The sequence below is a fragment of the Manis javanica genome, chromosome 6 (genome assembly GCF_040802235.1).
Source record: "Manis javanica isolate MJ-LG chromosome 6, MJ_LKY, whole genome shotgun sequence".
NCBI lineage: Eukaryota > Metazoa > Chordata > Mammalia > Pholidota > Manidae > Manis > Manis javanica.
In genome coordinates, this window is record NC_133161.1 from 143829845 (window position 1) to 143971640 (window position 141796).

The 141796-nt window shown below is 50.9% G+C and overlaps 1 protein-coding gene and 3 long non-coding RNA genes across 12 annotated transcripts; 2 read left to right on the plus strand and 2 right to left on the minus strand.

Annotated features, from left to right (window-relative positions):
* Positions 1-944: 944 nt before the first annotated feature.
* On the minus strand, positions 945-30553 carry LOC108396060 (uncharacterized). 4 transcript variants are annotated; one of them, XR_012132670.1, is made up of 7 exons: positions 30302-30553; positions 29364-29513; positions 18155-18250; positions 15782-15849; positions 3675-3770; positions 3262-3352; positions 945-2620 (listed from the first exon to the last, which is right to left on the minus strand). It is a non-coding gene; the product is annotated as an uncharacterized lncRNA (long non-coding RNA). The 4 variants fall into 4 exon arrangements; XR_012132672.1 differs by lacking the exon at positions 3262-3352; XR_012132671.1 differs by lacking the exons at positions 3262-3352; positions 3675-3770 and adding an exon at positions 9407-9472 and having other exon boundaries at positions 946-2620.
* On the plus strand, positions 30552-54274 carry TRIM29 (tripartite motif containing 29). 6 transcript variants are annotated; one of them, XM_073239606.1, is made up of 10 exons: positions 30552-31504; positions 39659-39754; positions 40514-40747; positions 42063-42261; positions 44768-44890; positions 47163-47255; positions 47434-47529; positions 48814-48915; positions 50341-50417; positions 53137-54274. In XM_073239606.1, the coding sequence occupies exons 1-10, from the start codon at positions 30716-30718 to the stop codon at positions 53197-53199; spliced, it is 1872 nt and encodes a 623-aa protein (XP_073095707.1). In that variant the 5' UTR covers positions 30552-30715; the 3' UTR covers positions 53200-54274. The 6 variants fall into 6 exon arrangements, with proteins under 6 accessions (XP_073095707.1, XP_073095708.1, XP_073095709.1 ...); XM_073239607.1 differs by having other exon boundaries at positions 48817-48915; XM_073239608.1 differs by having other exon boundaries at positions 44768-44869.
* Positions 54275-60359: 6085 nt separating this feature from the next.
* On the minus strand, positions 60360-65143 carry LOC140850240 (uncharacterized). Its single transcript, XR_012132923.1, has 3 exons — positions 64986-65143; positions 64732-64897; positions 60360-60878 (listed from the first exon to the last, which is right to left on the minus strand). It is a non-coding gene; the product is annotated as an uncharacterized lncRNA (long non-coding RNA).
* Positions 65144-73921: 8778 nt separating this feature from the next.
* LOC140850241 (uncharacterized) lies at positions 73922-85618 on the plus strand. Its single transcript, XR_012132924.1, has 3 exons — positions 73922-74387; positions 75565-75742; positions 84623-85618. It is a non-coding gene; the product is annotated as an uncharacterized lncRNA (long non-coding RNA).
* Positions 85619-141796: the final 56178 nt, after the last annotated feature.

Below are 141796 nucleotides of genomic sequence, written 5' to 3' on the forward strand. Positions count from 1 at the left end.
TGGCTGTAGATACTTGGGCTGGAAACAGACACAAGATGTCATCTCGTCCCTGCTCCTGCCTAAGGCAGAACTGACTAACTTTTGATACATGGTTGTCTTACTCTTCCCCTGTATCTCCAGGGAATGTGATACTATGTATCCTTCTACTCATCCATCTATCCATCCACCTACCCAACCACCCACCCACCCATCATTTATTGAAAGATGAGTAAGAACAATCTTTTCCTTTAAGAACTCATGGTATAGTCTTTTCAGGGGCTCCGATGTCTAATCAACAGGGGTAATTTCTAATGTCTAACCTGAATGTCTAATGTCTGATACGTAATCTAATGTCTCCTTGTTGTAAATAAAGATGATGGTAAAACAGGGTCATCCACTCATTCACATATGCATACATGAATGCATATATTCATTCCACAAATATTTTTGAGCTTGTCCCCTGTTCTGGGTGTATTGGCAGACACCGCTGTATTTTGGACATGCTGCCTGCCTTTCAAGCCCAGGAGGTATATTCCAAGGTTGGGAAATGAACCAGCGTTCAAAATGTGGTCAAGTAAGGCTCACTTGTAACTCTATATATTTGGGAAAAATGGAGCTCCCACAATTCCTTCAGTTTACGGATCTCGACATATCTAAGAGTGTGATCATTTCCTAGAGGAGCAATCGTGTGTGGAGGATTTCAGCCCAACTGGCACAGGGCAAGCCCCGGGATCCCTAGTCATCGGCCATGAAACCGTTTCCAGAGGAGCAGGGAAGCAAGGCTGGACTTCCGGCCTCTGTCTGAGCTGCTGCCCAGCCCTTTCCCTGGCTCCCTCTCCCTTCCCTGCGGATCTTCTCACACTTTTTCTAGAAGTGAAGCAGAGAGGAGGTGGGGTGCGGAGGGGACATACCCCTGACCTCTGTGTGTCTCTTGATTCGTCAAAGGGTGGGGGGGCTAGCTACTGCTGGAAGGAGTTGGGGTGGGGACCAGAGGGCCAGCGCTCCTCAGGCTGGGAAATATCCAGAACTCTCATTAACGTCTGACACCTCCAATAAAAGCTGCATATTCCCCAAAAGCGACTTTTTAAAATCTCAGACTCTTTGAAGTCTGGTGTTTAACTGCTCCTTCCATGCATTTAATAGGAAACCAAGTCTCTTGGCTTGCTCACCCAGTCCCTGGGGCAATTTCCCTCCTCCAAGCAATGGAGGTCCTTGTGGGCTTCTTGAAGCTGGGCAAGGAAGGCAGGAATGGAGGGCAGCTGCCCCCCGGGGCTGTGGCTGCCGTGGAATCATACTTCAGAGGCTGGAGTGGATCAGAGCTGGGTGGGGAGGAAGCAGCCGTAAGGTTTTGGAAGTTGGAAAGGGGGTAGGGTGAAAAATGTGGCTGAGGCCAAGCAGTTATTTTTCTAGACTGCCTTTTTTTTTCTTCCTTTAACTGAAAAAGCACATATACAAATGTGAAAGTGGGAATATACTGAAAAATAAGTCCCTCTGTACTGCAGACCAGCCGTCCTCCCAACCTGGAAGCAACCCCTATTAACAGCTTTTTGTGTATCATTCAGAAATTTTCTATGCTTTATATGCACCTTCTTTTTTGCCATAAACAGGACAATATGACTTGTTCTTACAATAGTATCTTAAAAGATCTTCATATAAATGTATTTCAATTATACACACATATATTCACTTATATACACATATATGTCTACTTCATTCTTTGCCTGGTATTATATAGCATGAACGTACCATAACTTAGTTATCCTATGCCCTAATGATAGGCATGTACATTGTTTCTGTCATTAGTTATCACATGCAAAGCTGCAATGGATAACCTTGTACATACACGTCTTTGCAAACATAATTGAGGGGTAAGTTTCCAGAAAAGGTATCGCCCTTGTCAGACATACGCACCTTCAGTGGATAAACCTTCCTCAGGCTGTTTCCTGGCTAGCCAAGATGGTGTACAAGGTGTGGGAGCACTGGGTGTCAGCCCTGCATCCTTCCCCCTCCCGAATCTGGGAGTATGGCCAAGGTGGGAAAAGTCCCCCAAGGAGCGATTGAAAAATGGCTTTGAGATGCAGGAAGAGTTTTCTTTGATTTTTCAGAATGCTCCGTCCCTGCCAGTGACATTTCCATGGGCATCACTGGACACACACACACACACACACACACACACACACACACACACACACACACCCTGCTCCCAAGGGACCACAAGGGCTTCGGGGCCGTGTTCACTGAGCCGCAGCAACGCTGCCCTCTTGCATGGCGGATTTGACGTTTCCAAGCCTTTGCCTCGAACTGCTTTCCATTTCAGCTGTGAGGGAGGTATTGTCAGGTATTGCTGGTTAGGTGAGGAAGCTGGAACCTACAGGGGCTGTGGGATGAAATGTGGCCGTGAAAAGGTCCTGACCTGAGAGCTGGAGGTCTAGGATTCAAGTCCAGTGCCGAATGGTTAGCTGCATGGCCCTGGGCCTCCGTTGAGGTGTCTGGACAGGATGGCCCTCGCCAGCGAGGATGTGGCCTGATGGCTGTCCAAGGTCAGCCTGGGGGAAAGCTGGCTGCTGCTGATTCGCTGGGCCACGTGATTTTCACCCAACACTCAGTGGTTCCAGGCTGATCCCACATCCTGACGTGGCTTCTGTGGAAAGAGCAGAGGGTCTCTCTCTCCTTTGGGGGATGGCACATCCTCCCAGACTTCTCAGGGGTGAGTTCTGTGGGGCTTTTGAAAAGGGGGCTCTGTGCCGTGGGCAGGAAGGCACGGCAGGGGCTGGAGTGATGCAATTGGCCCAGGCTCTAGGCAAGAGGCCCCACCCAGACCCCTTTCACAGCCACTGTGGGGAGAGCCCCTCTGTCCCTTTAAAGCCTCTGTAATTCATGCCATCTGCCCCCCATAAAACCAACCAATCTCCAGAGCCTGGTTCTCCAGATGGCCTTGGGACATAATCAAAGCCAGACCCCCCTCCGGCCTCCTGCCCTCCTACTGGTCTGTCCACAGCCTTCAGCCATCCTGGCTCCAGGCCCCTTAACTCCTTCGTCCCTGGCTGCTTCTCTCCCCAGAATCCCTGTTCCGCCAGCCTTTCAGCCTCCCGGAGGCTGTTCCAGAGCCAGGTGTGGTTCTGTGGTCGAATCCATAGGTTGGGATCAGGAGGCCTGGGGCCACCGCTGACGTTCTGTGTGGCTTTGGGGAATTTAGCTTGCCTGGTAGGGCCCCAGTTTCCCTACCTTTGGCCACCAACCTTGATATTGTAATAAAGAGCTTGCAAAATGTTTTTCACCTACATAGCCTCGTGCAGTCTTCCAAAAGCAGATAATCAGGCCTCTCCTCAGTGCGCTCTCAGGGAGAAGTTCATGAGAACCTGGGTTATGGAGACTGAGAAGCAGTAACCAGGTCACCAGTTACTCTGCCAGACTGGGAGGGGTTCCTGGGGTGGGTGGCCAACCATGGGAAGGTGCGGGGTTTCCTAAAAGCTCCTTGCACGTGACTTTCAAGGGACACGGCCCAGAGGCTGTGGGGGAGAACGTGGAGGCCAGAACCCGCCCAGGGGTCCACAGGGAGTGGGCCCCCATGGAAAGGGACTCCCACTGCTCCATGCCATTGGACCCAGCCCAGCAAGGTGGGGCATGGGGTGGTGACAGGCCTTACCAACAGTGAGGGCATGGCTGCCCTGAAGACAAAACGGGAGGAAACTCACGGAACGGTACTGGCAAGGATTCACGCCAGATCCGTGGAATGGCTGCGTCAAAGAGCCGGGCCCTGGGTGGCTGGTTGTGCAGGGCTGTGGAGACACCTTGTGGTGACAAAGACAAACCTCAGTCTGGCCCCTCTGGAAGGTGATGGGGGCAAAACCAGAGTGAGCCTTGCTGGACTTCACGCCTGTGCTGGGCGGGCACTTCCGTGCGGGAGCTCATTTACTGCTCAGAGCAGCTCTGGGGGGCAGATACTCCCAAGCCTCATTCGGTATGGAATGACGGTACCGTCACCCTCCAACTCTCCCATCTATGAGCTGTGTGACCGTGGCTATTATACAACCCCACGGAACCTCAGCTTTTTCACCTGTGAAATGGGATACTTCACAGGGTGTGACAGAGGTGGGGCAAAGTGCTCATCCCAAGGTCTGGCACGTAGTAAGAGCCGAATGGAGGTTGGCCAGTCATGGAGGGGTTACCTCAGGCCCAATGGCTGCCAGCTAGTAAGGACTGCTTAGCAGGGACTGAATCCAGACTTCTGCCACTGTCCCCCACAAAAGGCAGCGGGGCTGGACTGTTGAGCGTCCCACCCCAAGACCACGTTTATTCCTGAGATGGAGTATCTGGTAACTAGCTCTCACTTGAGGTAGTGCCAGAGAAAGCTGGTGGGCAGCACCGGGCTTTCTGTCACTGCCAGCCCTCTCCTTTCCCTCTCAGCCCCTTCCCCTGATTCCCTCAGGACCCAGCACCTGGAGCAGATGTGGGGTGTTTCCCTGCCATTTTGAGGAGGAGATCATAGGCTCAGCGAATCCAAGGGACCCAGGCAAGACTGAACTGGCAAAGGGCAGAGCTGAGCTGGGCTGTGGGACTCATCTCTCCATCTCTGAGCGCAGCACTGCTCACACCGCCCTGTCTCCAGGCCAGGGCTCGGGTGGGCGATGTGCTCCCCTTCCTCCAGGCCCTCTCGGGTCTGGCCGTCCTCCTGCGGCCTCCCCTCAGGCCCTCCCCCGTCCTGCCGGGACCACTGCAGCAGGCTCCTACTGGCGTTACTTGCTCACCCACTTTTCTGCCCTATTGTTCTAGGTTCTCTAAGGAGGGTCACTAGGGGGTTGTAGGGAGAAGCGGGCGAGCGCAGCATCCAGGAGCCACTCAGGTCCCGAGCTGCCTTCAGAAGAGCTGCTCCTGCCGCTACTCCTTGTTTCTCCCTTTGCTCCTCTGGAGCCAGAATAGGTGGCCAGTGGCCAGGTCCTGCTCTGGGCGTGGGTGTGGCCTGGCTGAGCTGGGATCCTGTCCCTAAGAACCCGGGTGGCGCCTCCCCCTGGAACATGCTACAGCCGGTCCCAGGAGGCCAGGCCCCCAGGCCAATGTCCTAGTGCACAGGCCCCAGGAACTTCCCTGGCTTCCCGCTGCTGGGACCCCTCACATCTGACCCTGGCAGGGCTGGTCGAGTACAGGAGTGTTTATGGGCATCTGTTACAGATAAGGGATCCCAGGACATGGCCACAGTATGCCGGGCTGCTCGCCCTGATGGCTCACACCTGGAGCTGGTCAGGCTGAGCTGCAGGGCGTCATTCTGGGTGCCTGGTCCCCACGCCAGACTCCTGACCCCGGAGGAAGGGCCAGCTGGCCCGTGAGTCCTCTCCTCTTGTGGTCACTTTCATGTCACCAACAGCTCCTCTCTCCTCAGCTTTATAACCATCTTGGAGCCAAGGATGGGGAGAGTAAGGACCCCGTCCTCATCGCCCCCAGGCTGGACCATGACCAGCAAGCTGGGTACACGGAGAGACTCACCAGGTGGAAGATGGTTGCAGGGGACACAGAAATCCCTCTGCTTTGGCCGTGTCCAGTGACAGGAGGTACAGGAAAGGGACAGACTGTTTCCCAGGGTGCTCAGATGATCACCTCAGAGGCAGGCTCCATTGCCAGGGGCCTGCCACTACCATCCTGATGGGCATTACAGACCCAGCAGGCCATGTGGGCATTGCTGAGTCCTTGGCTCTTAAATGTCCAGGCCAAATCCCAGTACCCTTGGAGCCAACCCGGGCAGCCAATGGGCCTCCCCAGGACCTGTCTGCTTTGCCATGTGCCTTACACCATGGGCTTGCTGAGGGCATTGATTTGGGCTGAGAGCTGACTGGAAGGGGTGAGCAGGGTGTCTTCTGTTGGGTGAGGGTGAGGTTGAGGAGCCACGTGGGTTGGTGGGGTAGGTGGGCCTGGATAACAAGAGCCACCATTTGTCCTGCTTTTCCTTGTACCAGCAGGGCCCCTACCATCCCTCACAACAACCCTGTGAGGTACATCCGTCACTTCCTCCATTTTTCAGATGAGAAAACTGAGACACAGATAAATTAAGGAACTGGCCCAAGGTTATGCAGTTGGAAAATTGTGGAGGCAGGATTTGAACACAGGCAATCTGACTCCACAGCCCATACTTGTCACCATCACACCTGCCAAGGGATAGGATGGCTGGGCCAACCAGCAAGCAGGGTTGTGAGGTCAGCAGAAGGAGAGGTAAGCTGGGAAGAGGGCCCCATGTCCTGGTGGGCAGTGGGGCTGAGGGAGAGGGAGACAGGCCGTGAGGAGGGAAAACCACTCAGGGCTCCCTGTGAGGGGCTAAGCAGCCGTGCTCAGAGTGGTAGAGGTGACACAGTCCCGCCTTCCCCAGAGCAGAGTTCCCACCTGTGGGTGTGGCACGCTGGTGTGCCAAGAATGGGTTACAGGCGTGTTATGCTAGAAATCTCTGCATTCAGTCCCCCAGATGGTCCTGGCGGTCCTGGGGCACCTGCTGTTCCCTCCCCCAGCTGTAGCCTGTGATTGAAAACAGCCCTTCACTGTACATCAGTGTGCCATGGCATCGTTTTCTCCTCGGTTGTGCTGTGCAAAGGCCGGGTTATTGTCTCACAGGAGCTCCTACAGCCTCTGAATCCTTCCAGGGGCTCAGAACAGCAGATGCTGCTTCAACAGCTGCCATTACTGCCTCTCCTCCACCAGGCACAGCCAGCTGTTCTGAAAGGGAGTGTTGGGGGCCCTGTGGCGTGGGCCTGTCTGTAAGGGCGGGGTCTCTGCCCTGGAGCCGGCTAATGAGAGCCACAGAGCTCAGGGAATCTCCTGCGAGAAGTGCATTGTACTCACTCAGCTCCCCAGCCGTTGCTCCCCTCTAGCTGCAGGGTCCTGGGCAGGCGACCTCCTGGGGCCCCAGATTCCTCATCAGGAAAGGGAGATTAATACATGCCCACCGCAGAGGGTAGTTGTGGGCATTACATAAGCACATTTGCTTATTCAGTAAGCCTTTGGAATCTGCTCTCTGCCAGGTGGTGGTTGGTGTTAGGGATGGGAAATGAATTAATACAGCACGGTGCTGCCTGCAAAGACAGGAGGGGACCCAGGGGCAGGGAAACAGACCCAGAGACAGAACCTAAAACACTGAATGGGCCTCGGCACAGAACCCGGTACAAATCGTACAACCAGCAAATACTAGCTGGACCTCCTTTTAGAACAAGTGACCTGGCTGGACGGTGGATTTCAGAAATGCTCTCTGCCTCCTTGCTTGGGCTGGTCCTCTCCCCTCCCCCCACCTTCACCCGACGCCAGACAGGACCTCCTGGAGCTCAGGGCCCTGCCACCCCCAGATGCTCAGGAGGCACCAAACTCAGGACCCCCTTTAACCAGCTGCAGGGAGCCCGAGGGCAAACATACAGCCCGTTCCAGGTCTGGGCATGAAACAGGCCTTTGTTGCAGGGCAGGAGCAGCATCAAAGCCCAGCGAGCCCAGGCAGGCCCAGGAACGCCGAGAGCCTGGGCGCTGCTGGCTTCCCACCCCTCCCACCTCCCAGCAGCCTCTGCCGCCGCGCTGGCCCGGCCCCGCCACACGGGGGCGCCTCCTCTCCACGCCCCTCTGCGCGTTCTGCTTTCATCCTTCCCACGTTTCATTCATCGGTGGGGTCGCCCACCGCTTTTGTAGTGTTTTACTGCGTCAGGGAGCCCTCTCACTTGAGCTCCTCCTGGGATCCTGCATCACAAACGGAGGAGGTATTGGGATGGCACTCAGAGCTGGCAGGGGCATTCACGCAGTAAGCACTGGCTGTGTGCTAGGCTTTGAGGAGACAATGGTGGGGCCAGACTGCTCAGGGCTTTGGACAATCTTGGGGACTGGGATGGTTATCCTGAGAGCAATGGGAAGCCACTGAAAGGATTTAGGTTGGGCAAGACTGTGAACGAAGGAGACAATACCAGGATCAAATTTATGTTTCTGAAAGATCCCTTTGGCTGCTGTATGGAAAGTGAATTAGAGGGAGCCAGTCACTGTGGGGAGAGCAGCAGGAGGCTCTTGGGAAGTCCAGGGTGGTGATGGGGAGAGGGTCACACACAGGCAAAGTCCAGTGGGAAATGAGCCATTGGTCCAGCCCCTCCTCACTGCCTGTACACACCTCAAGTCTTCACTTGGTAGCATCCAGACAGACCCCTCCCCTCCTGCAGGCCTGCTCCCCCACCCCAGGGTGTGCATGTCCTGAGGCTGGGTCCAGATTTGCCACATCATTGGTACACTGTGACTCTAACCACCATCACTGTGCCCACAGCCAAGGTAGAGATATCCAGGCAGGTGCCTGGTGGGACCCTGTGTCAGGCCCTCAGAAGGGAGCAGCACCTACTGTGTGTATGTCTACATGTCAGGGGAGGTGGTCTGTGGAATCACTGAAATTTGTAATCTGTTCGCTGCTGGTGGATCCAGCAATGGAATCTCAGCCCCACCAGTTGGAGGTGTCAGGGAGAGCAACCAGAGATTGGTGGGAAGACTGAAAGGGAGGGAACTTCAGAGGGGTGGACCCCAAATTTACATATAAATTCCGCTCAAATCCTTGGCTGATTGCTAAGCTATTAAACTAAGCTATTGAGTATGAAAAAGACCCCAGTCATCCTGGCAACAAGGTGTGGCTAGAAGCTGAAAGAACTGAGCAAAGATTTCAGATATTACTCATCATAGGGGAGAGTTTGGAATTCAGGTCCAGCCAAGTTAGCTGAAAGCTAGAATGAAAATTACCCTCTGAGGAAATATAACATGATCCAGTTCTCCAAGATCATTCATAATGTCCAGCATCTAATCAGCACTCAGCAGACATGCAAACATGACCCACAGTCAATTAAAAAAGCAATCAGTTCACCCAAACCCTGAGAAGATGTAAATGTTGCAATTAGCAGACAATGATTTTAAAGCAGCTATTATAAATACGTTTGAGAACTTAAAGGCAAATACATGGATTATGAATGAGCAGATAGGGAGTCTTAGGAGAAAAATAAATACTATGAAAAAAGAACCAAATGGAATTCAAGAGCTGAAAGTTACAGAAACTGAAATAAAATATTTACTGGATGAGCTTTTAGCAATTGGACGTGGTAGGACACAGAAATAGTGAACTTATCCATAGACTGATAGGAATTATTCTATCTGAAAGACAACGAGAAAAATTTTAAAGAAACATGAAAGGACCTCAGAGGTCTGTGGGACAACATCAAGCAGTCTAACATGAATGGAGAGTGAGAATGGGTCAGAAAAACTTAAAAGAAATAATGACTCAAAACTTTACAAATTTAGTGAAAGGAATCAACTTAGAAATCCAAGAAGCTCATTGAATCTAATTAAGGTAAATATGAAGAAAAGTAGACCTTGGCATATGATGATCAAACTGATGAAACCCAAAGTAAAGAGAGTATACTGAAAACACCCAGAGAGGAACACTTACACAGTGACGGCCGACTCCTCATAAACGATGGGGGCCGGGACTCAGTTGAGCAGTATCTTCAAAATGCTGAAAGAAAACCCCCCAAACCCTGCCCACTCAGAATTCTATTTATGGCGAAATTGTCTTCAATAATGAGACAAAACAAATACTGATGACAAAATAATGAAGATTAAAACGAAGAGAATTCCTTACTATCACATTTACACTATAAGAAATGTTAAAGCAAGTTTGTCAGGCTGAAGGGAAATGGCACCAGATGGTAACTTAGATTTATAGGAAAAAGTAAAGATCCTCAGACATGATAAATATGTGGGTAAAAGTAAAAGACTATATGTATTTTGTCTTTCCTTCTCTTAAATCCTTTAAAAGATGTATGACTGTTTAAAGCAAAAATTATGACACCATATTGAGGGTTTTATTCCATATGTAGATTAATATTCAAGACAAAAGCAGTACAAAGTATGGGGGTAAATGTAAGTGAAAGTATCTTGTGAGAGTCCTATATTTTATGTGAAGCAACTACAATATTAACTCCAAACATATTGTGGTAACTGAAAGGTACATATTACAATAGCTGGAACAACCCCTAAATATGTAAAAATTATAGCCAGAAAGCTAATAGAGGAATCAAAATAAAATATCAAAGATGTTTGATTAATTCCAAAGAAGGAAGAACAAATGATTAAGAAAACAGAAGAAATAAATAGAAAACAAATAGAAAATGGCAGACCAAAACCTCAATTTATCAATTATTACATCCAATGTAGTTTGTAGAATTATTGACAAATTTGATGAATTAAACACATTAATTAAAAGGTGAAGATTGATTGGACAAAGTTGCAGGACCCACTTATGTGCTGATGATAAGAGATGTACTTTAAATACAAAGACACAGACAGTTTGAACGTAAAAGGATGGAGAAAGATACACTGTTGTGATGGTTAGTTTTATGTGTCAATTTGGCTAGGCTATAGTGCCCAGTTAGTCGATTTAAACAGGCATTGCTGTGACAGTATTTTGTAGATGTGGTTAAAATGTACAGTCAGATGACTTTAAGTAAAGCAGGGGAAGAAGAGATTCAGCTTCTATACCTGAGAGTTTCCAGCGTCCCAGCCTGCCCTACTTTACGGATTTCAGACTTGCCAGCCCCTGCACTCACATAAGCCTATTATTTGAAATAAATCTATTAATCTCTCTCTTTATATACATAAATAGATATAGATATTGATGTAGATTTCCAGGAGGTTCTATTTCTGTTAGATTCTCATTGATACACCATTTAAACTCAACTCATAGGAAGCTGAAGTAACTACATTAATGTCAGACAAAATAGCTTCAAGGCAAGGAGTATTGCCAGGAATAAAAGGAATATTTTATAATGATAAAAGGGTAAATGCATTAAGAAAGCACACTAATTACAAATCTGTACTAACATTTAATAAGGATTAAAATAATTATTATAATCTGTACTATAGTAATTGAGCTTTCAAATACATGAAGCAAAATAGAACAAAAGAGGAAATAGACAAATTCACAATGATAGTTGTAGAGTTTATCATCCATTTTTCAGTAATTGATAAAGTAGTTGGACAAGAATTCAGTTGGAATGTAAAAGATCCGAGTGACACTATTGATTCCCTCAGTTGAATTGACATTTATAGCAGACAATGCTGCTATAAATGACAACTGCTGGATACACACTTTTTTCCTCCAAGTGTACATTCACAAAGATAGGTCATATGCTAGACAAAATAACAGCTCAATAAATTTCTGAGGATTGAAATATTATAGAGTATGTTTCTGATCAATACCGTATTTAGAAATTTTCCAAATGTTGGAAATTAAATAATACACCTTTAATCAATTCATGTGTCAAACAAAAAACTAAAAGGGAAATTCAAAAGTATTTTGAACTAAATAATGAAACTACAGTATAACAAAATCTGTGAGATAGTTAATGCAGAAGAAATACTTAGAAGAAACTAGTTTTAAATATTTATGTTGGCTAGGAAGAATGGCTTAAAATCAGTCATCAACATTTTCACCCTCAAAAGCTAGAGAGGAGAAAATTAGGCTGAAAATAAGTAGAATAATGAAGATAATAAAGTAGAGAACAAATGGTAGAGAAAAACACTAAAATCAAAAGTTTTTTTTTCCTGGAAAATACTAGTAAAATTGATAAACCTCTAGTAAGACTGATCAAGAAAAGAGGGAATATTAGTTACCAGTATCTAGAATAATAGAGGAATATCGCCACAGATCCTACAGAACATCAAAAGGATAATAAAGGACTATTATGAATAACTTTATACCAATAAATTTGACAATCTAGAGGAAATGAACAAATTCTTTGAAAAACACAACCTATCAAAACACACATAAAGTGAAATAGAAAATCAAAATAGTCCTATACTTATTCAGTACATTTATTTAATTGATTATATAAAACTTCTCTACAAAGGAATTTCCAGGCTCAGATGATTTCACTAGTGAGTTTATCACACATTTAAGGAAGAAATAATAGCAGTACTATGCAAAATCTTTCAGAAAAGGAAATGAGGAACATCTCTCAAATTTTTTCATAAGTCCAACATAACCCTGAGAACAAAATCTGACAAAGATAAAAAAGGAAAACTATAGGCCAATATATCTCACAAACATACCTTTAACAAAGTATTCACAAATTGAATCGAACAACATGTAAATTACATCTGACTCTATGAAGTTTATCCATTTCATATTTGTAAATCACTTATTTACAATAACCCACCTCATTTATAGAATAAAGGAGAAAATTCATTTGATTATCTCAATAAATGCACAAAAAAGTATTTGACAATATTCTACCCATTCATTATAAAAACTCTCAGAAAACTAGGAAAATGAGAGTTTCTCAGTCTGATAAAGAGCATTATATGAAACTTACAACTAAAATCAGCTTTATTGGCAAAAGACTGACATTTTCTCCATAGGGCCAGGATGTCTACTTTTACTACTTCTATTCAACATTTTACTATAAATGATAATTACTGTGACAGGGCAAGAAAAAGAAATAAAAGACATAAACATTAGAAAGGAAGAAGGAAAAGAGTATATTTTCACAGATGACATGATAGTTCATGTGGATTAAAAACCTAACTAGAACTAATAAATCAGTTTAGCAAGGTTGCAGGATACCAGGTCAAATAAACACATAATTGTATTTCTCCATACTAGCAGCAAACAATTGGAAAATGGAAAATTCCACTGAAAATAGTATAAATAACAAAATTTAGGGAAGTCTTTAACAAAAACATATGAAAGGACTGTGCACTGAAAATTACTAAACTTTGCTGAGTGAAATTAAAGAAGACCTAAACAAATGCAGAGCTATACAATATTTATTAATGGGAAGATTTAACATTGATAAGATGTAATTTTGCCAAACTAATCTGTAGATTTAATGTAAGTCCAATCATAATCATAGAAGGCTTTGCTGGTAATGTTTTATAGATGTATTCAGAAATGTATATGGAAGTTCAAAGTAGCAAAATAATCCTGAAGAAGAAAAGCAAAGCTGAAGAATTTATAGCAGATTACTTTAGGATTTACTATGAAGCTACAACAATCAAGGCGGTGTTGTATAGGTAAAAGGATAGACAATTAGGTCAATAAAACATAATAAAGAGTCTAGAAATAGACTTGCACTCACGCAGTTGATTGATTTAAGATGGAGATGTCAAAGCAATTCTATGGAGAAAAAAAGGCTTTCAGCAAATGGTGTTGAAACAACTGGACATCTTTATCCAGGAAAAAAATGAGTCTTGACTCCTGAACCTATGCCATATATCAAAATATATGCATCATAGACCTAAGTATAGGAGCTAAAACCATAAAGTCTTTTTAAGCAAGCATAAGAGAATATTTTTGAGATCTGTAGGTATGCAAAAAGTCTCAAACAGAACCCAAAAGTCAATAACCATAAAAGAAAAACATGATAAATTAGGCTTCACTAAAAATTTTTTTTAAAACCTTTGCTGAACAAACACTTCTTTCAGCATGACAGGGTGGCAGGGGCCACATCTACTCTGCCACCTCAACTAGAAAATTGGACAAAATATATGCAAGCATGTTTTTCAACTATTAGACAACAGTCAGTACAGGGCTGTGATCCTTGAGAGAAGGGAAACAAATGAAGTGAACCTTACAAGTAGCTCAGTTTATTGCCTGGGGGCGGTTTCCAGGTCCAGAACCAGGGGAGAGAAGCCAAGGAGAGCCTGGTGGTCTCAGTGAGTTGAGAAGAAAGTGGCTGGGGTTCCTGGAAGTCAAGGTGTTGACCTTGCAGGCAGAGTACCAGAAAAGGAGGCAGCTACACAGAAAGAGACAGAGCTCTGCAGGTCTGCAGATGTGTCCAGGGAGTCTTTGAATGGGCAACTGATATACAACGTGTGAGAGGAATTGATGCAGAACTAGGGAAAGGATCACCAGAAAGGAATGGGGAGAACAATTTCTGGAGCCCATACAGAACTTAGACCTTTTGCTCCCTCCAGCCAGAGTGGAGAGGCCTTGTAATGCATGGGTCACTGGGAAGAATGCTCAGAAGGATATTATTGCCTTAGGAGTGATGCTCAAGTAATGCTGGGCTAAGGGCTGCTGCGGACCTTAATGAAACTTAAATACAAGGCTTGAGGCTCCAACTGATCACAAGTCCTTTAACTGTGTGCCAGAATAAAGCTCAACACTACCTAAAGGAATACAACAAAGTCCAGTACTCAACACATAAAATTTACAATGATGGAAACAGGAAAGATGAAAGCAGAAATCAATGAAACAAAAAGAGGGAAAAATCCAGGAAACCCAAAACCTATTCTTTGGAAAGTATTTTTTCATTGAGGTACATACAATAAAATGTATAAATCTTAGAGTGCAGCTCAATGAATTTTGACATGTGTAGACACTCATGTAATCATCATCGAGACCAGGATATCGAACATTCTCACTAATCTTTTTCCCCCTTCAACTATTTCACCCCTTCACCATCCCCCTTCTCTATGGCGATCGTCAGTTCATTCTCTGTGTCTGTGAGTCTATTTCTGTTTTGTTTGTTTAATTCCACATATAAGTGAAATCATATGGTATTTGTCTTTTTCTTTCTGACTTATTTCACTTAGTATAATACCCTCTAGATCCATCCATGTTGTTGCAAATAGCAAGATTTCATTATTTTTTATAGCTGAGTAATATTTCATTGTACATACGTACCACATCTTTATCCATTCACCTATTGATGGACATTAAGTTGCTCCCATATTTTGGCTATTGTAAATAATACTGCAATAAACATAGGGGTGCTTATATATTTAAGAATTAGTGTTTTTGTTTTCTTTGGGTAAATTCCCAGAATTGGAATTGCTAAGTTGTAAGGCATTTTCTAGATTTAGTTTTTTAAAGAACTCTGCAAATTGCCTTAGGGAAATGTTTTGATTGTCTCCTATTCACCCAGCTGGTGAGATAGGGATTCTTGCCCTAGAGTTAGGGGGATGGTGGAACATGCAATACTTCATACCAGAGAGATGTCATTGACCGGAGTTTACTAGTCACATATACTCACAGAAGGGAGAGGAGGACACTGCATGCCACACTGGGCCACACATGGGGGTTACACTTGGGAACAAAGTGAATAACCAGGGAATGTTGGGAGACAGTCTTTGTAGTACCCATAGTTCCTAGGATACCATTGGTATGTTTGAATAATTCCATAGGCTGACCCCTGCTATTCAGGGTTAAGCGAGAACTGCACCTGCTCCTTTTGATAAAGTGGGTTGTTTGGACCTTATGCACAGGAGCAGAGTTGGGAGGGGAACTTGGGGTTAGGCCAGATGAGGCCCTCCCCATCTCACTAGATGTGAAGGCAGCATATAATACTGGACTTTCATTTTAGGCCTTCCACCACAGAAAGATGGATACAATTGACAAAACTATAGCCTGACTGATCAGAAAAAAAGAACACAAGTGACCAATATCAGGAAAGAAAGAGAGGATGTTGCTGCAGGCCTTACAGACATTAAAAGAATTAAAAGTATTAAAAGAAATACCTAAGGGACTATTACAAACAACTGTATACTTATAAATCCAGCAACTTTGAAGCACAAACACAAACTACAAAGGTAACACAATAAGAAATAAATAAAAGTTGAATATCCCTGTATCTATTAGGTAAATTAAATTCATAGTTTTAAAACACCTTCTTTAGAAAACTCCAGGACTAGATGGCTTCAGTAATGAATTCTACCCATTGGTGTGTTGGTAAAATGTTTTACATCTAAGTCTCCAGAGGAAAAAATAAAATCCTTGGTTAGTAGCATTTGCCAATTTCCAAGGTGTAAATATTCTTACCATGGTCAATTTCAGGTTACCAATGGGGTCGCTGATGCTGGAGCTGAGAGGAGGTGTGCAGTAGAACACTGTACAGAGAAAATCACCATGAATATCCTTAAAAGCACTGATATTAATAAAATGTAGCAACAATATATAGGAAGTGATGAATACTCAGTATTTATTGCTTTTATTTTTAATATAATTTATTTATTTACTTTTTAATAATGGCTGTGTTCAACCACTGTTTTACAAAATTCCTGAAAATTTGACAATAGGCTCTCATGGGCCAGTACAAGTTGGTTCTGAGATACCAATGATTGTACTAAACATTTAAGGAAAAAATAACATCAATTTTACAAAAATGGTTGTAGAAAATAGAAGAGGAGGGAACATTTCCAAAGTTAGTTTAGGAAGCCAGCATTACTTGGATTCCAAAACCAAACAAATACATTATAAGGAAAAAAAAAAGCCCAAACTATAAACCACCATCCCTCAAGAACATACAGAAATAATTCACAAAAGTGTAGCAAAGAAAACTCAGCAATATATAAAAAGGATAATAAATCAGGATCAAATGGCCTTTTTCCCAGCAATTCAACGTTGTTTTAATATTCAAAAGTCAATCTATACTTTAGCATACGTGGGAGGCAGAATATCTGTGTCCTAATCACAGAACCTATGAATATGCTGTTTTACATACTAAAAGAGAATTTGCAGATGTGATTAAGTTAAGGAATTTGAAATAGGGCGATTATTCTGAATTCTGTGGCTGGGCCTGATGATGTAATCACAATGTTTCTTACACATGAAAGAGGGAAGCAGGAGAATCAGTGTCAGAGGAAGTGGGATGGTGGAAGCAGAGATCAGAGTGATGAAATTGCTGGCTTTGAAGATGGAGAGGGGCCATGAGCCATGGAATGCGGACAGCCTCCAGAATCTAGAAAGCACAAGGAACTGGATTCTCTTCTAAGGCTTCCAGAAAGCCCTACCAACATCTTGACATTAGCCCAGTGAGACCCATTTCGGTGATAAGATAGTAAATGTGCATTGTTTTAAAGCATTTAGTTTGTTACAGCACCAATAGGAAATGAAGTAGGTAACCAACACATCATTTAAACAGCCTTAAAAGAAAAAACATATGAGCATGTCAATTGATGCAAAGGAAATTTTTGACAAAATTCAACACAGATTCGCAAGAAAATCTCAGCAAACTAGGAATAGAAGAGAACTTAACCTATAATAAACTTACAACTAACATCATGCTTAGTGGTGAAAGACAACGCTTTCCCTCTCGGATCAGGAACAAGGCAGGGAAATATGTTATAATTATTTGCCCCTGGTTTTATTGAGATATAACTGACATATAACATTGGACTAGTTTAAGTTGTACAACATAATGATTTGACAAATGTGCATATTGTGAAATGTTTACCGCAATAAGTTTAGTGAACATTCATCATCTCATAGTTATAATTTTTTTTCTTGTGATGAGAGCTTTTAAGATCTACTCTACTAGCAATTTTCAAATATACAATATGGATTGTTAATTATAGTTACCATGCTGTACATTATATCTCTAGAATCTGTACATTATATCTCTAGAATATATCCGTATTTATTATAACTGCAAATTTGTGCCTTTTGACCACTTTCACCTATTTCCCCTACCCCAACCCCCTGTTAAAACTATTACTATTCAACAGTGTACTGGAGGTCCTGGCCAATGCAATAGTTCAAGAAAAAGAAATATAAGGTATGTTGTTTGAATGGAAGATTCAAAATTGTCTTTATTTATAATCAACATGATTATTTACCTAGAAAATCTTAAGGAATCCATAAAAAAGCTAGGGTACTAGAACTAATCAGTGAATTTAGTGAGGTTTCAGGGTACAAGTTCAATATACAAAAGTTAATTGTATTTCTATGTAATAGAAACTAATCACTGGAACTTATATTAAAAATAACATTTATAATAACACAAAAACATGAAATACTTAGGGATAAATAGCCAAATTTATACAGTATACTGAAAATTACAAAATACTGCTGGGAGAAATTAAAGATGATCTAAATAAATAGAGAGACATGCCATGTTCCTGGGCCAGAAGACTTGATCTTGTTAAGATGTCAATTCACTCCAAAATAGATCTATAGATTTAATGTACTCCCAGACAAAATTCCAGCAGGTTTTTTGAGAAATTGATAAGCTAATATAGAAATGCAAGCGATTACAATAGTTGAAAGAAATTAAGAAAAAAAGGAACAAGGTTGGAGAAATTACTATGATTTCAAAACTTACAATAAAATTACGGTAATTAAGACAGTACACTATGGTAGAGAATAGATATTTAGACTAGTGGAACAGAATAAAGAGTCCAGAAATAGACTTACATTTATATGGTTAATCGATTTTCATAACGGTGCCAAGGTAATTCAATGGGAGAAATGATCATCTTTTCAACAAATGGTGCTGGGACAATTGGATATCTAAAAAGAAAAAAAATATCTTTCTCTTGTACCATAAACAACAATTAACTCGAAGTGGTGGGTCAAAAACCTAAAATCTTTGTGACCTTGGATTAGCCAAGATTTCTTAGATAGGACACAGAAAGCACAATCCCTACAAGAAAAAGAAAAAGCAATACACGGGAGACTTCATCAAAATGAAAACTTTTTGTTTTTTACAAGATAGTTAAAAAAATGAAAAGGCAAGCACAGTGGGGTAGAAAATATTTGCAAAATACAGTCTAATAAAGGACTCGGATCCAGAATATTTTTTAAAAAACAACAAAAACTCTTCCCACTCAATAAGCAGACAAACAACCTGATTAAAAACTGGGCAAAAGGCTTGGAGAGACATTTTACCAACAAACATAAATGGATGGAAAATAAGCACATGAAAGAAGCTCAACATTAGTCACTACAAAAATACAAATTAAAATCACATGGAAAGACAACTATACAGCTAGTTGAATGGCTAAAATTTAACAAGACTGACTGATTGTACATGTTGACAGGATGAGGAGCAACTGGAGGCCCGTGAGATGGTAGGAATGCAAAATGGCCACTTTGGAAAACAGTTTGATTCACCTATGAAGTTAAATGTATTCTTATTATATGACCCAACAAACCCACTCAAAGGCAGTTACCCTGGGGAAATAAAAATAAACGCACACAGACATTTACATAAATATTCATAGCAGCTTTACCTATATTAGCTGCAAATGCAAATACCCAAATATCCATCAAATGGTAAATTGATAAATTGTGGAATATCCATACAATGAGATACTATTCATCAAAAAGAGGAACAGCTTTTACGCAATAACATGGATGAATCTCAAAAACATTATGCTAAGTGGAAGACGCTAGACATAAAAGATTACATACTGCAAGATTCTTAAATGAAATTTTAGAAAAAGCAAAACTACAGTGTCAGTAAGAGGGTCAGTGATTTTCAGGAGCTAGGCATTCACTATAAAAGAGCATAAGGGAACTTTTAGGACTGAAGGAAGTGTTCTATATGATGCTTTTTGTGGTAGTTACAAAACTGTGTACATTTGTCAAAAACTCATTGAATTGTACATTTAAAATTGGTGACTCTTATATACACTATGCTTTAATAAATCTGATAAAAGGACACCATTAAGAAAATTAATAGACCAAAGATTTGGAGAAAATATTCAGAATACATACATCTAACAAAGGACTTTTCACTAGAATATACAAAGAACTTCTATGACTCAATAATAAAAAGACAAGCAACTCCATTACAAATGGGCAAAAGGCTTGAACAGATACTTTGCAAGAGAAGATGTGTGAATACAAATAAGCGCATGGAACACTGTTTGACATCATTAGTTATTGGAGTAAAGCAAATTACCAGCCACTATACACTGACTGGAATGGCTACATTTTAAAAGCCTGACAACAATGAAATGTTAAATGTCGACGAGATTGTAGAGCAACTGGAATGCACAGATAATGCCAGTGGGAATGCAAAACAGTGTAAGGTCTGGGAAAAGGTCTGATGGTTACTTATAAAGTTAAACATACACCTACTCTCTGACTCAGTAATGCCACCCTTGGGGGTTTATCCAAGAGAAATTAAAACATATGCCCACAAAAACAAATGTTCATAGAAGCTTTATCCACAACAGTCACGTATTGGAAATAGTGAGAATCACTAGACGCATTCTGATAGTCATACTCTGGAATATTAGTCAACAATGTAAAAGAATGAATCTCATAGGCAATATGCTGAGAGAATATTCAAAAGTATATACCCTATGATTCCTCTTATTTGATGTTCTAGATTAGGCAATAGTAATCTATAGTTAGAAATAGGATTAGTTTGGGGTGGAGGTGGGTGGTAGGATTGACTGGGAAGGAACAGGAGAGAATTTTCCAGTGAGGTGGTAATATACCATATTATATAGAGATGTGGGCTATTTGGATATAAACATTTATCAACGTTATACAGCTAATGGTTATACATTTTGATGTATGTAAATTTTCCTAAAATATAGTAATGTCAAAAAATAATAAAAATTGAGTGGGTGGAAATATGGTGAAACAAGACTGGCATGCACAGTAATTGCTGAAGTGAGGTGATGGGCACAGAGGGATTTAACTTAGACGATTATGTTTACTTGGTGTATTTTTGAAGTTTTCCATAATAAAAAGTGAAGTAAAATAAAAGGAAAGAACACTATAATTACACCTCATGGAGCTGTCGTGCATTTCTAGGGGACAGTGTTGGGGACAGCATTCTGTAGGCTGGGGAGGATATATATATATATTTTTTGAGAGGGCATCTCTCATATTTATTGATCAAATGGTTGTTTACAACAATAAAATTCAGTATAGGGGGGGGTCAATGCTCAATGTACAATCATTAATCCATCTGAAGTCTAATTCTCGTCAGTCTCCAATCTTCTGAAGCATAACGAACAAGTTCTTACACGGTGAACGAATTCTTACCTAGTGAATAAATTCTTACATGGTGAACAGTACAAGGGCAGTCATCACAGAAACTTTCGGTTTTGATCATGCATTATGAACTATAAACAATCAGGTCAAATATGAATATTCGTTTGATTTTTGTACTTGATTTATATGTGGATCCCACATTTCTCCCTTTATTATTATTATTATTTTTATTTTTAATAAAATGCTGAAGTTGTAGGTAGATGCAAGATAAAGGTAGAAAACATAGTTTAGTGCTGTAAGAGGGCAAATGTAGATGATCAGATGATCAGGTGTGTGCCTATGGACTAAGTATTAATCCAGGCTAGACAAGGGCAGCAAGACATCCACGGATGCAGAAGATTTCTGGGGAGGATATTTTGACATGAGCGCTCTCCCTCATTTCCTCACCGTGCTTCCTGCCCTCTGCTGCTTGTTCTCCAGCACCCTTCCTGCAACCTTTCTCCAGTCCCTTTCCCACCTGCCTGCTACCTTCTCTCCCCTCCCAGTCCCACTGCCCTTTGCCCACCAGTGGCTCAGAGCTGCTGCCAGAGGGCTGTGCTGACAGCAATCTGGGCTGCGGCCTTGTCTTGCAGCTGTGGCCACATAGCAAGGACCCTGTGGGGAAAACTGCTATATTTCCAGAATCTCTCACCTGGCCTTAGTGTATCTCCATATCAATAGGTGTTTCCAAGGGGTGGAGAGAAGTCCATCTCCATATCAATAGAATGATTACAAGTGGTGGTAGGGGGAAGCGAGGGCCTATCTGGACCAGAGAGGTTTGGTGGGGTCCTTTTGCAGCTGGGTCACGAGACACGGGCAAGCAGAAGTAGATGACTGCTTATGAGCAATAAACAGTTTTTTACCACTTTATTTCTCCCTTTGACTAATTTTGGCTTCAAAGGTTATTTGCCCTGGGCTGGGAACATATTCCCCACCCCCCACCCTGGAATTACAGACCCTGCTTTGGGGACAGTATGGAAGCACTGCTGCCTGAAGTTCTCCTTCTCTCCCCCGCACCCCCCACCAGCTCTGCCACCTCCTGTCTGTCTGGGAGCAGGCAGGCTGGTCTTGTGGCTTTGCCGTCTAAGTGCCAGCCCTCCATAACAAGAGGGACTTGCCCTCACTTGTCTCGTCTACCTGGCCTCCCTGAAAACTGTCCGGCTACTTGGATAGTTGAGGGACACTTAAGCCGGGTTCCCGGCCCTGCACCCCGGCCCACCTCCTCTCTGGAGCTGCCCTGCCCTACTCCGTCCCCCAGGGTCACTGCCTCAGAGTCACTGTCAGCACAGCAGCCCCTTGTACTCTGGTTTGTTTTTGCCAAGAACCAGCTGAGCCCAGGAGACCTTGGGCTCTGGGGCAGGACCCATGAGATGCCTCTGGTCTGCTTTTTCTTTTTTGCTCTGTTTTAACCATCCATTAACTCAACACATATTTATTGAGCACCCACTGTGTGAGAGCGCTGTGTTAGACACTAATGGCTGTAGACAGGGCCTTGTGGTGAAAGTGGAGGGACAGATAATTGCAATGCAGTGTGACCAGGACACCCACTGGGGACCTTGGAGGAGCTGGGGGGCACAGGGAGGGGTTGCTCAGCCTGGACTGGGGTTCAAGAAGCAATTCTTGGAGGACATGCCAACTAAGCTAAGACCCAACGTGGGCAGAGAGGCAAGGGAAGAGCCTGTGAAACAGCCCCGGGGGAGCGCTCATTGGCAGGGCCTTGTAGGAACTGCAGAAAGTTCAGGCTTTGCGTGCCAGGGGGGTGGGCCTGGCCGGATGAGGCCTGGAGAGCCCAGCAGCCTCGCTGCCCAAGCTGCCGGCCCTGCCTCCCTGTGAAGCCCTCCCCCAGGGCAGCCCTCAGGCTGGGCAGGGGCTCAGGCTGTGCCCTCTGCCTCTGTGGGGTACAGCAGCCTTCTCTGCCCCCTCTGCCTGCCAGGGAGTGCTCTGACACTGGGTCTGGGTCTGGTTCGTTTCTGGTTCTGAGCTCAACTATGCCCACAGGCGAGGCCACACCCAGGGAGTCAGGCCTTGCCAGAGCCAGGCAAACAGACTCTGACCTCCTCCTGGGCAGGGGCCTCTCCGTCCCCATCCCCAAGCCAGGTGGGGGCAGGGTCAGCCATTGGGGTGGTGAGACAGGCTGTGCATGAACTTCCCAAGAGCAGAGACTGCAAAAACATAGACACGGAAGGAGTTTTTAGAGACATCACAAAGATAGTTGTTAGACTCTAAAATCAGTTCATATGCTTGGCTCGGACAGAAAATATTAACAGTATACTTTAAGGGAATAGAAGGCGAGCTCTGGAGTCAGATTATACGGAGTTCAAAACCCAGTTCTGCTACTAATTAACCTCGTGACCTTGGGCAAGGCACTGAACCTCTGTGCCTCAGTTTCCTCCTCTGTGACACAGGGAGAATGAAAGTACCCACCATATAAGGCTATGGGAGGACTGGGTGAGATCATCGATGTTAAGGGCTTACTTAGCATGGTACGTGCTACATGGTGTTAATAAATAATGATAATAATGCATTTATTGATATTATTCTGTCCAATCCCTCTGATGGACAGGTGGGTGACTCCTGCCTGCCATCCACTGGGAACTTCACAGGGATTTGCTCCCCCTTCCAAAGGAATGAAAGAGCTCTGGACGGGGTGGGTGGCTGGGTAACCTCTATCACCTTCTTCTTTGGGGGGAAATGTTCTGCTTTGGGATATTTGGCTTCATTGATTAACAATTAAGTAACTGAGGGCAAGTTATTTAAGTTCTCAGCCTTAATTTCCCCATCATTCAAATGGTGGAAATGCTAGCTCACCAATTCTTAGTGAAATTCATACGGCATGGATGGATGGCCCAGGGCTGAGTCCAAGCTCTGCTGTGTGACCTTGGGCAAGCTGTTTCACCTCTCTGGGCCTCTGCTTCCCATTTCCTCTTCTGTACCAAGTACCAGGTACCAGGGAGAGTTGTGAATTCACGGATAATCTATATAATGTGCCCAGGAGACAGTATGCCCTCAATAAAGAATAATAGCGAGTATTGTCATACTGATGATTAAGATAGGGAAACGTCTTAGGGGTCTGTGAGGAAACTGGACACATCTGCATATTCCTTGGGAGAGAGAGCTACCTCCCGCAGCCCTAGGGTAAGAAGGGCTGTTTTTCCCAATATCTTCCTGAGATGTTAGCACTGCCTGAACACGGTCAGGTTCAAGTTCAGTCTGTGTGGAAGGGATGGGGAAGGAAGGTGCCTTCTGAGGTCTTAGGAGCCAGCCCAGAGCACAGGCTTCTCTCTGTGATGTCCTCCCTACCCAGCTCCGTGGTGTGAGCGGACTGACCGCTCATAGCCTTGGGGCCTCCGGGAAGACAGTCAGTGCAGCCCAGGGCAGAGTCGTGGGTGCTGCTGGACCAGCCCTACCACACCTGTTCAGTCTGCTCTGTTTTTTTTCCTTTCTTCCTATTTACTCTGAGGAAATTAGTTTCTACAATTCAAAAACAGGATGGAAATCCAGAGGTTACCCAATTCATTTCCTATCACAAGGTCGCTCTGCCAATCCCTCCTAAGGCCTCGAAAGGAGTAGATGCTATTGGACACAAGACAGACACCTGCTGTCTACCTTCAAGCCCTCTAACTGTGCTGTTAGCCTGTTCCCTCTTGTTTGGCCCTCTGGAGGGGCAGAGAGAAGCTGGCCAGCACCTACGTCCAAAGAACCTTCCTCGGCTCAGAAGGGTGTCATTAAGCCACCCCTTCTCCAGGCTAAATAATCCCAGTGCCTTTCACCCTTTCCTCTCGGGTTCTGTTCTCCAAGTCTGTAAGTATTTTCAGTGCCTTCTCGGTATTTTAGGATGCAACCCTATAATTATAGAGTCTCAGAGCTGGAAGGTATCTGGGAGATGGCAGAAGGAGAGCCAGGCACAGACGGGTAGGTCACCTGGCACCCGGAGGGAAGGAAGCCCATCAGAAGCCCTTCCCCAGTCCTCCCCCACTGAGGAAAGCCCTGCTCAGGTCTCCCTAAAGAGCTACATTAAGCAAAAACCTCCCGAGCAGTTCTTGTGAGCTGCGCATTGCCTGGGCATTTTCACATTTCACCTCCTTAATCACTCAACAGTCTTGCCGGGGAACAATGACTGGCCTCATTTTATAGGTAAGGAAACTGGCTCCCAGAGAGAAGTAACTTGCCTCAAATCACACGCCAAGGAAGTCCTAGGGCTCCTTTGCCCAAACTCCCCAACCTGCTACTCTTACCCGACAGGCTGCACCCACAGAGCGATTCCCACAGGCCCTCGCGGCAGGGCCTCTCCCTGAGGAAGGCTGTCGAAGTCCCAGGGAATCCAGACCGGGGCTGTGGCAGGAATCGGTCAGGGTTTCACAGGGAAACAGAAGCAGTAGGATAGACCTTTATGTAAACAGTTTTATTTCAAAGGATTTGCTCATGCAATTGTGCGGGCTGGTAAGTCAAAAATCTGGAGAGCAAGTGGCAAGTTGGAAACCAGGCCAGAGCTGATGGTACTGTGTCCAGGCAGAGTTCTCCAGCAAACCTCAGTTTTTACTCTTAAGGACTTTCAACTGAGTCAACGAGGCCCAACCACATTATAGACGATAATCTTCTCTTCATCAACTGACTGTGGCTATTAAGCATGTCTATAAAATGCCTTCACAGCAACACCTGGATTAGCGTTTGATTAAATAACTGGGTTTTATAGCTTAGCCAGGTTGACACATAAAGGGAACCATCACACCCTCCTTTATGGGTGTTGATGGGAGCCACGGAGAGAAGTCAGCCTGATCCACTGGGCATTCTCCCAGAGTCCTACGCAAATGCTGGGAAGGGGCCAAGCCTGGGGACTTGGGGATGGCAGATTCCCCTGTGGACCCCCCATTATGAAGGCATCCTAGGTCAGGGTTCTCCCACCAGATCCAGACCTGACCACTTTCCCCCAGGGACCCCACCTGGCTTCTGCTTACTTGGGAGCTACAGTTAAGACCCAGTTTCTTTTCAGGGGGCAGAATGCTTGGAAGGAGCAAAGGGCAGTCCTGGGAGTAGGAGTAAGATGACTGTTGCTTGAACCCTGAGGAAGCCTGTGGGCCAAGAGCCCTTGAGGGTAGGGATGGTGTTTTATTTTCTCTGCACCCCAGGCCTGGGACCATGGCCCACTGGAAATGTGCCTTTTCCTTCCATCACCTACCCAGGTAAGTGCCTGAAACATTCTAGGAAGAAATCAGTCTTGTTTTTAAAGTTCTTCCAAGAAGGGAATTTATGATAGCAGGAACAGGGCTTCTCAATCCAGAGAGTTCTTAATGTGTAATATAAATCTCTCCAATTTTAGGATCGTTTCTAGTATTAGGATAGCAGAAATGAGGAAATTAGACTTCAGCAATGTTATTATTGCTATAAAGTTTTGAACCACCACAGCCTTCTCACTGTTGTATAACTAGAGACACGCCTGAAGGACAGAGATGCCAAGAAGTCAAAAGAACCCTGGAAGCACTGCAATGGGACCAGCGCCCTCCCCATGGGATAACACTGCCCCCATTTTGTCCTTTGCAAGGCTAGAGGCCCAGTTCCTCAGCTCCAATTCCATCATTTGTAAAGTATTTCAGTTAGACTCAGAACTTTCTGCAGCAAATAGTCCTAAAGCTTGAAATGGATGGCTGAGGCGGGTTGTGAAATCTCCTTCTGTGCAAGTCTTTTCAAGGGCATTTCTAGATGTAGACTTGCTTAGAAGCACTGGGTGGACATGCTGGCTGCTCCCTCCCAACGCTGAGATTCCGAGGAAGCAGGAGGAGTTTCTTCCTTTTAAGGTATTTCCTCTTCCATCTGAAAGTGATTGGTGATGGACTCAGGTGTCACCAGGCCACAGCAGTGGGTGGTGGAGGCGCTCCACCTGCTGAATCAAGGGAGGAGGCTTCCAGGAGGGGAACCGCTTTGAGGTGCCTCATGAAAGAAGCCTGGAAGGTGGCTTTGGTTGGCTGGTAGGTGGATGTGGGGGGATGGGCTCAGTGGGGACTGGCAGGCTGGGCATGCCTAGTCTGAAGAGAGGCCTTATGCCCCAGCTCCATAAGGATCCTTTTCTGGAAGCCACACCTGCCAGCTATTCTTACCTCCTAAAACTTGCAAGGGATGGGGTAGCAGCTGCAGCTAGTCACTGCCCACCCTCCCCTGTTATAGGGAGAAATGTTGCATCAAGAAGCTGTGAGCTAGACTGGAGATCAGAATAGGATGGGAGATGAGTGACTGAAGGGGTTCATAGCATCCTTTTCTTTAAAGGACTTTTAAAGAGGTTCCTCTGCTTCCAGGTCCCCCCTCGACCACAGTGGTGGATATGATGGCCTTTGGGGGGTCTCTTGTCAGTTTGCATATGACACATAGGCTCTCTGGGGCACCAGGATATGCCCTTTTGTGCAACTGGATCTGGAGTTGGAAGGAGCCACACCCCAGAAGACAGGGGTTGAATAGAGGTAAGCCATTTGATGGACACAAATGGCAGAGCTGCAGTGAGGGGCCTGGGGGGAGCTCTGGCAGCAGTACTTTGCCCATGGATGGTCCTCACTGGCCCACCCCAGACCTCTGTCCTTGAGGGCAGAAGTCCTTGCCTCTTTCGTTCAGCCCAGGGGCTGGTGGGCATGGGGCAGGGGTGTGAGGGCTACAGCTGGCCCTGGAAGGACAATGCTTCCTTTGGATTCTTCCCCTGAGAAGGTCTTTTCAGTCCTTGGATTCTTGGGACCCCCAGAGACTCTACTGTCCAGGCATTTGGAGGGAGCAGCCCCCCAAGGCAGGGAGGGGACTGGGGCCCCTGCTCATGGGGATCAAAAGACCAGTCAAGCAGCACGGACTGAGAATTCAACCAAATAAATATCTTCTGACTCAACTCAATACCTCTGTCTGGGGAGGGTGGTTCTATGCATGGGAAGTAATCTGGGTTCAGCCTGGTTGGAGAGACAGGACTTTCTCAGCGTGTCCTGGTCTCTCCTTCCTCTGGGCAGCCCAGCCCCTCCCACAGATTTCTTTCATTTGCTGTTCATACCAAATTCAAATAATTGACTCACTGGATGTTTTCCATACACCCACCCGCCTGTGGGATCAGCCCCCTGTTTGGAGCTTGGCACATGGTAGGCTGCTTGAGAAATCTGTGGGGACGAGTAAATAGTTGACAATACTGGGTGATCTGAGCTAACGCCTCTGAGTAGGACAGACAGGGATGTCACAGGGGTGCAGAAGAGGGGGCCGTCCCCGCGGGCCTGGGTCAGAGGGAGAGCCTCCTAGAAGAGACAGATTAGCCTTGTGTTCCATTGCCCAGAAGTCGTGGAACCTGTGTCCTCCCTCAGGGCAAAGGAAAGTGACATTCCCCAGCATCCGTCTGTCTAGCGTCCCTCCTGGAATCAGTTCCCCTACCCCAGTCACCTGCAATCGCCTGTGATGTCCGGGAGCCGCTCACACTGGCTTGGAGGGGCCAATTGTGTCTTTTCCCAACACACTTCCTAAGTTGGTAGCTTGAAGGTGGTCAGGGTGGGAGAAATTGGCAAATGCCACAAAGCAGCGCTTCCTCACCCTGGAAGAGCCAGTTGCTAAACTGTATCAGCCACTCACCTTCTCCCAGCCACGTCTTCTTGCCTTTCTCGGCCCTGCTCTTACCTCTCTCTTTGCCACCTATCTTCCTTCCTCCCTTCTTCCCTTCCTTTTTTTTCAATCGTTTTATGCAATCCACCAGCTAGCTACTCATCCACCCACCCATTAATCTACCCATCACCCACACATGCATTAGCCATTCGGTCATCTGTTTCCCCATTTGGATCCATCTAACTTTTATTTCTTCCATACATCCACTCACCCACCCCTTCACCTATTCTCATCCATCTGTCCACCCATTATCCACCCATTTATCCATTTCCCTACTCTGATCTATCTAACGTTTGTTTCTTCCATACATCCACCCGCCTGCCCACCCACTCACAGGTGTCCCGTCTATGTCAGCCTATTCCCAAGGGCCAGACTCTTTCCCCAGACTTCTAGAAGCAAGGTGCCTGAACTCCAAGGACTAGCAGAGGCCTCCCAGCATGCACCCTGCTTGGCCTCTGTAACCAGAACCCTTTGGTTTTCCGTATCTGCTCCTTTTGCCCTCGCTGCTCTTTAGCCTGTTCTCACAGGGGAGGGGGATGCTCCCAGGGGAAGAGGGGGGCACGTCCCCTGCTAACAGACCAGGACCACACTGCTCTTTCTTTACCTGCTCCTCCATGCCTCATGCAAGAGCCCAGTGGAACCGGGCCTGGCTTTTGGAGAAAGGGTTCCCCACCCCAGAAGGCCCCATAAGCTCTCAGCCAAATTACCAATGAGTTCAAACAGGAGGGGGCTCCTGTGGGGCCTGAGAACGGAGACACCGTCAGGTAAGAGGGAATCCGCATCGCCGAGCCAGCACTCTCCACCCGTAATGCCACCCACACCTCCTTTCAAAGCTCTGGCTGCTTTGGGAACCGAGCTTGTCTCTGCTCTTGTTCCCAGGGGCTGTTATTGCAAAGGATGAGCTGTTCAGCCTGCTGAGCCGAAGGGCGGGGCTTCCGGAGCTTGACCTGGATTCAAGGGGAAGGAAGGGAAGCCCACTTACCTACAGGCAGCCCAGAACCTGCCACCCAGCCTCACCTACCTTCTCCTCTGTCCACGTCCAGCCCAGCCTGCAAGAGGCACAGTCCTTAGTAGGATGGAGGTGTTGGCTTCCCAGGACCATGGCTGTGGGTCGCAATCCAGAAGTGACTGAGTGGCATGTCCTGGCAAAGGGTGGGGGTCCCCAGTGTTCCTACAGGTGGTCAGAGAGGGAGCAGCTGGAGTAGTTTCCTCACATTTCTCCCTGAGGTCTGTATGTACATGACAGACATTCAAACAGCTCATTTCTGAGAATATCTGGGCACCACACTTCACCGGCCTCCTTCTGGAGGCTACTGCCTGTGGCCCAGCCCAGAGAGGGCAGGCAGATTTTTTTCTGAGTCCCATAGAAAACCTACTACAGAGACAGATGAGAGTGAAGTGTTTGGGCCCTGAGGACCCAGCCACCTGGCCTGGCACTGTTTGCACTCCTTCAGCACTATTTTTCTGTCCTTTGGATCCAAGCATGTCCTGACCTGCTCTCATAGAAATAATAGACAGGCCGTCTGCATTTGCTAGGGCTGCTGGAACAGCAGTGACTTTCCGAAGCCCTCTTCCCCTGAGATACTTAGGTGGCTCTAGGACACCCTAGCTGAGGAAGGAACTTTAGCCTCTCAAAGGCCTCAGGTTCAAATTGCAGCCCTGCCACCTGACTTAGGCCAACAGGTTGTCCATCATCCTGTCTGCTAAATAGGAATCATTGAACAGATTGTTGTGAGAATTAAACGAGCTCACATGTTTGGCAAGTCAGGAGGTTTCAATAATCAGTAGCCACTTCACTCTAAATCCTAAAATCCAAACCAAACTGAACCTGTCCTTCCCCTTAAGGTGAGGAACAGGTCCACTGGGGGAAGCCCTCCTCCGCAATCCAGGCTCACAGATTAGAAGGCTATCTGGCTTGTGTGGCCCAGTTAAGAGTCCTCTGTCTTGTGGACACCTCACCTTTGACCCCCAGGATCCCCCAGCTCAGCGAAGCCTGCCCACCGGTGGGGAGTGAGGCTCCCCACTTTCTTGATGAGAAGAAAATGCGTCAGAAAGAAGCAGCCCAACTGGTTGTTGAGCTGTGGAAAATAATTAAACTGGGGGAGAAAAAAACAGTTCTTTTAAAAATCAGGTTAGGTATGAATGTGCAGGGCGTGGCCCTCCTGTATAATAGGCGCTCTGCTGGCGCGGGAGGCTTGCTTGTCCCAGGCCCGTTGTGTCAGGCTTGCGCCTGCTGTCTCTCCTCCCCCTGTTCCCTGCAGGTGTGTCTCTGGCTTCTGGCTGCCTGTTCCACTTCAGCCAGGACGCCCGCCTGAGAGGTCGCCCACGGTGCAGCCCCAGCGAGCCCGAAACACACCAGCCGAGTGACCCGCGATGGAAGCCGCAGATGCTTCCAGGAGCCCCGGGGCCAGCCCGGAGTCCAGGGATGGCCGCAGCCCTCCGCGCACCAACGGCAGCCTGGAGAACGGGGTCAAGGCCGAAGGCAAAGAGGCCAAGACCACCAATGGGCACGGCGGGGAGGCAGCCGAGGGCAAGGGCCTGGTCAGCGCCCTGAAGTCCGGCGAGGGAAAGAGCGCCCTGTTCTCGGGGAACGAGTGGCGGCGGCCCATCATCCAGTTTGTGGAGTCCGTGGATGACAAGAGCTCCAGCTACTTCAGCATGGACTCTGGGGACGGCAAGAGGACACCCTACGCTGGGCTGCAGCTGGGCGCTGCCAAGAAGCCGCCCGTCACCTTTGCCGAGAAGGGGGAGCTGCGCAAGTCCATCTTCTCAGAGGCGCGGAGGCCCGAGCCCGGGGAGGCCCGGCGCAACAGCTACCCGCGGGCCGACACCGGCATCCTGTTGCGCTCCAAGTCGGCCTCCGAGGAGGTCCTGTGCGACTCCTGCATCGGCAACAAGCAGAGGGCCGTCAAGTCCTGCCTCGTGTGCCAGGCCTCCTTCTGCGAGCTGCACCTGAAGCCGCACCTGGAGGGCGCCGCCTTCCGCGACCACCAGTTGCTCGAGCCCATCCGGGACTTCGAGGCCCGCAAGTGCCCCCTGCATGGCAAGACCATGGAGCTCTTCTGCCAGTCGGACCAGACCTGCATCTGCTACCTCTGCATGTTCCAGGAGCACAAGAACCACAGCACGGTGACGGTGGAAGAGGCCAAGGCCGAGAAGGAGGTAATTTGCTGGGGCCCCTCCCTGCCACCCCCACCCTGTCTGATCTTCTCCCCTGGGAGATCCTAGGGCTTGGGGCTCATTCTCTGCTCTCCCTGGCTCTTCGGAAAACATGTGCTGCCCCATCCACTCCCCGAGACTGGGGGTCGGAGGCAATTCCCCAATCCTGTCCAGCCTCAGGAGACGGGGCGTTTCTAGATGAGCAAACAGAGGTTCAGAAAAGACTGGGGGCTTGACAAGGTCAGAAGATAAATCCCAGTCAGATCAGGCAATCAGCACTCCATCCTCTGCTGTGCCTGGCGAGGTTGTTTCTTCATTTTATTTAAGGGTGAGAGAATTCTTCCCACCTGGTTAGGACTGGCCCCCTGGGAAATGAATGCGTCATGGGTGGGGAGGAGGGAATTTGGGGGGCCGCTTTAATGTCTGGCTTTGGAGTTTGCATTCACCATCTGGTGGCTTCTTGCTCCTCTGATCCCTCAGCTGGTCTCTTGACGCCCCCAGTGGCTTCCTTTATCCTCCGCTCAGCTATGCTCTGCGTGCTGTGTGTGTGTGTGTTTGCGTGTGGACAAGCCTGTGCCTGTCGGCGGACACTGCTGGTGAGGACTGAAGCTGGTGTGTGGGTGGGGTGTCCATGTATATGTGTGTGCCTTTCATGTGTGTGTGGGTGTTCATGTATGTGGATGTTTGCATATACTTGCATATGTGATGGGTAAGCATGTTTGCATGAGTTTTGTGTATGTGATTGTGCGTGTTCTGTGAGGAGGAGAGGAGGCGTGTGGAGGCTTGCGAAAGTGGTACACCTGGGGAGGTGTTCTGGGCCAAAGGCATGGCTGTGTCTGCTAAGCCTCGCCCCGCAGGTGCTGGGCCCACTCTCCCTACCCAGCTCCCCAGCTCCCTGCCGTGAGTGGCCTCCCACAGGCGTGAACCTCCTGGTGGTCAATGCAGAGGACCTGACTTTCCTCCAAAGCTTCTGTACCCCTCAGACTGGGGCAGCACAGGACCCCCTCCCTATCCAGCCTTCCTGACCAGGAGTTTGTTGATTAGTCTCTCCCTGCACCCTATGAACCACCCCTGGGCAAGAAGGGATGAGTTAGAGATGGGAACAGACTCACAGATCCTTTACAGAAGCCTCATTTGGCCCAGGAAGGTGTTCCCAGGTCCCCCTGCTCCCCGAACCCCAATCTGACTTTGAGCTTCATACTGTGAGAGGGAGGCCCAGCACGTGGGAGCTTACTTGGGAAATCAAAATGGAACAAGGGCCAAAAATCTTCATCCACGGCAACCAAGCAATTGCAGAGCCTCAGTCTGGGTTCTAGGAGACCTGACTGAGTTCCAGTCCTGCTTTCGGTCTCTAATTAGCCATCAGACTATGGACAAGTCCCTTCCACTCTCTCAGTCTTGGCTTCCTGAGAAGCTGAGGGAAAACACAGGGCTGGACTAGACTGATGGTTTTCAAATTGCCCCATGGGGTGCCCGGATACTGGGAGATGTCTTTGAGGCCTCAGAGATGAGGAAGAGGGCAAATTGGTGCCAAGAAGGCAGGGGCTTCGGGTTCCCACCACAGCTATAGGCAGCACACACCCCTGTTTATCTGTCTTCTGTATAGAGTTTGGCCCCACATTTCATCTGGAACTGGGATATCACCACTTAAGAAAAGCCCAGAGCCCCTGGAGGGCAGGAGGGTCTCAGGCAGCCCTCTCTGGAGGCTCCAGGAACTCGGAGTCCACATCCCAGCACAAGGATGCTGTAGGACTCAAAGACACAGACCTTGAGGGCTCAGGATGTAGGTCAGGAGGCGGAGCTCAGACAGCAACAAGCCTGGGAGCATCCGCCCAGTGACACAGAAGCAGCTGTAGGAAAACCCCCAATTGTAGAGGGTGGAAGGCCAGGCTGCGTGGATTAGCGAGTTCATGGCTCTCCTTGTCCACCCTGCAGAGAGGAAGCACACCAGAGAAAGGAAGAGACCTGTCCAAGCCCAAAGAGATAGAGAGAGAGGTCCCTAAGGTCTCTTCCAATGTTTGAGAGCAGCTCAGGGGCAGGGCCCTAAGCGGTTGGGATTGAGATTATGTGCCCTTTACAGGGGATTGTGGGGGAAAATGTTTTTTCTGGGAGCTTTAGACAGTGTGTGTGTGTGCGTGTGTACAAGCAGCATGGGGTGGGCTGAGCAGACAGGAGACGGAGCTGGAGCAGAGCAGTTTGTCTAGGCTTGGCTCTGCTGAAATGTCAGACTTGGGGGACATTGTCCCAGAGCAGGGTTAGTGGGTTGATGGGTTGTAATGAATAAGCACGTCAGTCCTGGCGTCCTTTGGAGGCATCCCCTGCAGACCCGACGCCAGCCCACACACAGCTTTTTGCAAGAAGCCCTGTCCGGAACCTGTTCTACAGGCCAGTTGGTGAAGGCCCAGGTGAGGTCATCTCACACCTGTCTTGGTTGGTTGCATGAGGCTGTAAATGACGTCCGGAGCTGTGGGTGCTCATCTCCTGGGCCTCAACTCTACTTATGTACTCCAAGCAGAGTCAGTGTTAGAGAAAGGCCACACTTGGTGGGGCCACGTGACAGTCAGTCCTCTGGTGGACCTGAAGTCAGAATGTTTCTAATTCTACTCCTGTGTCAGTAGGGGTCCCACAGATGTTGTCCCTCTGTCTGGCCATTTCCCAGGCTGGATTAGGCTGATGAGATTAAAATGAACATACCCATACTTTCCTGTGTCTCGTGACCTTTCCTTCTGTCTATCCTAAGTCTCTTGCTGCATCCGATCAGGATGGAGGACTCCCCCTGGCTGGTGGCAGCCTGCCTGGCCTCTGCACCCACCGGGGCCCTGCCACCATGGGTTCAGGCTCTGGGCTGGCTGCCTGGCGAGGTGCGTGGAGGAGCTCTCAGCCCTAGCTCTGCCCTGCAGGCATGAGCTCCTGGCTGGGTGGCATAGCCTGACCAGGCCTCAGCTAGTATCCTGAGTCCTTCATGCTCTGTTCACCAATCTCACCGTGGCCCATAGCTTTGCTTCTTATATAACTGCCTCCCATGAAGGCTGAGCTGCCCGGGCTGCTGGGCATTGCAGCCACTGGCCCTCATGCTTTTGGAGCTGTGCTGGTGTGGCGTGAACGGCAGAGCCCTTTGGGCAGACAGCTGTGGCTGGGATTCAGGAAGAGGAGCCAGGCTAAAGGTCTGGGGAGGGGCACTGGGGGTACTGGGACTGCCCTTCCCCGAGGTCTTGGGGAAAACTCCTGGTTGGGGACAAGGTGGGTGAGAAAGGACATGGGTGACCTCTATGGGTGCTGAGGGGGGGCCAGCAAAATAAAAGGTTTACAGACAGTAGGCAGGGAACGAAAGCAGCAGGCAGGCAGCCAGAGACACGCCAGTCTTCGCAGAGCACGTCTACATGCCAGGTGTGTACATGGCTGCTCCTGACAACAGTCCCGTGGGTGGGGGTCACTGCACCTAGTTTACAGATGAAGAAACAAGCTCAGGGATGCCAGGAAACTTGCCCGAAGTTACGGTGTGGGGGTGGTAAAGCTGGGATTCAGACTTTCAGCATGGCCACAGCCAGCCTGCTTCTCTTCATCGCTTAAAACTTGGTTTCCATAGGAGTGACAGGTTCTCCTTGGGGTCACTAAGTCCCGTGGCCCCTAACAGCCTCCTTAGGCCGGAATCGCCTGGTAAGTTGTTCAGACACAGATTCCCAGGCCTTACCTATCTGATTCAGGGGGTTGAAGTTTGAGACCTATATTTTTATTTTTAAGGTTCCCTTAGGGATTCTAATGTGTGGCCAGGTTGGGAATTAGAGTCTCGTTCAACATCACCAGGAAGAAACCGAGGTCCAGGGAGGCGGGTGACTTCCTCAAGGGTCACTGCTGGTGCAGAGATGGCCCGGGGATGCCACCCCATTTCGCCCTTTCCCTGTCCTGACACCTGAGGAAGCAGAAAAAGCAGTAAGCCCCCATCAGGCAGGCTAACACAGGGCTGTTGGACAGCTGGGTGAGTGGAGCTATCTAGCCAGCATTTCAGATTCTTATCCACATAATTACCATTTGTCTGAGAGTACAAATTTGGCAATTAACTGGCTCATTAGGAAAATGTCACAGCCAGAGGCCCATGTGGTTAACTCAGGCCGGGGGAAGATGGCAGCCCCATCTCCCTTTCCTGGGGGCCAGTGCGGGTCCCCAGGTCCAGGTGAATGCTCAGGTGTGTCTGCACCCAGCGGCCCCATCCAGGCCCAGGCACCAGCTGCTGTGCCCCCTCTGCTCTCCGGGAACCTCGGCTCCCCCAGGCCGGGAGGATTTCAAGGCTGGGCGGCCTACACGGGGCCTGTCCCAGGTAGCAGAGCAAAAGGCAACCTGGCAAGTGTGGAAGAAGGGAACAAAGGAGGCATTTAGGATCAGGCCTGGGCAGGGTGGAGGGAATGAAACGGGGAGTAGGAGGAAGTGAGGAGGGAGGGGTAGACGGGGTGGAGCTGTGGGGTGCTGAGGCCCCACCAGGCATCAGGGATTTAATCAGATTTCAAAGGAGGAGGGAGAGAGGGAGAGAGAAAGCTGGGGCTCAAGGGCTGAGGACAGGGTGTGGGGAGGAAAAAGCAGGAGGTGGACTCCCCCAGTTGCACCATCTGTGCGGAGGGGAGTTAAGCTGGCAAGCAGGAAGGGGAAGGGCAGCGTCTGAGGACACTCGGGGGACAGCCTAGAGGTTAAGAGACCACATGATAGCATCAGCGTCCTGCTGGCGCTCGGCTTGGCACCCTCCAGCTGTGACAACTCAGGGAAGCTATGTGACCTTTCCAGGCCTTGGCTTCTGTATCTGTAAAATAGGTTAACAGCAAGTACCTGCACAGGGGGCCTTTGCAAGTTACAGAGGGAATGCCTGGCACATAGTAGGCGATCAATAATACAGTTAGGGTCCCTCCTCTTAGTGTTACAAAAGAATCCAGTATATTTGGAGCCTTCCTATGTGAGATTGTCTCCTCTATCCTGCCTTCTCCAGTGGGGGAAAAATTGCCAAGAGCTAAACATGTTGGATGTATCTGCAGAGGTCCCACCTCAAACCCCCCTCATCCCAGGGGTGAGGAAGGACCAGTCTATCAGCAGAGGTCCCGGTCCAACGTCCCTTCCATGCTCTTACTGTGACCCGCAAGTCTGGTCTTGCAAGGCGCGCTGTGGAAGCAGGGCCACCTCTCAGCCGGTGTCTGACTTCCCCAGTGCCCCGAAGAAAGAAGGAACCCCGTCTCTCCTCCGTCCTGACAATTCTCCTGCCCACTGCTGCAGACAGCGCGTCTCCATGTCCCACCCTGCCCTCACAGTTCCCAGCTCAGCTGCCGCTGCCTCCTCCCCTCCCAGGTCACTGGCCGTCACCTCTGTCTGCTGCCCACCTCCACCTGCCCTTGCCCCCTTCCCGCCCGCACACAGGATGGACTCCCAGGGGCTGAATCCCCCGCCCTGGGCCTGGGCTCTTCCCTCCTCCTCTGGACTTGATATCTTCTTCGTGCCTCTTGGCCTGTGAATTCATGCTCCTCTGGGTGAGACCTTTCCTCGCCTGCAGGCCCTGACCCGTCCTCACCCCCTCCAGCCCCCAGCCCACCCCCTGAGCACCTCTGTGTCCCTCTCCCCTGGCCTTCAACTTCTCTGCCAAAACTTCTACTTGCAGGCAGTCAGCCACTTTATCCCCTTTTTCCTGTGTCTACTCTGCTTTCCCCAATATCCTCCAAGCTCAATTAGTCACAATTTAAGCCTCTATTTTGCACCCTCAGTCTAATGTCTTGACCTCCCAGCCTCTCTACGCACACTCTAATCTGTATCCCGACAGTGTACACACTACACCTGGATCCCAACAGGACAGCATGCCCCGCCCTCACTGCTGAGCCCCTCCAAGCCCTCACCTGGTCACACCTGCCCCGCCCCTCACCCACCTGTGCCCTGCTGGCCTAGTTGCCACACTGCACTCATTCTCCCAAGCCTGGTGTAAGTGACAGCAACCAGGATTGCCTCCCAGTCCAGGAGACACCCTGCACACAGTGATGCCGGGACCACCGGTCAGGGCTTCCTCTGTGTCAGGCACTTTCTGAGAGATTTACTGTCCAGATCCCAGTGTGCCCTGAAACCTCCCAGAGAGACGGGCCTCTTACTCTGTCTGTGAAAGATGGAGCGACTAAGGGGCCAAGAAGTTAGGTAACTTGGGAAGGCCACTTGCCTGCAGATGGTGGTGACTGGGCGCACACCTCTGGACCCCTGGTGCTGAGCTCTGGATGGGCCCCCTCCTGGATCCCCCACGCTCACCCGATGGAAGGGCTGTCCTCTCCCGACCCCAGGCCTGCATGCGTTTTTGTTCTCTGCTCTCCTGTCCATCAGACCTGCTTCTGGGAGAGGTGAGATGGAGTGAGAAACCTGAGTGCCAGATCTTGAGCTGGGTTAGGAAGGCCCAGATGCAGTGGGTCAGCTGCCTCCAGGCCAATCTCAGGAGCTCTCCAGGGATGGGAAAATTGCCCCGCATGCACCCACTGCCCAGCCTTTTGGTCTCTTCCTCATGCCTTGGATCTGTTTACCAGGCTCAGACTTCTCAGGGGCCTTCCAGGCCGCCAGAGCGGCCTCCCTCTGTGCTCTGGGCTCTGCATCATCAGAGAGCCTCAGGACCAAGTGTCCGCCGTCCACAATGGGATCTTGCTTCTTTGCTCTCCCCCTTCCCGCCACTGTGTCTACCAGCAGCTGGCTTCTCCCCAACCATTTTCCAGAGACTTCATCTCCACCCTCCTCTCCTTTCATTCCTCTGCCTTTGACAGACAGTGTCCATCACAGGTGATGACATTTTCTACCTTGTGGGGCTTCCAGCCCATTGCCGGTGGGGCTGATGCTTACAGAGGAGAACTTCCGAGTCTCCTGGCCTGGACCTCCCAGCAGTGTGGGCAGAGGGGGTGCGGGTGGGTCAGGAGCCTCCTCCACTGTCTCCACCAGCTCCCTGGCCCTCCCAAGAAAGCCAGGAAGGGTCTCCCCACTATCAGGCCGCTTCCCCAGGGGTCTGCAGCAGGGAGCCCACCGGCACCCGCCCTGGCCTGGAGGAGTGCTCAGGAGGCGTGAGGCATGGTGACGCCTGTGCCCGGCTCGGACTCCTTGCCCACAGAGCTCATATTCCTGGTGGTCTGGGGCCTCTCATCTAATCTTGTGGGCCCCTCAAAGAGACGGTGGGAGAGTGGGGTGGGACTTGGTGTTCAAAACCCAGCATAATGGGGAGAGTCCGAGGACTCTGCCTGTCAGGTGCAGGCCACCGCCAGTCTTCCAGGTCGGAAGGTGCTTTGAGAGCATCAGCAACGAGCCCTAAGGTGCCACTTGGCTTGGCTGAACTGGAGTGAGTTTCATGCCTGTCCTTTTGTCTCTGTTGTAGCTGCTTTTCAGATGAGAGCATTTCCCCAAATCAGAGGAAAATATTATTCATACTTTGTACATCCATCAGAGCTCACATCCTAGCGCGCTCCTGATAGATCCTCCTCCCAGCCACCCCCAGCCCCAGTACCCCAGGGATTGCTGGAGCCTCTGCTCCTCTCTCATCCACCCTTCACCACTTCACTCACTCGCATCTCTCCTCCCCCAAGGTCTCTGAACAGGGTTCCTATCTTGCCCTGACTGCAGACTGCATTCCCTTTCACATAAACAGGTTTATAGCTGTGCCTGCCCAGACGGAGTCCCCGCCAGCGGCAGCCCAGGCTCCTGCTTGCAACACACGCCCCACATCTTGCCACAGAAATGCTGTGCCGTGTTCCTGAGACAGGACACTCCCTGGGCTGGGCTGAGCCGAGCTGGGCTGGGTCCCCTTTACCCCTAAGCTTGAAAGAGGCAGGAGTTTCCTTCCTTCTCCCTCAGGTCCATTGGAAGGAGTGGGAACCCCATAGATGAGCTTCTCTCCTGCCCACACTGGGTGGGGCAGCCTGGCAGAGGTTTGGCCCTTATAAAGACACGCCTGGGATGTCCAGCCCCAAGAGGCCTGAGTTTACAGTGAGATGGGTGTGACTCGTTGCTGGATCCTTGGTGACTGGCGTGGTGCCTAGATTATCTGAGGTCTGATAAGTGTTGGCCGAATGAAGGGATGAGTGGTGAGCCCTGCCCAAGTTTGCTCTCCGATTCTCCGGTTCTCTTCGACCTCCCCCACCTGACTTCTCCTCCAACCTCACTCCCTCCCTGCAGACAGAGCTGTCACTGCAGAAGGAGCAGCTGCAACTCAAGATCATTGAGATTGAGGATGAAGTTGAGAAGTGGCACAAGGAGAAGGACCGCATCAAGGTGAGCGGCGCCCAGCCCTCTGCCTTGCTGAGCTCTCAGGTACAGCCTGGGTGGAGGCAGGTCTCAGCTCCTGGTCAAGGTCTCAGACCCACATTTGCAACCCACACTCATTCTAGGTTCTCCCACCCGCTTTGGCATTCCCACCCATCCCCTTCTAAGGGTGGGCCAGGCACCCAGGTGGGATCTTGCCCATTATCTGATGCTCATTTTACATCGTCCCAGAAAATAAAGACCTTAAATCTGCCTGTCCTCCAATGTGTCTCCCAGTGCCCTTCAATGTCTGCTCTCCCACCAGACATGTCATTTTTCCTTGACTTGTTCCAGCGTGGTGAGAATTATGTCTGCCAGACTTTGAGTAATTGCAAACCACAGTTGAAATCATTGACTCGTGATGCTGGCTCCACAAACAGCTCGTGATTTCACTTTCTGAATGATGTTTGGTTACAGACGAGGTTTCAGTGCTCACACCATGATTCAGGGGGGGGATCTTCTGGGCCCATAGAGTTGCCCAAGGGTGGAATTACGTCTCCAAGGGGAAGGAGCCATAAGGAAGGATGGACTGCAAACAAACCTGGCCAGCTCTATCTGTAGATGGCATCCCTCAAGGACACCTCTGAGTGAGATTCTTGGCCAAACAGGTTTGCTGGGTTAAGGCAGTAGAAATGCCCTGACTCTGTGCTGGGAACCTAAAGATGCAGCCCGCTAGGGAGGTTTTTAGTTGCTGACCCTCCCTCCTCTCTCCCGTCGCTCTGGACCTAGAGCTTCACCACCAATGAGAAGGCTATCCTGGAGCAGAACTTCCGGGACCTGGTGAGGGATCTGGAGAAGCAGAAGGAGGAAGTGAGGGCTGCCCTGGAGCAGCGGGAGCAGGATGCTGTAGACCAGGTGAAAGTGATCGTGGATGCTCTGGACGAGAGGGCCAAGGCGCTGCAGGAGGACAAGCAGACCAGGGAGCAGATGCACAGCATCAGTGACTCAGTGCTGTTTCTGCAGGTAACACGCAGCTCCTCCACCAGGCAGTCCCTCAGTCCTTTCACCCACTTTTCTAGACCCTCATCCAATTCTCATGGTCCATCCATTTGCCTATACGCCATTCATCATCTGTCTGTTCATCCATCCATCCACCCATCCATCCATCCAAGTTCCACTCCATCTGTCTAGTTTTTCCATCCAAACCATTTCCCCACCTTACTCTAAAGATGGCACGCAACTATCACTTATGCCAACTTCAGTTGTACTAACAATGCCTCAGAACACTCATGCTCTCCCCATTCTACTGGGTTTTGAACACCAAGTCCCACCCCTCTCTCCCACCATCTCTTTGAGGGGCCCACAAGATTAGATTTGTACTAACAGTGCTCCAGGCTCAGTAGCAAAGAGTTCTATTCTGTGATTGATTAGCAATGTCTGCTTTGGGTATGGATCAGAGGTATGGAAGTGATGCATATTTGTTATCCTTGATCTTATCTGTCTATCTGTCTGGTCACCCATCCATCTTTCTGTCTGCTAGAGCCTTTGGGCACTACTGCATGATCAGTACTCTACTAGGTGCTGTGGAGAATAGAGAAGCACAAGACATAGTTTTTGCCCCTAAGGAACTACAATCCAGCTGGGAAGATAAGACGTGCACAATTAGAGAACAATATAGAAGAGTGTGTAATTAACCGATAGACCACGTGGTTCAGGAGATAAGTGCCTGTGGAAGCTCTGAGAGGGGCAAGCAGGCCGGAGTGATCCAAGGCAGCCTTGTGGACGAGGTGGAGCTGGAACTGGGCGCTGAAGGCCCCGAGGATCTGAGAAGGAAGAGGGATTCCCAGTGAGGGGGCAGGGAAGGGGAAGTGCCGAAGGGTGGAGGCAGGACCGAGAGTGGCACATAAAGGTGGAGGTACCACCACGACTTACTCCGAGCACTCTAGTGATCCCTTGTGTTTTCTTTAGTGCTTTTGCTCAAGAAGGCATCACAGCTTGGGTCACCCCCATAAACCCCCATGGGGGAGGCAGATTGCATCAGGTTTAGAGGTAGGAACCATGGAGTCACATATCAGACCACTAGTGCCACTGGTGATGTTAGCATCTAGTGGACTTTAGTCAAATCTTTTCATTTTACAGAAAAAGGAGAGACTAGTGTTCAGTGAGAAAAAGTGGGGCTAGTTAATGACCAGGCTGTTTTAAGAACCCAGCTTTCCTGGCTCCTAGCACTGAGTCTTCTAGCTGGACCGTGAGAGGCCCTGCAGAGAAGGGACCACCCCCCTCCCCCCATGGCTCCAAAAGACACAGGCAATTAATGGCTTCTTTCCTTTCTTGGTAGGAATTTGGTGCATTGATGAGCAATTATTCCCTCCCTCCACCTCTGCCCACCTATCATGTTCTGCTGGAGGGGGAGGGCCTAGGGCAGTCGCTCAGCAACTTCAAGGATGATCTCCTCAATGTGTGCATGCGCCACGTCGAGAAGATGTGCAAAGCAGACCTGAGCCGTAACTTCATTGAGAGGAACCATATAGAGAATGGTAGGTCTCCTCTTGTGGGCGGGCCCCTAGGCCAGGGCATTTTTCTCCCAGGTCAGTTCCTGCTGCCTGATGCAGGCTGGTGTCCAGCCAGCTGGTCCCTCATTTCCAGCTACCCAACCTACCTAAGGTGTTGGGACTAGGATTCAGGAATTATAGACCTGCAATGAACTTGTTGCCGAAGTTAGGCCCTCAGGGCAGGGAGCATCTGGGCATGGGCTGCAGAAAGGCATCTTCTTTGTGGTCATCCATCAAGCTCAGGGATTGGCTTCCTTTAGATCAACATCTGATGGTGGGACCAGTCCAGTAGCTGCTGGGTGCTGACGCTTGGCAAGAGGCAGACTCCAAACCGGTGTCTTTGCAGACTCCAGTAGACGTGACCTACAACTGCTCTGTGGTTGGAGAGAGAACTTGCCTGTCGCCGTGGCTGTGCTAGGAGGTGTTGAGCCCAGAGGCTGGACCTGGCCTGGTGGGCTGGGCTGGGGACAGTGACTCACCTATTTCCTTGAAGTCAGCTTGTCTTCTGGGTCACGCCATCCTCTGCAAAGGCCAACTGAGTCATCTCACAGAAAGCCTCTCAATTGGAGCAAACGACCTCATTAAGTCCTTTCTCACTGGTCCCAGCCCAGTCCCTTTAGGGCCTGAAGCGGGGTGCTTTCCCTGAAAGTCCAGCCCTTGCAGATGCAGCCTGAATAATGCCTTCTGGCCCCAAACACCCAAAGGAAGGGATCCCCATCTTTGGTCTCCAGATGGGGAATGTGATTCTTTGGGGTGCAGAGCTGGGCTTTAGGGGGCTGTCTATATATCTTGGTCCTGGTGACATTACACAGTGTCCTGTGAAATGTAGGGGACATTTGAATCACACCCAAGGACCCTTTGCAGCAGGACAATCATTTGGCTTTAAGCAGCGCTCAGATCCTGATGTCCTCTTCCCAGTGATGGTGGTGATGCTGCTCACGGCGATGGCTCACGGGGACTGAGAGCTCCCTGTGTGCCCACTTTGTGAGAGCTCTTCACTCATGACATCTTCTTTCCCCTGTGGGATGTACTGCATTTCACAGATGAGAAGGTGGAGGCTCGGAGAGGTAGCTTTTCAAAGGGCACACAGCCAAGCAGGGGCTGCCACTGGGCTTCACTCTCTGCTGCTCAGCCACCTGTATCTTCTCATTGGGGAGACTGCGGCTGCTGATGGCTGTGCAGAGGGACAGAGAGGGTGACGACCATGGTCCCTGGGGTACCTTCTCCTCCAACGTCTGGCAAGGCCTATGTGGATGACTTGACTGGGCTTGGGGGGGCCTGTGAGCGTCACAGGGCTCCCCACCTACTGCTGCCCACCTATGGTGCCATTTCTAGGTCATGATTTTGTTGGCTGTGGCCTCTGTGCAGGCAAGGCCCTGTGCCTTGTGCCAGGTGAGCAGGGAGGTGGCCTCCAGGAGCCGGGATGGGTGCTGCTGAGGTCAGCAGCCTGCACCTGTGCCGGGCCCCCTGGGCCCCCAACTTGGAGTTTTGTGGCCATTGCATTGTTATTGGGAGTGTGTCCAGCCGTAGGAGGCACAGGGTGGGTGGCTGGGAAGTCAGACCTCAGAGGGACCACCCTCTTCTCCCCGATGCCAGCCTGTCTACCAGAGCAGGGACTCATTCCCACCCTTCTAGGCCTGGGGGCTGAGAGGCACAGACCACCTTCAGCCTGGGCTTGGGGTGTGAGGAAGGGGGCTGGACCAGGTGCCGTGGAGGGCCTACTGGGTGCTGGGCCCCTGCTAGGTAGGTGCAGGTGGTGGGGATGAAGGAGGAGGGTCTGAGCCTCTCATTCACTCTCTCTGCCAGGGGAGAGGGAGAGAGAAGGTGGAGCAGTAGGAGATGGGCAAGTAGCAGTGAAAGGATAGGGCGGAGGGCGGCTGGGGGCCAGTGAGCATGCAGCCACGGATATGTTTGGGTTTGGGGTCAGCTGGTGGGCAGGGGTTGGGGGTGGCAGTCAGTGCCCCTCCTGAGCAGCTTGCTGCCCTCTGCACGCCTCCACCAAGCCAGCTGGATCCCTGGCTATGAAAACCAATGTTTGGGCCACCATCAGTGGAGCCCGGGAGTGGAGACAAGAGACCAAACCCCCAACCCTGCCCTTTATTGGCCATGTGACACTGGGTGAGTGACTTCACTTACCCATGAGCCTCAATTCCTTATCTGTCAGGTGGGGCTCTCCATAGCAGCCCAAGGGGGGATGTTCATATCAAATAAGAAATGGATATTAGTGGAACCTTATAAACAGCAGTGTGCTGAGCACATGGTCTTACCTACAGGGCGGGTCCAAGGGCGGGCGGGTGGGTCACTGCAGACCCTCTCTCACCCCCCAGAAGCTCAGCAGCTAAGGCTGCACTGGACAGGGTGTTACCTTCTCTGGGGTTGCCTCTCCTGGGACAGAGGGCCATGGGCTGACTCAGCCAAGCCCAGGGATGTGCCCAAGAGACCAGCTCCTCCTCCCCACCTGCCATCTTCTGACCCTACCTCTCTTTCCCAGGAGGCGACCATCGCTTCATGAACAACTACACGAACAGCTTTGGGGGCGAGTGGAGCCCGCCAGATCCCATGAAGAGATACTCCATGTACCTGGCGCCCAAGGGTAGGGGAGAGCGCCCTGCTGGTGAGGGCCATGGCCTGTGGGGAGCCTCAGCTAGTTTCCCCAAGGGCAGAGTGACCTTCCGGGATTTGTCTGGGAGGGTCCTGCCAACACCTGCTGTCCTGGTGGAATCGTTAACCAAAGCTGGTCTGAGAAGTGTCCTGGTTTAGCGAAAATCATCTGCAGCATCTGCCCCTCAAGGCTTCCCCCTGCCCACACCCTTTCCTCTCCTCCGAGAGGGTCTCCCGGTGCTTGTTTTATCAGCTCGCATCCAGCAGGCCCAGGCTGTTGGGCTTCTGCTCGGGTTTTCCTAGCTCTGTGGGAGGACCGGCTCCTCCAGAGCCACTCTGCCCCTCGAGGGCAGGAGACTGGCCACTGGGCCCACTGCCATGCTCCGCTGCATGCCGCCTGACCTCAGCCCTCCCTCTCCCAGCCCTGGAGAGCCCAGACTGCGGGCGACAGCCTGCCGGGGTGGGGTACAGACCAGTGCATGCCTGCCCTTGCCCTGGGGTAGCCTGGCACATTCTTTGGTACCAGCAACAAGCCACAGCAAGGCCCGCTACCTAAGGGTGGGTGTGCCAGCATGGAGGGCTGGGCATGCACCTGGGGGCAGGAGAGGGGGAAAGGCACCTGCGAGGGCACAGAGGCTGGAGAGGGGGCTTTGAGGCCCTGATTCACACAGGCAGATGTACGGGCAAGGGGAGGGCCCAGGGGATTTGGAGAGATGAGCTCAGCGCTGAGGAACCTCCGCTGCCCCACCCAGTTTAGAAACAACACCTGGGCTTCTGGTGGGGGCCTGGTGAGGCAGCCGGGCACCTGGGACCCGCTGCTCCACATTCTTGGTGGGGGCCAGTTCTGCCCCCATCCCTTCCCAGGGTGCTGCCTTTGGGCTCAGTTCTGCGTGAGGGTGTGCGCGCTAAGCCTCCATCCCAGCATTCTCGCCCAGCCCAGTCCCTCGAGGAAGAGACCCCGATGTGGCATCGGGCACCCCACTGGTGCCTGCTTGGCTCCCCTGCTCTGCAGAATATCGGGGGAGTGGGGGCTCCACTGCAGGCCGTGAGGAGGGGGCCAGGAGCAATGGAGGGCAGCGCACAGACCCGCCCAGATGGCACCCCAAGGGCCAGGTGGCCTAGGGCTGGCCGCTGCCCCTCAGTAGCCCCGTCGGGGGAAGAGAGGAGCCGGACTCGCACGTGAGGAGAGCCCCCAGCTGTCACTGAGTCAGGCTGGGGCGTTTGCAGGCGGAGGAAACAGGTTCATCCGGTGGCCCTGCGCCTGCGACCCGGGCCAGGCCGAGGAGGAAATCTGACCCCAGGGAGCTCCCAGGATCAGGAGGAGGCAAGGGAGGACTCAGGGGAGTCAGTGGGGAGACGGGAGACCGGCCACCAGACGGCCCTGCCTGTGGCTGGGGGCCCGGGGCTGCCACTCAGGCAGTGGGACTTCCCAGGGAGGTGGGTTTCCCGGCGTCCTGCGAGAGGGGCCGTGTGCCATGGCCGTGCTGGGTGGAGGGCCGTGGGGCCAGGGGAACCCCAGGCACGAAGGTGTAAAGGGAGAACCAGAGGTGCTGGGCCCGGGACCGGACCGGGAAGGCTGCCAGTGAGGTGGGAGGAGGGAGCTGTTGAGGGATCCTGACGCACATGGGGAGGGTGCCCCATCTGCAAAGAGGGTACGTGGCCCCGCTCTGCCGTCCTTGTGACACTGGGGTGCAATCCTGATGGAGGGACGGCAGCAGTGAGCACCCCTGTGGTGTAGGACTCCCCTGGTTGGTGGGCAGCTGGGAGAGGGCCCTGGGCCCCAGGGTAGTGGGCACCTCCAGGTGGCAAACCTGCACTTGGCGAAGGGCAAAAGGGTTCCTCCCACTGCTGGCATGGCCCTCCTTCCTCACAGGCACCTAGGTGCCCAGCCTTTGGGGTCTCAGTCATGCAGGGACTGGCCCAGGAGGGAAGTGTCAGCTTTTCCAGCCCCTAGTGGTCCTCAAAGCCCCCCAAGCAGGGTGACCCTGTGTCTTTGTCTGTTCAGGACCTTCCAGGTTTACACCTGATGCTCTTGGCATTATTATTGATAGCACTCCTTTCCCTCTCAAAAGTGCCAGGATTTGGACAGGAAGTTAAGTGACTGCTTTATCCTAGACCCAAAGGAGCTGCCCTGGGGTAGGTTCTGGGCCTGACAGGCAGTTAGGGACAGGCAGTGTTGGGGGCAAGGAGTCCTGCCTGACAGTCCTCGGTTCAGAGGCCCCGGGCCCCGAGAGCAGCCAGCGACCCCTTCCTGTGGTGATGGCCCCTCCTTGTCTGCTCTGCAGGTGGGGCCAGGACATCGTACCAGCCGGGGTCCCCCGGCCGCCTCTCCAAGGAGACCAACCAGAAGAACTTCAACAATCTCTATGGCACCAAAGGTAGAGGGCGGGCAGGGCCCACGGGGGCCGAGTGGGCAGCAGAGGGGCATGACTGAAGACACAGCGCTATCCTGGCTGGGACGTGGCCGGGCTGGGGAGATTCACGGAAATGGCCTCTTCCTGCCCACTGTCCCTGGCCGGGCTGCAGAGGTCTGACCCCCTTCCTCTGCCCCACCAGGAAACTACACCTCCCGGGTCTGGGAATACTCCTCCACTATTCAGAACTCTGACGAGCTGCCTGCGGTCCAAGGCAGCTCCTCCTTCTCCCTGAAAGGTGAGCCCTGCCCGCCCCTCCCTGCCTGCCCTGTTACCCACAGAGCGCTGGTCTCTGCCCCTCGCTCGCCAGCTCCTCACCTTGCCGGGGACAGAGCCCTGGCCTGAGCCCCGGGGACCTGCTTCCATCCGTGTCTTTGCTGCCACATCAGCATTTCCTGGGGCCGGCCTCCCCACACCTTGGTCCCTAGAGATGAGCTGCAATGACAGTCCTCAGGGTGGGGATATGCCATTCTAGAATGCTGTGTCCTCATAGCACCCCCCAGCACACCCCTCCGCAGCACCCCAGTGTCCCCCAGAGCCAGGGTCTTGCTGAGCCCCTTTGGGACAGGTGGGACAGGATGACTGATGAGGCTCCCAAGTCTGACTCTGCTCCCCAGAACCCTGTCAAGGCTGAGTGGTCAAAACCTCTTGCCCCTGGGGTTGGGGTCATCCTGACGGGTAGGCCTGAGCCAAAACCCAGCTTACAGCGGGGCCAGGGGCCCTCCCATCGCTCCTGAAGGGCCCTGGCACAGCTGCGGCGGGCTGTGCTGGGAGCAGCTCATCTTCCGGCTCCCAGGGCGTCGGGTCTGGAGGAAGGGCTAAGCAGGTTGGGTGGGCCCAGGGAGAGGCGGGCGAGAGGGCTTGGGTAAGGCAGGCAGACTCTCCAAGCAGTGGCCTCAGAAGGTGGCTTTCTTATCCGGATGTCCCTTCCAGGCTGGGGTCCCAGGGGTCTTGGAATGGTCAGCAGGTGAAGAAGGGAAAATGACCAGAGGGGCCCAGTGTGCAGGAGCCCCAGGGATGCACTCTTCCCAGGCCAGGCCGGGGAATCTCTGGGACTGGCCTTGGCCTGCCTGGCTTCCAGCAGGTCCCTCCTGCTCTCTGGTCCAGCCTGGAACAAAGGCCACCGGTCAGGGAAGGTGGCCACCCCCGGGTGTGATTGGGCACTCCCCGGTTTCTCCCATCAGCCTGCAGAGCCTCCCCTGGCGAAGGCCCTGCCCTAGGAAAGCTCCTCAAATATGCTGAGCCCCAGGGAACAGTGAAGGTGAACAGCGTGTCATCCTCACACCGATCGGCTGGCTGGCAGTGGCCTGGGAGTTGGGGCTCTGGCCAGGGGCTGCCCTGTGTGCAAGGAGAAGCCCCCCCTGTGAGGACTGAGGCCCCCGAACCTGCTCCAGCAGCCCCAGACAGAGGCAGAGAGCACGCTCAGGGCTGCCAGGAGTGGGCAGTGCCCTGTGCTGAGGTGTGCCTCCCTCTGCCCCTCCTGGGACCAGCCCTGTGCTGCTAATGCCTCTCTCTCTCCCAGCAGGCATTAGGAAAGTCCCCTATCAGCTCACCACCTTGGGACAGACCACCACAAAGTTTTCCAAACCGCTGGACGGCAGTGGGCTGTTTAAAAATAATCCTGGTACCTGCTCCTTTCCCCTCCCTCCCTTTTTCTGTCTCACAGCAGGGCAGTGGGACATCCAATGGCGTTCTCTGCCACCTTTGGGGTGTGCTGGTCCCTCCTCCCAGAGGTCCTTGGAAGAAGGATGCATGTCCCCGCCACCATCCCTAGCTCCCCCATCCCCTGGACTTCTGCCTGCTGTGCAAGGCTTCTGTCCCCGACTACCTCCCACCCCATCCCGTCCTCACCTCTCTCATGGCTGGCATGGGATTTTCTTTCTGGGAACTGAGAATGGAGACCTGAATTCCCCCTCTCCCAGTCTCACACACAGGACCCCTGGAACCCTCTCTTTCCAAGGCTGCTCCACTGCTGGATGCAGGGAGAGACCCGGGTTCTCTGTTCTGTCTCTGCCCCTCTGCTAGGTGCCAATCGCAGGAAGGGTCAACCTCGTGGAAGCCTGCAGGTGGTTTCTGGGCCTAGCCAGCCCATCCTCCCTAGAGCAGGCCAGGCCAGGCCCCTAGGCTGCCCCAGTCAGGGACAGGTCCTGTTTATGTCTTCAGCTCCTCCATATCCAGGTCACAGCCTGCTCCTTCCCAGGCACCACTGTGTGTCCCTGCAGGCAGGTGGTGACACTGGGAGTACTTTCACAGCTCTGTGGACCAGAGTTCCTTACAGAGCCTGCTGGGCTGAGGGGAGAGGCAGGGGACGTGGGCCCGGGCAGGCCTGCCTTGGACGGGTGCCGTCAGGCCCAGGCCCAGACAGTGCCCGTGTGCGCTGGGTCTCTTGGGCTTGCTGTCTTAACCCTGGACGGCAGCCACACAGAAATTGCTGCCCGTCTGTGGGCCCCAGGAGGCAGCAGAAACTGGGCAAGAGGAACATGACACTGGCTTTTGGCATCCAGCAGGCCTGGGTTCACATCTTGGCTATTGCTTATTCGCTGTGCGGCTTGGAGCAAACTGCTGAGCTCACAGAAAGGGGATGAGGGTTAATGAGAATTCCCGGCACAGTGGTCAGTGAGGGGCACTGTCCAGGCCGCACTGAAATGAACACCTCCGGGTGGAAATCCTGGCCGTTCATGCTTGGGAAGCAGCTTTCCTGGGGTGCAGGAAGGGGAGGGGTCAGTGGGGTGAGCCTTCAGGGTGGATGGGGAACATCCCCCTCAGAGTGGGGTGATCCTGACCTGGATCTGGGGGCAACACTCCCCTGCTGCCTGGCCCGGCCTATTCCCCCTCCTGTCTGCCTTGATGCCCCCCTTTGGCCAGCCTCCCCCGGATTTTCCACTGCAGCCCCCTGGCTGCTGCATGCCTCCTCAGGGGTGGCTGCACTTGCTAGTGGGCCAGATGGAGCTTGGTGGTGTCTCTGGAGATGGCGTCTGAGTGGCTCCAGCCCCCAGGGGCCCTGACCGGCAGCCTGCGCCCCCACTGACCGGAGCCTCTTGCCTCACAGGCTACCCCTCCCTCATGAGGAGCCAGAGCCCCAAGGCCCAGCCCCAGACTTGGAAGTCGGGCAAGCAGACTTTGCTGGTAAGTGGGGGGCACTGAGTGGGGCTCCCAGCGGCAGCGGGTCCTCAGTTGCCTGGGGCCTGTGGGCAGATGGCCGTGGGGTGGAGGCAGCGGCAGTGGCCTGAATTCCTGCAAATGGCCAGGGGTAGAAAGACCCAGAGCTGATAGGCAGGGGCTGAGTAAGCACACACTTTCTAGGTCTCCGTTTTCTAACGTGTAAAGTGGGCAGCTATGGTTTTTTCATAGGCAAATGGTAGTTGGACACGTATATGTGTTGAATGATGGCTTGATCCCCACCAGCTCTGGGGGTATGAAATACCTGGGGGCAGTTCTGCAGCTCTGACAGCATTGGGGTGATAGCATGGTGACGCAGGGGCTGCAAAATTAGGGAAAGATGCATTTAGGGTTCAGTATTTAATGACCCTTAACCGGGGACATGAAGAGTGGCATCAGAGGGAAGCCCGGCCTCGGGGTCCAGTCCCCTGCTGGCTGTCGGGCCCTGGGCTAGTCAGATACCCTTTTTGGGACTGTGTTTCTTCATCTGTGTAGTGCAGAGTTGAGATGAGGCGGTCCCCTCATACTCTAAAGACCTGACGCATGACTCTGGCCCACGACCTCAGCCATCAGCGGCTGCCCTTCACATGCTGTGCCCTGGAGCCAGGCCCTGCTGAAGGAGTCAGCCAACTGCCCTGGGATGTGGGTGGCAACAGGGGCCCTGCTGGGGACAGGGGCTGGAGCCCCGAGCTCCCTGCTGTCCTTGCATTTGGGGGTCAGAGCCTGGGGAGGTGATCTGCGCTGGGCCACAGAGAGTGCTGGGGCTGGCTTAGTGGAGGGAATCTCCAATCTGCTGGTGAAGGGAGCTAAGTGACCATGTATGTAATTTCTAGCTGGGCCCAGGGGCATTGGGACAGCAAGACGGCAAATAATAGCAGATACATGGAGAGAGAGAAGGTCTCTGTTCCTGCACGTGGTCCTTCCCCTCCCCACCACGTACTCTCCCACCTCCCAGAGCCTGGATCCCAGAAGAGAAGGCTCACTGTCCCCTTGAGACACCTGGAAGGGTGGGGTTCTGGTGTCCCCAGGGGGTACCCAGTCCTGGGAGAATGGAGGCAGGGGCCAGTGTGAGCAGAGGGCTGGCCTGAGAGTCAGGATGGCTGGGGTCTGGCCCCAGTCTCTCACCAGCTTGTGTGTGACTGCGTGTGAGTCCCTCCTTCCTGTGCCTCAGGTGTCCCCTCTGTAACATGAGCGGATGGCCTGGCTGATAGCATAGCCCTTCCAACTTTCCTGCGCTGTGACCCCAAACCAAGGAGGGGATAGGAACGGGTGGGGGAAGCAGGGAGAGCACCCTGCCCAGAGGCTGTGGAGCTCTGCTCCTGCCCACTCACCACTCTGGGCTTTTAGCAAGACAGTGCCATTCACAGACCTGTGATCCATTTTATAGACCCAGCCTTCCGGAAAGGGAGGCATCGGCCACTTCTAGGTCTTTTCACTTCACTTGCTGACTCCTTGGGGGTCCAGGTTGGCCCCTGGGGTTCAGGAGACCTGGTCCAGCTCTGCTCTGCCACCGAGTAGCCATGACTTTGGCTATGTCTTCCCCCTCCCTGGGTCTCCATCTCTTCCATTGTTTAATAGTGGTTTAAACTTTAGCTAAGGACTCAGTCCCCGCATCCCACAGGCTCCCCAGTCTCGCTCTGGACCAGGTGTAGGCAAGGAGCGACTATAGTTACAAGTGTGCAGGCAGGTAAGGCCACGGGCAGGGAACATCCTTGGTGTCGCCTGTCCTGGGGTCCATGGGGTGTGAGGTGGGCTCCGACTCTGACTCAGCTCAGGGACAAAGCTACTTCCAGAGACCCTCTGGGGTCTGAGGATGCTTGTGGGCCAAGCAGCAGCTACAGCACTGTGTCAGCCTGGCGGGCTGTTTCTCGGGGCCCTGGTGAGCAGACGGCGGTGCTGATGTCATGAAACTGCTGCGGGATGTGGTACCCAGAGCTGGTGGGAAAGTTGTGGCAGGCTCTGTCCTGACAGACCCTCCCTGAATCCCAGCAAGGGGCTGAGATGAGTGAGGCGAAGGGGCTGCAGCGGGAAGCCTACAGTCTGTGTTGGGCTGGGGCGGTTGTTTGTTATCCCTGCACCCCCTCTGCCAGGAAGAATTATTTAGAGAGCAGAGGCAGACGCTAGAAGCCCTTGAGACTCAAGAAGTGGTATGGAGACTTGGGTGGGGGGTGTGGGTAGTCAGACTGCTGGGGCTCTAATCCCGGCACCTCTACTTACCAGCTGGGTGACCTCGGGCAAATTGCTTAGCCTCTCTGGGCCTTGATTTGCTCATCTATCAAATGGTATGGTAATAGTAACCCATTTGATTGACAGGTTCAAATGCACGAGTCCATCTGCTTAAAGCCCTCATCCCAGGGCTGTGTGTTTCAGCAGAGCTTGAAGCACTGTATGCGTGGGCTGCAAAGCCCTTCCAGGCCCCAGAGGGAAAGTTTGAGGAGGGCCTGAGGTTCAAGCTCACCAACCAGCTGATGGGAATGAACTCTGAGGGGATATGAACCCAGAGACTGTGATCGAGCGGGGGCTGCCCCTGGTCACAGGGTGGGTAGAGCTGGCAGGTTATGCCCCAAGCCCTGGAATTGTTGGGCTCTGATCACTGCTGCCTCTTGGGGGTGGTTAGGCAAGGGTGAGTCTGGCTCGTAGGTGCAGCAGCTGTCTGCCCTCCTAACTAGTCTTGTTTCCTCTGCAGCCTCACTACCGGACATTCTACGTCAACAAAGGCAACGGGGTGGGATCCAACGAGGCCCCCTGAGCGCAGACTGCTGGACCCAGGCAGCACCGCCCCCGCGCTCCCCAGCTGAGCCTGCCTGCTGTTCCCACAGCTCTTCCCACGGGGTGGGCAGAGCCCAGCCCTGTGTCCTGGCCTCCCCTTCCCCTCTTAGCTACACTCAAGCCAGGCCCCTCTCCTCTCTGTGACCTCTAATGGTGCTCTGAGGCTGTGGTGGGGGTGGGAGACGGGTGGGCTCCTCTCCCCTCCCTCCCTCCCTCCCCCTCCTGGGTGGGATGGTTGGGGCTGGTGGTGGGCTCGCACAGTACCAGCCTGCCTCTCTGGACCTCCCCTGCCGTAACAGGCCTGTTGGCCATTTCTCTGTGGGCCTTCCCCCGTGATGAGCCGGCGGGTGCCTGGCGGAGGCAGCTGCCCATCGTGCATCCCCGCAGGCCCTCCTTCTTCCCGGCAGCCTGGCCCTAGCAGGAGGGGACTGGCATTACGTGCTCTGCTCTGGTCCTAGCTATCAGTGCCCAGGCTGGCAGAGCCTGCGGCCCTTGACCGCCTCCAAGGGAAAGCTCTCTGTGTCTCCGCATCATCAGGACCCACCTTGGGTCTCACCACACCTGCTTTGCATCTGAGGTCCCTGGGGACAGTTAGGCTGTTGGATAATCTTAGCCACAAAACTTTTCTTCTAGCTGCTGAGATAAGCGATTCCCTCAACATGTCACATGAAAACGCCACTGGCCCAGCTGCCCTCAGGGACCCTCATTTACCTGTAGAGCCTCATTGGGTCTGTGATCCTGTGTCCTCCTGGCTACGGGACGTGAGCAGGCTGGTGGAAGCATGGCTGGGCTCGTATCTGCTGGGACCACTTCCAAGGGTACCTTACAACGTGCCCAGCCTCATCCGCCACCCCCGTGACACAGGCCTCCTCTCCCCTCTGCCTGCTGTCCATGTGGCATGTTGCCGTGGGGCCCAGACCAAACCAGCAACAGCAAGGTGGGGTCCACCCGCCTCTCACGGCTCTGGGGAGGCAGCCGGCTTGCCGGGGTAGCGGGGGAAGGGAGGGAGACATCCGGCTTTGGCTTTCCTCACCAAATAAAACTTTGGTCACCCACTTATTTTGTACTGAACAAGTGTTTCCCTAAGGGTTACCAGGGGGACCGGCTGCCGTTCTTCTGAACACACTTTTTGTGCCTCTGATGGGTGTGTGCGCATCTTCCCACTTCCCTGCAGGAGACGGGACTCCCTGGGGTCTCCCCACCTGCCCAGCCCTATCTGCAGCCTTGGGGTTCAGTGTGGGGACTGGGCCTTTCTGAAGCAGGCCTTGGCTAACTAAACAGAAAGGAGGCTTGTGGGGAAGGGGAGGGCTGGGGGTGCTTAGACCCCCTGGCCAGCCTACCCATCCCTGGAGGGCAGCAGGATCCAGAAGTGACTCTGCGCGGCTGGAGCAGAGACTGGCTGGAGGCCTCAAACCTGAGAGCTTTTCCAGTACTGGGGTGGGCTTCCTGGGCAGGGGTCCCCACGGCAAAGGCCTGGCAGGAGAGCCAGGCTCCTGAAGGCAGTGCCATCCTGGGCTTGGGCATGGAGGAAGGAGGTGAGGCCTTCCAGTCACTGGGAGCCCAGAGAAGTCTGGAGGGGCATTCAGGGAAGGCCCCCTGGAAGAGGAAAGCAAGACAGGTGGAAACAGGACTTAGTAGAGAAGAAAAGGGGGTGCAAGCAAACCATGCCCTTGCCCCTGCTGTGGCTGGGATCCCCCAGGCCTGTCCAATCTCACCATCCTCCCTTATTCTGACCCCAGGGGAGCAGCCCTCTCCCCTCCCCACCCCCAACTAGTCAAAGTATCGGAATGAGCTTGCTGCGGGTCAACATCGTGGAGGGTCAACACCCTTCCCTCCTCTCTCTCCCCGCCCAGCTGGACCAGTGGCCAGGCTTCCTAGAAGGGGACTCCTTGGAATCAGAACAGGGAGGGGAGAAATACCCCAGAAGAAGACAGAAGGGAAGAGAGGGTCAGAAAGGAAAGACAGGCGTATGGTCCGGTGCTTCCAGGGAGGACCCCCGGGTGCTGCCAGGAAGGAGGGACTGCCGCCAGTGGGGTGGGTGCTCTGCCACCGTGGCTGGGGGCCCCGTGTTCCTGCTGCTCCCCGCAGCCCCCTGACTCAGGTTCCAGGAGCAATGTCCACTGAGGAGTGTCCCACCCTAGCCCACAGGCCCACCCCGGAGGGCACCTGACGCCCCACAGCCTCCCGGACCTTCTTTAGGACCTGCAGTCCCTGTGGCTGTGATGGTGAGGAGAGTCACTCTCCTGGACCCCAGGGATGCCCAGACTCTCTGAGCGAGTCCCTGGCACCCACATCTGGGGCCCCTCCCCAAGCCTGCTAGCTCCACAGGAGGGGGAAAAGACAGGGACCCAGGTCTAGCTGAATTCCCCGGGACAGAGAGCCATAGGGCGGCCAAGCTCTGGCCTGTCCTGGGCTGGGGCCTCGCCAGGAGCTGCCACCTGCTGCGTGGATGCCGACAAGGTGCGCACAGGCCCCGAGTCCTGCTGGGGCCTCCCCTGGGGAACCCCCAAGCATTGTGCTTCCCCTCATCAGTCCCCGCCAGTTCCGTGGCCTCAAGAGCTGTGATTTTAACTCAGTCAGGGGACCCCTTTGTTCCCACTTCTTGAGATGTCTCCCACCTCAGCATGAGCAGAAACATCAGGACCACTGAGGCCCCAGTTTGCTGAGGGGAAGGGAGGCCATCCCCACAACGGGAGACAAAGGAGGGAACAAGACTTTGTTTCCATTCTCACTCCTCTCAAGCCCAGCCAGGCAGTGTCCTCGCCCAGCTCTGAGCTACAGGTGATTCTGGGCATGCTGTGGGCCCGCGGGCAGCCCCGGGGAGGGCCCACTGGGGTCTGGGCAGGAGGAGGAGTAGGGAGGCGGAGCTGGACTCGGCAGGGGCCCTTGTCAGACAGCTGGGGGTTCTCTTCCTGGCCCCAGCACTTTGGGCTGTGCGAGCTGGGCAGGCAGCCTGCCCTCTCTGAGCCTGAGCTTCCAGTCTACAAAACGAGGCGTTTTCTCAGGTTCTTTCCTGAGGCCCTTTCCAAGCTCTTAACAGTCTGTCCAGCCAGAGACTGGGAAATTGATCGGCGCTCAGCTGGGGCTCTGTGATCAGGACTGGGCTGAGGGCAGATGGATTGGATTCTCAAGCCCTCAGGGCTGCCCTTCCCCAGCCCGACTTCCGCTCCTCGCCTTGGGCCCCGATCCAGGGAGAAGTCTCACCCGTTCAGAAGGGGAGGCAGGGGCCTCAGATGTGCCCAGGCTCTGCTCCGGCCTTCGGACCTACTGCAGTACGGGCTCCCTGGTATCAGCGGTCACCGCGTTCCGTTCACCTGGAACAGTGCGGCATGCGGACTGGCCCTGGAGGCCAGGAAGCAGTTACCTGGAGGAAGGAGGGAGGAAGCCGATGGCCAAGGAAACAAAGAGAGGCTGGGAGAACATCAGTGAGGGGGTGTCTGGGACATCTCAGCTTGTGGGGAGCTGAGATGCGGGCTTCTGAGTCTGGGGTACAGCGTTTGGAACCTGACTCCCTGGGTTGGGATCCTGACTGTATCAATCGCCAGCTGCGTGTTCTTGGCAGGCTCCCCAGCTTGTAAGAGGGTGACAGCGTCTTAAGGATTGCTGGAAACAGCAGAAACAATGTGTCCAAAGCCCCTGGCATAGCAAGTGTAATCGAAACATGGTGATATTATTACTGTTGACCTGCAACCAAGCTTGCTTTCTCCAGCCGGGGGTCCTTTTTATCTTGCACAGCTGGGCTGTTTTCCCTCTTGCGCCGCCCCAGAACCTGCCCTGGGCTCCCTGCAGTTCTGAGGCATGGCCAGCAGGTGGGAGCATTTCACCGCAGTTAATGTGCACTTGGGCGCCTCCCCTCGCCCAGCTGTCGGGACTGGGCCCCACACCCCTTCTTCAACCATGGGATCCCCTTTCTCCCCTCCTTCTGCATCAGCTAATAGACCTTGTTGTCCTAGGCTGTGGAATGTGTGATTACATGACAGCGGCCCCCAGCTGAGCAGGAATGAGGGGCTTGCTGCTCACCCCACCCAACCCTGCCCAACCTGGCATGGAGGTTGGGGTGGGACCTGAGTCTGGTCCCCTCCATGTGGGTGCTGCTTCCTTTGGGCTCTCTCTGCCAGCGGGTGGGAGGGTCCGGGTGGGCACATCAGGTTCAGTTCTGCAGCCTCTAAAGGTCAGGGGACTGCAGAGCGCAGACCACGAAGTGAAGAAGCCAGAGCCCTCGAAATCCAAGATGCGGGTCTGCGAACTGCAGAGCCCCTGGACTTGTCATCCTCGGATGTCCAGCCTACGAAGTGGGGGACATGTGTGCCTTCCTCCTGATGGACTATGCAGGGAGATCAGAAGGGTACAAATGTGGGCCCCATCCAAACAGTGGGGGATAATTATCCAGCGAGGGTGGGTGCTTACAGGCAGAGGTGTGGGCCCAGCAACTGCCCAGGCCAATTTTTCCCATTAAACTCAAACCCCCTCCCAGGAGGGACGCTGCCAGTTTTACCTTTCGGAGTGTTGGCTAGTAAGTTGGAAGATGCCCTGTTGTTTAGCCATGTAAACCAGGGAGATAAATGCCAGTGGCTGTGTGGACATGTCAACTCCCGGTTCCTAATTCATCTCCTTGCCAAGGCTGAGGCTAAGAGGCGAAGATAAAGAGGGAGTGGGGGCCAGGACCCACTTGCAAGCAGTTGTGGTGGGGTCCCTCCCCATGGGACAAGAGTGACGCCCCGGTCCCTGGGACCCTCCAGAGTTTGGAAGCCAGCTGAGGGAGGAAGGGAGGGCTTTGGCTAGCTCACAGTTATTAAGAAATTAATCCCAAGTAGACTGATCGCTTGTTTCCCCACTGGCCTCGAAGCTGACCTTGGGGAGCAAAGTACATTTCTCAGAGACTGACTCCATCATCATGATAAGACCCCCGCTGGATGGCAGACGCCATTACGGATTGGCACTTCAGAAGGCAACCTGGCAGTGGAGGGCATAGCCTTTGAGAGCCCATCAGTGAAAAGGACTCATGAGTATTCCTTCAGACCTAAGCTGTGGGTCTTTGATTGCTTAGGTGGGCGCCTGCCAAGAGAGGGAATATGGGTTGGATGACCTGATGCCCGTGTGGGTCCATCATGCAGGCCCAGGCAAGAGAGGTTTGGTGTGCGGGCAGGACTCGAGGGACCTTCTGTGTTCATTTCCAAATACTCGTGGTGCGCCATGGCCCGGGCATGGAGGATACAGAAGGGGCACGTTGCTGCTCTCCATGGAACTTGCAGCTAGCAGGGGAAGCAGAGGATAAAGTCACCAATGACCCCTTGGGCCGAGTTAGATGGTGAAAGAGCCCTGCCCAGCACAGCACACGGTGAAGGGGGTCGGGGCCTGGGGAGGGAGCTCTCCCCTGGGGAGGGCACAGCCATGTTGAGATCTGGGGAGGGAGCCATGCAGAGGGAGCTGCCTTAGAGAGCGGGCGCTGCCTGGGTGAGGAGGGCAGAGCCCGCTGGCTGCAGGGCAGGGAGGAAGGGATGTCTGGTGGCAGTCAGGCAGCAGGGCCTGATCACAGGGTGCTCCTGAGGGGCCAGGGTTTCCTGTGACTGCGGCAGCTGCCTCTGCAGGAGGGTGAGTGAGCAGATGAGTGCCTGCGGCAGAGGGCACAGCAGCGGACTGGGGGGAAGTAGAGCTGAGGTCCCAGTGGGCAGTGACGGTGGCTGGAGATAGGCCAATGGGCCGGCTGTGGCAGGTGGAGCTGCTGGTGGCATCCTAGGTGTAGGAACCACTAAAGACATGGAGACAGGTACAGAACGTGGCCGTTTGGGCCTGTGGGCAGGGGAGGTGACTGGCAGAGCAGGCACCAGCTGCAGGGGGAGGCAGCCTGAGGCTCTGCTGGCCCGGCTGCAGAGAGGGGCTTCTGCTGTGGGCGTGGAAGCCTGGAAAGTTCATTTGGGTGTTGGATCCCTGAGACGGCTCCTTGCTGGGTTGCCCTGGGGGGAGGCAATGTGTTGTCCTGGGCCTGCACCCCAACTCTGAGAGTAAGCAGCTGGGTCCAAAGAACAAGTTTCTTAGCCTTCCTGGTCCTCAATTTTCTCATCTGTGAAGTGGAGCTAATGATAGAGTCCTCTTGGGGTTTTTTATCAGGATCAAATGAAAGGAAGCAAATAAAGGGTCACATAGGGCCTGTGCCTTGTGTCGCCGGGCGAGCAGGAGCTCGGCGAGAGGGGTGGGGGACAGGGCCAAGGACGGGCTTTCCCTCCGTTTGCCTGTTCTCTTTGGCCCCCATTTCTGCTGCTGCGGGTAGCAGGATCCAACCTTGCTGTTCCAGGGGAGGACCTCCCCAGCCCTCAGGACCTCCCGGCTCTTGTTTCTGGGTCCCTCCTTCCCCAAGTGGACATGCAGTCATGGGTTTGCCAAGTTGCAAGAAGCATGGAGGCTAATGTTTCTCCTCCCAGCGTGCAAGGCCGGCTGCTACATGCTTGGGTGGCCGGGGTAATTAATTTACACATTTCATCCTGCTTAAGCTAATAAGCTTCTATATCCTCCTTCTCCACTGAGCCCGAGCCTGCCAGAGACATCATCCCGGCCCCAGGGAAGGCAGTGATGGTCCCTACTGCCATCCTGTAGGCTGTGCCCAAGGTTTGGAGGCCTTGTGTCCATGCTTCCAAGCCTCTTGGCCCAGGTCAGCCACAGCAGATGTCTCAAGCTGCCCAGTCAACCACACACCCATCTGAGGGTAAAGGGGGACCCAGGAGTCCTGGCAGTCCCCCTGCCCCAGGGGGCTCCCTGTCCCAAAGCCACAGGCCTGGCTCCAACATGCCTGGGAACATGACAACATCTTCTGTGCAGTGATAAGAAACAGTCTCCAAGAAAGGTTGTGAAGTGGAGATAGGGAAGGGAGAATAATGTGGAGTGTATTCTGCTGTTGCGTTAAGAAAGGGGGAACCACACACCCATTTGCTTACACAGGAGACTGGCTGCCCAGGGAGGAGCTGGGCCGGCTGCAAGGTGGGGCAGAAGGAGACTTTCACCTGGACCGTTTTCTACCTCTTGAGCCTGGAATCCTGTGAATGCATCTCATATGCAAAATGCATCAGCTGCTCAAAGATCAATACAAATTAAATGTGAAAACCACGCCTGTGCAGCCCACGTTTATTGGGTATCCCTGTGGCCTGAGAGTGAGGGTGCAGGAGACAGGGTCCGGTGACACCTTCGGAGGGTCCGGGAGGAAGGCGGGCAAGGCTTCGGTGAAGACGGGCAGCCGTGAGTGCAGGGCCCCAACCTGGGCCCTCGGGCCCCGGGCAATGCAAGTGGGGAGTCCAGGAGCTTCCTGGGGAGGCGCAGCTGAGCCATTTTGAGGGTAATGTAGGAGCTGACTCAGTGGAGGAGAGAGGCTGGAGCATGACTCCTATTCTGACTTCAAAACCTGGGGTGCATTTGGGCCCTGACCTTCCCGTCTGTACAATGGCAAGAATTTGCTCAGGTTGCCAGTAAGGAAAGCGGTTCCAACTCCTAGAATTTCAGCGATCAGCGACCCCTCTTGCCTTCCTGGAGGGCTTGGCAGGAGCTCTAGGCCCCAGGCCTACGCTGGCTGCTCCTTCACAGAGGCTTCCTGTTAGCTGAGGACAGCGGCCAGCTGCTCCCGGCTGCTTCCCTCTGCTTATGGATTCCACGTGGATGCTCTGATTCCAAATCCTGCAGGATTTAATATCCACTCTGTAATCTTCTGGCACCAATAGGCATTATCTAACGAAACCTTAAATTGAAGATGCTGGGCTTCCATTTTCCCCACGCCGTTGGGAGAAGCTGGGGCTTCCTCTGTCCCATGTCATTTACTCTTGCATGAATTAAAGTGTGTCACGCTGCTGCCCTCGCAGACACGCAGCCTGCTCACCCGCCCCCACATACCGCTCAGGGCAGCCTGGGGTGGACGAGGCCAGTCTAGAGGCTGCACCATCAGACTGTGTCTATCACAAGTGTCTCTTGCTTTCGGCCCATTTTATTTCCTGAGGGGTCAGTAGTTCAGTGGCTGCAATGGCCATTTGTTCAGGCACTCCCTCACTCACTTATTAAGCATCCATGGAAGGCACAGGAAAAAAAGATGCTAAATATACAATCAGGGGCTCTCCTTACCCCCCTTCCTGCCACTTGCTGTGGCAGTTTTATATGATGCCAATTCCCAGGCCACACCAGTTCCTATGGGGATAAAACTTTTTTTTGGAGACAACAGTAGATCCATACGCAGTTGTAAGAAATAATAGAGAGCCTGTGTACCGTCTGTTCTCGCAAGGCCTAGAACAGTGTCACACCTGGATACAGACATTGATGCATTCCCATCCCACAGGGCTCTTTTCCATCCTCACCTCCCCCTTCCCCTCTCTTCCTGGACCCCTGGCAACCACCCATCTCTTCTCCATTTCCATCAGTGTTATTTCAAGAATGTCAAATACATGGAGGCATAGAGTACATAACTTCTGGAACTGGTGTGAATGACTCCTTTAAGCCTCACAACTGGGCAAGGTTAGCACCACTATTCCTATTTTGCAGAAATGCATGCTGAGGCCATGGCAGTGAAATCACTTGCAGAGGCAGGAGTCATGCTCCCATCACCCTGACCCCAGAGCAGGCTCTCCACTGTGATGCTGCCTTGCTGCTATTGGAACTGGTGGTCCAGGAGCTCCCCTGCATCCAGAGCACAACCTGGGGTCCGGCCCTGCACTGTTGGGGGTCTCCATCCCAGAGGCAGGAGGGAGCAGCCCAGCCTGTCCCACCCAGCCTGCGTTCTTGAGGGCCGCAGAATGGGGCACCCGCCTGGGATCCCTGCAGTGGTGAAGGGGACCAGGCAGGGTGCTTCCCAGAGACAGAGAAGGTGCTCCCACCATGTCCTGGAGGGGCAGTGGTGGACTCAGGGCCTTTCTGACTGCGTGACAGGCTAATGGGCTCCTCGGGATGGGGTGGGGGGCAGGCACTGAAGCCCCCCACCCACCTCTGCCAAATCGCAGGTGCAGGCCAGGCCTCACAACCAGAGATTGGGTCTCACGGCCCTCTAGTCAGGGCAGGCTTGGGGCGTCGGGGGTCAGCCCTGAAGCGTTGTCACTAGCAGAGCTAACCAAGCGTGGGATTGCTCGGACTGCTGGAGTGAGCAGCTCCCCGTGTGCACCCCTCCCACCCGGCTCCTGCTCCCGCATAAGCTGGCCTGGCAGCTGACGGGGGTGACAGATCTACTATCCATGATTTCCACAACACTGTTTGCAGGGGCCTCTGCTCCCTGGGGAGCCTCAGCCCCCAACCCCTGGGGGGACTGGAGAGACCAGTGGGGGGCAGCCACTCCCCAGACTCGGCCCTGGAGTCCCGTGGGCAGGGCTGGGACTTGTGCCTGAGTGTGAGCTGGGGAGAGAGGGGACCTCCTGTATACCACGGCTGCAGTTGGCAGCAGTGACCCACGCCCATGGGCGTCAGGAACCTGCTAGCGGGCAGAACCAGGGCCAGCAGGAGGGAGTCACGATGAGGGGCAGGCGGCAAGTTTTGCTTAATAAAAGAAAGAGTTTTGCAGCACCTAGAAGTGTCCAACAGTAGCGGCAGACCGCTTTGGGGGGCAGTAAGGCCCCCATCGGTGAAGGCATTCATTCATTCATTCATTCAACATGCATTGATTGTGTTCGTCTACTTGGCAATACACCGTTGTGGCTGTTAGCTCTAGAGCACCACCCACGTGGGGTCCCTCCCAGCTCTGCCACTTACTAACTGCATCATCTTTAGCAAGTTCTCTGTACCTCAGTCGCCTCCCCTGCAGAACAGATATAATAACAGTTCTTCACCTATGTCAGTGGGAAAGGCTCTCAGCCCCATACCTAGCACCCCTAAATCCGATGAGGGCGCATGTGTTATTCCTCTACTTTATAAATGGCTTCAATAAATTCTCCACTACCTGGTGTCTGCGTGGGGATTTGAACCCAAGTCAGTCCTCCCCCTGGTCCATAATGCAAGGCCCAGTTAGGTGTTCAAATCTGAGACTGCAGAGCTTATATATACAAAGAACAGCTTACAACTCAATAATAAAAAGACAACCCAATTCAAAATTGGGCAAAGTATCTGAATATCTATTTCTCCAGGGGATATACACACATGGCTCCTGAGCAAATGAAAAGATGTTCAACATTATTAGCCGTCAGGGAAATGAAAACCCAAACCACAGCGAGACACTACTTCACGCCCAGTAGGATGGTGATCAAAAGACAGACAATAACAAGTGTCATCGAGGATGTGAAGAAATCAGAGCCCTTCTACGCTGTCGGTGGGGATGCAAAATGGAGCACCCACTTTGGGAAACAGTCGGGCAGTTCTCCAGATGTTTACCCATGGAGTTCCCATATGACCCAGTGATTCTACTCTTAGAAATAGACTCAAGAGAACTGAAAAAGTATGGCCACACAAAAACTTATACAGCAATATTTATAGCAGTTTGCTGTTCACTACAGCCTAAAGGTAAAAACAACTCAACTATTCATTGGCTGATGAATGGATAACCAAAAGGTGGTTACCGGTTTGATCAGATTCAGCTGCAGACAGGAATGAAGTCCTGACCCACACTCCAGCGTGGACGAGCCTCAGGAACATTAGGCTAAGTGAAAGAAGTCAGTTACAATAGTCCATATGTTAAATGCTTCTGTTCCTATGGAAATCCAGAATAAGCAAATCTGCGGAGACTGAAAGGAGCTTAGGGGTCACTTTGGGACTTGCTGGAGCTGGAGGAATAGAGACGGGGTGGCTGGAAGGGAGGAGGCTTCTTGTGAGATGATGGAAATGTTCTGCAATAAATGGTGGTACTTGCACATGTTTGTGAATATACTGAAAACCACTGACTTATACACTCCAAGTGGGTTAATTATATGATATGTGAGTTGTATCTCACTAAAGCTGTTAAAAAAAGAGAAATAAGCCCATAGCAGAAATCTGAGGAGGGTGAGGTATAGGTAGAGATGCAGACAGGGGTGGAGACCAGAAGGGTGGACAGTCCTGCTCAGGGAGAATTTCCTTAGAGGAATAGCTTACAGGGAAAGAGGTACAGCTTGGAGCCCCCTGGGGAGTAGCGAGAGGGGAGGGCTCACCCCCAGCAGGAGACCAGGGTCACTATTGGGATGGGGGCTGTTGGGCCCACCTGCAGCTCAGAGGAGCAGCGGCCCCTACCTGTCTACCTCCAGATGAAGACCATTTCACCACCAGTGTGCTCTTGTGCAGAGGGACATAACTGGGCCCAGTCAGTGCCCCCATGGGTGGAGCACAGATGATAGGGTACACGCTTGGAGTCACTGGACCTCTCTAACTTCAGGCTCCTTATCAATAGCCTGGGGGTGGCAGTTTCTCCCTCGTTGGGTTGCCCAGTATGAAATTAGATGCTGTGGTGAAAGTACCTGGTAAGAGTTTGAAAGACGGGTGAAAGTGGGTCTCAGTACAGCTTCACCTCAACCCTGTGAGTAGATGGGACAGGTTGTACTGCACCCATTTTACAGATGAAGGAACAAAGAGGCCACATGTTTTGGTGACTCACCAGAGGAAGAACTGCTCCCTGCCCGAGATGCCCTCCACACCGCACTCCTGCCTTGCACCTGGCGGCACAGCAGGGCTGACACCTGGCCAAGCGCTGTCAGCGTGCGCTCTCACTTCACCTCCAGGACACGCTTCTGCATAAGTGGGCTGGACGTCACCAGCCTCATCTAACAGGTGAGAAAACTGAGAGTCAGGGAGGGTAAACAGACCTTGTTTAGAGCGCCCCGCCCCCTGCTGGCTTTAACGCAGCCACACCTGTGATCCTTGTAGCCTTCTAGATTCCAGGTGCAGCAGATCAAAGGCCTTGCGGTAAAGTAGGTCCCTGGGTTGGTGCGGAGGACAGAAGAGGCATTGTGGGCTGGTGGTGGCCCTGGGCAAGGCCAGGTGAGGGTGAAGGTGGCTCCAGGGCCCTTTCAGTGGGTCTCTCAGCCTCTGCAGCTCCTGCAGGAGAACGAGAGAGAGGCTTCTCTGCTCAGTGGAGGTGGTTGCACATCAAACGAGAATTGCAGCGCACAGGCCCTCTTGATAAACAGCAGGTAGCCCAGCTCCCGCTAGCTAACAGGATTAATCTAAATGCACACAGACGCAGCTGGGCAAAATCAAAACACAGAACCCAGGCTAAATTACACCACTTAACGGTGGAGACCTCGCAGCCTCAGAATGCGTCACCTGACTAGCTCGCCTGCCACAGGGGTGAGGACGGCAGGAGGAGGAGGCTGCTTGCAGCTCAGGCGAAGGTCAAAGGGACCCTGGAGGAGAGCTGGGGCCCTCGGGCAGTCATCCAGGGAGACTGGGCAGTGTCTGAGGGTCCACTGCGTCGGGTGGGTGGGTACGTCCTGGGGGGTGGAGGCATCTGCCATGCCCTGCAGAAGTGTGAGGGGTCCCCATGCTCCTGTGACCATCACACCCTCCCTGCAGTCCTGAGCAGGAGCCACCCAGGGATCCCAACCCCAGGATGTTCCCAATAGAAGAGAAGCCCGGTTTTTAGGTAGCTCGGCCCATGGTCTGCCATCTGGGCCTTATTTGGCCTCCACAGTGAAGAAAGAGAGGGGAAACTCTTGACCAGATACCCATGTCCAGTTTCCAGTAGGGCTGTTATATGCCCACTTGACAGCTGAGGAAACTGAGGCAGAGTTGGGTTTCAGATCATTTGGGATCCAGACCCCAACTTCAAATCGTGGCTTTGGTGAGAAGCAAGTCTTCCGTCCTGGGCCAGTTGTGGCTCAGGTCAGCTCCTAGCCCAAGGTTACGCAGAAGCCCTTAGCTGGTGACGTCCTCTGACTGCCTGGTGATGCCAGCCATTGGCTTGGGGACTCCAGGGGGAAATGAGATAGGTCATGGACATGACTTCATGGGCCCCTCAAATTGCAGGAGAACCAGGGGTTCACCACATCCAGCTCTTGGTCTCTAGAATGGCAGGCGAACCAGAGGCAAATCCCCCTTTCCTTAAATCTTAGGCACAATAAGTCCAGTTGCTAATGCTAGCTGAGCACCTACTCTGTCTTAGGGGCTTTGCTCAGCCCTCTAAATCTGGTCTCTCTCCTAATGCACCCCAGATACTAGGAGGGGGGCACTGTTTGTATTACCCCCTTCTACCAAGGAAGTAGCTGAGGCCACCGCACTGCTAAGTGGCACATCTGGGAGCTGATCCCAGCCCCCAAAGTCCTTTGATGCCCTGCCTTCCCAGGGTTCATTATTTCCCGGGTCCGGGGATCTTCAGCGTGAGACCTGGAAAGGAGAAGGGGAAAGAAGGGTCTAGAATCACCAGCCTTGGGCTCCAGGTCCTGCTCCCCCACCTGCCTGGTTCCTGCCCCGGGGCAGCCCTTTCCCTCTGTGAACTGGAAATCCCTCATTCGGAAACAAGGGCAAAAGAGCTCTGCTTTACCTGCATGACTGCATTGTTGTGAGAATCAAATGAGAAAAATATATATGATGTGGTTTTCATGCTGTGAGGCACTCTCTAAACATTAGTTATTGTTCCACACCCCAGAGCAGGCGTGTTTCTCAGCTCCATGCAATTTTTTTTTATTACTACTGTTAGGAATGATAATTACGAGTAACGATCCCACTGCTTATCTGTGCCCTCTGTGCGGGGACCTCAGTGGCCCTGGGGCACAGTCTCTGCACAGGGCCTAAGAGGAGCTACTCCCCTTTATGCAGTGGGGTAAACTGAGGCCCCCAGCAAGAGTGAAGTGCTGCCCAACGTCCCCCAGCCAGGGGAATGTCCTGAACTTCAAATCTGGGATTTCTAGTCTTCTCCCTCCAGTTGGGAGGGCTCCCAGGCAGCCCAGGAGAGTGATTTATGGCAGAAATGTGCAGAGCTGGTGCTGCGTCAGCTCTTCCAACCCTGCCGCCTTCCCATGTTGGTCTCCGCCTCCCTTTATCTGCGTTCCTCACCCCTGTTTCTCCCAAGGCTGCCACTCACTTCCCACTGGCTCTCCCCTCCCCAGTTGCCCAAGGCTGAACTGGGCCTAATTTCAGATCCTTTCTGGATGAGAAGGTCATGCTGAGCTGAGCTGTCACTCAGCTGGGAAATTTGAGGGTGGGTGGGAAGGGGGTGGGAGGCCCAGATAGAGGAGCTCCCCCAGTCCTGGGCAGGGGTGCTCTCTTGTCCCAGGCGATCTTCCCTGAGGCCCTTTATGAAAAAGGCAGGAAGGGGACCTGGAGGTAGAAAGGCCAAGTCCCTTGTGTTCAGTCCCACTCAGTGTCAGAACCAGCTCTGAGCCTCAGGCTACAGGACTCCTAGGCCCATGTGCTCCCCCAGCCCCAGGGCTGGTAGTCTGGACACCAGGACAGTGGGCACAGCTGACGCCCTCAGGGCCACACAGACCCCCATGCTTAGGTCCTGGTGCTTTCCCACCAGTTGCAAGGCCTGAGCAGCAGCAACTCAGATTCTAAGTCCTGCTGGGAAGGAAAACTCAGGGGAGCAAGCTTCTGGACTGAGGAGTCGGGGGGCTAGAAGCAGACATTGGCTCTTTGTTCCCAAGCTTTCATCAGGGCTGATGAAGCAGGAGACCAGGGCATCTAGGAAGGCTAACAGGGACCTCAAGTGGGTGCTGCCAGGCAAACAGGCCAATCATTAAATAATTAATAGCAACAAAAACCCAACAGTCAAATGTTAAACTTATGAAAAACCGAAGATTTACTGTATTATTAACTCTTTTTTTAACATGGAGACCTTGGATACTCAGAGAGGTTCTTTAGCTTGCCCAAGGTCACACAGCTAATGGGTTCAGAAAAGACAACTCTGGGTTGGCTGGGCTCTCCCTCCTGCACATAGTAGCGAGGGTGTGGGCCTCTATGTGGCCAGTGCCTGGCTACCCTCTCCCTGCTGCCCTCAGGCAGCACCCAGTCCCTCAGGGGGCCCGCTCTGCTCGCTGCTTCTGAGCTGGGCCAGCTTCAGAGCACCCACACTCTGGGCCACCACTCAGTCTTCCTGGCTGTTGAGGATAACACGTTGCTCCTTCCTCCATGTCCAAAGCTTGGGGGAGCCTGGAGACACTGCCGTAACTCTCATTTCTGGGACCCAGAGGTCAAGCAGGCATTTTGGAGGCCCAGGTAAAAGGAGAAGGAACTTGGGGACCTGAAACAAGACCCTGAGGACTGAAGGGGGCCAGGGGCGGCTGTCCTGGGAGGAGCAGGTGCAGCAGGTGACAGGTTGAGCTGTGGTCTTTGGATTGCCAGCTCCTGCCTCTTGGTGCCTCTCTCGGTCCTTCCCTAAGTTTTGGGACAGTATAATTCTAGTGCCTTGACTCCTGGAGGCCCCGTCCCCACATGCTGACACTGTTATGAGCCCAGCTCAGGAGGCAGGCATGGGTGGATCTTCCATCCTGGGAAAAAACTTGCAGTTTATGTTGACTGGCGCATGATTTGCAGGTAACATTTGAATCCAGCATGGCCTGTGCAACTTGGGTGTGGCTGTCTTTGCGTGGAGAGCCGCTGAGATCCTGTCCTGAGGGGCTGGCCCAGGCAGGGTGGGGGCAGTCTGTGGTGGCGCTGTGGGCTTCGGCTTGAATGTGCCTCCGATGCACAACTTCTATGACCCTCATCCCTTGTAATGAAACCTCCTCTGACTCTCTCAGCTTTCCCACCCTCTCTTACCCCATACCAGACACACTGCCCCGTGTGTGAGGCTACCCTGGGTCGAGGCCCTCAGTTGCCAGGTGCCTGGGGCAATGATCCTTACCCTCTGAGCCACAGTTTTCCCATTTTTTTTTGTGGAGGTAGCTATGGCCAAAATCTCTCAGCTGGAAATAGGGGTGATTTCTGTGAAAACACCGTTACAGGCAGAGAGGTGCTGGAGCCCACCTGTCTTGGCTCATGAGTCGGTCGTTAAACTTCCAGTGATTTTGTGAGCTGGTTGATAAACACTACCACTATTAAAAATTATATAAACCTACAGTTAAAATAAGTTGCATTAAACACAAAGGTAATAAATACTCAAACTCATTACTAAGACGTAATTATTTTTCTCTATTTTACTCTAATCTGTGCTCCCAGAGTTATTTACATTGGCATGTTGGAAATACTGTATAATGGCTCACTGCTAAGCATCTGTTCCCAGATCCGCATTCCGTAATGTTCCCTTGGTAGCTTGAAATCAGCCAGAGTGAGAAAGTGATCACAACGTGGAAACTGACAAATTCCCTAAGTCAGGGCTTCCTTTATTGTTTTGTTATTTGTTTAGACTTAACACAGTGATGGAGGAAATCTTAATAATGCAGATTAAACTGAAAAGTATGTTGTGTGTGTTGCTATTATGTTGTAAATAGCCCAAAAAATTGACAAAATATTCTTCCAGTAATTGAAAACTATTATCTGATGCAGCAAAGAAGTCGCTCACATAATTGACGAACAAAGGAAGTTGCAACAAACATCTTTGTTGTTCACTTTCTCTTTTCCCATTAATGCAAATACAAATATCAACCAACATTCATGTGGAAACTACACTCGTTTGTCAATTGCAACAGGTTAGCTACGGCTACAGTTGTGCGAAAATCAACAGAAGCAGTCTGTGAGAACCAATTGGCTCTTGGGAATTTACACTTAAGGGTATTGTATATTTTACTGTTATTTGTAAAATAGACGCTACACAGCCTTTATATCAGTGGAATTAAACACACACACACACATCTTTTCCTGGAGAGCCAGTTGTTAAGCATTTACCGGCACACTGCTGACTATACTCACAGGAGACAGCGTTCTCCTCTTCCTTTGGACCCCCAACCCCAGTTCTAGGACTTTTCTGATGTCATCGGCCCTTAATGGCTACTCCAGATGTTGGGTAAGGGGATGGAACTTGGTCTTCTCATCCTTCACAGAAAGACTATACCAAGCTGTAGATCCCTGGAGAGCAGGTGTCCTCAGGGCACGGCCCTGGGCAGAGCAGAGGGGCCCAGGACCCTGACACAACGTGTCTGCTCTGCTCTGGGGGGCATCTCCACCCATTGCCTGACTCCATGCAGAAGCTGACCCCTGACACCACTTCGGTCGGGACCATCACCCTCTCTGGCCTGGATTGTGACAAGAGCCTTCTAGCTGGTCTCCCTGCTTCTACTCTTGTCCCGGGATGGTCTGTTCTCTACAGTCAGCCAGAGGGATCCTTTTAAAGCCTAAATCAGATCATGTCCTTCTCTGCCAGAAGCCCCGCCACAGCTCCCCTGCGACGTCCCGGCCCTACGTGGTCCAGCGCCCCGCTGCTTCAGCCCATCTCCTGCCTCCCTGCCTGCCCTTGCTCTCACTGCCAGCTCTCACTGGCCCCTCTGCAGTTCCTGCACTCACCAGGCACCTCTCCTTTTCTGGCCTTTCCCCTGGTTGTTCCCTGTCTGGAATGCTCTTCCTCCAAATAGCTGCTTGGCCGGCTCCCTCACCTCCCTCACACCCCCTCAGATCTCACCTCCCATGTAGGCCTGCCTCAGTTACGTGCCCAGCGCTGCCACTGGCCTCCACCCCGATCCACCTGAGCCCCCTACCCTGATCAGTTTCTAACTTTCTTCATAGTATTTCTCACCTTATAATATACTAATTTCCTTCGCACAACGGCAATGAGAGCTGAGCACCATGAGGGCCAAGATCTTCCTGTTTCATCCACCGATATACCCATTGTCCAAAAAGAGTGCCTGCCACAGGGTGGGTGTCAATAAATATTTTTGAAGATGCCTTACGGGGGAAAACGCAGCTTCTGAGGAGGAGTGTGTGCAAGAGTGCAGAAAATGCTTCCTTTCTTGATTGATGCCAGGGAGGGAGGCCTGCCTGCCGGCCTCCGCTCAGCCGAGCTTTCCAGCTCATCTCCCCAGTCAGAGCCTGTCCAGGGCCCTGTGTGAGTCAGGACTCTCCAGAGAAGCAAGCAATAGATATAGATACAGGTATATATATATAGAAAGTAAACTGTAGTGAGGAACCAGCTCACAGGATTGCTGTCATCGATCTGGAGGGCCGGGCTGCAGTCCCTGTCTGAAAGCCATGGACTCCGGGAGAGCCGTGTGTCGGTCCAAGTCCAAAGCATGAAAGAACCAACGTCCCAGCTCAGCAGGACGTTCTCTAACTCAGCCTTTTTGCCCATTCAGATCTTCAACTGATTGGATGAGGCTCACCTGCATTAGGTTGGGTGGTGGGGGGTGGAATCTGCTTTCCTCAGTTTATGATTCGAATGTCATTCTCATCCAAAACACCCTCCCAGACATACCCAGAATAATGTTCGACCAAATGTCTGGGCACCCCATGGCCCAATCAAACGGACACATCAAATTAACCATCTGTCCCAGCGCTCACAGAGCAGAAAGAGCAGGACACTGCAGCCTGGGCAGTGCTGCTATTGCACGACCTGTTAGCACCATCGTTTCCCTTATCCTGCTCTCCAGGGGCCTAGAACCTGGGTAAGGGTAGAGGGAAGGTGGCTTAGAACAGCCTTCGTGGTCTTGGCCTAGCCTCTGCTTTCTCGCCTGCCACACGGACTTAATACAGTGTTGCTCATCTTGCAGCTCTGAGGCTCAGAAGAGAAGATGCTTTGTCAAATGTGAAGCATGTTGCAAACCCAAGGTATTCATCTTGCAGAGTCAGTCCCTTCTACTCATCTCTGGCAAGTTCCTATCCCTGCCAAGGGAAGGGCTAAGTCCACCGTCTTCGTTACTCAGTTTCTTATACCCTGGAAGGGGAACAGGGACAAAGGAATAAACAGGGCCAGGGTCTCTGAAAACACCAGCATCAGAGAGGTTGGGAATTGGTGCTGACTCCTTCCTGAGCCCTGGAGAGAATCATCAGATTGCTGGATTTCTCCACTTGCTCATTGCCCATCAGGAGGTACCGCAATCCTGAATGTGGCAGATCAGATATGATGTCAGAGGAGCTTCGTGTGTGGGGCCCATGAAATGCAGGTCAGTCCCAGGTGCACTGAAGGCAGGCATGCCTGGGAGCCAGGGAATGAATGGGAGACCTGAGCTCCCCTCTGCCAAAGGATGTATGTTCTTACTGGTGTTTCCCCACCAACACCAGCCCATCCCTCTCCCCTGGCCCCGTATGGCTGGGCCTCAGAGATGAGAAGGCACTTTCCTTTGCCTACATCTCCTTTCCGGCTCCTCCATCCAGTCACCAGCACAGCCAAAGTTCAGGTAGAAACTTGTCCGCCTGGACTGCAAGATTGCCAAGGCTGTCCATGCCTGGCTCCAACAGCTGTTTGGCAAGATGGAGCATGGATGCCTATGCTATGATAATGGGTGCTGAGAGGCACAGGGCGTTCCCCGCACAGGGGCCAATCAGGGAGGCACATGACTGATGGGAAACTTGCTCTGGGGTGGGGTACAGTAAATATCCGGGAGACAGGAAGGCAGGCGGTCTCTGCCCTCCTGTGCCCAGCTGGCAGCAGAGACTGAAGCACACCTCACCCTTGCCCTCTGGGAGTGCCGCGCCCTGATGCCCATCCTTGGCTACATCTGTGCTGGGGCTTCAGGTTGAGGGATGGACATGGAGCTGTTTGCTTCCAAGACACAGATAGGGTGGGGTTGATCATTCATTCAGTCAGTCAGTCACTTACACAATAGATATTTACTGAAAGCCTCTTCTGTGCCTGTATGCTGGCACGGTTTTAGATGTAGGAATCGGGGTCCCATCTGTCATGGAGCTTACAGTCTAACTGGGGAGAAAACTGCATACATTTGAACAGGAATAGAGGAAAGCTGGATAGATCTGGGTCTGGGCCTTGGATATGTCATTTACAAGCTGTGTGATCTTGGACAAGTTACTTAACTGCTCTGAGCCTCAGTTTTTTCATCTTTCAAGTCAGGATGATAATACTGATTTCGTAGTGTTGTGAGAATTACTTGAAAGGAAGTATATGAAATACCCAACAGAGTACTGGCTCAAAGCAGATGCAGGCATTGTTGTTATTGTTATTAATATTACCTAGTCACCAAGAGAAGCAGGAGGGACCTTTCTTTGAGCAAAGTTGCTCTGGAAGAGGTGCTTCCAAAGTTATATCTATACAGCATCATAACCTTCAGTTGATAAAGCATCAATCAACCAGTTCCTTGAGGGTTTGGTCAACAAAGGCTCTAACAACTGATGTTTCTCCCCCCATTGGTGGGATCAGGTGGTTGTTTGAATTGGATGAACCAATTAGTTGTTCTAATTGGATGAATCAATTCATTGTTCTGGCACATGGTGACCCAATCTAAGATTGGTCACGATTTTATCCAAGGCCTTGAGTGGTTTCTTTTTCACAAGAACCTTTTGGCCTGGTTTCATCCTAATTTTATAACCATCAAAAATATGTGATTGAGCATGAGGACACACACATGCAAGCATGTACACACACATGCATGTACACACACACATGCATGTGAGTGTTCACATACAGAAGCCAGGCCAGCTCATGATTATCCATTTCAGCTGAACTGGGACCAAGAGACCCTAAACTTCATATTTGCCAACAGCTTTTACCTCTTGTCAGCCAGCTCTTTTCCACAGCAGAAGCCAAAGAGCCAAATGGCAGAGTCTGAGTTTGGTCACTTTGTTGCCAGCCACTGGGTAGGCCCTGGCGTTGGCACACTGCTCTGCTGCCCACTAAGATAGCCCAGCTCCGCCTGGCCTGGAGAAGGGAGAGCTGGCATTATCCAGCCTGAAGGTGCTTGCGGGAGGAGCCAGAGGGTGCTGGTTACTGGCAGGCAAACCGGTTGCCACCAAAACTTGGCATGTCTGGGTGGCTTTAGCGGCCCAGACAGAGAATTAGCGCAGAGGAAGAGCCCTTGTGGCAATGTCAGTCTGGCTCCTTGGTGTTGCCCATGGAAGGTATCGCTTCTTTGGCAGAGAGCTTGATACATCTTGGAAGCAAATTTCTGTGAAGTGGGTAAAGAAAATGCCAGCATGACTGACCCCATCCCCTGGGGAGATTCTTCATGGCAGTTTCTGCCTGACCTGTGGGGCACCTCCATGGTCCGAGCTTTCCCAGCAGGGGCGATGAATGCTGCCTCTGAGCTCTTGGAAACCTGTGAACTGGTCACACCCTGAGGACTGCTCTGCTGCTCTGGGGGCATCGTCTGCCGTTGTCACGCCAAGCCCTTGCGGAGTCCGTAAGAACTCTGCTTTCCTCGGCCAGGAGACAGACTGTTTAGCCAGGCACCTTTCTGTCCACCTGCCGACAGATGGGAAGCACTGTCCGGAGAGGTAGGAGAACAGAGTTTCAGGGTCAGTTTTACAAGCCACGCAACATGGACAAGTTGCTTAGCTTCCCTGGGCCTCAGTTTCCCCAGCCTGATCTCTCATTGTGAGGATGGAACGCATAAAGCCGACTGTGGGCTGATACACTTCACACACAGACAGGCATTGGATTACGCTCTCCACGAGCCCTTCTGCCCAACTAACTCCCTGTGATCATTTTTCTCATTCCATCTTCCTGGAAAGAGGCTTACTTGGTTAACCACTTAGGAGAAGAAAGACGTCCTTCCAGGGGACCCCCACTCCCTCCTGGCCTGCCTGTCTTAACCCACAGATCGCTCTGCGCACTGCTGTTCCCAGCCCGTTCCAGAGCCGGTCCCCGGGCAGGCACAGACTTGAAGAGCGGAAGGGAGAGCCGAGGGAACAACAGGGAGGAAAGATGAGGAATTCTCTTTTCTATTCCTTCCTTGGTTTCCTGTTCTGAGATGAGCAAAGCAGCCTGATTTATTTTTGACAAACATATCTGCATTATGAATTATATTTGGGATGGAATTGTTACATTAAATCGAAATTAATTTTTGACTTCTGTTCAGAGCGCCATAAATAATCAACTCCAGGGTAAGGTTATGGACTGAAGTCGCCCAAATTATGCTAATGAAGATGATTAAACTTTTGAATTCTAAGTTTCTGTAAGAATAACAATCAGTTAGCATTTCCATTTCTGCCATGCCCTAGGATATGCAGCTTTTTCTGAAGCTGCTATTAAATATAAATAACAATACCATTTTAAAAAGTCCAGCTGGGCTCTTGGGGGGTGTATTCTAGTCTCCTTCCTGGTGTTCAGCTCCTGGGGGTGTGAATGGGGGCTTAGGCTGCCCATCTGAGGCCAGCCAGGGTGGCTGGGAGGGTGGACACAGTGCGCAGAAGGAATGCATTTGCATTTGCCTTGAAACTGCGAAGGGATTTTCAAGTTCTAACAGAGACAATAATTCAGTTTTGCATTGGTCCATCTGGTGAGGAATGCCAGGGGGCCCTGCTGAGCTTTGGAAGTGCTACCTCCAGTGAGTGGTGATTTCTGGGGGACTTGAATTGAGGATGGAGTACCAGCTCTTAGCCTTTCTGCCAGTGCGCTGTGTGTCTTCAAGTCCATTGCGTTAATTTTCTGTGCTTTGTTGCCCCTCCACAGGCTCTGGGGACCTATCATAGGAGGCTACTTGATGCCCTCGTATAGCTCAAGAAGGGACGAAAAAAAACCCAGTTGATTTTCAGCCTTGTGTTTGGCCACCTGTTCAGAAAGCCTGCCCCAGAGATGCTCAGCTCCTGATGTCTGCGCCTGGCCCAAGCGGCTGCAATTGTAATGACAGGTCAGCTCAAAGGTTAGGCTGTTGGCTGAGTGGCTATTGTTTATCTCAGTTTCAATTTCATTGTCATGACAACCCACACAAGTTGTGTCCAAGCCCATGGCTCTGCACAAAGGTGTGTGTGGAACGAAGCTTGTCCTGGCCCGCCCTGCAGAGGGACAAGGACCCGTCTCTGCATTCCTGGAGCCGCTCCTTTCTTTCTTCCACATGTTCAGAGTGATCTTATTTTCTCCACCACTTATCCAGCAATTGTTTTTGAAAAGCGTCTCATTTCAGCTGAATTTGGCCCAGAGCGATTGGGAGCATTGCTCAGCCAGGATTTGTTCTCCCTCGCCAGCTTGCTTGCAGACCTCCTCACTCCTGTGGGCCTGCAGAGCTGCTGTGACCACCGGGGCTCAAGGACACTGGGCGGTGGGTGGGAATCTGCCTGCTTCACGCTCATGGCTTTGGAGGGAAGGCCTCTCGAAAGTTCCGCTTCCACAACTTGATGTGGTGTCTCTCAGATGTGAAACCTGACTTAATGTGTCTTCCCAGCTATGGGGTGCGGCCTCCTTGAAAATCTCAAAAGACAGATGACTGGTGTTTCTGTTTTGCTCTATCGCTCTGAGAAATCCCTGTGTCTGTGTGGGGCTGTTTCGACACAAGCTCTGGATGTTAACACCAGCGAGCCGAGAGAGAATTGTCTTGGCAGACTGGGACATGGGTCTGTTGAATTTCTCTTTTGCGTCTTCGCATACTTAGGATTCTGAAAGCATTCGTTCCTTTGATTTAGGGAGCAAGCTCAAAAAGGGGCTCTTCTTTGTGCTGGCTCGGTGAGGAGTCTGTGGGGAGGAGGTCTTGGCTAGGTTTGCCTGTTACTGAGTCCAAGGCAGCCCCAGTGCTGAGCAGGAACCCTGCCTGCCCTAACAAGCCTTCTGTTGGAGGTGGCTTCCCTTGTGCCTCCACGATCACCTATTTTGTCCAAATCAATGGCTTATTTGCTTGTACATAATAGTCCAGGATATTTTTGGGTGGGGGATAGGGGAGGATTGCTTTGCCTGAAAGAGAGAGGCTATGAGGGACTGGGGCATTAATTAAGAGTCTCCAAATCAAGGAAGGTTGTTATGGAGATGGGAGGACCCACTACTGTAGGAAATGCTAACTTAGGCCACATGTCTTGGCCCTTCAGTCATCATGGGGTTGGGGCAAAGTTGAGGTGGGTGTTGGGAGAGGCAGAAGGCTAGAGGGAAGTCAGAAGCCAGGAGCTGAGCCAAGGAAAGTTGGAGGGATGAGCCCAATGAGAAAGGGGATGGATTTGGGGCCCAGGCAGAGTTGGTCAAGCGGAGAGACAGTAGTATTCACCTTCTTCACCTTCATTCATTCCACAGATTTTTTGCGGGTATTAACTATGTGCCAGGCACTATTGTAGGTGCTCATGCATGAGTGGTAGGGGAAGAGACAAGAATCCCAACTGTAAAGAGCCTCACTTTCCATCTGGGGGAGCCAGATCATAAGCAGTTCATCTGAACTCTTAGTTGTTGGCAATGGTAATAAGATGTACATTAGAGGAGGGGTGTAGAGAATGTGGGGGTGTGCAATTTAAAATAGGGTGATCATGCAGAAAACAAAATTCCTGATTTGAAAAGATATGTGCACTCCTCTGTTTATCACAGCATTATTTACAATAGCCAAGATATGGATGCCACCTAAGTGTCCATCAATACATGAATGGAGAAAGATGTGGTACATATATACACATATGTACGTACATACATACACACAATGTACACAAACAGGTACACACAATGGAATATTACTCAGCCACAAAAAAGAATGTAACCTTGCCATTTGCAACAACATGGATGGACCTAGAGGGTATTATGCTAAGTGAAATAAACCAGACAGAGAAAGGCAAATACCATATGATTTCACTTACATGGGGAATCTAAAAAAAAATACAAACCAACAAACAAACAAAACAGAAATAGACTCATAAACCCAGACTGGTGGTTGCCATAAGGGAGAGTGTGGAAGATGGGTTGAAATAGGTGAAGGGGAAAAATATTAGTGAGAATGTTTGATATCTTGATCTGGGTGACTAGTTACATGAGTGTATACATGTGTCAAAACTCATTGAACTGTGCACTAAGATTTGTACATTTTATGGTATGTACTTTAATATTACTTCCTTTTTAATTAAAAAATTTTAAAAATAAATAAGTAAAATACAGTGGTCAGGGCAGGCCTTTCTGAGTGGGTGATGCTTCAGTGCAACAGTAAAGGAGGTGAGGGCTACAGCCATGCGGAAGGGCAAGCATGAAGTCACAGCCTGGCGAGCTGGAGGAGCCGGCGCGAGGCTGCATGGCTGCAGTGGGGGTGAAGGGCGAGAAGAGCAGAGCCTGGGGTCCAGGCACGAGCAGGGCCCAGATCACCGAGGCTTTGCAGCTACTGCAGGGGTTTGCTAGGTGGACAGGAACCACAGGGAGTCTGGCAAAGGAGGGGCGTCATCCACAGGCTCCTATGGGATTCTGCGGCTACTGTGCTGAGAATACATTGAATTTAAATGCCATGTGCTCAGACCAGGTCCTCACTCTGTCTTCATCACTGACTTGCAGAAAGTCTATGCGACGACCAGATTGTTTGAGCTCTACTAGGCTTGGAACATTTCTAGGGAAACATTGAATTGAACAAATCCCAATTTAGTACTGGTGAGCAAAGTCAGAGAAGCCAATTTGGCCCAGTCTAGGTATGACCCCTTGCCTCATCTACCCACCTTGGCACTGGGGTGCCAACCTCATCCAGCTCTGGTCAAATTCTTCCAAGCGTCTGCAGCTTCTCCCTGTGATCTGGGGCCCACAGCCACCTTTCCCGTTGCTGGCAGTGTGTGTCCACCATGCCACGTGGGGCCTCATTCAGGCCTGCCGCTGGCGACACAGGCCTTGATTATAGCTCTCTCTTCTGAACTGGAGGACCCCAGCCAAACCGCCTGGGTCTAACTCAGCTCTGTTCAAGGTCTGGGGACTCCAGCCCCCTGCCTTAGATGGACTTGGAGTGTCCCAGCCTCAAAGGTTAGAAGCATCTATTAGCTCCCTGGTTTCCCTAGAGATTTAATCCTGGGACCTACCTGTCAACTCTGAGAGCTCTTCATTGCTTTTCCATGATCCAGAAAACCAGGAATGTTGGTGATATGCCCCAGGGTGATGGTCCCTGCCTAGCCTACTGCTAAGAAACAGGACAGGTCAGCCTCAGGAGGTGGCACATTTCCACCTCCATGGATGGTCCCAAAGATTGGCCATGTGGGTCTCAGCGTCTTGAGAGGGGCTGGGCCCCTATGACCCAGGGTCCGCCCCCTCCGACATTTAATGCATCTGCATGATATCACTTGTGTGGTGAACAGGAACTTACTCTCCTGCTTTACAGGGATAGGTCTGGAGATGTATTTAGGACACTCCTAACTGAATTTCTTCCAGACCACTGACAACAAGGCTTTGTGGGTTCCCGACCACGGAGAGATCTGAGCCGGCAGAATCACAGGACGTGGCTTTGGGAAAGGATCCGAAGTGCATTGAGGGATATCCCACTGCTGTTCCAAGCCGTCAGAGACCTCCTTTTGATTGAATAGGCTTGTTATTAAAAATGCATTTAAAAAAATAAAATTGAAAGCAAATCCCTTCAAATAAGATTTCAGCCTGTCTCAAATCCAGGGGTTTATTTGGAAGCTCCATCTTCTCACACTCTGTACAGAGCCGTGCTGGACAGATGGCAGCTCCCAGCCCCCTGAGCATGATGAGTCAGGAAGGTAGATCTCAGTCAGGTCTCCTGAAATGGGGGTGTCATGTCCTTCCCATAGTTATTTTCTGGGCTGCTTCATGGGACAAGTGGTCACCTGAATTGTGTTAAGTGTTGCTGTACCAAAATGCTCATTTCCCTAAGGGCTGAACCTTGAACTGATTGGGAACCTGTGGCTCAGGGGTAGTTTCCCTTTCACCCCCCAAGACTTCTATTCTTCTGTCCACCGCGTGCCCTAAACGTGGGCCATATATTTGCTTCCTATGTGTTGGCCAGATTGCGGCCCTCCCCTCTCGACCATTTTCCATGGGAAGCTCTTTTTAATTGTATCAGGATAAGACCACCACGCTGCTTCCCTATGACTTACCCGCCCCCTGGATCTGCTATCCCTTGGAAGAAATGCAAGGGAACAGAGGAATGGCGGCCAGGACAGTGTTAACTTTAATCCTGCTTAATCCCGACTGGATGATGAAAGGCTCACCCCGAGACTTGACGGAGGTGAGTTCAGGCCAAAGAAGAGGTCTCATTCAGCCCCACAGTCATTTACATTCAGAGCCAGGCTCAGAGCTTGGGGCTGAGGGTCCGGGGAACAGTAGTTGGTCTCTGCCCTTCAGGGAGACAAGCAGAAGCAAATAGGGAATGACAGTGTATTTAATCAGTTCTGAAGTAAATGTATGCAGCAGTGCTGGGAGGGAGGGGAAACAGGGGCAAGGGAATCAGTGGGGAAACTGACTTTCCGGTTGGGTTTCAAATGCTGAGTAATAAACTCATGGAAATAGAAATATTGAACTCGCTACCTCCTAGAGAGATAGACAGCAGGCACTGTAAGTGGATTCTGATAGGACAGGGGAACGTGCATAGTTATTCCAGGAGGAAGCCTAGGTCCGACATCGGGAAGGGTCCAAGCTCTGATGGCCAGGGGGTGGTACTTGACAAGTTACTCAACCTCTCTGTGGCTCATTTTCCTCATCTGTAAAGTGGGAAATACAGTAGCCATGCCTGTCCTTCCTACCTCATGGGGTTGCTGGGAGGGTTAAAGAGCCAGTGCATATGAATGTGCCAGAACATGGCCAGTGCAAGGCAAATAGAAAGGCGTTTTAAAGCCTTTTATTTGAAAATAATTTTAAACTCACAAAAAAATTAGAAAACTAAAGGCCGTGCGACGAGCACCCACATGCACTTTACCCAGATTTACCCATTGTTTATGGTGTACTATCTACCTTATCATTTATTTTCTATGTATGTGAGTGTGTACGTGTACAAACTATCTGTACACAGTTTTACATGTATTTGTTCATACATAACTTTTTTCTGAGCCATCTGTGGTAAGTAGTGCACGGTGTGGCCGTGTACCCCACCAACGCTTCACTGTGTATTTCCCACGAACAGGGATAGCCTCTTACATACCGCAGTATAGTCATCAACTTGATGGGTTTACATTGTCTCATCTATCACCCACATTACAATTTCTTTGTTTGATCTAATAAAAGCATTTCTCCCTCCAGAGTTGGCTCTGTTCTAGGGTCAGGGATTGCATTTGATTCTCCTGTCTCTGTAACCTCCTTTAATCTGAAACATCCCCACAGCCTTTCTTTGTCTTGCACAGTATTGAAATTTTTGCAGAATACAGTGCCCCATGTTTTTAACAGGATATTTCTCATTTTGTGTTTGTGTGACGTTTCTTTCTGATTAGCCTATGGCTGTGCTTTCTTGGTAGCCATACAGTGTAGGTGACGAGTGTCCTCCTTGGTGCGTTACATCTGGAGGCATAGAATGGCCATCTGTCCTTCACAGGTGATCTTGATTTTGTTCGTCCCATCAAGGGGCTACTTGGTTTCTCCACTGTTAATTACCATTCCCCCCTCCCTGAAGCTAGTAAACAGTCTGTGGGAAGACACCTTAAGACCATTTCTTATCAAAGTTTTCTTCTAGATTTCATACATTAACGATTCTTAACTGTCTCCCTCTTTATCATGACAGTTGTAAAATGCTAATTTCTCAACTCCAGGAATTCTCTCTGCCAGCTAGCCCTGAGCATCCTTGTAAGCAAGAGCCCTTCCTTCTCATCTATCTAAATCAGCTCCCTCCCTCCCTACCTACCTACCTATTATCTTAGTATATCTATCTCCTATCTAAATCATCTATTTATCCATCCATCTATCATCTATCTAAATATATGTTATTGATATGATTTATAAATTCATATTTTTTCAGTGATTTATAATTCATTATTCTAGTTCATTATTTTGTTGTTGTTCAAATTGTCCCAGATTGGGTCAGTGGGAGCCCCTTCAAGGTAGCTCCTCTTTTTGGTGACATGCGCCCCCCCCCCCCAACGTTTTATTTTTTTTGAGCAACTTCTCACTTTGGGGCATAATGTTCTAGGCTTGTCTTGTGCCCACTCCAGCTTAGTCCTGGGATCAGCCACTTCTTTGAGGAGTCCTGGCTCCTTCTAGTGGGAAGTGATATTGGAGACCAAGATTCTGGAGCTAGATGTGACCATTGTTACTGGGGAAACTTTGCTTATTGGTCCTTCCAGACGTTGAGCTGGAAATGCATGCATGTATATACAAATACACACACAGTTATGCATATACATATGCACATGCACACACAAAGATCATACATGTCCATGCAGACATCTATATACACACACATATTTGAGAAATCTTATGCTCATACCAATACTACCAATTCAAGTGCTTGTCTTCCCCCTTCCACATCTATACTAAGTATCTATGAGTTCAGAGGATTTTTAAAATTAGATTCCACATGCAAGTGAGATTATATAGCATCTGTCTTTCTCTGTCTGGCTTATTTCACTTAGCATAATGCCCTCAGGTAACATCCATGTTGTTGCAAATGGCAAGACTTGCTTGTTTTATATGGCTGAGTAATATACCATTGTATACACACACACACACACACACACACACACACACATACATATCCTATTTTCTTCATGCAGTCATCTGTTGATGGACACTTAGGTTGTTTCCATGGACATTGTAAATAATGTGATAAATATAGGGTGCAAATGTCTTTTCAAGATACTGATTTTGTTTCCTTTGGATAAATACCCAGAGGTGGAATCGCTGTGTCATCTGGTAGTTCTATTGTTAATTTTTTGAGGGACTTACACAGTTGTCCGTAATAGCTGCACCATCAATGCCATCTTTAGGTCATCTCTCTCTCCTTGCGTTTCACTATAAACAGTCAAGAGGAGCTACGCTGTTCCTTCAACACTCTGTTTAGATATTTCCTCAGCCAAATATCCAGACTAATCACTCACAAGTTCTACTTCCCATAAACACTAGACCACGAACACCATTCAGCCAAATTCTTTGCTACTTTATAATAAGGGTTGCCTTTTCTCCATCGTCAAAGAACATGTCCCCCATTTCCATCTGAGACCACATCAGAATGACCCTTACTGTCCATGTTCCTATCAACATTCTGTTCTGGATGACTGAAGTATTATTCTCTTGAAGCTTACTCTGCAGCTCTCTTTTCTTTCTGAACTATCACCAGAATGGCCTTTGATGGTCCATTCGTGGCAATATGGACTTTTTAGCACACCTCAAAACTCTGCCAGCATCCACCCATTATCCGATTCCAAGGCCAGGTCCGCATGTTACGGTATTTGGTACAGCAGCACCCCCAATTCTTGGCACCAATTTCTGTCTCAGTTTGTTCATGCTGCTATAACAAAATTCCATAAACTGAGTACCTTAAAGACAACAAAACTTCTTTCTCACTGTTCTGAAAGCGGGGAAGTCCAGGATCAAGGCTCCAGCAGATTTTGGTGGCTGCTGAGGGCCTGCTTCCTGGTTCATAGGTTACAGTCTCTTTGCTCTGTGATCCCATTCCTGAGGGCTTACACCTTTGGGAGGTGACTAGGTGAGCTCTTGGGGCCAAGGCCCCAAAGGCCCCGTCTCCTAACAGCGTCCCATGGGGACCGACAAGTATTCTGGGGGGACACCAGGATGCCGTCTACGCCATTCCTCCCCAGCCCTTGTCGATAACTAATTTCATTATTTTCTAGCTTATCCTTCCTGTGTTTCTTTTTGTAATAAGCTGATACACATACATGTGCTTATTTTCCTTTATTTCTTAGACAAAAGATAGCATACCATATATGGTCCTTTGCACTTTGCCTCCTTCATGCAATGACGTGCGGAAACCGCTCCATATCAGTTCATAGTGATTTCGTCTTTTTGTTCTTTCACATCTGCCTGGCACCGTGTGTATGTGCCAACGTATATTCAACCAATTGCCTATAAAGACATGTTATTTTTCAAGAGGATAACACTCACTGTAGAAACCTTCACCTTTGCAAGCTAAATGCACATTGTGTGCAACAGGACATTCTGAGCCTCTTGGCGTAATAAGCTGGATTCGGTCCCACCACCCCTCATGGGGACGGCAGGTGTCTGACAATTGGAACCGTCTGGTAGTACCTGTCCCAACATGGATGCATGGATTTACATGAGAACCCGGGAGCTTCCAGGCATTAATGACAGCCCTTGTCTACTGTGAGGGCATAGACCCGAGCATTATGTATGATAGATGTGGGGCTGGAGAGGGTGCTGGGAAGGAGGAGATCCAAAGGAAAGCAGATAACATATGACAGGAGCACCAAAACAGATTCACATGAGTGAAAAGGTGTCGGGAACAGGAAGCCAGCCCCGGGCATGGGCCCCACCTTTCCCAGGGGAGGGCTGATGCACCACCTCTTCCTGCCCAACCCCTTGGCGGCAGGTGTGTGGTTTAACATGAAGAAGCCATGTGTGTCCAAGAACTGAAATATCTGTACCACGTGACTGCCCAGAAACCCCTTGCTTGTGACACTCCGAAACTGAGCTAGAGGAGATGTTCTCCTTGTTTGCAAAGTCAGGGTTGCCATTGGGGTCAAAGCGGAGGGTGGGCCACCAGAGCAGTGCCTGTCCCGGGCAGTGAAAGCTCTGGCATGGCCCCCAGGGATGGGGTCTGTGGTGGAGGTCTCCCCATAGCCCTTCCGGGCAGTGGAAGAGCTGCCTGGCAACCTGGCTAACATTGTAGGTACCAACTTTTGTTTTACTCTGTGATGTGAGCATTTGCCCTTTCACTTTGCAGGAGTGACAAGTTTCATCTTCTCCAGCGATGGCAAAGTCACGGGCAGCGTCCCCAGGCACTGACTTTCGACTTCACTGCAGTGGGAACGCACTTGGCCAGGGCAAGGTCCTGGCAATGGAACGGGCACTGGAAGTGACATCTCAGGAATGCTGCTGGGCCTGGGGGCGGGGGCAGAGTGGAGGACAAGCCCGGAGTGCCTCTGTGCCCACATGGGACTTCCCTGAAGAGTCTCAGGAATATATGGGATCAGGGACCCCCTGAAAGACTGGGCTTCCCTCCAGAACACAGCCAGGGGCTTGGAACATCGACATGTAGTCCTGAGGGAGGCAGTGGGTCCACCTTTTTGCTCCCCAGCTAGGAAGCCTGTGACCTTCAGGTTGCACTTGTCTGGAGAATCACTGTAGAGAACCCTGATGCTCCCCGGCCCCCATGCAGCCTGCCTGGCAGATGGCCAGTTCCCCTTGGGCTAATTGGCATTTGTCCCTCTGCTCCGTGTGTGCCTCATGCCCTTTCTCGTGTGCTCGCTCCATCCCCCTGAAGGCAGTGGCTGTCTCTTCCTTTCCCTGTCTCCCCATAAGGCACCTCTGAACCCAGAGACAGTCAGGCCCTGGGGTTTCCCGATGTCCCCTTCCGCTCATCACTTCTAGTAATGGGGGCTCAGATCAGGGTCTGCGGTATTGAGCTCCAGGGGGCCTTCCACCCGGAGGGTGGGAGGTGGGAAATGGGAGACTCGGCACCTAAGCCCCCACTTCACAGAGCCTTTTCCCAACCCCCATCTCAAAAGAGCACCTCTGTCATCATCTGCCCTCTTGCCCTGACTTGGTTTCCTCATCGCACTGTTCACGCCCATATTTTTAATTTGTTCATTGTCTCCCTCTCTTCCATTGGAATTGAGCTCTATGAAAGCAGGGATTCCCGTTTTGTTCTCTGCGAATTGTCCCTGTCTACAATGATGCGGGGCACATAGCAGGCCCTTACAGACATTTGTTGAATGAATAAAATGATGCTGCTAATGGTGCCAATGCTGAAAACTTCCTGAATCATTTTATCCAGTTTGCCACAAACAAATTCAGGTATTTGGCCTTCTCGGTCTTCAAAAAAATCAATTAAAATGTGTTCCATGGTTTGAAATTCACCTAGAAGGGGGTCCTTCCTCCTGTCTTTGCCCAGTTCCAACTCACTGGAAGAGGGGCTGCTTCAGAGGCCACATGGTTGTCACACCTGAAACGTGTTCTGAGCTGTTCCAGGGCTCTAACGAGCACCCTGGAGAGGTGGGACCCAGTGTGGCCTTGGATGCTGGCCCTTCACAGTCCCTCTGCCCCCTCTCAGTATTTGGGGAGAGCTCTGCTCCCTTTCTCAGACCAATCCTGGTCCTCAGGGGAGGGAATTAACATCCGTGTCTTGGTGCTTGGGGACACTGCCTCAAGTCATGCTTGTTGGAAGTGAGGTCCTGACTGTGCCCACCAGGCCTGAGAACTGGGCACTTGTAGCCCACAGAGTGAGCCGGTCATGCCTGCCTCACACTCACTCTTTCCATGACCCTGTCCAGGACTCCTCTGAGTCCAGCCCCTGGAGAGCCCCTGAGTCCCAGAGCCCAGGCTGATTACAGGACAGCATTGGAGCCAGTGTGGGGGGCAGTGTGGTGAGCGGCAAAGCCACGGGTTCAAATCCTACCTCCCTAGTTGAGGGAACTCAGACAGATATTAATTAAGTCCCTGAGCTCATCTTGCAGAGTTGTTTGGAGAGATGAAAAGAGAAACATTAAAAACAAGAAGAAGAAGAAAGAAAGTGAAAGCTAACCAGTAGCTCTTATTAATGACTGGCTTCCCTGATGCTGGACTGCTGTCCTGTCCCCTCTTGTCTGCTGGGTTCCATGTTCCAGGACCGCGTTCCCTCCCCCAGCTCCCAGCCCTTCTGTGCCCTCTGACCCCTCTCCTCACACCACTATGGGCTCCTTGGCCAGAGTCAAGACTCTTGCCCTGTGAGGCTCTTTTGGTTTCTAATGAAAACTCACTCAAGCCAGAGACAGAGAGTGTGCCGGCATTCCTAAAGCACGCTGCTGTGCTTGTCTACCTTGGGTGATAAAGAAGGGCAATTAACCATCAGCTCATTCATAAAATGCAAGGAGTACACTGTAAAATGAAATACAAGTAACAAATGTGTTTTGGTTGGCAAGACCTGAAAATTAGAGTGTTGTGGGTCCTCATGTCTTTGTTTTCCTAATGAAGATAAATAACCTGAGCCAAAAATAATTAGGCTTCCACATCTAATGAGGGGACTAAAGGGCAAAGGCTAAGTCACTGTAGAGTGGAACAGTGGTAGTGGTCAGTGCAGATGCAGGCAACAGGGTCTATGCTGTCTGCAGAGAATTTAGAAACATCAACACCAACTTAAAGTCCATTGGCTTTCTATTATCACTATATACTGGAAATGCTAAGTATCAGTGATAAAATATTCCCTGGCAAGTCTTTTGTTGGCCTAAGTTCTAAAAATTGTGACAATTACTACTGAGTGTTAATAGTAAATATGTGTAAGCTTCAGCAGAGCCAAAGCAATCTTGAGAAAGAACAAAAGAGGAGGTATTGCACTACCTGATTTCAAACTATATTACAAAGCTATAGTTATCAAAACAGTATGGTATTGGCAGAACCATAGACACAGATCAATGGAAAAGAATAGAGAGCCCAGAAATGAACCCATGCATGGACAGTTAATGTATTCATAACAAAGGAACCAAGAATACACAATATGAGAAGGATAGTCTCTTCAATAAGTAGTGTTTGGAAAACTGGACAGCCACACACAAAAGAAACTGGACATTATCATACCGGGCACAAAAATCAATGCAAAATGGATTAAAGACTTGAATGTGACACCTGAAGCCATAAAACTGTTAGAAGAGAACATAGCAGATAAGCTTCTTGACATCAATCCTGGCAATGAATTTTTGGGATTTAATACCAAAAGCAAAGGCAGCAAAACCAAAAATAAATAAGTGGGATGATGTCAAACTAAAAAGCTTTGTACAGCAAAGGAAACCATCAAGAAAATGAAAAGGCAACCTGCAGAATGGGAGAAAATATTTGCAAACCATTTATCTTATAAAGGATTAATACACAATATATACAAAAAACTCATACAATTCAATATAAAAAACCCAAATGATGTGATTAAAAAATGGGCAGAGGACCTGAATAGACATTTTTCCAGATAAGACATACAATGGCCAACAGATATGAGAAAAGGTGCTCAATATGCCTAATCATTAGAGAAGGCAAATCAAAACCATAATGAGGTGTTGCCTTACACCTATTAAAATGACTGTTATCAGAAAGACAAGAGACAACAAATGTTGGCGAGGAGGTGGAGTAAAGGGAACTCTTGCACACCATTAATGGGAATGTAAATTGGTGTAGCTATTTGGAAAACAGTATGGAGGTTCCTCAAAAATTTTTAAATAAAATTACTATATGATCCAGTAATTCCATTTCTGGATATTTATCCTAAGGAAATGAAATCTCTGTCTGTATCCCCATGCTCACTGCAGCATTATTTGCAATAGTCAAGCATGGAAACAACCTAAGTGACCACCAATGAATGGATGCATAAAGGACATGTGATTAATACACACAATGGGCATTATTCAGCTGTAAAAAGTAAAGAAGTCCTGCTGTTTGCAACAACATGGATGGCCCTTGAGGGCATTATGCTAAGTGCAATAAGTCAGGTAGAGAAACACAAATTCTATATGATCTTACATACATGTGGAATCTTAAATAAAACAAACAAAAAATGAACTCATAGATACTGAGACAGATTGGTTGTTCCCAGAGGAACAAATTCCTAATTAGAAGATAAATAAGTCTGGGGATGTAATGTACAGCATGGTGACTATAGTTAACACTATGGTATTGTACATTTGAGAGTTGCTAAGATAACAGATCTTAAAAATACTCACCATAAGAAAAAAAGTTGTAACTATGTCATGGGTGTTTACTAGACTTATTGCCGTAATCATTTCACAATATATGAAAACATCAAACCATTATGTTACACACCTAAAACTAATACACTGTTATATGTCAATTATATCTCAAATAAACACGATTTTATTATTTATTCTTTAATAACCATTGCATGCACATGGAAGTTAATTTGGAGAATGTGTAGTTCTTCAATTGCCCCCTGACACACATGGGCTCAGTTTTATGAGTCAGTCCATAATTGTTTGGAATTGAATTTGCTTCAGGTGGAGTGTGTCCCCACCCCCTGGGGTAATACATCGTCTTGCATTTAAACAACAGACTGATTCACTGGTGACAGCTCAGTGATTCTAAAGAAGCAGCAGATCTCAGGTTATCTCATAGGTGAAATATTTTGCTTAATTTAAATAATATCTTTAAAATAAAAATGTATTATTCTTTTAAAAGGACTGCTAATTGCTTTTAAGCTAAAGAATGATTCTGAAAGATAAAATACAATATCATTGGTGTAATTTAGTATTGACAAAAATAAATTGTGCCATTTGCAAATGTTTGTGTTTTATTAAAATTCACTGTATTTCTTTTCTGGCTCTTATATGTTTTATTTCCAGATTATTACTGAAAATAATTTTGCTGAGTATTGGAAAGGATTTTTTAAAAACTCACTCTGAGGGTGGAATATGCTAGGATGCCATTGAATATGCCAATGGGAGGCAGTTCCTGCTTCTGATATCCCATCCCTAGGAAAGGACCTGCTGTGATGGACAGGAGGCATGTGGGAGAACCTTCTAGGGGCTGAGCCTTTCTATAGACTGGGCCATCTGTGGTGAATACACCTCCTGGGTGAAAATTGCACTAAGACCCTGCAGTTAAGATACAGTTTCAGCTGCAGTGATGCTATAACAAAATCTAAAACAATAGAGGCTTACACAAAGTAATTTATTTCTCTCTCATAAGACGGGGCTGGTATGGTAGCCCCATGATATAGGAAACCAGGTTCCTTCTACTATGTTGCTGTGGCATCCCTAGAGTTGCCCTTTGTGATGGCTAATTGTATGTGTCAACTTGATGGGCCATTGGATGCCCAGATATTTGGTCCAATGATATTCTGGGTGTTTCTGTGAGGGTGCTTTTAGTTGATTTTAGCATTTAGATGGACAGATTGAATAAGCAGATTGTCCTCCCTAATGTGGGGGCCTCTTCCAATCAGTAGAAGACTGGACTAGAACAAAACAGGCTGACCCTTCCTGGAATAAGGGATAATTGCTCCTGCCTGTCTGTCTTCAAGCTGGGACATGGGTCTTTTGCTACCTTTAGACTTGCACTGGAACACAGTTCTTCCTAGGCCTCACACTGTGGTCTGGGATCACACCGTGAGCTTGCCTGCTTCCCAGGCCTTCAGACTCAGACTGAAACTATAGCATCAGCCCACCTGGGTCTCCAGTTTGCTGATTGCAGAACTTGGAACTTGTCAACCTTCATGACTGCCTGAGTCAGTTCCTTATAATAAATATCTTTATATATGTGTGTATGTATATAAACATGATAGATACATATATAATATGTATGGGCATATATATGTATATATGTTAATTGTGTGTACATGTATATATGTGTATGTTTATGTATATGTGCATATGTGTATGTGTATACACACACACACACACACACACACACACACACACACACACACACACACCACAACCTACCGGTTCTGTTTCTCTAGAGAACCCTTGTTCACCTGGTTCTAAGATACCTCACCACCACTTCTGCATATCGACCAATGGGAAGGGAAGAAGGGGAGGGCAGGGCACACACCTTTTCCACAAGCCCTGACCCATAGTTGTGTTCATTACTTTTGCTCACTTCCCACTGGCCACAACTAAGTCACATGGCCACAGCTGCAAGAGAGACGGGAAAATGGGTTTATTATCTGGGCTGCTATGTGTCCAGCTAAAAGTTCTATTACCACAGAAGAGGAAAATGAATACTGGAGACAAGCAGGGTTAATGCAAAATCATGACTTTCCTGTTCTACCCCTGAAGATGCTAGCCCAGAGGCAGTTAGTTCACGGTCTTGGAAGAGTCAGGATATCATATCTACCCTGAGGGAAACCACTCCAACTATTAGGATATCTTGCCTCATGGCTGGGGATGAATGGAGGGGATAAGGAATGTGTGAAACTTCCCTTTGGCCTGAGCGTACCCCAAGATGGACATCTTCCCCCTTTTTAGGCAATGTGATGTTTCACATTCAATTCAACTGACTCGCATGGATGAGTGAAGGGGAATGAGAGTACACCGTGGTTCCAAAACTTGCTGTAAGACCGTCTCTGGGTGTTTCTAAAACTTATCCTGATACATCCCAAGGTTTCTGATTCTTAGTATGGGAAGGATCCTAGGAGTCTACAGGGTTAACAACTGCCCATGTGTTGTTTTTTTTTAATTTTAATTTTTTTTGTTAACAGTATTTTTTTGGTATCATTAATCTACAATTACATGAGGAACATTATGTTTACTAGACTTCCCCCATCACCAAGTCCCCACCACATACCCCATTACAGTCACTGTCCATCAGGGTGGTGAGATGCTGTAGAATCACTACTTGTCTTCTCTGTGTTGTACAGCCCTCCCTGTGCCCCCCCTACATTATGTCTGCTAATAGTAATACACCCTTTTTTTCCCCCTTATTCCTCCCTTCCCACCCATCCTCCCCAGTCCCTTTCCCTTTGGTAACTGTTAGTCCATTCTTGGGTTCTGTGATTCTGCTGCTGTTCTGTTCCTTCAGTTTTTTTTCTTTGTTCTTATACTCCACATATGAGTGAAATCATTTGAAACTTGTCTTTCTCCACCTGATTTATTTCACTGAGCATAATACCCTCTAGCTCCATCCATGTTGTTGCAAATGGTAGGATTTGTTTTCTTCTTATGGCTGAATAATATTCCATTGTGTATATGTACCACATCTTCTTTATCCATTCCTCTACTGATGAACACTTAGGTTGCTTCCATTTCTTGGCTATTGTAAATAGTGCTGCCATTAACATAGGGGTGCATCTGTCTTTTTCAAACTGGGCTGCTGCATTCTTAGGGTAAATTCCTAGGAGTGGAATTCCTGGCTCAAATGGTATTTCTATTCTGACTTTTTTGAGGAACCTCCCTCCATACTGCTTTCCACAATGGTTGACCTAATTTACATTCCCACCAGCAGTGTAGGAGGGTTCCCCTTTCTCCAGAACCTCGCCAACATTTGTTGTTGTTTGTCTTTTGGATGGTGACCATCCTGACAGGTGTGAGGTGATATCTCATTTTGGTTTTAATTTGTATTTCTCTGATGACTAGCAATGTGGGGCATCTTTTCATGTGACTGTTGGCCATCTGAATTTCTTCTTGGGAGAAGTGTCTGTTCAGATCCTGTGCCCATTTTTTAATTGGATTATTTGCTTTTTGTTTGTTGAGGTGTGTGAGCTCTTTATATATTTTGGATGTCAACCCCTTATCGGATATGTCATTTATTAATATATTCTCCCATACTGTAGGATGCCTTTTTGTTCTACTGATGGTGTCCTTTGCTGTACAGAAGCTTTTCAGCTTGATATAGTCCCACTTGTTCATTTTTGCCTTTGTTTCCCTTGCCTGGGGAGATATGTTCATAAAGAAGTTGCTCATGTTTATGTCCAAGAGATTTTTGCCTATGTTTTTTTCTAAGAGTTTTATGGTTTCATGACTTACATTCAGGTCTTTGATCCATTTCCAATTTACTTTTGTGTATGGGGTTAGACAATGATCCAGTTTCATTCGCCCATGTGGTTTTTAACTGGATAAATTTATGAAATTCTGCTGTCTCGCCAGCTTTCCAGAGCCTGTCTAGAACAAGGAGATTTATCACAGGGATGTTCATGATAACATCCCAGGACAGGATGTGGTTCTTTGAGTCCCACAGTGGCCTGTGTCTGTGGCTCTTCCCTCCAGACTCTACCAGCAGCCGCGGCTTCATCTGCCTGCTCTGCTGTGCCTTCTGACTCCCCCGGCCCCCTCTGCATCGAGAGAGAGAGAGCCTGACTGGATTAGATGATTGCTTTCTGCACCTGACGCTGTGTCCACCCAGGTCATGTGATTCCAAACAGGTGACGGCCTGGGCACTGCCCCAGCACATTCGGTTCTGTGCTGCAGGGTCCTGCTCTGAGATGGCACCATGACATGTGGCAAGAAGAAATCTCCAACTCAGGACATTGCAAACAAGGTACAGTCATGGCGGAACCGCCCGGGCTATGTTCTGACACTGCTCGGCTTGTGACAGTCAACCTTGCCAAGACGCCTCTCCCGCTGCTTGCTTGGAGCCTCACCATGCAGCCTTCCCTTCCCTGCTAGCGTGTCAGTGAATTACAAGATCCGCACAGCAAAAAAGGGAAGAGTTAACAAAATAAAAGGAATCCTTATCCGCAGGCCCTCTCCTGCATGGAGGACGCTGACATTACTGAGTCTCCCTGGCTGGTGAGGCTCAATGGAGGGGAAGCGAACATGAGGAACTTTCCTTCCAGCTTGTCAGCATCCCAGGGCCCATCAGATGGCCCTGGGGGAGGGGCTGGGGGTGGGAGCTGCTTTCTTCTTCCTGCCATCAGGCAGCAGGGGTGGCAGGTCCCGCACCAGGGCCTGCCTGAATCCTGAGTCCTGCCCTCCCGGCCAAGGTCGGCAACAAGTGGCAGTCCCCTCCGCTCAGCAGGCAAGCGGCGCGATCTGTCCTTCCCAGCCCATTAACACGGCACACGCAGAGCGAGGTTAATGGAACTGAGATGGAGCTGGCAGGAGAGGGAGAGCCCCCGTGGGGACCGAGCAGCCCACCTCCTGTCGCTCAGCCGACTCGCTCCTCTTCCTGGCTCTGGGCATATCCGAGGAATGCATCCATCTGGGCCCTCCGCTTCAGAGACAGAGGGGTGGGCAGGCAGAGGGCCGCAGAGGCGAGGGGTCGTCTTTCTCCAGCACCCACCCACAGGGCCTGAGGGTGGGCAGCCATCAGCTCAGCTAAGGGAGTCATTAGGAGGGAAAATCTGTTTTTATGCTCCCAGACAGGCTGTGTGATTGAACTGCGGGTGCAGAGGCAGGCTGCGAATCCCAGCATGCAGGAGCCTCTGTGTCTGCTAGGTGAGGTCCTGGAAGGGTAGAGGAGGAGTGCCACCCCCGGGGCGAATGCTGCTCCCATCAGCCGGGCTCTGAGCCATCACTTACTCCTCAGTGGGAGGAAATGGCTCCAAGAGACACAGGTGGGGCTGAGGCATGTCAGTGTATCAGATGTAGGTTAAACTGGAGGTGAGAAAGTCCCCCATCTTCAGGGAGGCTATGCGTTCAGTGGGTGAAAGTTTCACAGATGAAAATGGTACATTTCAGAACCCAAGTTCTGGGTATGCTCAGATTATGTTCCTTCTGAACAAGGGGAGAGACCCTTTCGGCAGCCTGACTGCAGCTGTGACGTGTGGGGCGATGGAGGTGCTGTGCTGCCCACAGCTCTGTGTGGTCCAGGTGTCAGAGGAGAGAGCTTGCCAGAATCCTGCCTTCCTCCCTGCCGCTGGCCTCATCCTTGCACAGTGGGACAGGCACACAGGTCCCAAGAACAACTGGGTCACCTCGGTGGCACATGCTCAGGGCCACTTACGAAGTAAAGCATAAGTTGTTTCAGGAAGGGCTCCCCAGAGTTATGAGACCAGGCCAGCTGTTGCTGGAGGAAGTGGCAGGAACACTGCCCTGAAAACATTTGCAAATAGGATGGTTACTGACACTACCCAAGAGAGGAACCCTGCTATCTCACCTTTACATAAGACACGGCAGTTCACAAAGCATCCTTACGTCCATTCTCATTTTTACCTGTAAGGTAATCGATTCATCATGATTGTTGTACAGGCAAGAGATGAGGCTTAGGGGTTAAGTGACTTGACCAAGGTCACTCAGCCAGTAGCTGGGGGAGCTCTCCAGACTCCAATTCTGCTCCATCTACCTCATACTGGGACTGGTGCTGCAGGGCAATGGCTGCCCTAGATGCCCAGCAGGGAGGCTGGGAAACCAGTGACGGGTCTCAGGGCTCCTGCATCTGCTTTGGGTTCTTAGCCCAGGGCTCTCCCACCAAAACCGAAATCGAATCAAGTCTCAAGAGGTGGGCCTGGAGCCACTGCTGTCCTTTTGAAATAGGATGCTGTGCTGCAGGGGCGCCACTTTCTCGAGCAGAAGGGCACTCACTTCTCCAAGTTCTTCCTAGACTCCTTTCTTGAGCCATTTCCCAGCAGATGCTAAATGGAGAAGATCGAAAAGTGTCCCCAAACCCCCTGATTCATAGGAATGTTTCAGTCTTCAGGGCTTGTAGAGGTATAGAATCAAAAACCAGTGTGGTGTATGCGCATGTGCCTGTGTGTGTGTGTGTGTGTGTGTGTGTGTGTGTGTCTGCGTGGTTTGGGAACAGCAACTTCTGTTTCCTAATGAAAAAAAAATAAAAGCTTGAAAGGGATTTGTTAAATCAACTAAAAGGGGCCTCTGGGGTCTCCATTTCTCTCATGCACAAACCCGTTCCCAGAGTGCCAATGAGTCAGGGCCGCATGGATTCCATTTCTCTCAGGCTTATAAAATCCAGAGATGAAACTCACCAAGGGCCAAATTTGTTTTCATCTCTGACCACATGCTCCCAGAAGCTTGCTCTGGCCTCTCCACCCTCAGGGAAGAAGGGGTGCTTGCAAGTTTGGGTGGGAGGATGAGGAACACAATCCCCCATCATGAGTGGGGCAAAGCCAGGCCAGAGGAGCTCCTGGAAAAAACTGGGATTAGGCATTTTATATACCAAAGATTTCACGGGTCCTGCTCCCCAGACACAAAGATTCAGCCTGGAAAATGGAGCGGGACAGATTCTTGGATTCTCAATGCAGGGGCTCAGAGGAGAGGGGATAGTATCTTTGTGCTCCTTTCCAGGTCTTTCTCTTCGGGCCTGAGAGCCAAGGAGAGGGGCACACAGCGGGGCTGGCCTGTCACACAGAGGGAACTAGAGGGAACCGCAGGGCCTGCTGGGTGGCCCACACATGTGCATCAGGAGGGAATCTGTGAGAAACCCAAGCTCAGCCCACACTTAAAACTCCCTCTAACGACTACGGGGTGACACTGCTAGTAGCCTGTGGTATAAAAAAAAAAAAATACAGATCTGGTCTTTGTCCCTGGTTCTTGGCAAACAGATCCTAAAACCCTTGGAATCTCCTGAATGATAAGTGTCTTTCTGCATGCTAATGTGGTGACGCCAGCTGGACTGGAATGTGTGGGGGTCTCCAGGGCTTCAGGATGGGCTGGCTGCCTGAAAGGCAAGTCATGATGAAAGGGTTCCAACTTTCAGTCCAGGGAGTTGGGGAGGGGCTGGAGATTGAGCTAATCACCAATGGCCAATGATTTGATCGGTTTTGCCTATGCAATGACATCTCCAAAAAAATCCCTAACTGACAGGGTTTGGAGAGGTTCTTTCTGGGTTGGTAAACATACAGATGGGCTGGGAAGGTGGTGTGCCCAGAGAGAGCCCGGAAGCTCTGCCATGCCACCCCTTCTCTGACACCCTGCTCTATGCATCGCTTCCATTTGGCCCTTCAAGAGTTGTGTCCTTTCTAAGAAACTGGTAACCATACATGAGGTGTTTTTCTGAGTTCTGTGAGTCATTCTGCTCCTAAGAGGAGATTGTGAGAACCCCTGATTTATAGGCAGTCTGTCAGGAGTGTGTGTGGCCCCTGGGACCCACGACTGGGGTCTGAATGGGGCCATCTTGTGGGACTGAGCCCTTAAACCTGTGGCGTCTGACACTAACTCCAGTGTTAGGTAGAAAGAAAAAAGATAGACATGAGCAGCTAGGGAAGGGGAAGATGAGTTTCAAGGAAGAGGCTGCCCAGACTCTGCCCAGGTTGGGGGGGTCCCACAGGACCACAACAAAGACTTTGCAGGGAGATAACTTCTCGCCTATCGGGACAAGGCCAAACTGGCCCCAACCAAATCCCAAAGCAGGCACAATCAACAAAACTAAGAAGTGCCCAAACCACGTCCCATCCTAATCTCATTCAAATAAAATTGCGGTTTTGCTCCCGGTGGGATTTTCTGTGCGCATTTTGGGAAGAGACATGCGCGCGAGAGGAATGGGCATGTAACTAGAGCTGTCAATCAAATGACCTCACCCTGTCAGTCAAAGAAGTGCCTCCCGCCAGGGTCGTGATAGGCAGGCCCTCCCCTAAAAGTTGGCGGCCTTTGTCTACCTTGAGTGGCCCACTCCTTCCTTGGAGTGGATTCAAATAAAACTTCCCGCCTGCTTTGCGATTGTGTCTCTGCCTTTCAATTCTTTGTTGCTGTGGGGACAAGAATTGAGGAGAACTCAACCCTGGAACAACAGTAGCGTCAGAACAGGATTGAATTACGGGACACCCAGCGGGTTTCAGGGAATTGCAGAGTTGATTGTGGTGTGGAAAAACCACACACGTTTGGTGTCAGAAAGAAGATACTGCCTCAGAGCCTCAGCCTTGCTAGGCCCCATGTGCCCAGAAAAGAGCATGCACCCCGGCTGGCCTTCCGGGTGTCCAGACCTGCCCTGAGCTCCGCTCACGTGCTCTCAGTCTCGCTCTGACTTCGGGAGAGCAGGCTTGGTGATCATCCTCCCTCTGCAGCCTCCATCTCTTGCTTCTCGGGCTCCCAAGTTAAAGCCCAGACAAGTCTCACAGCTTGCTCGAGACCACACAGCACATAGTGACTGTTTCTGGGCACAGACACAAGGTCATGCTTCACCTCCTCTGGGAGGGCAGAGTGTGTCCTGGGACCGCAGCTGTCGCTCCCTTCCCCAGCTGCTTGGGTGCCTGTGTTCTCTGAACTTTGCAAGAACCTCCAGAAGAACCTCCGGAATAATTAATGGGCCCCGGGATGCCAAAAAAACCCTGCAAAATCAAAATTAACAAATGTCTGATTACATGTCTATGAAACATGTCAGCTCGTCAACTGCCACCTAACTCTGAGTTGTAGCTAAATTATAATTAATGTGGAACATGTATGCAGCTTAAGATGACTGATATATTCTGTGGCCTCCAAATATCAGACTGAATAATGTATGGAGGTTGTTAAATGATGCTGCCCCTCCCCACCTCTGCTTCTGAATCAGAAGGCCAGGGAGGAGCAGGTGGCGGGGAGCTCCCAGGGGAGGGGCCCGGCTCTGCTCCTGAGCGGGGACCCCTGGACCAAGGAGGGGAAATCTAGTTCATGGCCCACCCTTCTCTGTCAGACTTTAACTCCCCATTCTCTGTCTTCCAGGACTACAGAGCTAGGCTGATTCAAAACCACAGCCAATGCAAACATCATCTAAGGTTGTCCTTAAGGGAGCAGCACAACAGGACACCCCTAGGTCGGACCCCAACCATCTGGAGCTCAGTCCGTCTGTGAATGACCAGGGGTACCACTGGGGAGTGACCAGTCCACATTTAGTTAGTAAAATCCAAGGGGCCTTGTGCCAGGCATTAGGTTAAATACAGGGGGTGCAAAGAGGAGATCCCTCCCCTCACGGAGGTTAGTGTCTAGTGGGTAACAGTCCCCAGGGTGTCATAACCCTTTCTCATTTGATTTTTAGAAAAACCCTGAGAGCAGTGAGGGCAGGTGTTCATTTGGTTTTATCTCCTTTCTTAGTTAGGAAACACACTCAGAGACGCCATTGGAGGGAAGGAACCCCTGGGTGCCAGCCCCATGCCGTTCTTTCTCTAACCGCCAGGCCTCTCGGTGGTGGCCATGGGGGCTTTCCAGACAGCTGGGGAGCAGCGTCTGGGCTGGCTGCTGCCTGAGCCCACCGGCTTTGGGGCCCCCTTTCGGAGTCCTGCACCCCGGACAGGCTGTCTGTGTCCAGCAGTGGTGGGAGGTGGCTGCCGGCCCACTGAGCTTGCTGATGCTATCTGGAACGAATTAGCTATTTATTTCAGCCAATTCATTATGTTCTCTTTGAACCACGCTTCCTTTTCCTGGAGAAAAGCTGCCCTGGAATGTGTTTGGGTGTTGTGGGCACAATGTGCTCAGGGGGGCTGCATTCCGGAGCCAGCTCTGTGCCCTCAGCCAGGCCTCCTCGGTTCCTGCTCCTTCAGCTGGGGATGCATGGGCTCAGCCCACACTGGCTCATCCTGAAGCTCTGGTCCTGCCTCCCCTGCCTCCCAGGGGCTGAATCACCCCTTGGCCCCCGCCCTGCCCAAGGTGGCCATCTCCAGCATCAAAGCGCCCTGTGCTCCCTCGGAGTCTGGGCTCGGCAGCAAATCCTTTGTCTTCCTCCCCAATCCTTCCCGAGCCACCTTTCAATCACCGCCCCCCCACCCCTGGCTGAGCTCTGCTCCAGCCCGCCTCATGGGCTCTGTCACCCCCATCACTCGGCCCTGGTCCTGTCGTCCACTCCACCAGCCCCCTTCCTCGCTGCAGTCACCCCACGTGAAGATCCCCCTCCTGCCGTCACTCCTGCTGGTCTCTGCCCACCACCCTGTCTCACATCACATTTTGCTCCCCAGTGTGCTTGGCTGGGCCCATCCTTGCCGCTTTCTGACTTTGGGAAAGGAGGGGAGAAGCATCATAGGAAGGTGGGAGGGATAAGGGGGGCTCCTCTCCTTTCAGCCTCCAAACTCTCCTCAGGTGCTGGCCGAGGTGGGGACAATGACTTCCCCAGAGCAAGGTGGGAAAACCCTAGAACTTTGGGCCGCCATGGCCTATTGCTCTTCTCATCCAATCCTTGGCCTCAAATAATTAAAACCCCAGAGGGCCATTTCACTGTAGAACACCCTCTTCTCCTGCTTCAGGAGCCCCAACCTGGGCTGCACCATCTGGCCTTGGAAGAAACAGAGCAATCTTAAGAACACAGGACACCAGCAGCTCCCCAAGATGGCCATGTCCCTGGGAATCCAGTTGCTATGGCAACAGGAAGGCAGCACCCACAGCTGCAGGGGGAAGGGGGCTGGAGAGTGTCCAGGGACATGGAATCTGACCACTGTGGCTCTCAGTGTGTGCCCTCCTTCCTGCATCTCAAGTGGCCATTCTGGAGCCCTGGTGGGCAGGTGTCCTGATGCAGGAAGGAGGCTGAACGATCCTGCTTTTTAGCAGAAATGGCAAGGGCACAGTGGAGATGACACCACTGCAAGTTCAGCCTATCATCCGGGTAGATTTGGGGGACCCATGGGATGGGACGCATAAAATAGAAGAATTATCCTTAAGTCCTTTCAGCCAGGGCTTCCTGCGACAGTATTGCCAAGACCACTTTAAGGAAAAGGTTTTGCCCTAGAAACTGTCAAGCTGTGAGTCAGTGTCGTGCCCCAACACCTGCCACTTCCCTGACAGCCCGTTTAGAGTTGGCGTTCACGAGGGCCCTAAACCCTTTCCTGACCTATTTATATCTTCAGACTGTGACCCCTCTTAGGGAAATGAGCCCCGGGAATCTCTTCCCAGCTGCTCAGAGCTTTCCCCTCTGATCTACCCCATAACCATCTGACAGACGTGTTGAAGGAATCCCCCAGGTTCAGTGTTCTGGGATTTGGTGAACTACTCTTCATCCTACCCTTCCAACCTATTATACACTTTAATTTCAAAAATGAGAATTTCAGAGTACCCACTGTGTTCCAAGTGACTTTAAAATATTCCCTCATTTATTCCTCTTGGCCTTTGAGGTAGCAATTACAATGCTCACTTCAAAATGAGGAAAGCAACTCCAACCCCGGCGGCACCAGGCAGAGGTGGGATTCAAACAGGTCCGACGGTTCAGGCGATGCTTTTCCCATGAGGACCCAGCTACTTTGAGCCTAGGGGTCCTGGAAGGAAACTAAAGTAAGAGACTTAATTCTCGTTGAAAACAAGGGAGGGGACTCTTTTCCTCTCCTTTTTCTTTCAGAATTTCTTTTTGTCCTTCTCAAGTGTATGTAAATCTTTACCACGGCTACATAAGTCTCTTTCCTGTCTCACAACTCAGGCGTTTCCCCAGGAGCCTGAGAGCCATCTTCCAAATGCAAACATCAGGGACACAGGGGCCCCTCTCCCCGTTCCTATGGGAGGACAGGGCCCTACCTTTGGTGGGTTTCTCGCTCCCATTTGCAAAACTACCTCCTAGCATAAGTTATGAGGAGTTTGTTTTTCCTCTGGATTAAGCAATATGCTAACACAGACGTGGCCCCAGTCACCAGGTACGGGCAGGAGAACTGTGTGTGACAAATGGCTCTTACTGGAGGCCTTTCTCTCGTCTATCTTGATGTGTACACATTGGGTATGCTGTAATGGGTTGCAGATGCTTGGCTACTTCAGGGGACCAGAATACGCTACCCCAAACAGGCCCTGTAGCATATGGATTATTTTGAGCTGAAGGTGGTTGTAGAGGAACAGCAGAGGCAGGAAAAGCTCTCAAAGTGGAGCAAAAGTTTCTCTTTGATCAGGAAATTTACATTGATAAAGAAAATTTCTATTTGTAAAAGTGTCTCTCTTTCCAGAAGAGGAAATTCTTCACAGCTTTTAGCAAAGGAGAAGGCACTGACTCCCATCTGCCTAGCAAAGCTCACTCACCCCTCCTTTACCTCTACTGGTCACCTTCCCAGAACTTGGTTCCCCCCAACATCGCTTAGGATGGTCTATAAGCCCGAAAATTCTGGCTGCCTCTTTTAAGCCACGTTTTTGAGTGTGTGAACTCCCTTGTGTGCGTATGTAATTAAAACTCTTTTCTCTTATTTATCTGTCTTTTATGGGTTTGATTCTCAGGCCCCAGCCATTGAAACTAGGAGGTTAGAGGGAAAATAGTTTCTCTTCCCTACACTATATAAGAGGTGACGTTCTGTCTGGCCTTTGCAGTCTCTTAGCGGATCGCATCACATTCTGGTTCAATGCTTATTCACAAAAAAAACTGTTTTCTGTTCCTACTACCTTTTCAGAGAGGTTTTATGGCTTACGAGGTTTTTTACTGGTTGTTTCCCCAATAGTCCCCTTGCCTTGCCTTTCTACCCATAGATGGCTCATGTTTTGAATCTGTTTTTCTCACCCCTGTTTTTCTCACTCCAGACCCCCGCTGACCTCCATGTCCCATTCTCTGGGGATGTGGCCTCTGCTCTAAATTAAGCCTTGCTGGTGTGTTCCTTGACACCAGGCCACAGCAAAGGGTGATCCCTCCCTGCCTTCTCAGGTAACCGCCGTGCCATCTCCTATTTTAAAGGAGGTGTCAGCGACTGTATCTTCAGCCCACAAAACTGCACCCACTGATAGCACCTGTGAGGTCTAGGAGATAAAAGTCACCGGTTAGTCACGTGGGGTCCTACAGGCCAACTCAAGCCCACCTTTCCTGACATACCTTTTGCTGCTCTTCTAGCTATCTCCCTCCTCCCCTGCCTCCCCCAGGTAGCCCACACGGTGATGCATTCATTCAACCTGCCTTAGCTCACCTCATTTCCTCTGGCCTGGAGGGTGTCCCCTGCACCCACCGCCCAGGCAAGTCTACCTGTTCGTCAAGGACTAGCTCGAATGCCCCTCCCCCTGGAGGACTCACCAGCCCCTCCAGGCCACACCAGGCTTTGCCCAGCCCTCATCTCACCGTTTTGCCTGCTCAGCGCTCCCCGACTAGTCCTGTGACATGGCCTCTGCAGTGCACAGCTCTCTGAGGACATGGCCCATCTCCCTTTACGTCTCCCAACTGCACCAAGCGCAGGGCCATACTGGCCGCTGGCGTGAATGTCCAGGTGACAGTGGTGGGTCCTACGGTCTCAGGTCCTGGGCTGCATGGCCGGTGGTTTCCTAAAGGAAAGGAGCCCTGAGGCTGTATGTCGGTCCCTTCTCTGCAGCTTGAGGGTCACACACACTTTCTTAGCTAATCAGTGGGTGGAAATGTCGCTGTCCGGACTAGGCCACCCAGCACAAGGCCTTCCTCCTCCACTGGTCTCTCAAGAGTAATAAACACTCGTTACCAGGAGCCTCTTGCAGCCTCCCATACTGGCAGGTTATTTATATGTAAATTTGCCTGTCCGCGGCTGTGGAGGCTCATAAACATGATAACAGAAGCTTGTGTAAGGGCTGGGATGTGAGGGTGGGGAGGGTCCCTCTAGCTTCTGCAGGGAGAGTTAATATGGGATTAGCCACAACCAATTAGATGGTATCAAACCCAAAGGGATCCAGATGCTTAGCTAAACTGGAGATCTGGCCAGAGGGGGGCTGCAGCTGTCCAGCGGACCTGCAACACTGGCCGAAGCCATCCTGCAGGAAGTTAGGCAGAGTCCCCAGACCCAGGTCACTAAGAAAGGGGCCAGGGGAGAAAGGGCGCCACCCTGACCTTCACACCAGTCCTGCATCCACAGATGCTGGCAGGAAGCGTCCCCACTCAGGAGGAGCAAAGCCATTCTGCCCACTTAGGCGACGGCACAGCCTGCCTTCACCACCAGGTGCCTTCACGGATACTGATGCTTTCTCTGCCTGGTAGGCCAGCTCATCCTCTTGGACTGTCCTGGGATGTCACCTCCCCAGGAAAGTCTTGCTTAGCTTACCCTGTGCTGTGGTCCCGCAGGACTTTGTACCTGCCTCTGCGAGTGGCTCTCATAGGTGTTTTGTTTATGTGTCTGCCTCCTGTCTGCGTTACCTGGGCTTGGAGGCCGCACACTGCTTCACGTGTCTCTCCCTCCCCGGGGCAGATACAGCGTGCAGTACAAAGTAAATGGCCAATAAGCGTTTTCTGAGAGACTGGAAGGGAAACACAAAGAAAGCCAAGGATATTTGATCTTACATCTTGACTCATAATTGAATATCCTCCCCCCACCCTCACCCCTGCCAAAATATACCTCTTTGGCATGTGGATTATTTAGAGCGAAAGGCCTTGAGAACTGGCAGGCACAGGAAAAGCTCTAAAACTAGGAACAAGTTTTCCTTTCGTACAGGGAATTTACATGGATAAAGGAAATTCCCATTTGTAAAGTGTCCCCCTTCTCCTGTTCTGGGAAAAGCAGATTCTCAGCAGCCTATCAATGCACAAGGCACTGACTTGAGTCTTTGTAACAAACCTTGCTAACAACTCGTTTACCACGTGTTCCCTGGTCACCTTCCCATGACTGCTTCTCCTGCCCAGCAGGCCCCTTTCCTGTGTTAAGCCTCAGATGGCATATAAGCCCAAGCCTAACCACCCCTTTGGGTGCACGCATGGGCCAGGGGTGCACCCATGATGCACACATTAATAAATTTGCTTGTTCTCTTGTTAATCTGTCTTGGATCAGTCTAATTACAGGACTGCAAGCTGGAAGGCCTAAGATGCGGAGAGGAAAATATTTTTTCCCCTCCCTGCATACTGCTTTGGCGCTGGGCAAGTTATTTCAGTCTTTACGCCTCAGGTTCCTCATCTGTAAAATGGAGGTAACAATTCCTTATGTGACTGACTGTCCTCTGGGGGGACTGTAAAGCCTGGCCCGTAATGGTTTGCTCATACATTTCTCTTTCCATTAACTGCTTCCCTTCCCATTCCTCCAGGGCATCAGGCCACTGGTCAAACGTTCTCTTTTCTTCAGGGGAGTCCAATCCCCGGGGAAGTCATCAGGAAAGATGAATTCAGCAATCAGGAAAGCAAGACTTGTGGACGATAGAGTGGGAGGGAGAGGAGAATTGGTTGGCGGAAAGGACTGCAAAATGAGCAGGAAGCTCTGAAAGTGCCACGTTATTCAAGCGCAGCCCTGAGAGGCAGCGGGAAACGCTCTGGAAGTCCCGCTATGCCGCTGAAGGGGAAGGGCTGTGTGGGGTCAGGTGGCAACACTGTCTCCTGGCTGGGCCGGTGGGTAAGTGGGATAATGCCCACCGTGCCCCGCCCCCTGCCAGGCAGTGGCCCTACACCCAGCAGGGGACATGAAGGTGAGACAGGGCAGAGAATGGCTGCTGCCCTCAGTGTACTTACAGCCCAGGGGCCCAGGGCCAGGATCCAAGCCCCTTCCTAGGAATCCTCCTCTAACACCCCTACATGGCTGGCACCTGCCACTTCTCCAGGCCGCTCTGTGCACCTGTCACTGGGCTGTGACAATGCATTCTGCTCTGAACGGCACCAGAGTGTGTCTTCACTGCCTCACAGAAGGTGCAGGCCAGAAGGAGCCTTGCAGAACATCAGGTCCAATGGACTTGTTTTACTAACGAGGAAAATGAGGCCTGTAAGTCCACGGGATGGGCTCCATCTCAGAGCACTTGAGGTGGCCAGGCCTCCTGAGTCCCGCTCGGAGCTCGCGCTGGGTATTTCTCACCTGTGCAAAGAGTGGTCCACTCCCTTCCACACGAGCCCGGGGGAGGCTCTGCCCGGCCACTGCCTGGGCAGGAGGGACCAAGAGGGAGCAAAGCATCTGGGTAGCTGGGAGACTTCCTCCCTCCCCAAGGCTCACAGCTGTTCACTGCCCAGATCTGGGGCGACCTGCTCTTCCTAAGAGCTGCATACCCCCTCTCCTCTACTCAGTGACTAGTCCCACCACCCACCTTCCCACCAGCCCTGCTGGAAACCTGGGAGACAATCTTTATTCTGTTCCCTCCCTACCTGCGTAACCAACCAGTCACCAAGGGCTAGGGACCGCGGCCTCTTGAAAGCCCCCGCACAGCCCATAACCTCTGTGTGTCTGTTCTCCTCGCTTGTCAGCACGAACCCGACACTCCCTGGCTGGACCTGGGCCTTCTAAAACAAAGACGCAGGCCGGCCTGGCAACCTTCTCCTTTTTTATTGTCTTACAACCCACAAAAAACATTGTCAGTTCCCCTGTGGGTAAGGAAAGCCCAGGCTTCCAAGATAATGGCTTGGCTCCCCTCCTGGGGTGGGAATCAGGGGGAAGAGGGGTGGAAATACCTTTCATTCTTTACCAAGGAGCCTGCAAGGGTGAAAGCAAGATACAGCTAGTCTCTTGAGAGGCTATTCTGCTGCATTGCATTCTTAACAAACCACCCTGCCACGATTCTAAAACAGATCTGGTCATGTCTTGTCTCTGTTTAAAATCTTTCAGTGGCTCTCCCTTGCCCTCTGGATAAAACTCAGGCTCCGCACCGCGTCAGAACCGCGTCATCTGGGTAGTGCTTACTTACCCTTCCTCCCTCTGCTGTGGTCAGACTGATCCAGAGTTTGACCACGTGTTTAACCAGGCCGGCAGAGGGTGCTTTCTCTCCCTTAGTTCTTTAGACGTGCTATTCCCCCAGCCTGGAACAACTTCTGCCCTTTCCTTGAAATCCCCTTCATCCTTCGAGATTCAGTGGCTAGGCCTGGTTACCGCGGATGCCCACTCAGTGGTAAGTGACTTTTCCACTCAAGAAATCCAGGATCAGCCCCATAAATGTATCCAGGGTAACATGTAGCTTTTTATCCTTGATGCTTTTAGTATTATTTAGCCCGAATATCAGGACTTGTTCAGCTCTTCCTGTGAGAATCACAGTTATCTATTTTATCTTTAAAATGATTTGATGGATCAAGTGTCAATCAGAGGCAGCTGGGTCAGGTGCCTTTGTTCCTAGTGAGGCGGTGGGTGGAGCTCCCCCTGGGTGTCTCTGGTGAGAACCGCCCCCCAAGCCCAGAGCCTCTCTTGACCCCCGAGGGAGACCTCCTTGGCATCTACAGTCACGCTGAAGTCCCTGACCCTGAGAGCATCAGCTCCAGCCCGAGGCACTGCCCAGGAGGGCAGCCAGGAAGGTGCTCCTGCCTCCCGTTGCCCAGGTTCATCCAGGTCCATATGAGCCGTTTCCCAGAACATTTCAGAATGTTCTTGTTCTGCAATCCAACCCCCATGCAAACCATGAGGGGCCCGAGAGAAAAATGGCCATGCGGGAACCCCGGGGGGTAGGGGGGGCTCCGAGGGGCAGTCCTGCTTCCTTGTAGCCAATACGCCAAGTGGAGCAGACTCCTGCAGGGAAGCTCCCGGGGTGGAGCACGGCGGGGGGCTCTTCCTTAGGGACAGACACTGTTGGTGCTGAGAGTGGAGCCCTCCTCCCTCAAGTGCTTACTGATTGACTATGTTCTCTTTCCTTTGACCCATTTCTTGATGATGGGAGGTGGGCAAGAGATGAAGGCCTTGTCTGTAGCTGCAGGCGTGTCTGGCCGGTGCTGGCTTCTGCCCCAAGCCCTACAGCTGCATGTGTGGTTCCCTCAGGAAGGGTGGCATCTAGCCCTTGATAAGCCCTGCTTCAATGCCAGTGGCAGGGCCTTGGCTGCCAGCCACATCACGGAGCCCAGCCCTGCCTGGGAAGGAGCAGCTCCCTCTGCCCTCAGCGACAACCTCCTAAGTCCCCAGACACCACAGTGAATTCAGCTGGGCTGGTCGGAGGGCCTCTAGGATGCCATCTAGTCATGAACGCATCCTTGGTACTGCAGGGAGGGGGGCTGCGGAGCTCTGCACTTGAAGGTTTGTGCTCCTGGGTATGTGGGCGGAGCTGGGAGGAGAGACCAGGCCCTCTGGGATCGGCTTCCTCACAGCACCTTCTCCAGGAAGCATTCCTGACCCACTCCACCACACCCACGCTGGCCCATCACAGCCTCACCAAAAAAGGTCTCCAGGGCACTTCAATTCTCTCAGCTTCCAGGGCCCAAAACACTGGCAGCCAGCTTTCTCTTGCTTCTCCACAAGCTTCCACGTCAGGTTGCTGGCTCGGTCATTGCCATTTCTTCCAGGCAATGTGTCTGTGCCTATTTCTCCTGCGGTCAGCCTGGCCTGGGCTGTCAGCCCAGCAGGCCCACAGACGTCAGGCTCTGGCCCCTTTAACCCACTTTTCATACACATGCCCAGCGAGCCCTCCTTACATTCAGCTCCCATCCCGTGACTCCCCTGCTCCGCAATCTTCCATGGCTCCCTCTTTTCCCACACATAGAAGCCGATGTACTGCCTAATGCTGACTTACCTATTTATCCTCATTTTCTTTTCTTCTCATCCTGGTTACCAATGACCTTTCCATGGGCAAATCAGTGGCCCCTTTTCAGTCCTCGGCGTAGGTGGCTTTTTCTGAAACTGTCTTCTCCCGGGGTTTCCTTAGACTGCTGTCTATGGCGTTTCCCCTCCTGTCTCTGGGTGACTGCTGCTCATTTTCTCAGATCATTCCTGCCTCTTTCTCTCTGCCCATCTCCTACGTGTGGATATTTTCCAGTCTTCCACCCTGGTGCTTTCTTCAGCCTGTGTGTCTGTACTCTCCTTGGGTAATCTTATCCAACGGTAGAACTTCAGCCACTACCTATTTGCTATTGATTTATAAATCTATACCTTTAGTCTAGCCTAGTGGTCTCCAAGGGGGGCTGTGCTAGAGGATGTCTTGAGGTATAAGAAGAAAATATTGCTTTTATTTTTCATCTAAAAAGCAAGAAAGGAAAGAAGCTTTCTGAGTATATACTACACATACTGACATCCTATTAATTATGAACATATGCATATATGTTGGGGATATGTGCCCAAAGAGGTCTTACTGATGGGGTGTATGGCAGAGAGTCCTACCATCCCGGAATATCTGCTCGTTCCTTCTCCCATAGCAATAGAAATAAACTGTGCACACGGCTGCCTGGAATAATAGCGACATTGCTCAGCCTCTCTTCCAGCCTGCTGTGGCCTGTGACCCGTTTCTGGGATATGAGCAGAAGTGATGTGAGCATCTCTCAGGGCTATGGCCCTAAAGGAGAGGGGCTTGCCCTCACCTCAGCCAGTGCCCCCTTTCTGGTGGCTGGAATGCAGAGGGCGGGGGGCATCTGTGCATATGCAGCAAGGCAGCAGGAGTGGAGGGAGCCCCGGCCCTTTGGAGCCCTGCGTCAGCCCTGGACTGCTTATGCTTAGGAGAGAGAACGAAACCACACCTTATTCAAGTCGCTGTCGTTTTGGGTTTTGTAACAGCAACTGAATCTATATCCTACGAGATAGAAGATACGTGGAGTGCCCTGGTCCCCATTTCTCTTCTGAGCTCCAAGTCCATATCCATGCCTGGCATCTGGGGGTCTCCACCCATGGCTCTGAGCCAGAGCCCATCAGATCCCCCTCCGAGCACAGCCCTCCCTCCCTTATCTCATTTGGGGCCATTGCGTAAGCAGAGCCTGGAGCAGGCTGGCTAAGCCTGGTTGAGTTGGAGGGCTGGGGCGCCTCGGGGTGTTGATCTTCGAGCAGTGATAGCCCCAGGCCATTTGTTTTTAGGCTGATAGAGGAGGAAAGAGGTTCTTTTTCTGGTGAGCTTTCAGGGAGACTAGGGGGGACCAGTGGACAGAAGTGTTAGGGCAGTGGGGGAAGGGACAGTGGTAGCAGAAGCTTGGCTAGGGAGCAGATTGAGGCCCAAAGCTGAGGGATTTGTTTCCATGGGCGTATGTGAGACTGTGGATACAAGCTGAGCTGTCTGTGGCCTGGGGTGGCCGTGCAGGACAGAGACGCAGAGCGGGCCCTGCTCCTGGCTTTTGGAAGAAACCGAAATTTGGCATCTTGAAGATGGGTGGTGGGGAGTGTCAGGAAATAGCATCTTTGGTGTGGAAATTGGTGCTCTCATAGATGATTGGTAGGGCCAAGTTGGAAGGGTCCTTATGGCAGAAATGACACTATAAAAGCACCCTAAGGACTACATTTCCCTGCCCCCCCCCCATAGGGGAGGCCACGTTTTCAAGTTACGGCAGGAGAATGTGGACAGAGTGATGCGCTCCGCTGCTAGGCCTTACCTCCTCCTCATTCCACTCAGTTTCCACACTGTCTCTTCCCTCTGCGGACTGGGTATCGCTGGGGTGACCTTGAAGCCACAGGAGGGTGGCAGCATAGGTCCGTAGCACTGCTAAGGAGAGAACCTCCCAGGAGAGCTGCCCAGTCGGGAACATCCCAAATATATGTTGTGAGAGGAAATCAATTTTTATTATGTAAGATACTGAGATTTGGGGGTTGTTTGTTCTAGCAGCCATCATTAATTATTCTAACTAATAGAGTTCTCCAGTGGCTTTGTTAGTGAAGGACAATGACAAAGCGGAAGTGAAGCACGAGAGAGGGAACAGGGACATTAGGTATTGACTGGAAGTGGCTGACAGATACTCAACTATGCGTGCAATGCCCTCTTCAGGGACATCAGGGAGACGAGAGCTTATTAACCCCTCAAACCAGACAATCTTTCCCATAATGGTTTTCTACTTTCTCTCCTTTGGATCCCAAAGGCATTTGAACAAACACTTAAAAGAGCCCATACATAATTATGTGTGTGTGTGTGTGTGTGCGTGGACACACACATATAGTTGTATACATTTTTTAATGTAAACTTACACGTTAAAAAGCCTACTTAATCTTCTGGAATTTGCAACATGAAATTATAAACAGCATGGGATTTTTAAAAAATCAAGCTTTTGAGATCATTGTAGATTCACATGCAGTTGTAAGAAATAATACAGAGCGATCCGAAGTATCCTTGTACCCCTTAACCAGGTTCTCCCAATGGTAACACCTTGCAAGACTACCTTTTAAATTTAAATCTAAATGATGTTTAGATTTTAGCCATCTAACGGGTATGTAGTGATATCTAGTTGTGGTTTTAAGTCACATTTCCCTGATGACTAATGATGTTAAGTATCTTTTCATGTGCTTATTGGCCATTTGTATATCTTCTTTGGAGAACTGTCCATTCAGATCCTTTGCCTATTTTAAAATTGGATTATTTGTCATTTTATTATTGAATTATAATCACTCTTTCTATATCCTAGACACAAGCCCCTTATTAGATATGATTTGCAAATATTTTCTTCTATTCTGTGGGTGTCTTTGTATTTTCTTGAGGTGTCATTATAGCACAAAAGTTTTTAATTTTGATAATGTCCTATTTATCTATTTTTTAATTCTGTTGTTTGTGGTAAGAAACCATTGTCTAATCCAAGGTTATAAAGATTTATGCCTATATAACTCTCTATATAGAGTTTTATAGTTTTAGTTCTTTGAGATCTTTTAACTCATTTAGGTCTGATTCATCTGGAGTTAATTTTTGTATATGACATGAGGTAGTGACCTGACTTTACTTGTTGTGAGTATCTAGCTGTTCCTACACCACTTGTTGAAAAGGCTATTCTCTCTCCATTGAATTGTCTTGGCACCCTTGTTGAAAATCAATTGACTGTAAATGTGAGGGTCTATTTCTGGACTGTCAATTTTATTCCATTGATCTATATATTCCCTATTATAGTTTAAACTCCTTTTTAAAGATGCTTTATTCATCTTCGTATTCCTGGCATACGCTGGAGTCTGGGTACAGGTAGGTAAATCTAAGTAATGTCTGTTGAACTGAATAGAAAGCAGAAGTGCTGGCCTGGCATCCGGTGAAGGAGGAGAGACAGAGCAATGAGGCTGCCACAGCTGAGCATCAGCCGCTGGAAATGCAGCAGCACGAGGCTTGGCAAGAGCGGGGCAGTCTGAGAACTTAGCCTGACGTCCTCAGTCAAGTGAGGGCCTGGCAGGGACACGTGTGTGCTGCTTTCTTCCTGTGTGAGTGGTGGTTGTGAGAGGGAAAAGTCAACGTAAGACAGTTCCCCTCTGAGAGGGTGGAGAGATGTGTGCACGGGTGTGCTGGAACGAGAGTGTGTGCAGGAAATGTTACTGCCTGTCACCAGAGAGAGGCACGGGAGGACTGGGTGGCAACTGTTTTCTCTACAGGGATTTCTGCCTGTCGTTGCTAAATAATTGCTGTGAATGATCATGGGACAGACATGGCCAAGAGCTGCTGAGAGAGAGCACCCCTCAGCCCAGGTGCGGGCCCCTTTGCTGGGCAGCGTTTATAGTGACAGGGATGCCTAAGCATCTCTGGCTGCATTCCTAGGCTTCTCTTAGGTTTTCCACTGTCCCTTCTCTGCTCTACTGCGGGCCCAGGGCAGTGGGGCCTTGGGAAAGTATTTCACTGAGATGTATCTTCATCATTTTTATAACAGAGATGTGAGCTGCAGCCCCCCAACTTTTTAACCCATGGGCTTTTAGAGAACCTTGCGTCCAATCTCCTGGGAGAACAAAAGGGATGGGGAAAGAGGACTGCTAGAGGAGGGCTGAGCTGGAGCAGAAGGAAAAGAATGGGAGCCATCATATGTAAGGAGCCTCTGATGCCTCCCAAACTGGGCCAAGGTTGTGTTATGATTCTCAGTGGAGGCCCGAACAGCATTCTCACAATACTATCAGAAAGCTCAGGAATAGCAATTGTAATGGTTTTCACTGATCAGGCCTTTATACTCGCTCATTGTCTTTTAGGAAGTTCAAGTCAGAGGCGAAAGTAGTTTCAGGCAGAAGGAGAGAGGGCTGGAAAGTGAGCTCAGAAGCAGCTCTGCTGAGCCCATTCCACACGGAGAGTGGTTGCGTGGACATCAAAGCCAGTTTTCCTTCTGCACAACTCAGCTGTATGTTAATTGCATCCCCTCTGGGCTGTAGAGATGGGCTGCAGGCCTGGAGTCCCAGAGTCCCAGAGGCTGGAATGGATCAGAGGAACCTGAGGTTACCATCTCCTGCCTCTTTGGGGAGGGTGGGAGCTTTCTCAGACCACTTTATTCCTCCTTCCCATGCTGCAATGCTGGGGATTTTACAATTTTCTGCCAAGTAAAACCCTCAGCTGTGGGGAAGGCATTGCAAACACCAGGGTCCTTCTTCTCCACCTCCCTGTTCTCCTGTTGGTATGTGGTTCCTGGGGCCCTCCTGACGCCAACTGACAGGTGTACAGGGCTTTCTGCCTCTCATTGCCCCTGCAGGGATCTTGTCCTCCAAGCATGCATGCCAAGACACAGAAAAGGAGGTCACGGTCTTTATGACACACAGCAAATTGTTAAGGCCACTAGGACCAGAACTCAGGAGTCTGGGTGCCCACTTTCTACTTTTTCCAGCGTGCTTCATTCCCTATCCAGAAATCTTGCTCAAGTAGCCCCCGCCTACTCTTCTTTTCCTTCACCTCCTTCCCTCATGCATGACGTCTACCAGGGATTTCTGAGAATGGTGGGTGGACTGCTGGAGAGAACCCCCTTTGCAACCTTTCTTTAGGGACCTGGAATTTAAAGTTGGGCCCCTTGGCTTGGAAGGACTCTCACTGGCAAAATCTGAGACAATCTGAGCATTGAAGAGAATGCTGAATACAACTGATTGTAAAACATTGAACAAATAGATATCCATCCAACCATGGTGATAAGATAGATTAATAAGTAAATAACTGTATGAGTTGAGAGAGAAAAACTCATTTACCACCATTGAAGGTGACTATTGGACCAATTCTTTATTCAGGAAATGAGTAATTAAAAAAAAGGAATTGAAGCATTTATCTTTTTTAGGAGGAACTGCAGTTAATTCCTGTTGATGAGGGTATTTCTTCTTTGTGATGAACATTACCTGATGAATATGGAAAAAGTGTAGCATTTTAAAAAAATCATCACTTGACAATATTCAAAGAAATGATTGACTCAGGTAAAGATCACCAATAAATGTTAAATGTATCTGGAACAGAATAGAGAGCCCAAATATAAACCCAAGCATATACAGTCAATTAATATATGATAAAGGAGCCATGGACATACAATGGGGAAATGACAGCCTCTTCAATAACTGGTGTTGGCAAAACTGGACAGCTCCATGGAAGAGAATGAAACTGGATTATTGTCCAACTCCATACACAAAAGTAAACTTGAAATGGATCAAAGTCATGAATGTAAGTCATGAAACCATAAAATTCTTAAAAGAAAACATAGGCAAAAATCACTTGAATATAAACATAAGCAACTTTTTCCTGAACACATCTCCTCAGGCCAGGGAAACAAAAGCTGAACACAAGCAAAAATGGACACATGGGACTACATCAAGCTAAAAAGCTTCTGTACAGCAAAAGACACCACTAGCAGAAAAAAAGGCATCCTAAAGTATGGGAGAATATATGTGCAAACAACATATCCTACAAGGGGGTAACATCCAAATTATATAAAGAACTCAAATGCCTCAACACCCAAAAAGCAAATAACCCTATTAAAAAATGGGTGGAGGATATGAACAGACACTTTTCCAAAGAAGAAATTCAGATGGCCAACAGGCACGTGAAAAGATGCTCCACATCACTGATCATCAGGGAAATGCAGATTAAAACCACAGTGAGATATCACCTCACACCTGTTAGGATGGCCAGCATCAAAAAGACTAAGAACAACAAATGCTGACGAGGGTGCGGAGAAAGGGGACCCCTCCTACACTGCTGGTGGGAAGGTAAGCTAGTCCAACCACTGTGGAAAGCAGTATGTAGGTTCCTCAAAAACAAAAATAGAAATATCATTTGACCCAGGAATTCTACTCCTAGGAATTTATCCAAAGAAAACAAGTTCTCAGATTCAAAAAAATATATGTAACTCTTTGTTTATCTCAGCACTATTTACAATAGCCAAGATATGGAAGCAACCTAAGTGTCCGTCAGTAGATGAATGGATACAGAAGATGTGGGACATATACACAATGGAATATTATTCAGCCATAAGAAGAAAACAAATCCTACCATTTGCAACAACATGGATGGAGCTGGAGGGTATAATGCCCAGTGAACTAAGTCAGGTGGAGAAAGACAAATACCAAATGATTTCCCTCATTTGTGGAGTAAAACAACAAAGCAAAACTGAAGGAACAAAACAGCAGCAGATCACAGACTCCAAGAAGGGACTAGTGGTTACCAAAGGGGAAGGGTAGGGGAGGGCAGGAGGGAAGGAGGAAGAAGGGGATTGAGGGGTATTATGATTAGCACACATGGTGTGTGTGAGGGTCATGGGGAAGCCAGTGTAGCACAGAGAAGACTAGTAGTGACTCTGTGGAATCTTACTACACTGATGGACAGTGACTTCAATGGGGTATGGGGGGTGGGGACTTGATAATATGGGTGAATGTAGTAACCACAATGTTTTTCATGTGAAACCTCCTAAGAATGTATATCAATGAAAGCTTAATAAAAAATAAATAAATTAATGTTAAATGTGTCAGGATATTTCATAGGGTCAAGAGATTGTCCCACAGATTATTTGCTGATGGTAAAAAGGGAGAAATGAAATGTTTTGATGGCCAGATATGGCAGGGGCCACCTTAACCAACTAATAAACATGAGTGGGGGACAACCTGGCATTATGTGCTTTCTGATGTGATGAAATATGAAGTAGAAAACATCACCTAGAAGTTGTTATTAATTATTGATTGATTGAGGTATTAGCCTGCTTGGTCTGCCATGATGAAATACCGGAGGCTGGGTGACTTACACAACAGAAATGTACTCCTCACAGTCCTGGAGGCTGCAAGTCCCAGATCAAGCCACCAGCTTATTTGGTTTCTGCTAAGAGTGCTCCCCCTGGCTTGGAGAAAGCCACCTTCTTACTGTGTCCTCACACGGTGGGGAAAGGAAAAGGGGATCTTTCTTCTTATGAGACCACAGTCCTATCAGATTAGGGCCCCTCATTTAATCTTAATTCCTTCCTAAAGGTCTTGTCTCCAGATACAGTCACATTAGAGGTTAGGGTTTCAATATATGCAATTGGGGTGGAGGAGGGACACCATTCAGTCCAGCGCAATGTCTAACAAAATACCCCAAAACTTAGTGGCTTGAAACAACACATTTTTATTACCTCATGGTTTCTGTGGGTGGGTCAGGAATCCAGGTGCAGCTCGGCCGGGTGCTGCTGGCTCAAGGTCTCTCCTGAGGCTGTGGCCAGGCTGTTTGCTGGGGCTGAGCTTTCATCTGAAGTCTCAGTCGGGAAGAGAGGGGAGGCCTGCTTCCAAGCCTGCTCATGTGGCTGTTGGCCTGCCTCAGTCCCTTGCCACATGGACCTCTGCACAGGGCTGCTTCATGATATGGCGTCTAGCCTCCCCTGGGATGGGGGAGAGAAAGGGTGAGAGGGAACACCTATCACAAAAGCCACAGTTTTTTTATAACCTAATCTCAACAGTGACATCCCATTACTCTGCCATAGTCTATTCGTTAGAATTGAGTCATCCCCCCATGCTCCAGGAGAGGGAACTACCCCAGGTGTTATCCCCAAGCAGGCAGGATCCCTGGGGGCCGTCTCAGAAGCTGCTACCATGGATGTTTTCTTACCAAAAATCTTTACCTCAAGTCTAATGAAGAAGCTCAAGATCTAACATACAGTGTACAGGAAATATAGGGAATAAACTAACAAGTTAAATAGCGCTGTAAGGAAATAATCAGGTGAGCTCAAAAAGTGGGGCATTTTGTGGGACCACCAGCTCAATCATTCCAAGAAGTCAATGTCATGGCAAAAAATACAGGTGGGGGGACAATTTTTGAAAGTGGACTAAATAGTTGCAATAAGCAAACACTGTATTTGACCTTTGGAGCCTGCAATTAAAATTCAGCTTTGAAAGACACTTCTGGGACAGAAATAGGGAAATCTGAATAGGGACTGGATATTAGATGGTATTAAGAAATTATTAATTTTTTTAGGTGTGATAATGACATTTTGGTTATGTAGAGAATGTCCTTTTCAAGAGATACAGGCTGAAGTATTTAGGAGTGTACTGCGTAGATGTCTGCAGTTTAAACTCAGTCTAGAAAAGCACATAGATAAAGCAGGTTGGACAAAATGTTAATTATAGAAGGTGGATTGTGGGTATATATGGGCTATTACGATATTATTCTTTGAGCTTTCCTTTATGTATGAAATTTTTTCCTTGTAAAATTGTTGACAGGAAAAAAAAAAGCTGATCTTTTGACCAGAATTATTTAACTCACCGAGATGAACCCTAACACATTTCTCAGGCCTCAGGAAAAATGTCTCCGTTTTTCTCAACTAGACACTTAAAGTTTGCTTGGTTTATGCCCCATCTTGTTCAAGAGAAGATTTAGGGAGACTACTCACCCTGCCCTGCTCCTGCGGCTTCAGAGCTCAGAGGAGGAGGCTGAAGGAGCCGGGCCAGCGCTGGCCTGCGCTCGGGTCTCTGGTCACAGGCAGGCAGATGGCAGGGTGGGAACTCAGACACACACAGATTGGATTCCTCCCTCTGCGTTGACCTTGGGAAAGTTTCTTAACTGCTCTGAGCCTCAGGTGTCTGTCCAGGAGGAGAATAACCTGCCTCTGGGCTGTGGGAGGGATCAGAACACATGACGTGGTAGGTAGCTTGGCAGGAGAGGCTGGTTAAGAAGATGGAGACCCAGGAGTGTGAGGTTTCCAAGTTCTGAAATCCTAAATGCTCTTGATGGGGAGTCAGGCAAGGCAGGGAGACTGGGAGGGCCCCCCGAGAAGCAGAGGATGGAGTGGAGCAGAGCGCCTTGCCCAGGGACCCCAAGGGTGTGGGCAACAAGGGGTATTGCCCAAGCAGGTGCCATGGGGGCTCTGGGCCCTCAGCGACCATGCGCAAGGCTGACCATAAGCTCAAGAAACGGTTCTTTTTTCACCCCTCTTTTTCCCAGGTGCCTGTCCTTGGAGCCGCTTGGCATAGTAGGGGTGGCAGTGGACATCCCTCTCCTGTCTGCCTGCTCCCCTCTATCTCACGAATCCAACTCCCGTGGGGAGGTGCAGCGGCCAGGCGACGGAAGATACACAAAGCCTGGGGACACCAGTGTCTGGCCACCCATGGCTCTGGAACACAGCCTCTCTCTTGTCACAGGAAGCTTGATGCCTGTGAGATTATCTGCCGCAGGAAGGAGCCAGACAGTGAGATACACCGATATGCCCATCAGTTCAAAAGGCCCAGAAGTGACGTTCCTTCCCTCCGCCCCAGAAGTCTCCTTGAGACCCCAGCCAGAGGCGGCCACTGGCCTGGCAGAAGCCCAAAGAGGCTGCTGAAAAAGAGTCAGGATCCCTAGCGTTACCTGTGATCTAGAAATCCATACACTGTGGATCACAGAGGAGTGGAGGCCGGGGCTTTGTGTCCAGCTGGCAGGCGGAGGGACAGGGAGCTGGGGGGAGGGGACGTGGCTCCTCAGTCAAGGAGAACCACTTGGGACCACAAGGAGGAAGTGGGAAGGCCTGAGCAGCCCTCAGAGGGGATACAAAGTTCCCAGGGCATATATGACTGGTGTGGTCAAGAGAGGGGGACTGGAAGGAGCCCCTGCTGGGGCACGGGGAGCCTTAACCACTGGTGATAAGCAGAGGGCCAAAATCCCACCATTAATGTTACGCTTTCGGGTTAAGCGTTGCCCTTGAAAACAGCAACTACACCTGCAAGAGTGAGGAATGAAGTCACCGAGCCAGTGCCTCAGATACCTCCTGAGCTCCTCACCCATGACCAGGCCGCCACTGGGCTCTGGGAAGAGAGTCAAGCAGAGCTCCTCTGTCCCAGCGTCTTGCAACCTGTGGTGAGCCCAGCAGGTGCGCCATCACAGGGCGCTGCACAAAGGCTGCTGTGGAAAGGGGAGCCGCATTCTATTCTGCTCTGCAGCAGCCAGGGACTGAGGGCAGGTGGGAGGGGGTGCCCGGTGGGCAGGGGGGAGCAGGCAGGCCACAGGGAACCAGCCGTGTCATTTTCCCTCTGCTCTGATTGCTGATGAGGCACACTGGAGTGAGGACGGAACCTTCACTGAGTTGCCGGGAAGGAGCTAAGGAAGCATGGGGCCAGCAGCCAGCGGACCAGCTCCCAGGCCAGGCTCCTGCACCAGCTGGCCTGGGACGAGTCAGTTCTCTCTGATCCTCGGGTCCTCATCTGTTCAACGGTGGTTTTCTTGGACCTGCCGCAACAGAGGTTCTCAACCTTTGGGAAGGCTGGCCGACCCCAGACTTCCCGGCTCCCATCCACAGGAGCGGCAGGGCCTGCATCTCATTACCCAGCAGTCTCCCAGGTGAGCTGCCTATAGCCAGGGTTGAGGGATGATGAGCAGGACAGCAGCAGGGGGTGGGCAGCATGAAGGGAATGGCAGGGGACACAGTCTCTTTCTTAAAACCTCTGAAATCCTGGCACTCCCTTTACGAAACTGTCCAGAGTTCAAAAGGGTGACCTGAGGGCATTCAGATATCCTACTGATGGGTTAGAGGAGAGGACACTATGGAGCAGGTAATGTGTGTCCTCCCCACTTATTGAACTGAGCCCTGAGGTGAGGGGCTGGGGCAGAAGAGATTGTCTGGAAACTGAGAAGTATGGCAAGACACCGTGAAATGTCTTCCAAGAAGGAAATGGGGGGGAGTGGTGGGAGTATGAGGTCTAGTCTAGGCTTTGTTTCTCTGAGGCCAGTGACAAAATTAATTTGCTTGATCTGGAGTCCAGGATCCTTCGATGGGGTGAGCCCTCTGTGCTTGGCATCAAGGAAGACCTCAGAATGACCCTGGAGGTCTCAGGAGGAGCAGGTGCCACCCAGAAGAGGGCAGGACTTCCAGCTCCCCCAGAACTTGGGAGGACAGGTAGGGAGGTGGCTTCCCAGGGGGGTCCCTTGCAAGAACCAGCCTGGCTAGATAAGGACAGCCAGTCAATCTTGGGCTTCTCTGGAGATTAGAGTCTAGGCTCCCCTGGAAAATCTCCCAGCATTAGTCCTGACATGGGCCGGCCTGATCCCCACTGGGCTTTCAGTATGTCCTACGCAGGGATTAAGCCAGCAGCCTTGGGGAGGATTGGGGCTGGGGCGGCGGGGAGGTGGGGAACCCAGTGGCAGAGGGGGCAGAGGGGTTGGGCAGGTTGGGAATGAGGCTGGGGGACATGCTCTGCTGTCCTCCCTGCACACCCTGGCCCCCTCATCACATCCGGGGTCTCATTGTTCCAGAACCCCTCATCTCTCCTCCTGCCCCACCCCCCATCTCCCTGCCTTTGTTCCCTGTGAATGTCTTTCCCTCCCTGGGGCTACCTACTCGAACCCTTTCCCTCTCAGAGCTCCCCACCTTCACTGGAGCTTTCCCAGATGACGTCAGCTCTGATTCAGTCAGTCACTCATTTTACAAAGGTTTTTTGATCACCAGGGTCCAGAATATAGAGATGAATGAACTGAGATCCTTGCCTTTAAGGCACTGAGCTGGATGGATATGTAAATAAGCAAACAAAATCAAGACAGCATGGCCGGCCGCAAAGGGGCCTGAGGATTGGGTGGCTGTCCAGGGGTCAGGAAAGGCTTCCTTCGGAGCAAAGGGATGCTCAGCTGTCCTGGGAGGGTAGGGACGCTCTGAAGGTGGGCCTGGCAGGTTTGGGGAGCAAACACCTGGCTGGTAACAAGAGCTCATCCATTGAAGGGGTAGATGAAGGGTGGGGAGCAAGCCCCTGCTGTCTCCCAGGACCCTGGACTGGGGGCAGTGTAAGTGGCCGCAGAGGGAGGCGGCTCCCTCCCACTCCCATCAGCGCTGCCCGCAGAGGACAGGAGGGTCTCAGTTTCTGAACGACCTTAGGTTCACCTGTGTGGGATGCTCCGCCCACTGTCTGGATTTCCCTGGGATTCTGGTTTCTTGTTTGTTATTCTTTATGTCTCCTCACATGTACTCCCTCTACCCCAGTAAGCATCCCTGAGCTCAGCCCAGGGGACTCTGTCCCTCACGTACCTGGATGATTGCTTCAGGCTCCATTCAGTTCATCATAAACATGCAATATTTATTTAAAATTTTTTTCTCAAGTCACTGTTGTCAACTGTACTCTGTTGAATCTCCCTTTTCTGTCCCTTAGCACCTTGGGAAGATTCTGCAACTTCTTTTTAGATATTAAATATATCAAGTTTAAGACTGAATCTCACATCTGCTTGAAACTTTCCCCATAGCCTGTGGCCCTGGGGCCTGGAGGGGGCAGGGATGTCTGCCCTTTATTCCTCCTCCCCAGGAGTGAGGGGGGAGACAGCCTCCACGGGACAAGCCTGGTCCTCACACTGACCCGGGGCACCAGGGTCTTCTCTCCACTGTTTCTCTCATTGATGCTAACTCACCACCAAAGTGGGAGGTCTACGCCAGCTCAGCCTTTCCAAACTGCTTAAGCTTCTGGGCCCTCTTATTGGGGCTCCCTTGCCTGGCAGGCTGCTCCTTTGTGGGGGGCTACCAGCAAGGTGGCCTAAGCCATTACTTTCTGCAGTGTCCTTTGACCCATGGAAAATTCATCCACTCTTGCTGTATCCCAAGATGCGTGCATGCCAGTCCCTGCTGTTCCATTCCGGCCCTCCTTCTCCCGTCCCCTTTTCCCAGACCAGCGGTGCAGGGCGGCTCAGCACGTCTGCTGCCTGAACAGAAGATCTCCCGGCAGAGTGAGGTGCCAAGGCCCCTTCCTGCAGGCTCTCCCAGTCTGTGACTCTCCTGGCGCTGCCAGCACTACCCCAAACGTGACAACCAGCCAGGGAAGTGCTGCCCCACCATGCATGCCTTTTCTGACAGGAGAATGATTCACACCCCTGGCTGATGAGAGGAGGAGTCTGCAACTTTGGGGACAGCAGGGTAGGCTCTTAAGGGAGTGGCTTAGGTTCAATTGTTTTAGGATATGAGGTCTTGATGCCTCTTTTTTTTTCAGCTTTGGGTCCCAATTTCCTACTCTGGGGTAGAAGAAAAAGCCCCACTCAGGGTTCTGCACACTTGCAACCCAATATCCAAGGCCACTGTCCCCAGAGGGCGGGATACCCGAGGGCTGGCTGGCTCCTCACAGCACAGGGATGGCCCTGGCTCACCCCTTGTCCAAGCTCACCTCTCCCTGCCTTTACTGAGTGAAAAGGGGCCCTCTGATTCCCACCCTCCTGGGATGAGCAGCAAGGCCTGGGGAGGTCAAGACTTCTGCACCAGATGCTACAGGTGTGGCACCAACTGCCCTGGCCTGGGCTCCTTCTTCCCCTCCCTGCCCCAGTCCCCGGGCTTCTCTTCTAGGTCCTTCTATGCCTTTTCTGCTAGGGCCTCCCTCTGTTCTTGGCCTCCCACCCTTTAACCCACATACCCATTACTTCCCAGCGCCTCCTGCCTCACCCTCCCTGGGCTGCTCTTCCTCCTTCTCCAGCCCTGAGCTCCCCCTCAGGCTGCGCTAGTCCCTCCCCCTGGGGAGCTCAGGCTTGGTGAAGCCATTTCCATTTCAGAGGCTCCAGTCTGAGGGACGAAGAGTTGGGTGGGGAGAGGCTGCTGTGCGCCTGCGGCTCCGCCCCACAGAGCACACACCCAGCCCTGCCAGGGTGGAGGGCCTCATGTCACCTACCAGACTACCAGACGTGCATGCCCAGCCTGGCTGCTGGCTGGCAACAGGTGCCCACTCCCTCTCTCACACATGAACACACACACACACACTCACTCACTCACTCACTCACTCACTCACTCACTCACTCAGAGGAGGCAATACGCTGGGATGTTGTGGGCAGGGGAAAATGATAAGGTTCATTTAGAAAGTAGTAAAGAGAGGATTTCAATTTCCTTTGAAAAATCACAGCACAATTCTTCCACGGTGGCTTCTGCAGGAGCAGTGGGCACCTGGCCCTGGGAGCTGTTGCCAGAGGGTGGTGTGGGGCTTCATGCATTAATGAGGGTGGCTCCACGGGGGGCAGGGGTAGCTGGGGTGAGGGAGGGAAGGCTCTGTGCTGGAGGCAACGGGGGAAGGTGGAGCTGGGGCTGGAGGTCAGATGTCCAAAATCAGTCTCCCTGGGCTCAAGTGTCAACAGGAAAATTCACGTCCAGCTTCCAGAGGGCTGCCTCATTCCCTGGCTCGTGGCTCCTGCCTCCATCCTCAAAGCCAGCAGTGGAACACTTCCCTTCTCTCTCCACCTCCGCTTGCATCTCACCCTCCTCCTTCCCCCTTATGAGACCCTGTGGTTACCCTGAGCCCACCCAAATAATCCAACATAATCTTCCCAGCTCAAGATCCTTAATGTAACCATGTTGGCAAAATCTCTCCTACCATGTAGGGTAACCCCGCACGGGTTCTGAAGACGAGGATATGGACATGTTTAAGGCGGGAGTGTTATTCTGCCTACCACATAATCCTTTCCTCTACAATCCCCAACCCTCCTCTTCTCCTCATTCTTCCCCCACGTGGGCTAAAACAAACATTACCAGTGTATCTGGAAAAGAAAAGGCAGTGGGTTGAACCAACATCTGTCTACTGGTAAATGAAGCTTATAATAAAGGTGGACTCTATGAGAGAGAAAGGAAGTGGTTTAAGTTACAAATAGAGGGAGTTAATTTAGATATCAGAAAGCACGTCTACCAAGGATAATTTAACAGGATTACAGAGAGGGGACTTCAGTCCAAAGGCAGTGGCTATAGCTTGGTGGTTGATGGTACCAACTGTAAAGCTAGAGAGACTTGAGTCTGCAATGCAGTCCCTCTGCTATGTTTTAGCTGTGTGACCTTGGACTGTCTGGGCCTCCTCTAAATATTTTATCTAAATACCAATAGAAATATGAACTGCATGGGGTTTTGTGACGATTATGAGATAATGTTAGGAAGCATGGAGATTCTGATGGTATAAGAAAGTGTGGTCCAGCCCAGAGTTAGGGGTTAGAGGAGATGACCTTGGAGTAACTCGTTGGCTGCCTGAAGATGGGGCCCGGTCGACACATGTGAGGCCCTGAATATCTGTTCGACCCAGTTCTGCCATTGGACGAGCTGGACTGTTCTTCGGCAGGCCCTCCTGTCTCTGGCTCCTGAGGCGCAGCTGAGCAAAGCTGTGGTCTGCGGAAGGGCCCCTGTGTGGATATAGATAAATCGCCATGAACTCTGCCTACCCTGTGGGCCTGAGGAGCAGGGTGGGCTGCTGGCCCTGGGTCCCTGGAGGGGGCGGGACCCCCAGTGCTGAGAACAGAGCAGCAGTACTACCCCTCTCATCACAGGACCCGACCCCCGACCCCAGGGGGATGGGCGCAGGCCGGCTCCTCTCTGTGTCAATGTGCTCGCAGATCTGCGACATCACTGCCAAGAAAGCAAGCCTGCTGTAATCCATCTGTTGAGAGGGAAGCGGGCGCAGAGCAGCTCGTTCAGGGGAAGTCAGGATGCGGTGCCCTGCTCACTGCCGGGCCCTGGGCTCCACGTGGGCGAGGAGGAGCGTGATTTCCAGCAAGCCCCCCCGTCTGCGGCCTGGAGCAGCACACAGAGATGGAACCAAGAAGAGGCTACACAGCAGTAAGGGAGTCAGGTGGGGGAGCTGGAGGGAAGGAGCTCAGAGTTAGGAACCCGGGGCCTGGAAGCCCCCACTGCCTCTGCTCCTGGTCCAGTGGGACTCGGTGAGGGGGTGGGAGGTGGAGGTGAACTCACACATTTCTGTGCTTTTGCACCTATAGTGGACACAGGTGGGGCCTGCCTAGGTCACCTTGTGTTCCTCTTAGGCTTCTGTGCACCCATGTTCCTGTGTGTGTGTGCTTCGCTGCTCACAGCTTGCACAGGCAGCCTTCGGAGGACTACTCTGGGGCCCCTGGACCCCCCTCACAAGGATGTGCCTGGGAGTGGCCACCCCCCTCACCCCCACCCCCACCCACCACTTCTGGTGGCCTTTGCCTCCAAATGGGAAAACTCTGCAATGTCATGTACACTCCAGAGCTGTCCACGGGGCTGGGCTGAGGCTGGGACTTCACTGGAAGTCACACCCTTTCCTGCCTCCCTCTTGTGCTGACTGCTCCACCTGAGTCCTTTCTCCAGGCTGTGCCCCTCTAGTAAATATTTTGCCCATGGTTCCTCGCCTACGGATCTGCTTCTACAGAACCCAGTGTGAGACGGCCCCTAAGCAAACTGGGAAGAGGCTGATAGATAGCTGCGGTTGGTCCATAGTTTATATCAATTCTGTGCAGTGTGATGGCCCTACCGGGACGGCCAGGTCCTGCCAATCCACGCCAGCTGCTGGAGACAGCAAAACAGATAACCCCGAACCACGGACGAGGCAAATTCTCCTGTGTGTGGACGTGTACATCCAAATACTCAGGGCTGGGCCTGGAGGACTTCTGTGATCTCCCACCAGCCCCACTCCCTGCATCCTCCTGCCAAAAGTGGATTTGCTTTCGTATGTCTGCATCGTTTGGACATAAAGTTGACTTACCTGCCCTGAGTACCCACTGTAATGGCTGGAATATGGGTGTCTTAGCCAGCTTGGGCTACTATACCAAAATACTATCAACTGGGAGGTTTAAACAACAGACGTTTATTTCTCACAGTTTTGGAGGCTGGAAGCCCACAATCAAGGTGCCAGCAGGATTCAGTTCCTGGTGAGAGCCTGCTTCCTGGCTTGCAGACCGTCGCCTTACTGCTGTGTGCTCACGTGGCCTTTCCTGGGTGTGTGTACGTGAACAGAGAGGGCCCTGGTCTCTGTTTCTCTTCTTATAAGGACACCAATCCTATCATATTAGGGCCCTACCTTTACGACTTCATTTAACTAATTACTTCCATGAAGGTCCAATCTCTGAATACAGACACACTGGGCACTAGGGCTCCAACATGGGAATATTGGGAGGACACGATTCAGTCTAGAGCAATGGGGCAAGACCTTCCAAGTATTTAGTTTAGCTTGGTGGGTTCTGCTTGGACCCCTGCAGTGCCGGGACTCTGGCCTAGTATAATCCAGAAGGAAGCTGCTGTGTGTAGATAATTGTGAACTCACTGTTAATGTAAACAGGCTCTCAGGACACACTGTGCTTTTTGCGGACACAGACTTCCTTGAGTAAAAACATGGCATTTCTTCCCAGAATACTTCTACACTCTTGTTCAGAGGGCTGGTCCCTCATTCGCTCATTCATAGGATAAATATTTATTGAGCATCAGTTGTGTGGGCCTTGCGGGAGGCAGCCCTACTCCAGGTCCTCTCTAAAGAAATCCCGGTTTCTTTTAGGTAGCATTAACTCCATCCCCACAGGCAGGCATGTGATCAGGCCTAGCCAATCAGAACACCGCATCTCCAGGGCATTGTAATCAGTTTTCGGATGGACACATGGCAATGTGGTCCAATGAAAGGGGTATTGGTTTGACTATTGGAGAAGAGAAGCTCTAACTTTAACCTGCTAGATGTTAATTGGTGGGGATATAGTTCTGGAATTGTGGGCAACCCTGTTGCTAACCACAGGAAACCTGAGACAAAACCTAAGAAACAGAGAGAGAGACCATGTCCTGCCGACATTGCCTGTGGCTCCGAATCCAGTCACACCTGCAGCCAGGCCATGGACTTTCAGATCTATGACCCAACACATTTCTTTACACTCAGAATAATTCTGTGTCTTTTGCTACCTTTAAACGAAACTGATCAGATGTTAGTTCCAGGAGCGGCGAGGGGCAAGGACCGGCCCCACGGAGTGGAGGTAGGGTATAGGGCAGCGGGACTCATGGACGCTGGGGTGGAAGGTTGGAGACCGTGTTACACACAATGGCCTTCAGTAAGACCCTGTTTGAGAGTGACAAGCTTAGAGAGAAACTGGCTTGTGTCAAAGCAGAGGGCCTTTACCTGAGGCTTGACTGTGGCAGCCACTTCCTGCCTATGACCTGAAATCTGAAAAAGCTGAGGATCCAGAAACATGGAGGCCTGTAGGGTTGGAAAGCTCAGTTATCTTTTCCAACGTAAAATCAGTGTCAGTAAAGAAAGGAAAGTGGGAAACAGCAGAAATCCGATTAGGACTGAGATACACTGGTCCCCTAGGCCCTTCTCAGTCACCTCCTGCGAATAGCTCCTCCTCAAACAAAAGGAAGCAGCGGGGGCCAAAGAGCCAATAGTCCCCTCCCACCCCCAGGTCATTGTTCAAATAACCTTAGGGTGGTGGAGTCCAGGATGGAGGCCAGGAAGCTGTCGGCTAGGGCGATGGGCAGGGTACTGGCCAGGACTTACATTCGAGGACTATGCTTCAGTGAGATTTCTGGTTTCAGGTATTGACCCATGGAGCAGACCAGAAGCAACCCCTCACAGCCTGCTAAAGACCCAAGAGAATTATCCTACCATTAAAGAATCTATGTAAGGCGGTCCTCAGGTCGCTGCTACCTCACTAAGCAGAGAGCCACTCTCCAGAAATTGCATCTTCCCCAGTGTCCATTTCAAACATGGCCACAGAAGGAGTGGGCAAGGGAGAGTTCTCAGGAAGCATACGGAGGATGGAGACCCTCATTGTCACCCCAGCAGTGAGACTGGCATGGGCTGTGGGCTGGGACCACCTGTTTGTGTTGTCCCTGTTCTCATGTCTATTGCACTTACTAGGTTCTCCACCATTACATATGTTGATGTTGTAGGGCGCAGGGAGGGGGTGCCCATGGCATCATTTAGACAAAGGTTGCTTGACCCTAAGAGGTCATACCCAGAAGAAACGTGTTGAGAGGCAGAATTACCTAAGGTCCAGTGCTCAAGTTCTGGAGGCGGACCGCTTCCTTCGTCTTCTCCTTCACTCCACAGCTGTGTGATCGGAGCAAGGTACTAACACCTCTGTGTCTGCTTCCTCATCCATATGTGGGGATACTAACGACATGCAGATACACTTTGGGTCATCAGTGTGGCTCCTGTCTTGCTACCATATGGACACTGAGATGGTTCCTGTGCCGAGTAGAGCTGGGAGGTTGAGAGAGGTCAGGCATGGCTGACACTGTATGAACCCCTGATTCAGGCATGTCCGAATCCAGCCATATGCCTTCCTGGTCACTTATACGGAGGGCACATTTCCTTTACACTTAAGCTAATCTGGCGGGGTTTTATCATTTGCAACCAGAAAAGGCTAGCTGATATGTCTACTGTGTGTGCTAATCCCTGGATATACAAACCCCAGCCTACCCTGGACCCCAGGAACTCTCAGCCTAGCAGGCAGATGGAAGGGTAATATAGTATAGAAAGGGCTGGGGTAGGAAAGTCTAGAGGCCTGCAGAAGCATGTATGAGGAGTGTCCAGTCGAGGTATGAGGCATCAGGGAAAGCTTCCTACAGTAGTAACGTGTTGGTTGAGTTCTGAAGGAATGGCTAGTGTCAGCTGAAGGAGCAGAGGGAGGGTGTGCCATCTCATAACAGGAGGGTCAGTCTCTCAGTCACTGGAGATTTTAAGGATAGTCCGCAAAACAGTTTGCTGAATAGAGAATTGATGCCTTGACAGGGAGGTTAAGTCCAATCCTTTCAGTGGGGAATACAGCCCTTGGACCCTGCATGGCAGCTCCTAGAGCAGACTCACCACCTGATGGCTCCTCACTGCTTTGGCCTGAGCATGAGTTTTCTTTGGCCCATGTTTGAAATTTTAAGAATCTGGAGCTAATATTAAAATTGAGACAATTCACATAAAAGGTTGAACTTGGGGATTCTCTTGAAAAGTCAGAAGGCCTGACAACCCTAGTCCTACATTCCCACTGCCAGCAATGGGCTGGCTCTGAAGAATGGTGCTCCGGTCACACTTGGTGCTCCTGGAACCACTGCAGTCCCCACCACTCCCTCTTGTCTCACAGTGGGCCCTCTTCACCCATTTCCCTACCTTACCTGGAAGTCCCTGTGCAGGAATTTGAATTTGTGAACCCTGTTCTAGAGAAAGGATGTACTAACCATGGCCCATTTAACCCAATGGGCCAGTGGGTGATACCCTGGCGGATGAAGTAGACCTGAGGAGGTGAGTGGCCCCTCTGGCTCCTGGGTGCTGGTGGGTGTGGCTTGCATGGGCAGGGCTGATTCACAGGCTGGGTTTGAGCACCGGGAGCAGGAGAAGGAGTGGGGGCTTATTTGGTTTTCTGTCATTCAAGTTCACCTGGCCTAGCAATTGGAACCTCTATCTGTTCCAGCCTAGCTGGTTTGGGTTCTGCAGTGAGGTTTGGAGACAAAGCTACGGCTGATAAAAATTTTCTTTGTCTTGCTTTCCTCCTTTGTATACATTCCATTTCTTTAAAGAGTCTCCTTAGGGGCAGCTCTCAGGTGTCCCTGGGCCCCTAAGACCGAGTCAATCATAATAGCATCTTGGTGTGTGTGTGTGTGTGTTTTCCTTTGAACACTTATTTGACATGTGTTCCTTTTATTCTAAGTTTGGGTTAGATTCAAATGGTATTAACTTAAAGGTGTTATTTAAAATCCAAAATAATGGTTGTTATAATAATCTTATATATATAGCCTTTTCCCAACTTCATGAGGCATACTTATAGACCTGTTGGGAGTGTGTAGAGCTCAGTGGGTTCTGACACACGTTGACCCTCATGTAACCAGCACCACAGTCAGATGGGAGCATTTCCATTCCCCCCAGCACTCCCTGAGCCGATCTCCCTACTCCAGGTCCTTGGCAATCGCTGGTTTGCTTTCCTGTCACCATAGAGTATTTTTCTCTTTTCTAGAATTTCATATAAATGGACTCAGATATTATATATTCTCTTGTCTCTATCTTGTTTCACTTCACCCAGCATAGCTATTTTGAGATTCATCCATTCACCAGTCACAACGAAATTTGCATTTATGGGTAATTTATCCCCTCTCTTTTTCCCAAGTAATATTCCACTGATTGTATAGCTTCACTACAATTTGTTTACCTAGTCACCTATTGTTGTTTCCAATTTTTAGCATAACAAATAAATCTGTTATGCATATACATATGTGAGGCTTTGTGTAGACACATGCTTTCTTTTCTCTTGGATAAACACCTGAAAATGGAATTTGAGGTCTATGGGATGTGTATGTTTAACTTTTCAGGAAGCTGCCTATTTTCTGAAGTGGTGGCAACGCTCCCACCAGAAATGGCTGAAAGTCTGCCTCGTGGGGCCACACGGTGCACGTGAGTGTTCTGAATCCTCCCAGCACTCGGCATTTTGTCCTTTGAGATTTTAGCCACACTAACACGAGTGTAGTAGCATCCTCTGTGGCTTTAATTTGCATTTCCCCAATGACTAATGATGTTGAACATCTTTTCACGCACTTATTCACTGTTCGTATATCTTTTTGTACATAACAGCATCTTAATGCCACCCCTCTCGACCTCTAATAGAAGTAATAGAAGATTATACAGGAAATTAATTCACAGTACAGCAGATCAGTTTTATGAAAAGGACTGATAGAAAGATGGAGGTGTCAGAGGAGGGGACTCACAATCTATCTCAACTGGAACTGGAATGTTGGGATTTTGTCATTTTCCCAGAACTGAGCAGCTGGGGTTAGTGACAGGCATGTGCCTCAGACCTGTTTCTGGGATGGGAATGGTTCAGTGCTTGGCTAGTGGCAGCGTCTGTCGTGGGCGCCCCTGCTGAGTGGCCACCTGTGGGTGGAGGGTCGGTAGAGCAGCGGAACAGATCCGGGGCCTGGCCTCCTTTGGTCGGATTTGCCTCTTTCTGGGCATGAGTTCTGAGGCGGCCTTGACTCTTCAAGTCCACTGAAGCCAGCGTTGCAGTCAGTATGAACAGACCTGTCTCCCATTGTGAGGGGCAGGGCTGGGGTCCCAGCATGCCAGCTTGCCCTGCCGTTCACGGACCCAGCAGCCGAGCAGCACGGACGTGGGTCCGTGCCCACAGGTGGCTGGACTCCGCTCTGTGAGGTTTCTGCTGCGCAGATCTAATCCTGACATCGCTCAAGGCTTTAACTCACACCAGAAGAATTGTGGGACCTGAACTCATCAGGTCATCCACTGATCAGTCTGTGCAGTCTGAAAACTGCTTTGATTGATTTTTTTTTCGAGGCTAGGACTGCTATCTTCGCCAGTCACCACGAAATTTGGCTTCAGGAAGGCTCAGCTTAAGGATAGAATGTCTTGTTCTGTCTGCCGGTCTGGCTTCTGTTCTATTCCAGGACTCATGGATTTGTCATATGCATTGAAGTGCTCAAGTCTTCTGCCACTAATTGGCTGTGTTATCAACAGGACACAGCAGAAAAGTCATTGGTTTTGGAAGGCACTGGAACCGGGGTTCAGTCACGGCTCTGTCACTTGTAAGCAGGATGACCTTGGGCATGTCTTTCTTAAGATCCTGGTTCCCTCTGTAATTTGGGGATAGTAACACTTACCTGGCAGTATTAGTTTGATAATTACACTTGACAATGGGCAGGATGTTGAGGTATTCTTGCAATTTTTATTAGCTCTGGGCTTCAAGTTTCTGCCTCTGAAAAATGAGTGGGCTGGACCCGGTGGCCCCCCCACCCCCCTACCCAGGGGCCATCCTGCACTGACGCCTCATTCTGAGAACAGAGCAAGGCTCTGGTCCAAATCATGAACTAACTTCTCTTCACAGCATGTTAATAGGTCTCAAGAGGGGAGGACACGGTCTGACATATAACCAAAACATTCAGATTGCTGTAAACAGGAGGCACTTTCACCTAAAGGACAGCCAATTTAAGACCTATAAAGCACTACCCCTGGGCTACACTACTTTCCCCTTTGTCACCTGGCCAGGCAGCAAGTCCATGCTTTGGGGTAAATAATCTGCCAAGACAAAACCGAGGCTGAGACTCACCAGCCACCTCCCTCACAGACGTGGATGATGTACCCTGCAGTGCCTCGGTTTCCCTCTATCCCAGAAGTTCGACAGGCCTTGCCCATTTCCCTCCTGGGTGTTAAGGCCGTGAGTTATCCTCTCAGATGCCCTCAGAGGTCCTCCCGTAGGAGGTGGCGGGATGAATAGCAAGAACTATTATTAATCAGTGAAAATATGTATAATCACATCATGGGAGTGTATAATTGATGCTTCGCTGCCACGGGCTGAGATGAAGGGATGCTTAGATGAAAGCCAGGGAGAAGGAGGCTGCCATGGGTCCCAACTTCTAGAAAGGATGGGACGCGGGGAGGGGTTAGCACTCCTGGTAGCCTGCAGACCATGGATTGAGCAAAGGTGATGGGTGCGGGAGGCAAGCAACTCAAAGAGGAAGCGGACCGACGGGCCCTTAGTATTAGCAGTTAGCATAAATAGAGCTCCTTTCCCCAAGAGATCATTTTCTACCCACATTTCAAGCCTGCTCGTGTCTGTGTGTTTTTTTTACTGCAGCATCAGATTTCTGACAGAAGAGCGCGGCCAGCATCTGCAGGAGCCAAAGAAGCCTCTCGCTGGTCCCCGGCTTCCCAGGCTGGCCCCTTGGAGTCTTGTATTTCTGAGTCCTTGCTGTTGTGTCAACACCCAAGCAGAGCTTCCACCCCCTCTACGATCCCAGAGGCCCAGGTTATTATAAATGAGACGTGACGTCTGGGATTTATGTGTTCCAGGGCTCGTGTGTTGGAAAAGGAGGAGTAAGACAACACCTGAAGAGTCTCTTCTCGGTATATTGCACTCAGGGTTTCCTCTGCCCAATTGGGATGTGGAGGGAGGGGTGTGGGGAGCCCAGGAGGATTGGCCAGGGAGCTGGGGCAGGATGGGACAGGAAGTGGGAAAAATAATAATAGTAACAGCAGGCACTGTGCGCTGAGTGCTTCTGGTGTGTCAGGCTCTGAGCTGCACGTGTGCCGTCTGCATTAGTTCGTGTCATCGTCACGCACCTCTGTGACATCCGTGCTGAAATTATCCCCAGTCACTGGAAAGGAAACCAGCCAAGGGGAGGGAAGTCACGAGCCCAGGGCCACACAGCTGGTCAGTAATGGAGCCAGGACTCCAGTCCAGGTCCTGCTCCACAGCCCACATTCTGCACTCACCTGCTCTGCTCCTCCTGACGCACAGTCGTACCAGGTCTGCTGCTGTCGATGTGCCACCTCCACCTGAGTCTCTACCCCTGGGTGAGTCCCTGCCCACCACCTAGGCTTGGTGTCAGGGTCAAATGAGCCCATACTTGGTAAGTACTTAGAACAACAGTGGGTCCCTTGTGAGCATGCACTCAATACTAGTTATTATTATTATTTTTCTAATATGCGGTGTTCCTTTCTCTGTGCCAGGCTTTCTGTTGGGTTCTGCAGGGCTCCAGAGGTAAGACAGACACATTTCCTGCCCTCTGGGGATCCTACATTATAGTTGGGACATAGACACACAAAGATAATAAAAGCCAATGTCTGACACATGCCAAATGCATGGCTCACAGAGAAAAGGCCACAGGAATCCTGAATGAGGAGTGAGGGTGCTGGAGATGAGGAGGGAGGGCTTCATGGAGGCGGTGAGATAGGATCTGTGCCTTAACAAAGGGCTGAGATTTTCAAGTTTAAGGTGGAGTGGGTGAGGCCAAAGCTTTCAGGTGGAAATAATAACTCCAGAATGCCAGGGTCTCTCCCAAGAATAAGGGCAGAGATTTTTATCTGTTTTGCAAGCTGCTATATCCCCAGTGCCTATGACAGTGCGTGGCACAGAGGAGATTCTCAAAAGATGTAGGTTGGAAGACTGGATGAGAAAAAGGAACATTCATGGGAAATTGCAAGGTGTGGTTGGGTAGGCCTGGCAGCCTGATTTGGTGGGAGAAGAGAGTGGGTGGTGGAGCTTAAAAGGGAGAGGCTGGAGACAGCATTTATATGGGTCTTAAAGAATAAGTCTGCATTTTGTTGATGAAGAGGCCTGGTCTGGCTTCAGAGAGATGCCCAAGAGAAAGCAAAAAAGCTCACCATGTACAAACCTGGGGACTTTGCCCCCACTCTTGGCACCTGTAACAGAGGAAGTAAAATCAGGAGAAGGGCACCTGCCTCAGAGCAGAACCTGGGCCCTGGGCCGGTCTGGAGTACGGGAATAGCAAACGCAGCACGCGGAGCCCTGCTTCCGCTACCCCGCGTCCCATCAGCATGCCTGTTCCCACCGGTTTGCAGTCCACAGTGTTCGTCTGCTTTGGTTTCTGGCAGCATGCTCACTGTGCCAAAGGCTGGTCTCGGCTGACTTTTTAAACTGACTGCTTGGCATCCTTAGTCTAAGCAACTGCTCCATGGACTCGGTGTTCCTACTTTCCAACAGCCTGCTTAAGGGTGGTACAAGAATGCTCTGTGCATTTCCAAGTAAGTGTTGGAACTCATCCCATGTACATCCAGCTCCCATGTTAGACCTTTGGTTCTTAGAGGAGGAGGATATGTTTTCTACTTTCTCTGCTCCCAGGTGCCTACAGAAGGCCTGAAATTAATGATATCAAGAAAATAATTGAACGTTAAAAGAAAAAAATCCTGTGGTCACAGTGGTCCCAAGCTAATGCTTTCAAATTGTGTATAGTTAACTTGAAGAGTGTGGGGTTAGACTTAGAGCAGAGCAATCTGTTAGTTGATCCCAGCGACACAAATGGAGGATTAAATGTTGGGGTATTCTCCATTATCTCCAGGTGAGACTCTGTCTTAGGAGGTTGTATAAGAGTAGTCAAAAGAAAATTCTTTCAAGTTGACAGATCTGAGTTTAGTCACTGTTACTTAGGAGTTGAGGGATCTCTGGAAAATCCCCAGAACCCATTTGTTTTTAACCTGGGGTGATTTTTGTCCTCAGAGGACATTTGGGAATGTTTGGTGATGGTTTTGGTTGTCACCGTTGGGAGGGTGGCTTTGCCTTGGCGTCAAGTGGGTAGAGGCCAGGGATGTCACTAAACACCCTACAGAGCACCGGACAGCCCCCCTACCAACAAAGAATTACCTGGCCCAGATGTTCAAAGTGCCTAGATCGGGAAACTCTGTCAACCGAACTGAGCCCCTTTCCTCCTCTGTAAAATGGACTGAAGGGCAGCTAGCTACCTCCTTGGTCACTAGGAAGAACAGATGGAGTCTGTGTGGAAGGGGGTAGTCCCTGGTATATATTAGGCCCTCAGTTGGTTCCTTCTAGTCCCCTCTCAAGCACCTTCCTAGTTCTGGGTGTGGAGAAGTTGGGGAGAATTCAGAATCATTGCCAAGCTAATTGCAGGGTGAGGAGTAATACTCTGAAGGAACGTGAAAAGCCCGAAAGAAGGAAGGTGGCTCAAAGGTGATTTAATATAATCTTAAAGCTTAAGAAAGGCTATTATTTAGGAGAAGGTAATCCACTGCTTCCCGTGTCCACTGAGGATGAAGGTGAACCATGGGCGGGTGGAGCTGGGCTGGACGTAAGGCGGAACTTCCTGCCGGGAAGGTCAGCCGAGGAAGGAGCCTTCCGCAGCACCATAAACCCAGGGGTTCTCCAGCCTGAATTCATCCACCTCAGGTTTACTAACAGCTGCCTGTGTGTTGGAGTCGCTGTGGGAAGGGCAGGGGTCAGAAGGGGGCACACGACAGGAGCTTACAGGTCAGTCCTGGGGGTGCGGGGAGGGATGCAAACGCCACGGGCAAGCCTCAGACAAAGGGGCGCAGGGGGTCAGGATGTTCAGAGGGGAGAAGAGGGGAAGAGGGGGTAGCGTTGGAAGTGGTTCTTCAAGATAAGTCCGATGCTGGCTGATGAAGAACAGAACCAAGCGGAGGTGGGTGCAGGAGGCTGGGGAGGGCAGAGAAGGTGGGCGGGAGGCGGGAAGGGTAGGGTGTGTTGGGGGAGCAGCAGAGAATCTTCCAGGAGGTCTGGGAACAAGAAGGCTGGCCAACCCATGGACCCCGGGCCTGCATCGAGGGCCTTGTCCTTAACGCGGCGGGCACAGGGTATGGGCAGGGGAGCTGCTAGCTCAGCTCGGCCTGGGAAGGTGACTACGCAAAGCCCTGTTGTTTGGGCTGGGGGCAGCCTGGGGGGCAAGGCAATCAGTTGAGGGCTGACACCTGAGGACTTGGGCCAGGTGCGAGGTACTGAAGTGGTGGTAGCCGCGAGGGCCAGGAAATCCTCTCCGTAGCCCTAATTCCTGGGTGTGCCTCTGGTCTGTCCATCAAGGCAGACAGTTTTGCTCCAAGTTGGGTCCCCCACTGATCTCACCGCCCTGGAACCCATCCCTATGCTGGATCCTTGCTTCTCAGCTCTGGAAACCTAGAACGTGGCTGGGCACGCTGACAGCCACAGGCTCTGCCCCTCCCTGCTTGTGGGGGAGCACGAGGCCCACTCCGGCTGGCCGGGACACCTGCTCCCCCTCTGTGGCTTCCTCCGTGCACCCTATTATTCCCTGCTTGGTCTCACTTCTCCATGGCAATGCCCAGTGGAAAGGGAGCCGGAGGGGTGGGGCAGGGGATGCAGAACCATCCAGGCCTAGGAGGGCTGCTGACAGAGAACCCCATCCTCCCTGCTGCTCAGCTGTCCCTGGGTGTGTACGGAGTCCTCGTAGAGCCAGGCCCCCCCCCCAGAGCACCCCCTGCAGCCTGTGGCTACAGGCAAAACAGCCTGCTGCCCCTGGGGTCCCACCTGAGCAGCCCAACTTGGCAGCCTGTGCAGCCCTTGGCACAGCATCTAGAGAGGGTCCCCACTGAGGTGTGTGTGTGTGTGTGTGTATGGGGGGTAGGGGGTTGCATTTCAAGGCCTGTGGGTTAGGGCAGACCCAGAGGAGGACTTCCTGATCCCAAGCAGTGAGGTGTCACAAGGTTCCGTGCAGGGAGTTCCATGAAGTGCAGTGGGCCTCATTCCCAGGTGGAATCTCCTGCAAAGTTTGGTAAACACAGAGATCCCCAGGCCCCAGCCAGGCCTACTGAGCCAGGGTTTGGGGGCACTAGCCAGAGCAACACCTGCCCTCTCATGTCCAGAGTGTTGAGGCCTCTGCCCCTCAGTATTAACATGGATGTCTAAAGCCCCAGAGGGTCCCATTCAGAGCTACTGTCACCTGACCTGAGACAGTAGCCATGCAGGATTGTGGGAGGCAGTGGGGTGGAGTGCAAAAAGCAAGCAAGGCCTTCAGCATTTGGAAGGCGTGAGGTTTGAGTTCTGGGACCATCAGCAAGGCACGAATCTCTACAAAGCCTCAATTTCTTCATGTTTGGTACAAAGAGGCCAGCCCCTATTTTATAGGGTTGCTTTGTGGAGTAAATGTAGAAACGTACTGCCTCTAGGGCTGGCTCTCAACAATTCATATTCTTTCCTTTTCTAGGCCCCAGGGCCAGGAGCCCCCATCCAGAAGTTAAAGGTGGCTGGGAAGTTGTTCATTCTTAGGTGCCTGTCCCAGCTCATGGCAGCCCAGAGCGGGCACCTCACTTGCTCACCCCAGTCCCAGCCCTGCCCTGCTTGTGAACAGTTTGAAACCTCAGGTGCAGACCCATGGGTTTAACAAATCCTGGAGAGGACCCTCAAGGATCTCAGCACATCTCAGATGAGGCAGAAAAGAGAACAGACAGACTGCCCTCTGATGATTGGAGATGGAGATGAGATCAGGAGGCAGAGGACCCAGGGGAGGCACCTAACGCAGGCTGGCAGAGAAGGGCCAAGCAGGTGCCAGCAGAATAGTCGGAAGGACTAACCTGTACTGGCATCCCAGCCCACTCAACCTTGTTGTGTCATCAGGAGGACAGTGTGGCCTGTGCCCACAGGACACCAACCACCTGTGCGGCCCAGCAGGTGCTTCCAAAGCTCAGCACATTGGCATCACAGGATGCTGGCCCACTCGGCCAGCATAAGGCAGCGGCCTGGAGAGCTCTGGGAGGACCCTCACTGAGAGGCCGAGCTCACCAGCCACTCAGGGAGCAGAGGCACTACGATCCTGAGTCATGCCACTCCCCAGTTATTTTGAAAGGAAGCTTCCGAAAGGAAGGAGGAGAATTACACAGAGCAGGGCCAGTGTTGGGGAAACATGCCCGACTTCATCGGCAGCCGTCACTTCCCACTTACCTCCTTTCTCTTTGCTCAAGATGCGTATGACAGGAGCTTCCAAACAGCTTAAGTGCAGGAAACACTATGAGTGTGTCTGTCTCTGAGCAACGTTTATCCCTCCATAGGTTCAGTCTGTCTGCAAACCCCTCCCTTGTCAGCAGCTGGCGAGGCAGCTCAGCAATGGAAGGACTGGTTTCCCTGCCTGCAGCTGAGCAGAGCTCCCCTGGTCTCCCTGCCTCCAGCATGGAGGGTGTCTCTGCAGGGCCATCACCCACAGGGGATGGTGGGACCTCAGCAAGGCTTTCCCTGCTGGGGGCCCAGTCCAGTGAGCTCCTGTCCTCTCCACCTGTCGCCACAGAGCCCTCTGCTGCCTCCGGCTGCAGCCCTGCAGAAATTCCAGCTGGCTCCCGTGGAAATTCCTGTATTGCTGATAAACTCACTGCTGGACAGGAGCACCTAGGGTCAGGAGGCTTGTGGAGAATGACCTCTGGGATGCGCACCAGACCTCATGATGCCATGATTAGGATGATTGCTCTTGGCGGCCTTTGAAGGCCCTTGCTGTTTGAAGCCACTGTCCTTCTATAGTAGCGATCAGATCCCCCAGGACTGGAAAGACTTTAAGAGGCATCTGGCCCCTTTCCCCCTCTTCCTCCCCTCCACTGCCTCCCTCACCCCCATCCCATGCTTACACCTCCTCTAAGGGTGGCCATCACTGCTTCTACCCTCCCAGCAACAGGGAGCTCACTGTGTCTTAAAGCTCAGGGCCCCCTGATGGTTCTTTGGCTTTTCCTCCCCTGAGCTGAGGTCTGTCCACACTGAGCTGATGCCCACCGGCTCTCCTTCTACCCCACGGAACACAGAGACGGGGTCTAATCCCTCTGCCCCACGACGGCCTGTCTCGTGCTGGAAGGCGTCCCCCCGGGTAAACCTGAGGCTTCTCTCCTCCACAGGAGCAGCCCTGCTTCTTTAAACTGCTCCTCTCATACACAGGTTTAAGTCCCTTTGATTGGAAATTAACATTTGAAATTTATCTCGATTCAGATTCCTTCCTTCCCAGGGAAATTAGTAAGTGACACGAATGGCTCTGAGCCCAGTATGTTGGTTTATAAAAGTGACATCAGAACTGCTGTCCTGGAAGTAATTTAGCCTTGTAACCTTGTCTGGTTGGTGATGATTTTTCAGACCCTGGGGAGCCAGTCAGTGGGCTGGTGGGGGGGGATGCCCACTCTGCCCAGAAGTCTGGGCTTGGAGAGGGGTTCAGAGGAGGGAAGAGACTAGAGCCGGCTCTGTGGGCTCTCAGGTTAAGGCAGGAGAAAGGGGCTTAATGACACTCCCAAAGGAGCCCAGAGGGTGCAGTGGAGAAAGGGCGAGTGGCGGAGGCAATGCCCAGGTGAGCTTTGCCAAGGCTTTCGGAGGAAGCAGGGTCCATGCGCAGAAGGAAGCCAAGAGGTGGAGGGAGAAGGCGCCCCCTAACGGTGAGCGGCGGGAGCCGGCGAGTCAGTCACATCACAGCCCTGGACGCGAAAGGGGGCTGGCTGCAGGGCCGGGCCGGCGGCTGGCCGGCGGTCAGAGGGCTGAGTGGGAGACAGAGAATTACAGTGACTCCAGGAACCTGCAAGGACGGCTGTCTGAGAGGAGCCCTGTGCTTTTCTCTTTCAAACTGCAGCAGCCCTAGGGCACTTTCAAAGGACAGGGGACCATGTGGATGTGCAACTTAGAGGAGCCCACTTCTGCATCCTGGCTTCTTTGTGCAAGTGCACAGATGTGTCTGGCCACCAGCACTTCCCTGAAGTCAGGATAAGGAGTGTTCTCAAGGGTACCCGGAAGTCCCTTCCCCTCTCCGGGAAATCCCTGTTTACAAGTGAGTCAACCAGTCTTTTGAGGGAAGGAGTCTGGTCAGTTGACTTCACACAGAACAGGAAGAAGTCCAGGCCAGGAGATGCCTCCGCTTGGGCCACCCCTGCCCGGGGCTCCTCTTGACTCCAAGCAAATGTGTTTCAGACCTGCTGGATCTAGGGTCCTCTCTGTAAAGACCAGCCCTTTGGGGAGCTGTCTCCCCGCTTGAGAGCATTCCAATTCCTTCCCTCCACCTCTGTGCCTGATTTCCAATTTGTTGGTGTTTTCCATTTCATTTCCCTCTGGCTCACCTTTCCTCCCTGCGGGATCACTGGGGCTTTGATTTCCTTTTGATGGAATGAGCATTTCCCTCGTATCCCACCATCCCTCCCCACTCTTACCCCCATGACGCTGTCTTGATTCAGCTGCTTTCTGCACCTGGCTTTGCCTCGCACCAACCGCGAGGGAAGGGAAGACGGAAGCCTGCAGCCCCGCTTTCCCCCTTCCACCTGCCTCTCTGGTTACACTCGCTTCTCCCGATGTCAGGAAGGAGTGAACTTTACTGACACTGCTGTGCCTGGAGTGGGGGCTTGCAGAAGCCTCCAAACCAGCCCTGGTGGTCTGCCTGGCAGCCTGGCAACAGAACAGCGCTCGAGTCCCATAACCCTCTGGCTGATGGAGACCCTAGTCTCTCTCCTCTTGTCCCCAGGCACTTTACTGGGTTGAGGAGGGGTGGTGGTGAGGGAGAAGTAGGAGCCTCTTTTAAGAACTGCAGAGAAGGGCATTGCGTTATCTGCCCCCCACGCTCCCTTACCTCTGGCGTCTTCCTGTGGGAATGGATCACTCTAACCACCCACTGTGGTTTTAGATGAGTTTGCCTTTAGAAGGGACCAGTCTGGCTGTGCTCTGATCTCCAGGGTTGGTCTGGCAGGTTAGATGGTGGGAGCAGGGTGTTCCCATCTCCTTTGGGGCGTTATCCATCTTATCTCCATCTTCGATGCAGGCTCTGTGAGCGGCTGTTTTCCTGTTAACATCTCCTTTTTATCATGCACAATTCCCAGTGGTGATGGAATTGAGACAGCTGCTCAGAGAAAGCACAGCTTTGTGGAGTAATCGCATATTGGATGTTGAAACTGTCCTGCTAGTTTAACCAGGGCAAGATTCTGATCAATGTCCTCTAAGCTGTGACCCACGGCCACAGAGATTTCAAATTGAGGGGAGGCCCTGGTCTGCTTAAGTAGCCCATTCATTGAATTATTCATTTAACAAATGTTTTCTGACTTTCTAGCCCCAGCCTGTCTCAGGGCAGACCACAGGGGACACTAAGATAAGAAAACATGGTCCTCCTTCCTAAGGCACTCACAATTTGGGGAAGACATACGTATATCTATGCAGGCTACAGTGCCATGTGATGAAGTGCCATAGGACCGGAGTGACTGTGACTGGGGACACAGGGAGGGCATTAAACAGGACATGACATTTGAAAGGTGCATTTAAAGGAAACACAGGAGCTCTATACTCAGCCAAGGAGAAGGGAATACTTCATGTTACACTGTTCAGACCAGCAAGTCAATTTCAATTACTTGCCATGGTGCTTGCCGCAAGTCAAAGAATGCCAACCTTGCTGAGAATGTGAAACTATGAAATACATTGTTCATTCTTTTAATCCGGGAGAGTGTATCTGATGTGCCCAGCTCTGTGCTCTGGGACATGCTGGATCTGGCATTAGCTGCTGTTCATAAATATTCATACAGACAGGGACACCAGGCTACAAAGAGGACTCACGTGGTAGGGTCTAGAATCAGGACAAGCCCTCCATCCTTTACTGAGGCTGATGCAGAAATCTTCCAGGAAAAGAATAAGGTTTCTGCTTATGGTCTGAGTCCTGAGTGCCTAGGGGTGCCAAGCACGTACTAGCTCAAGATTTAGAGGCAGGGAGAACATAAATCTGCCCAGCTTCAGGGCCAGGGGAGTTCCGATTTTGGTGGCTGCTCTTTAATCAACAACATTAGGCTTTCTGATTGAAGGGTCTTAATTTGATAGTCTCCCTTAGGAGTCATTGGTTCTGAGGTAGACATATTACATGGCTTCCTGACCAGCAGGGAGACAGGGCCAGCTTCCCAAAGGGAAGGGCTGCTGTTCTCTTCGGATCAAGAGCCAGATAGGAACTTGGTTTTCATGACAGCTTCAAAGGTTAGAGTCGGCACAGACACTAGCTAGTTCAGTGCTTCCGCCCCTGGAAAGACCACACCAGGTCCTTAGGGGATCACCCTAGCCAGGTGAAAATAGACCCTATGCCAAAGAGAATCCATGTCTTCCTCGCCAGAGGACTCTGAAAGACTGCCCTTAGCTACATTTAAATAATTCAGCTGCAGCCTGGGTGTTCACCTGTTTGTTCTTCCGGTTTCCTCTGCATTTCAGACCTGGGAAGCTCAGCATCGAGGAGTTAGACAGGGAGCCCCCAGGCCCATGCTTGGTGCTCTGTGGGGGCTGGTGGTCAGCCACGGGCATCACTGCTGAGGAGAGGAGTCAGTGTGCTTTAGCTGCAGCTGGAGGAGGAAATGTCCTGGTGGGGTCACTCGGCTTTCAGCACCAGAGCTGCCTTCTCGGCTCACTGTGCACAAAGTGCCCCACCCTACCTACCTGTTTTATGTTCTTCATAGCACTCTAGCTAAAATCAGCTTATTTATTATCCATTTCCCCTGGAACATAAGCCCCACAAAGCACAGAATTGTCTTTTTCCTGCTGCATCTCCTGGTGTATTATAAGTGCTCAATTCATATGTGACCCAATAGTTGACAAAAGAATATGACAAGTTTTTTTTAAATTGAAGTACTTTTTGATTGAAGTCAATATACAATATTATATTGGTTATAAGTGTACAACATAGTGATTCAACAATTATATACACATGTATAATAAGTGCAATTACCATCTGCCAACATACACAGTTACTGTGGTGTTATTGACTATATTCCCTATGCTGTACTTTCATTTTCTTGACTTGTTTATTTTATGATTGGAAGTTTATCCCTCTTGATCCCCTTCACCCGTATCACCCATCCCCCACCAGTCTCTTCTCTGTGTTTAGGAGTCTATTTCGGTTTTGTTTGTACATT

Coding starts and splice junctions, on each gene's coding strand:
- TRIM29 (XM_073239606.1), top strand. CDS start 30,716: ATGGAAGCCGCAGATGCTTCCAGGAGCCCCGGGGCCAGCCCGGAGTCC. Junction 47,530..48,813: donor CTCCTCCTTCTCCCTGAAAG/GTGAGCCCTGCC, acceptor TCTCTCTCCCAG/CAGGCATTAGGAAAGTCCCC. Junction 48,916..50,340: donor GCTGTTTAAAAATAATCCTG/GTACCTGCTCCT, acceptor CTTGCCTCACAG/GCTACCCCTCCCTCATGAGG.